Source organism: Notamacropus eugenii, chromosome 2, assembly GCF_028372415.1.
Source record: "Notamacropus eugenii isolate mMacEug1 chromosome 2, mMacEug1.pri_v2, whole genome shotgun sequence".
Lineage (NCBI taxonomy): Eukaryota > Metazoa > Chordata > Mammalia > Diprotodontia > Macropodidae > Notamacropus > Notamacropus eugenii.
Window position 1 is genome coordinate 360,332,848 of NC_092873.1, and position 141,629 is coordinate 360,474,476.

General features: G+C 43.0%; 6 protein-coding genes and 1 long non-coding RNA gene across 16 annotated transcripts in view; 4 read left to right on the forward strand and 3 right to left on the reverse strand.

Annotated features, from left to right (window-relative positions):
* Positions 1 to 7,190: 7,190 nt before the first annotated feature.
* XYLT2 (xylosyltransferase 2) lies at positions 7,191 to 21,299 on the forward strand. The gene is made up of 11 exons (XM_072646638.1): positions 7,191 to 7,366; positions 11,267 to 11,765; positions 12,056 to 12,231; positions 12,432 to 12,634; positions 14,528 to 14,608; positions 14,928 to 15,144; positions 15,283 to 15,459; positions 17,195 to 17,457; positions 17,917 to 18,112; positions 18,726 to 19,059; positions 20,069 to 21,299. The coding sequence occupies exons 1-11, from the start codon at positions 7,232 to 7,234 to the stop codon at positions 20,389 to 20,391; spliced, it is 2,604 nt and encodes an 867-aa protein (XP_072502739.1). The 5' UTR covers positions 7,191 to 7,231; the 3' UTR covers positions 20,392 to 21,299.
* Positions 21,300 to 31,158: 9,859 nt separating this feature from the next.
* Positions 31,159 to 36,442, reverse strand: MRPL27 (mitochondrial ribosomal protein L27). Of its 3 annotated transcripts, none has more exons than XM_072646673.1 (4): positions 36,300 to 36,442; positions 32,577 to 32,708; positions 32,098 to 32,165; positions 31,159 to 31,575 (listed from the first exon to the last, which is right to left on the reverse strand). In XM_072646673.1, exons 1-4 carry the CDS (start codon positions 36,361 to 36,363, stop codon positions 31,369 to 31,371), a joined length of 471 nt encoding a protein of 156 aa, XP_072502774.1. In that variant the 5' UTR covers positions 36,364 to 36,442; the 3' UTR covers positions 31,159 to 31,368. The 3 variants fall into 3 exon arrangements, with proteins under 3 accessions (XP_072502774.1, XP_072502775.1, XP_072502776.1); XM_072646674.1 differs by having other exon boundaries at positions 35,846 to 36,378; XM_072646675.1 differs by lacking the exon at positions 36,300 to 36,442 and adding an exon at positions 32,804 to 32,966.
* Positions 36,443 to 36,667: 225 nt separating this feature from the next.
* On the forward strand, positions 36,668 to 45,960 carry EME1 (essential meiotic structure-specific endonuclease 1). Of its 5 annotated transcripts, none has more exons than XM_072646657.1 (9): positions 36,668 to 36,751; positions 38,480 to 39,266; positions 39,351 to 39,478; positions 43,178 to 43,267; positions 43,352 to 43,461; positions 43,665 to 43,800; positions 44,075 to 44,190; positions 44,852 to 45,041; positions 45,301 to 45,960. In XM_072646657.1, the coding sequence occupies exons 2-9, from the start codon at positions 38,495 to 38,497 to the stop codon at positions 45,475 to 45,477; spliced, it is 1,719 nt and encodes a 572-aa protein (XP_072502758.1). In that variant the 5' UTR covers positions 36,668 to 36,751; positions 38,480 to 38,494; the 3' UTR covers positions 45,478 to 45,960. The 5 variants fall into 5 exon arrangements, with proteins under 5 accessions (XP_072502758.1, XP_072502757.1, XP_072502756.1 ...); XM_072646656.1 differs by having other exon boundaries at positions 36,673 to 36,763; XM_072646655.1 differs by having other exon boundaries at positions 36,685 to 36,919.
* Positions 45,262 to 58,935, reverse strand: LRRC59 (leucine rich repeat containing 59). The gene is made up of 7 exons (XM_072646672.1): positions 58,440 to 58,935; positions 56,958 to 57,017; positions 52,532 to 52,690; positions 52,203 to 52,307; positions 49,917 to 49,989; positions 48,068 to 48,244; positions 45,262 to 47,564 (listed from the first exon to the last, which is right to left on the reverse strand). Exons 1-7 carry the CDS (start codon positions 58,542 to 58,544, stop codon positions 47,320 to 47,322), a joined length of 924 nt encoding a protein of 307 aa, XP_072502773.1. The 5' UTR covers positions 58,545 to 58,935; the 3' UTR covers positions 45,262 to 47,319.
* Positions 58,936 to 97,069: 38,134 nt separating this feature from the next.
* On the forward strand, positions 97,070 to 101,506 carry LOC140528646 (uncharacterized). Its single transcript, XR_011975233.1, has 3 exons — positions 97,070 to 97,451; positions 99,294 to 99,403; positions 101,369 to 101,506. It is a non-coding gene; the product is annotated as an uncharacterized lncRNA (long non-coding RNA).
* Positions 101,507 to 101,634: 128 nt separating this feature from the next.
* The window catches only part of ACSF2 (acyl-CoA synthetase family member 2), a 41,549-nt gene continuing 1,554 nt past the window's right edge, over positions 101,635 to 141,629 (forward strand). Inside the window, exons 1-14 of one of the 3 annotated variants that reach the window (XM_072646659.1) lie at positions 101,635 to 102,000; positions 124,687 to 124,882; positions 125,378 to 125,506; positions 126,062 to 126,115; positions 126,819 to 126,937; positions 127,171 to 127,333; positions 127,599 to 127,694; positions 128,086 to 128,234; positions 128,618 to 128,709; positions 129,038 to 129,114; positions 137,041 to 137,148; positions 140,530 to 140,681; positions 141,067 to 141,208; positions 141,328 to 141,444. In XM_072646659.1, coding sequence (XP_072502760.1) covers positions 101,867 to 102,000; positions 124,687 to 124,882; positions 125,378 to 125,506; positions 126,062 to 126,115; positions 126,819 to 126,937; positions 127,171 to 127,333; positions 127,599 to 127,694; positions 128,086 to 128,234; positions 128,618 to 128,709; positions 129,038 to 129,114; positions 137,041 to 137,148; positions 140,530 to 140,681; positions 141,067 to 141,208; positions 141,328 to 141,444 — 1,728 coding nt within the window. In that variant the 5' untranslated portion in view covers positions 101,635 to 101,866. Of the gene's footprint in view, positions 102,001 to 120,370; positions 120,429 to 124,686; positions 124,883 to 125,377; positions 125,507 to 126,061; positions 126,116 to 126,818; positions 126,938 to 127,170; positions 127,334 to 127,598; positions 127,695 to 128,085; positions 128,235 to 128,617; positions 128,710 to 129,037; positions 129,115 to 137,040; positions 137,149 to 140,529; positions 140,682 to 141,066; positions 141,209 to 141,327; positions 141,445 to 141,629 lie in introns of those variants that run through there. The other 2 variants (XM_072646660.1, XM_072646661.1) reach the window with 2 other exon arrangements.
* On the reverse strand, positions 102,746 to 134,466 carry CHAD (chondroadherin). 2 transcript variants are annotated; one of them, XM_072646664.1, is made up of 4 exons: positions 133,589 to 134,466; positions 130,745 to 130,908; positions 130,242 to 130,387; positions 102,746 to 102,833 (listed from the first exon to the last, which is right to left on the reverse strand). In XM_072646664.1, exons 1-3 carry the CDS (start codon positions 134,366 to 134,368, stop codon positions 130,246 to 130,248), a joined length of 1,086 nt encoding a protein of 361 aa, XP_072502765.1. In that variant the 5' UTR covers positions 134,369 to 134,466; the 3' UTR covers positions 102,746 to 102,833; positions 130,242 to 130,245. The 2 variants fall into 2 exon arrangements, with proteins under 2 accessions (XP_072502765.1, XP_072502764.1); XM_072646663.1 differs by lacking the exon at positions 102,746 to 102,833 and adding an exon at positions 129,385 to 129,533.

The following is a 141,629-nucleotide window of genomic DNA, read 5'->3' on the forward strand; positions in this document are numbered from 1 at the left end:
CCAAAACCCACAGTCTCAGAAAGTCCAAAAGGCATCACTGTACAAGAAAACTCTGGAATAGCATCTCCTTGCCTGTCTCATTTCCATAGCAATGCTATCCAGGTTGGAAGTCTAGGAACCCAAGTTAGAATAGAAACTGGCTAATGAAGTACCCAGAAGGTGTCAGTCTTTAAGGATTCTTTTCAAAGAGGGGGGAAGAATACTTTAAAATGAACATAGGTAAATAGGTGATTCTAAAATGCTCAAAAAGCTGGCCTTCGTAAGTAGGCTGAACACACCTCCAGAAAATCTGCTGTTCATTTATTTAGCAAACTTTCCTCCTGACCCCACTCTTAGCATCTTTGATCTACCCTTCCTTTGTCCTATCCCACTAGGATTCATCACAAATGCCAAATGAATGAAGTATGAATTAAAGAGGTCTTATTTTATTTGTCATTGGTTTATGATGCACATTTGTACCTTGTAATATCTTTGCTTCTTTTCAGAATTTTAATCTCCCAGAGCCTTCCTAATCCCTTTCTAATATCTTTGCCTTCTATTTTTTCAATCTGTTTTACATTCAGACTTCTCAGCCAAGAAGCATTTGTATATCATTGCCTTTGTATATCATAGTTTTTCTCTCCCCATTCTATTTCCTATACCCTTCTTTCAAGTTACTCCTCTCCATTTTCTGACACTCTTTTCAAGGAGACTCTAAACTTTTATCTCCAGTTATGGACGCACCTTACTTTGGCCCTCTCCAGATATGTTAGCCTCTGTTGCAAGTATGTCATCTCTCAGTCTTCCATCTCCCAGCTAATACTTCTGATCAGAGCAAAAAGTTTGGGCATCCTGTATCAGAGGAATTGCTTCCTACATGGGTTGGTGAGAGGCACTGGCCTAGGAGTCAGAAGATCTAATTACGTTCTGACCCCTACTAACTGTACAACCTTGGGCGAGTCACTTAACCTTTTTCCAGCCTCAGTTTCCTCATCTGTAAAATGAAACTCATGATAGTTATCCTTTTTACCTTGTAGGACTATTGAATGTAAAGTACTTTGTAAGCATCAGAGCAGTATAGAAGTGTGAACTGTTTTTAGTATAGTCATAATATTCAGGGACTTTAGTGATAAAGTCTGGCTACCACCACCCATCCAAGGAGAAGTTCCTAAATTTCATATACCTTGATGGTCTGCTTCTAATTTGATGATGTTATATGAATGAATGAGTGGATGAAACAAGTAGTTAGTAAACATTTACTGTGAAGTGCTAGGAATATAAACAGAAAAACTGAAAAAGTGAGTCAAAAAAATCCATCCCTCCTCTCAAGAAGCTCAGATTTAATTGAGGGAGACCAACATATAAAAGAAAGTTCAGTTTGAGGGCTGATAAAAATCCTAAGGGCACAGTGGTGGATTAGATGACAATGCCCAGAGGTCCTTCAGTTTCATAAGGAATTGAGAGTACTAGAAAGGACAGAGCAGAAGGGAAGGCCTGGAAGATGCTAAGAGGGCTCATGCTAAGACTTGGTATTTTTTTAACTCTTCAGAGGGAAGAGTTGTCAACTCCCATCTTTTCCAAGCCCTATGAGCACCAAGAATAGCTGGGCAAAGGAGGAAGGCAGAGGGTATAGGACAACCCTGGTGGTGATGGCTCTACCCCCATTAGTCCCAGATGGGTTCTGACTGTTGGTGTCACTTCCCCATTGCCTGAATATAAAACATCCATGATGGGGAAGCTCTCCTAAGTTTTACTGATGAATCACCATCAGAACTGGAAGCGCTCAGTTGAATCATCTCAAGGTGTCCTTGATGTATATCGTTATTCAACATCCTTCTCCTTCAATGGCTAAGTAGATCTCCTTTGGTTAACTGCCACACTTTCCCCTTCACCTCCCCCCTCCTCCCAATCCCTGTCCCAATATCAAATCTAAACTATCAGGGGACTGGCCTGAGTCAGGACCAGGCCACAGCAATTGATCGGTTGGGAGGATTAGGGCATAATTAATTCATCAAAGTGAGAAGAAGGACCCAAGTTTCAGAGGAAAGTAAGCTTGGATTGGTCTTCATGCTTCTAGTGGTACTTTTGGTGATATCTCGAGAAATGATGGTCTTTTACTATAAAGGCACTCATGACTCCTGGGAAATTGAAGGGTAAACTTTCTGTGGCCATTTAACAGGAAGGGAACAGTGTGAATACAACTACACTGTAAAGATAATTGGGATAAACTGTGTTTTAGGCCCTTCATTTTGTTGGGCCTTCAAGCCTGGTAATGTAAGCCTCCTCCAACTTCTAAGGGAGCCCTTCAGAATTCAGTTTACCTTCAGAGCACCCTAGAGGGCCTGAATTTGGAGATGCAGAGGGTTGTGTGGAAATAGGGAAGAAATGTTCCTCTTCTGAACAAATTCAGAAGAACTAGTTATGCTGAGCCTTCACTGGGAACATTTGCCTTTGTTTAGCTAATGGTCATTATCACTCAGTGAGGGCAGGGGGGAGGTTCCTGGAAAACAAAAGGGGGGGTACTCTCCCAGCTGAAGGGAGTCACACTTCTGTCAACCATTTGTTTTTGGAAATGACAATGCAGCTAAATCAGCAGTCCTCAGTCCTATAACTGTATATGGACATAGCTAGCCATTAAAGGACCCCAACAGTGAAAGAATGAGAGCTAAGGCAAATCCCTGCAATTTTAGGATTTTATAACAACTGTGCTGAAGAAACTATTTGAGTTCTATTCTTTTTTTTTTCATATGTGTAATCTAGAATTTGAGAGACCAACCACAATTTTGCCACAAGGATTTTATTGTGATTCTTTGGTGCAAGCCATTTAGGGGGGATATTAAAAGTGACAATGCTAAATTCTCCCCAGGAGCCAGAGAATTGGGGATGTGGACAAATGTGCCAATCGTTCCCCTGTTTAATTAGCTGAGGACAGGCAGGGGAGCTATATCAGTTTAAAGAGTTTCCACCCACAACAGGGACCTAATTATTTACGTACCTGAGACTGTCTTTTTTGGACTCTCCCAGATTCAGTCACTCCTTTCAATGAATTGTTATATATTGTTTCATTTTCCTTTCCTTATGTTTTTGCTTCAGTTTCTTTCTTCCTTATTTAGTGCTGCTTGAATTCTAATATGGAACTAACACACCAGGCGACTAGCCTGAGTCGGACTCTCCTGTTTATGTAAGTAAACTTGCATTTGCCTAGGAGTCTGATATACAATCCCCTAGCTCTCTCTATTGCTCTTGGGCCTTCCAAATGGAATCAATCTTGTTCACTCTTCCCTCTTTGGCCAACGAAGCAGAAGCACGTCCCCCGTCTCTTTGCAGAGATCAGAACCTCTCCTCAGACCCTACCCAGTGTTGTCATTAATTACCCAAGCCAAGGATTCATCCACACTAGATTTCCTTTTATATAAAGGGGAAATAGGTCCATATGTAATAACAGTAATCATAAGCAATTGGGGAACAAGTCATTTGTAAAGAAACAGCTGCTGAGCTGCTGTGATGGGAAATAGAATCAGCCCTCTCCTGAAGGGAAAAGAAATAATCTACAAGCTTAACAGAGACGTGAGTTTTGAGCTAATCCCTCTTTAGCAGACAAGTGAGGGAGAAAGCAAAGCTCCTTCTGATTCCTCTGGAATCTCATCAGCATGCCCCCACTGGTTTTCAGCTGGAGTGAAGAGTTATTTCCTTTTTTTCTGCTATAAGGGCTGTCAGGGTTATATAGGTCAGGGGAAGGCAGGGGAAAATGACCCTCCATAAGCCACTTGACCCTGTCTCTGCAGCCCAGAATCCCACCTGGTAGGAACAAGATGGATGGTAAGTTCTTCTTGCTTCTATCTACCTAAAGCATCCAAAATAATCCCAGAAAAACAAGTTCAAGAACATCACCAAATTGGTGAACTGTCTCCATGGCAGTACGCATGATGTAAGTACTACACCTTTTTCTGGGAAATGCAGGTGATGTAAAAATAAAATATATCCTCTAAAAAAAAAAAGCTTAATCCAGAAACTGGGCCTCAAATTCTACTGTGTACTAAGCTGTGCTATACAAATAGTATGGCAACTGAGGTATCCCAGTGTTGAGCTGGGGAGAACACTGGAAAAGTCCACTTTCCCTCCTTTGTCCCTTTGCCTATGCCCATGCTTTAAATATCCTATCTGTCCTTTAAAGCTCAGGTCAAACACTACATCCTCCATGAAACCTTCTCTGATTCTCCCAGATGGTAATGGTCTTACCGGACTGACATCTCAAGTGTCATTTGTTAGCAAATCTCTTAGGTACTTATAGCAGGAGTTATTGACTGGGTTGAATCTGACCAGAATCCTAACCTGACCAGACCAGATCTGATTCTGGAAGCTGACCCCAAGAGGGTCATTTTCTTTTGCTGAATCATTGTCTCCACCTGGAGTTACTCTTAGAGAGTGTCCTATTTCACCTCACAGAAAAATTTAAAGATGTGAAGGACTCACGGAAGCAAAAAGAAAAAACATATAAGGAAGTCAAGTAGCCCATCAGTTCCTCCCAGAAGGGAGCTGAACTTGGGGCTGCTACTGGTACAACTATTTGTTCCACAGAGTATTACAGTTTCCTCAAGAGACTGGTTAACACTATCCTTGTTTTTCAGGGACATAGAACAAGCAACCCCTTTTCCATTGTACCAGAGCTGTGGAAGTAACTCACTGGCTTTGCTATCCATATGGGACCCTGAGCAGGAACTATATGGGTAATCTTCATCCTAAAGGTTTGCACTGTATCATGAAACCCCTTCTCTCTCCAGAAGGTTGGATTCTCCTGAACTTTCAAATTCAGGAACTCTTGAATTTGAATACAAGGCAACCCCAAAATCTAGTTCTGTCCAGGAAATCTCTCTTCTCTTGTCTAGATGGTTAGATTCCAAGATCACAGGAAATTCAAAACTCTCCATCCTCAACAAAGAAGTTTGGGGTCCAGGAACATTGTCATGAAATACCTCCCAGGGCATGTGCAAACACAGGTATAATTTGGCCATCTAACACAAGTTGCTACCAGCTGTTTCAGGCCCTCCCACCCTTAAAATTTCAGATCTGCTTTGTGGTATTGATCTGTCTTCTGAAGGAGGAGTGAGAAGAGAGGAGAGAGAAACAAAGACAAAGACAGGTCTCAAAGCTCACTTTTATAGAGCATTAAGAGAGGAGAAAGCTCTTCCAACAAGTCTTCTCCTCAGCGTTCAATCCACCAACCATCATTAGGTGATTAGCAATGGAGAGCATGATGGATTTGGAGTTAAAGGGCCTGGATTCAAATCCTGGTTATTCCACTCACCATCTGTGTAGCTTTGGGCTAAGTCACTAACTTGAGGCCAGAATTTCATCATCTGTAAGATGAAGATGTTGGATTAGATGGACTCTAAGTTCCCTTTCAGCTCTAACTCTATCACCCTATGATCTCTGAGACTGTGATCTTGAGTACCCTGTGTCCAACTGACAGGGTTACAGTGGACACATCCATACTACATCCATACTACATACTACATTCATACTACATGCCCCTCAGATATCTCCAAAGGCCCCATAATCTCATCAAGGTGATTGGGAATTGTTGAGAAACTTGCTAGAACAATTCTCTTACATTACAATGATGATGAGGATTATGATACACATTTTCAAATGCTGTAAGGTTTACAAAGTCCTTTTCTCATAAAAATATTTTACAGGGGATAGTGCAAGTATTATTATAGATGAAGAAACTAAGGCATGGAGAGGTAAGTGTCAAAACTGGGATTATGTTTTAATATTTTATGTTGTATTATGCCACACTTTATTGTGTTATGCTATATTATATTACATCACACTATACTGTAAGGAAAGATTGATGTTCAGTTGTGTCTAATGCCAATGCTGTCCACAGGTTTTCTTGGCAAAGATACTGGAGTGATTTGCCATTTCCTTTTCCAGTGGATTAAGGCAAACAGAGGTTAAGTGATTTGCCCAGGGTCACACATCTAGTATGTGTCTGAGGTCACATTTGAACTCAGAAAGAGGAATCTCACTCCAGGTCACTGTCACTCTAGCAGCCTGTGCCACCTATTTGCTACTGTTATATATCATGTTATGCTACATCATATTTATAATATTGGACTACATTACATTATATCATATATAGTATTGTGTGTGTTTGTCCTTCATTGCTGAAGAAGACCAAGCCATCAGAGAAATGATGACATGACTTGCACTTGACTTTGTCTTGAGTGAGGGAGGGCTGTGCAGGTCACCAGCCTCACTTCTCCCCCAAAGCCATCTGAATCCAGTGAGCAGATATTCACCAGGATGACTGGAGATGACCCAGGATGAGGCATTTGGGATTAAGCGATTTGCCCAAGGTCACACAGCTAAAAAGAAATCAAATTCAGTTATTGTCAAGCTCTTTACTTCCCAGAAGATGAAAATACAATACTGTATGATGGCAAACAACATGATTTGATACAGTAGGATATGACAGGGCACAATATGCAGCTAGGTGGCACAGAGTACAGTCTTGGACGTAGGAAGATCTGACTCAGACGCTTACTAGTTGTGTGACCCTAGAAAAGTCACTTACCCTGTTTCCTTATCTGAGTTCAGATGCAGTCTCAAACGCTTACTAGCTGTGTGAACCTGGGCGAGTCACTTGTCCTCTTTTGGCCTCAATTTCCTCAAGTGTGCCATGGGAATAACAGTAGCTCCCTCCCACGGCTGGGAGGACCAAACGACGGCGCCGCCACATAGTGAGTGCTGTGTAAACGCTAGATAGTGTCACTGCATAATGTAGCACGACAGAATAAAATGCAGCCCAGCCTCACCTAACGGCCCACACCGCGGCCACGTGTCACAATGTCATTTCATTCCGTTTTCGGCGCAGCACGCTCGGCGCCCAGCCCGGCCCTTCCGGCCCAGCTCCCAAGCTGCGGAGAGCTCACCCGTCCCAGTCTCCCAGGAGGGCTGCGCGGGAGCACGTCCTCCATGCGCAGCCGCGGAGGCGGAGTTGGGGCCCGAGGAGGCCACGCCCCGTGGGCGGAGCGCCTTCGCCCTGGGCCCTCCTCCCTCTCCCGGGCTCGGCTCGCTCCCCGGCGCCGCCGAGATCTCTCCTCCGTGTCTTTCCCTTTAGGCTCGCGCGCGCGCGCCCCCGCGTGCTGGCTGCAGGGTTCGGGAGCGCGGCGCCCCGGCGGCGCGCGCTGGGGGGAGGAGGAAGGGGAGGAGGAGTCGAGGGGGCTGCCGCCGCCGGGGCAGGAAGATGGTGGCGAGCGCGCGGGTGCAGAAGCTGGTGCGGCGCTACAAGCTGGCCATCGCCACGGCGCTGGCCATTCTGCTGCTGCAGGGCCTGGTGGTGTGGAGCTTCAGCGGCCCGGAGGAGGAGGAGCCCGGGGAGGTGAGGCCCGGCCCCGGGGGTGGGGGCTGGTGGGGGCGTGCTGCTGAGTCGCAGCAGCCCGGGGGAGGGGGCGCGGGGGCACTGCTCCGGGAGCGGGACTCGAACCCGGGGCTGGGACTGCAGGGACAGCGTGGGTGCACGGCCCAGGGGCTGGCCGAGGCGGGGCGGGGCGGGGCGGGGGACCGAGAACCAGAACCTCCCTCCTCCACAGTCACCGACTCCAGGAGGGAGCCCAGCGGGGGTGGGGGCAGTGGGTCTGGGTGCTAGGAATTCAGAAAGGGGGCCTGATGCGGGGGGGAGGAGGAAGAGGTAGAGGAGCAAAAGGGGGAGAGGGTCCCCGAGCAGGCAGGGAAGGAAGGAGGGAGCCCTGAGGGCTGTGAAGGTCAAGGGGAGGGGAGCAGGCTGCGGTGGGGCGGGGGCTGGGAGTGGGGGCGAAGGTTGAAGCCGAGGACAGGGAGGGTGGCCGCAGCGGGGACCTTCCTGGGGTGGCCACGGGAATGCAGCTTCTTTGGGAAGGGGCTGGAGAGCGGTCACTGGAGCCCCAGGCCAAACTTTTAGAAGTTGGGACTGAAGGAAAGGAGCGAGGGAGTGGGGCAGGTGTGCGACCGAGGAGGGCCCTGCCCTGGAAACCCCCACTTGACTTTCCAGGAGGTGCCACATGGGCCCAGGAAGGAGGCAGATTGAAAAAAGTGGAGTGCAGGTCAAGTTGGAACTCTAGAGCCCAGACTATGGGGGCTGTGGGTGGGAAGGGTACTTTCTCAGGATCTCTCTCTTCCCCTCCAGAAGCTGGGATAGGGGAGCGGGAGAAATGGGAAAACTGGTGGGGGAGGGGATTGTCTCCCACAGGCAGGGAGGAGTCTTTATCTGTGTTTAGCCTAGGAAGATCTGGGAAATTTGGTCTCCCTCCCAGAAAAGAGAAAGGAGTTTGCTTTTTTTCAACACCGGAAGGAGTTGGGTATAAGGAGGGGTGCCCTGAGATTGGCTCAAGGGGTAGGGACAACTTGTCCATCACCCACTTCTCTGAATGGAGCAGTATCTGCATTTTGTCCAAATAGGGTCCCCGCTCAAGACATCCAAGAGCAAAGAATGTGTGCAGAGGAACTGGTGACCTACCCAGACCCTTCTTGATTTAGGAGGAACCCAAAACAGATGATCCGTCCAACCCCCTCCCAACTCCAGCTTTTAATTTCACACAAGACTTTAGTTCTAGTTAGACACCAAACAGTCCTAGTAAGACCTCATTCTGCTCTGGCACCAGTCAGGGAGAGAAGTGCCAGTCCTAGTAAGGAGAGTTCATGGCATGTTCATGGGCATGAGTGGGCAGAATCAGTGTGGTCTCCAAAGGCTTCTCCTATAACCTAGGACTGCCCCATCACCCTCCCGGGTTACGGTCTTTACTTCCAGCTGCATGCTCATGCAGAAAGTGACAGGCCAGTGACAGGAGACATTGCCATCCTGGGTCTCTGTTTGGAGGGACCCTGTGTATTTTAAGGTCCCCAGTCACACTGATTGCTTGGGAACAGTTATCTTGCTGTTCTTAATGAATTTCCTCTCAGTTTCTCTAAACCTCAGGGAAAAGAAAGGAAGGAAGAAAAAGAAAACTGTGAATCAGCCCTGCAGACTTACATATCACAGAATATCAGAGCTAAAGTGGACTTTGGATATTATCTAGTTCAACCACTTTATTTACAGGGGGAAACTAAGACTCACAGGTGTCTCTGGTCAAGCAGAGCTCTTTTCAGGACCAGGATAAGAACACAGACATTTCTTTTGCTTGCCTTACAGTGGGGCAGTTGTCGAAGCCCTGGGGACAGATGCTACACATACCCACTTTGTGGTTTCTGAACAGCTTGGGGAGTTTTCTATTCCCAGTTGGGGGTGGAGGTAACTTGTCTCATATACTAATCCCCCTCTGCTCCATCAACCTGTGGGTGGAAAGTCTAGTGATACATAGTTCCTCTTTGCCCTCCACCCCATCCCCCTGAGTTCTGTTGAAGCAGCAGGGGGAGAATGAGGAAGTCAAGGCCCTGAGGTTTCCCTGGTGTCCTCTGTGGCTAGACATACACTAGTGAGGTGGGAGGTGAGCATCCAGGGCAGATGAACACAGCCAGGTCAGAAGGGCAGTCACTCATTCTCCCTTCCACTTAGTTCAGAGAGGAAGTTTGCTGAGATGAGGAGCTTGCAAGAAACTATTGGATCTGCTGTCCAAGGCTCTCTCTGGGGCAGGAGAATGGGGAGCTTTCATGGCACCCATGTGTTCCACAGCTAGCAGGGAAACAACTTGATAGTGGGAGAACTCTTCCAAATAGCCAGGGGAGGGAATACTAGCTGGTGGGACCAGGAAGGGTGATGAGGAGGAGGAAAAGGAATCTTGCCTTAAGTGTGGTTATTTCTCAGACCACCTTCCCCAAAGTCACTAGCTGGGCCTGGCCAGGCCCCACCCAGGGGTCTCCCAGTGCTTTTCCCTCCTCCAGCTTCCTCTTAGCTTCTCCTTCCTGGGGTCAGCCAGTCCCTTGCTGCAGTGCAGGGCACAGAGATGCCCATTTTCCTCACCACATCCTGTCCCCTGGCCACAGCACTGCCTGGCCTGTTGCCTTGTTTTCTGCCCTCCTCCTTCCTCTCTGTTCTCTCCCCCTCAGCCACAATGTCTCTGACATTACCATTCACCCTGGAGAGACCACAGCAGTGCTCTCTCCAGCCCCACTTGCCCACACCTGGGAATGTCTTTTCATAACTACCTTGTGACACAGAGCTAACTAATCCACAGAGCTGATCCAGCCTGCCATAAATTTGGGTTAGTGGAGTCTTTTACTCTCTAACTTTTTCTGGAGACTGTTCCTCCTTAACAGGTATAGAACTGAAGAGGATTCTGTTAGGCCATCCTTCCCCTCCCCACAGGGCTGCTGGGAATCTGCCAAGGGAGAAGATAACACAGCAGTGTGAAAGCTTCATTTGTTCTGTCCCCAGGGGACATAGGTATCCTTAGGGCAGGACTCCTGTCCTAGGCCAGGCCCCTCTGACTCCTTCCTACTTTTAAAGGCCCTAGCTATGATAGGGCTTCAAAATTGGGGGGAGGTAGGGGTGGGCAAGAGAGGAACCTACTTGTTCACCCAGCAAAAATAGAGAAGCAGGGACAGCAAGAGTCCAGATGTGCTGATGTAGCTGGAAGAGTCAATCCAGACTCTAGCTAAGGAATCTTGGAGAGGTTTGGGGCAAGTGAACTAAGTCCAAGGAATCAGGATAAAGGATCGGGGGGTGTTCAAGGCTCCCCTAGATCCTGCTTTACAGTGGATTATTTTCTCTTTTGCCACAGTGATGAGGAACAGGAGGGAAGGGGCAGTTGGTAAGATGTCAGGAGCAGATGTATTTCTGTAGCATTTTGCATTTTACAGGGTACCTTCTTCAAAGTAGCTCTCTATACTATCCCTATTCTACAGATGAGGAAACTGAGGCTCGAAATAGCTAAGTGACTTGTCCAAGGTCACACAGGAAATAAGTATCAGAGTAAAGATTTGAACCAGGGGCCTGCTGACTCCCAAGTCCAGTCAGTGTCTCCCCGCTATTGCTCTCCTCCCAACTACCTGTCCCACTCCTAAAGAAGCTTTGTAGACAAAGCTTTGTGTGTAAATGACATTGAGGAGTTGTTCAAGATGCCAGGCAGTGGGAACCAGGAGGCTTGGGTCCTAGGCCAAGCTCAATTCTTGACTTATGTGGATTTATCTCTCTGGGCCTCTATTTTCTGTAAAATGGGGCAGCCTTCCCCTGTCCCAAAGAACTGATATTCTTTTTCCAGACCTAGTTCCCAACCATCAGTATAGCAACAAATGGGAGTTGGTGACCAGAATGACAAAAGTCTACTGGTTCGTTCATTCATTTATTCATTCATGTATTTATTTACAGAAGGGACGACAGAGGAAGCCACGGCCCCCAGACCCAGGAGAGGGCTCTAAAGACAGAGATAGCTCTGCCGGGCGACGGGGGAATGCAGGACGGAAGCACGGCCGCTGGAAGGGCCGAGTGGATAGCCCTGGGGTGTTGGTTGCCAAGGTGGTGAGAGCTGTGACCGGCAAGCACAGATTCAGCCGCCGGGTTCCCCCTGCCCCACCCCGAGAGCCTCTCAGCCGCCAGAACCTGAGTACTGGAGGTGGAGGAGAGGTGCTACCTGGGGCAGGTGTTGCTGGCGCCTTCCAGCAAGGTGACACAGGCAGCGTGGAGGGTGCTCCCCAGCCCACAGAGAATGGCTTCACCCCCAAGTGTGAGATCACAGGCAAGGATGCCCTGTCTGCCTTGGCCCGGGCCAGCACTAAGCAATGTCAGCAGGAGATCGCCAACGTGGTGTGTCTGCACCAAGCAGGGAGTCTTATGCCCAAGGTGGTGCCCCGACACTGCCAGCTGTCTGGTGAGCCCCCATAGCATGGGGTAGAACTTCTCTTCCTCCCCCTCACCACCGAATTCTTAATCCAAGATATATGCACACCCAACTCTTTGATTTGGGGGGGATGGGGGGGCAGTAAACTCTGTCCTTGCTTAGGAGGTATGATGGATACCCAGCTTGAGGAATCTGTGGGGTAAAATCAGCTGCGCATAAAGGGAGCCCCACTACTGTGGAAGAGAGGAAGTAAGGAGCACCTTGGCTGAGGTCCCTATTCTTTGTTCCCCCTCTGACCTCCACCTCCCCTCACTGCCCAGGAAAGGTGAGCCCCATGATTCAGTGGGACGAGAGCAGAGTGCAGTTACCGCCAGGCAGGCCCTCAGTGCGAATTGCCTACATGCTGGTAGTTCATGGTCGCGCCATCCGGCAACTCAAGCGGCTCCTCAAGGCTGTTTACCACGAGCGACACTTTTTCTACATCCATGTAGACAAGGTACCCTTAGGGGTGGGAGTGATGGAGGGGAGAGAGGTGTAAGAAGTGTGGCCAGCAGGGGGGAGAAATGGGAGCAGGAGGGATGGGGAACCTAGCCAGGGAAAGACCAGGAATCTTTGACTATTTCTGGCGAGTGGGGAACAGAGGAGAAGCCAAGAGGCTTATTGAGCTGTGGGCAAGGCTCTCTTTCTTCTTCCTAGCGCTCTAACTACTTGCACCGTGAGGTAGTCGCTCTAGCCCAGCACTATGCCAATGTGCGGGTGACCCCTTGGCGCATGGGCACAATCTGGGGTGGCGCGAGTCTCTTGAAGATGTATCTGCGCAGTATGCAGGACTTGCTAGAGGCTCCTGGCTGGACCTGGGACTTCTTCATCAACCTTAGTGCCACTGACTACCCCACCAGGTACTAGGGGCTCATCTTCTTTAGGGGAAGGGATAGGTCCAGGGCAGCTGGGAACCTGCATGTCAGCTAGGTCAGTGTCACTAACTCTCCCAGTTGGAAAGGGCAGGGATTTTTAGGGAGCACAGTGGGAGAACGTGAGTGGTCTTTGAGGAAATAAGATGGATAAAGTGCTTTCTTCCATGTGAGCCTTCAGGACAAGGGTTCTTAATCTGAGGTCTGTAGACTTTTAAAATTTTTTCCTTTTTTCCCCCAGTATTTTGATAACTACATTGAAATATAATTGGTTTCCTTTGTACTCCTATGTATTTTAGGCATTTACTCACATTATTCCAAGAAGGGTTCCCTAGGTTTCATCATGATACGAAAAAGGTGAAGAACTCAGCGTTAGGATAATTATACCTACACCTACCAACAGCTGAGAACAAGGATGTCGTCCCTCTCCCCTCTCTGGCAGTGAGTTACAGGATCATAGACTTAGAATTGGAAGGGACCTTAGTGGCCATCTCATTCAACTCCCTTGTTTTACAAATGAAGGTTACAAAGGGGCAGCTAGGTGGCACAACAGATAGAGCACCAGGCCTGGACTCAGGAGGACCCGAGTTCAAATTCAGCCTCAGACACTTACTGGCTGTGTGATCTTGGGCAAGTCACTTGACTCCAATTGCTTTACACACATCACACAAATGAAAAGTAAAAATAAAACAAATGAGAAGTTACCTCTTTAGGCTTTCCCAGGGTGACACAAGGAGATAGTAGCAAGGCCAAGATTTCAGTTAAGGTCTTCAGACTCCAAATCTGATGTTTTTTCTACTGTATCTATTAAAGGCATCTCAGCTTATGACCAATAAATTGGCAAAGATATTTTTTTTTTAAATTTAAAAAATGTTAAAATTCAATTGTAGTGAATTGAATTTTCTGTAGAGAAACTAACATCTGATTATACTTTTGTTGGAGCTGTGAATCATAGAAATCTTTTTGGAAAATAATAAGGCTCCAAATAGGAGCTAAAAAATTGTTCATGCCTTTTGATCCAGGCCTCCCATTATTGGGACCATATCTTTAGACTTTACTGGCGGGGAGGGGTTGGAAAGACCTATGTGTGAACAGTATTCCTACTAGCATCATTTGTAATAGCAAAAAACTGGAAGCACTCCCACCTGTCTAGTAATTGGGGAATGACTGAACAAATTGTGGTATGCATTAAGAACATGACTTATATGTAATGATATTATCCCACCACTTGAAATTACAAATGAGAAAAATACAAAGAAATATGAGAAGGCTTATATGATGTGACTCTTAATGAGAAAAGTAGACTCCAAGTAACATTTTTGTTGTTCAGTCATATCCAACTCTTCCATACCTACCTTTTGTGGTCTTCTTGGCAAAACTCACTGGAGTGATTTGCCTTCCTTGTCCAGCTCATTTTACCGAGGAGGAAACTGAGGCAAACAGGATTAAATGACTTACCCAGGATCACACAGTCAGTGAGGCCAGATATGAACTCAGATCTTCCTGACTCCAGGCCAGGCACTCTATCTGCTGGGACACCTAGCTGCCAAATAACATTAGACGCAGTGATTATGACTGCATAAGTAATAATATACAGAAGGAAAGGAATTCAGAAGACTCAGAAACAAATAGAATTTTCTATTTAAAGTTAATATACACTTAAAAAAACAAATTGTTTAAAAAGAAATAAGGAAATGAAGAAGGAGAAAGGAAAGAAGGAAGGAAGGAAAGGAGGGAGGGTATATTGGAGAGAAGCTTCAAGGACAGAGAAAAGACTAGGGAGTATTCTGAGGAGTGGAAGAAAGATTGAGTTCAGGTTCCGGGCCTCTGGATCCCTTCCTCCCTCTTCCCCTAAACTCACCTGTCCTCTTTCCTGCCCAGGACCAATGATGAGTTGGTGACATTCCTGTCCAAATACCATGATAAGAACTTCCTCAAGTCTCATGGCCGGGACAACTCAAGGTGAGGATGAGTTATGGGTCCGTCAGTTTAGGGACTGGAAGATACATGGGCTGCCCAGAGGGATTCCCCTCACCCCCTACCCTGAAAACAAAGGGATTGAATCATTGGCCACCAGTTCAAGTTTGTAAACTTCCTGCCAATTACAGAGCAGTGAGTGGTCCCAAAGCCCATCAGGCAGCTGGTTGAGGGTGGGGGAGGCAAACCTCTAGAGTCCCTTTCCCACCCTAGACTTGAGGATTTCCTCCCACTTACCCCTGCCCCAGCTACCACCAACCAGGTGCCATCTCTGAGTGAATCCTGCTGTGCCTCTCATCCCCAGGTTCATCAAGAAACAAGGGCTGGACCGGCTCTTTCATGAGTGTGACTCCCACATGTGGCGCCTTGGAGAACGGCAGATCCCAGAAGGCATTGTCGTGGATGGTGGCTCAGATTGGTTTGCCCTGACCCGCAGCTTCGTGGAGTATGTGGTCTATACAGATGATCCTCTTGTGGCTCAGCTGCGCCAATTCTATACCTACACACTTCTACCAGCTGAGGTGGGCCATCAGTCCTTAAGGTGGGAAGGTGGGGAGTGGCTGACAGTGGCCAAGGAGGAGGAGGAGAGTGGTCAGTAGGGGATGGGCAAATAGCACCTGGTGAAGGGGCTGGCTCATTTCTCACCCATCTCCCCACAGTCCTTCTTCCACACTGTGCTGGAAAACAGCCCTACCTGCAACACCCTCGTGGACAACAACCTGCGTGTCACTAACTGGAACCGTAAGCTGGGCTGCAAATGTCAGTACAAGCACATCGTGGACTGGTGTGGCTGCTCCCCCAATGACTTCAAGCCCCAGGACTTCCTTCGGCTACAGGTGCTGCCCCTGCCCACCCAGGGCAGACTAGCTTATTGTCTCTGAGTGGCCTTTCAAGTCCTGGCCTGAGGGGACTGGGGACTTTTAATCTCCTGGGTGATGTGGGGACTTGGACCCTTGGCCAGAGACAGGGCTGATACATAAGAATTAACCCACTTCCCACACCTCCATTCACACTCCCTGTGGTTTTATTACTGGAGGAAAGCCTTCTTCCAAAGCAGGTTTGAGTTGGGGGAACTTCCCTGCATCTCAGTGTCTTGTAAAGTTGCCTAGAGCCAGAAAGTTAAGTGAACTAAGATCTTCCTGGGTTCAAAGCCAGCATTTTAATCCCTGCTGCCTCTCATATGCCACTTAGGGGCAGTCAGGTGGTTCAGTGGAGTCAGGAAGACCTGAATGCAAATCCTGCCTCAGACACTAACTTTGTGATCCTCTCTCAGACTATGTTCCTCATCTACAAAATAGAGGTGAAGATAATAGCACCTGTCACAGAGTTATTGTGAAGACTGAATATTTGGAAAACACTTTACAAACCTAAAAGCACTATGTCAATGTAGCTATTAACCTATTAGGTTTAAAAAGCACTTTGCATATAGTATCTCATATAGCCTCATAGTAACCCTGTGTAGTAGCTAACTCCTGTATTTTTATCCCCATTTTAGTAATAATGAGGCATCAAGATGTAAGGAACAGAGAGCTGAGTTTGGGTCCTTTGTCTAACACATACTGGCCAGGTGACCCTAGGCACCCTTTCAGAACCCTAAGCAACCTTCTTAGATTCTCAAATTTCAAAGAAGGTCCTGACCTGAATTAGTAGAAGGAAGTTTCCTTATCTAGGAGTTCTCTATACTGACAAAATCACAGACCCAATCCCTATTCTGTATTATTATCACTAAATAGGACCTGACTTTATATTGTACTTTGGGCAGCTCGGTGGCACAGTGGGTAGAGTGGATAGAGCACCAGGCCTGGAGTCAGGAAGACTCATCTTCCTGAATTCAAATACAGGGCCAGAGAAGGGAAACCAGTCAATCAGTAAGCATTTATTAAGCACTGACTACATGCCAGGCCTAGAGCTAAACACTGGCAATACAAAGAAAGGCAAAAACAGACCTTGCCCTCAAGGAACTTATTATGGTCTAATGGAAATGACTTGAACAAGGTCAACAACTAGTTACTGTTAGTGCTTGGACTAGAACCCAGTCTTCTAAGCCCTGGCCTAGTGCTCTTAGCACCATGTACCATGCTGTCTTCTAGGGTCATACGCTGGAGCAGGGTAGACTAAGGCCCTGATTTCTTATCCCACATAACTTTAATGACTGGTCTTTGATCCTCACCACAGTCTTTGGGAAGCTGAACTGGGAAATGAGGAAGATGGGATCCCACAGGAAAGTTGGGTATAAAGATGAGGCTATCCCTGAGGTTGCCAAGAGGCAGTATGGAAACGAAGCTGAAGCTGGGGTCAAGAGGATCCCTTATACACTTCGTTGACTGGGTGACTGAGTTACTTACTTTGGCCTTTAGTTTCTCCATCCTTAAAGTGAGAGGACTGGAATTGCTGATCTCCAAGGTCCTTCCCAGTTCTAAATCTAGCTTTGCTCTTATTTCTGGCTACTTGTCCTTTAGTGATAGTGATGAGGGGATGCAGGTAGAACCAAAGATCTCTTTGCTCTGTGGGTGATGTGTGGCCTCTAGTCTCTGCAATGCCAACAACTGTCTTACATTTTTTACACTTCAGCAACTCTCCAGACCTACCTTCTTTGCCCGAAAATTTGAGTCCACTGTGAACCAGGAAGTGCTGGAAATCTTGGACTCTCACCTTTATGGTAGTTACCCTCCCAACACGCCGGCTCTCAAAGCATACTGGGAAAATGCCCATGACATCGCAGACGGCCTGGGTGGGCTCAGTGACGTCATCCTCACTGCCTACACAGCTTTTTCCCGCCTTGGCCTACGCCATGCTGCCGCCATGGCATCCCCTTCAACTAACCAGCTCTGCAGGTGGGAAACACCCCCCTCCCTCCCCTTGCTGAGGTCAACCATGCCCCCCTCTCCTGTCCTAACCAGCATCTGTATATGGAGTCTTATGGACTTTAGGGGACACAGAAGATTATGGAAACATGGTCCCTGCCATTGGGGAGCTAGTTCCCTCTTTGATTAGAAAGGTGCTGTCCTTTTCTTTAGGGGACTATGATGAGGGACATAATTTGTCATATAGTATATCTCAAGAATTCCAGGTCTGGTGGGGAAGAAAGAACACACAAATAGGAATTTAAAAAAGGAAGTGGCAGGGGGGAAGAGCACTTGAAAAAAACCTGTATAAATGAGAATTTATGCCATAGAGAAGTGGAGTGGAGGGTGGGGCTGTAGGATGGTCCTTTCTGGGACCTCCCATTTCTGGCTTGTTTCTGTTGACAAGTGTCTTCATTTCTCCCTCCCCCTCCCCTACATCCATCCTAGGTTTAAACCTAAGGGCTTCCCGTCCAGTGTCCACCTGTATTTCTATGATGACCGTTTCCAGGGCTACTTGTTGACCCAGACGGTGCAGCCTGTGGCCTCTGGGCCCGAAGAGGCGCTGGAGATGTGGCTGATGCCTCGGGGGGCCCTGAAGCTAACAGAACACAATGGTCAGGCCAACCGGCTGCAGAACCTGGAGGTGGGATGGGGGCCCGCATCCCCTTGCCTTCCCTTTGCCTCCCTGCCCCTGGTATAACACTGCATTCACTGGTGTCCTTTAGTCTAGAGGGTAGTGATGACCTATCATCCCTCCTCCATGTCTCTGGGATCTAGTCTAGGTTAAGTGATGGGTGGAGAGAGAAACTTTTGGATCTCAAAAGCTCAGTTTTGACTTCCTTAGCCAAACATTTATTGAGCACCTACTATATGCCAAGCACTATGCTAAATGCTAGGGATGTACAAAAACACTGCCGTCAGGGAGCTTATATTGTGGTAGGGCAGATATCATCCCTAAAGTACATGCAAAATACATAGCCTTTTTTTTGGTGAGGGTAAGCACCAGCAGCTGAGGTTTCTGTCTCTCTCTCTCTGCTTTGTAGCCCATTCGCCTCCCTGTCATGGCAGAGCAGTAGAGAAGAAAATTCGTTAGCAACCATGTACTCAGACCTCCTCATTTTACAGATGTAGTACAGATGTACAGAGGGGAAATAGAGTGCCCAGGGTCTCAAACACACTCTATCCCCTCCCCTTCCCAGCTATCCTCCTATAAAGGATACCACCAACCTCCTCTCCAAATGCTTCCCTCCTCACAGGTAGGCACTGAGTGGGACCCCAAGGAACGTCTCTTCCGAAACTTTGGGGGACTGTTGGGACCTCTGGATGAGCCAGTGGCCATGCAGCGGTGGGCCCGTGGCCCGAACCTCACAGTCACTGTGGTTTGGATCGATCCCACCTTTGTGGTGGCCACTTCATATGATATCACAGTGGACTCTGAAGCTGAGGTCACTCAATATAAACCTCCCCTGAGCCGGCCCCTGCGACCTGGTGCCTGGACCGTCCGCCTGCTGCAGTTCTGGGAACCACTGGGTGAAACCCGCTTCCTGGTGTTGCCCCTAACCTTCAACCGCAAACTACCTCTCAGGAAAGGTAATGAAGATGCTGTGGCCCAGGGACCAGTCAGAATGGGGATTACTGGGCCTGTGGACCCTGCAGGCAATCAGACCTCAGCCCTTCATTGGGCTATCAGTATGTTGAACTGATTTTCTAGAGCAGAAATTAGGGTGTGTAATTGGGCAAAGACTATTCCTTTTGAAGGGCTTGATTAAAAAGCCACTTTTCTTGAAATCAGAACTGTCCTGGGAATCAGAGTGAGCACCTTCTTCCTGGTCTCACCCATCCTGGTGCCTTGTCCTTCCCCTAGCGCTCTCTCCCTCTCTCTCCTCCCTCCTTTCCTCTCTCTGTCTCTGTCCTCTCTCTCTCTCTGTCTCTTTCCTCTCTCTCTGTGTCTCTCTGTGTGTCTCTCTCTGTCTCTCTCTTTCTCTCTGTCTCTGTCTTTCTCTCCTCTCTCTCTCTGTATCTGTGTGTGTGTCTATCTCACCTCTGTCTCTCTCTCTCTTTCTCTCTCTCTGTGTCTCTCTCCCTCCCTCTCTTTCTCCCTCTCCTTTCCCTTCTTCCCTCTCCTAGAGCTACCCCCTCTCTCCCTCATTCCCTTTCCCCCTCAATTTTATTGATGAGGAAACTAAGTTCTAAGGAAGTAAAATGCTTTGTCCAAAGTCACACAGGTAGTGAGCATCATAGTGGGGATTTGACTGCAGAGCCATGGTCTTCCCATTTAACTATACTGCATCCTAGATCACAGCGAGGGAGAAGGATAATGATAACTCCTCGCATTTATGAGAGCACTTTTAGGCTGGTCTGTTGTCTCATTTTATTCTAAGATAGATAAAGCAGGGATCATGGTCCCTGTCTTATGGGCAAAGGCCTAAAGGTGATAAATGTTGAGTTTGTGGTCATGGAGCAAGTGGCCATCTAGGGGTGAGGTTGGAACTAGGGAATCCTGATCCCCAGACCAAGCTAGGGCGTCCTTGACCCTGACTTGGGCCGATCAAATAGAGGGGGGAATATTGATTCTGTATTCTGTCTGTACTTACTCCAGATGATGGGAGCTGGCTTCATGCAGGGCCCCCCCACAATGAGTACACGGAGCAGACTTTCCAGGGCCTGAGTGCAATCTTGAACCTTCCCCGGCCAGAGCAGGCAGAAGAGGCATCTCGGAGGCACTCAGAGCTGACTGGCCCCGCCCTGGAGGACTGGACAGATAGCACATTGGGCAGCTTCTGGTCAGTGGCAGGGCTGTGTGCCACAGGCCCGTCCGTCTGTCCCAACCTGGAGCCCTGCAGCCAGACCAGCTGGAGTTCCCTCTCTCCTGACCCCAAGTCAGAGCTCGGTCCTGTCAAAGCTGATGGCCGGCTGAGGTAGCGGGACCACAGTGGGATCCTGGGGGAAACCTCGGGGCATTGCACCTTAGGAACTCCATAGAGGAAGAGGCAATCAAGGGACCATCCTCACCCATGGATGAGAAGTTGGGGTCTAGCCCCTTTGTCCCATCCCCCCTCCATTCCTCGGCTGGAGTGGGCCCAGAATCAAGCAGCAAGTGGACACTAATGGGCTACTTATTGGACAGTTCCAAGCTGGGGGCTGGAGAAGAGTGGAGAAAACCAGGGTTCCTTCGGCTACTGAGCCAATGCTGTTCCTGTGCCCTCTTCTATTTCTCTAGGTTCTACTTTCCTGTTTTTAAAATGGCCTGTGGAAAAGGCCTAAGGACAAGATGAACAGAGAGGAGTGATGTGCAATAAAGTCTCAAGCAACCCCAGGGAGATATGGTGCCCCTAGGAACCAGCTGGGCACTTCAAGGGGCTACCTGATAGCCTGGGTCCCCTGACTGTGTGCCCCAGAAGCCCAGGCCAGTGGAGCTAAGGGCAGAGGATGCTGCTGGTCTTGGCAGAAAAAAAAAAGTATCTAAAGAGCTAGTAGGTAACTGGGTAGAATCATCTGCAGAAGTGGCCACTGGACAGGCCAGGAGGACAGAGAAGAGACATAGGAGAGGGAGATGTTCGGGGCTCCTGGGTCTCACGGTCTGCTCTGTCACCTTTACATGAAATGGGTGCTGCTTCTGAGGCACCTATGAGACTCTGCAAAGCAGGGAGCATCAGGGGTTCTGGCCATAGATTGGTCCCTGTGATGATAGGAGGAGTGACCTAGAGAAAGAAAAGCAAGAACTGCCCTCTCAGGTCATTCCGAAGAAGGAACCAGAGCAGCCGTGGGCCTGGAGCGCTGTACAAAATCTGAAATATGCAACAGCAGAAATATATCTCTTACATCTCTGATATGGTCCGTAGTGTGCTTCCTGGAGGAGGGGCTCCTGCTGAGTAAGGCAGGCACTGGAGCCTGACAGATCACTAGCAGGCCCACAACTGGCACCTCCCCATCCTCTCACCCCCTCCTTGGGAGCATCAGGGTCCATTGCTGTCACACCCTCCCCAACCCCATCCTGATTGCCATGGCCTCTGTGCCTCCTATAACTCATGCAAGGTCAGCCCTCTTTTCTCCTTCCCCATCTGGCCTCCCCCTACCACATTACCTTAGGAGCTCCTTCAGGGAACCATGACATGTCAGGGGTATTACATCTGGTCCCACTTGACTCCAGGGAAAGGGCAATTTGAAGGCTGTCTACACTTCTTTCCTTAGGGGTGGCCCCTAAATTTCTGAGCCCCTTGAAACTATCTAGCAGGTTTAGCCGTCTGGGTACAAGGCAGAATCCTGGGCGGTTTTGGTGGTCATTCTCATCCTGGCCCTCCTGTCCCTTTATGTCACATACACCGTAGTGTAATTTGTCATTGGGTCACCTTCCTGTGGGGCATTTGCATTTTGTGCCTTGTCCCTAATTGTGGGATAAAATAATAACAGTAACAAGTATTTATGTAAGGCTTTAAGTTTCACAAAGTTTCTTACCGATCTCTCGTTTGATACTTACAACATCCCTGGGAGGTAGGCGCCATTATAACCCTCATTTTACAGCTGAGGAAACTGAGGCTGAAAAGAGCTGAAGTGACTTGCCCAGAGTCACGTAGTAAACTCTTCATGATCACTGCTCCCTATATCATCAAACAGCTGGTGTTTGGCTAGGGATTGAAACGAGGACCTACAAATTCCAAATAACCCTTCTTTTTACTGCATCAAGGTGGGAAGGAAGGCAAAAGAATTTTGAATGAACAAGTTTGCTCAGTTTTTTTTGGGGGGGGGTGAGTTGGAGAATGGGGGTAAACTTAACCACACCCCACCAGTTCCTGTAGGACAGAACATGAAATGAACAGAGCAGCAGCTGTTCTGGCAGCTGGATTTGAGGGTGAGGGTGGGGGTGGGAAAGGACTAGAAAAGGAAACCTAGGTACAGAGCTAGAAGAGACCATGGAGGCCATCTTGTCAGACTATATTGTACAGATATGGAAAAGGAGGTCCAAGGAAGTTAAATGGCTTCTCCAAGGTCACATAGGTAAGTGCCTCAGAAAATAAGGGTCTGTGGGTGGGGGGGAGAGAAGAGGGAGAGAGAAGGAATAATGCTGTCCTAAAGAAAGGAGTGGTCCTATCCTCTCCCTAGAAACCAACAGGCCAGGGCAGATCCTAGGATGATAGTGGGGCTAAGATGAAAACTGATGAAAGTCAGCTTTGGGAAGGCCTCGGTTCTGACACGGTGGGCAGTGAGGGAGGGTCAACAGGCCTAACTGAAGAGACCCAGTTTTCAGGTAGTATTTTCCTGCATGACCGGGAGAGGGCGCCCCTAACCAGGCGCTTACTATACAACCCCCAACTCTTTGGAGATGACCCAGAAAGTGGGAGCAGAGATTCAAGCCAAATGAAGATGCCTCTGGATTTGAGGCAGCTTTGGTGATGTCATTTTTCTGATTTTAAAGACAGCTTGATATTTTTGGAAAGAGCCATGGTTTCATTCTAGTTAAACAACAACAAACTGGTTCCTAGTTCACTTAAATATCTTCTAAGGACCAGCCAAGCTGGGGGGTTGGGGTTGGGGGTAGAGATCTTACCACCAATGAACTGATGACTTTGGAATGAGCTCTTTGCCCAGGGCAACCCACGAAACAGCTTGTATGTGTGTGATGTATGTACGTTTACAAATCCAGTGACAGCATATATTACATAGATTATTTCTTTACAACAATCCTGGGTGCTTCCCATTTTATAAATGAGAAAACTGAGGCTGAGAGCAATTTGGCCGGAGTCGTTCAGTGTACATTTGAAAATGGCTCCAAGTCTTTCATTCTATCCATCTACTGGAGCACAAGTAATTCAAATGTGAATATACATACATACATACATACATACATACATACATATATATATTAACAGAGAAAGGGATAAAATGATGTAATGGAATGATGGCCAGCTTTGGATGAAGGAAGCAACCAGCTGGCATTTATGAAGTACCCACTATGTGCCAGGGACTATGCTAGGTGCTAGAGCTACAAAGACAGAAATGAGACCCTGTTCCTGCTCTCAAGGAGTTTATAGTCTGTCTGTAGAAACAGCAGGTCCACATAAAAGATGTACATAAAAATAAAGAGTAATTTGGGTAGCGGGTTGAACTAGAAGCTGGGAAGGGCTGTGGGAAATAGATCAGGAAGGCCCTCATGGCAAGACTGGAGCTTGAAATGAGCTCTAAAAGAGACTAGGAATTTTCAAGAGGCAAAAAGGAGAAGGCAATGTGTCCCAGGGGTTGGGTGGGGTAGGGGGGAAGCTTGTTTGAAAGTCCCAAAATGGAAGATGGAATGTTGTGTGTGTGAGATTCAGCAAAAAGGCCATTTGGAGTACATGAAGAAGGGGAATATGTAATAAGTTTGAAAAGGTGAACTGAGGCCAAATGGTAAAGGGTTTTGGATGTCAAAAAGAGAGGGTTTTGACATTTGATCTTAAGGGTAAAGAGAGCTATCAGCTTCCTGAACAGGGATGTGTGTTGTAGGAAAATCACTTTGGCAGCTGTATGGATTGGTAAGGGGGGAGAATGGAGGCAAGGAGACCAATTAGGCTACTTGACTTTGTCTCCAGGGGAGGTATGACCTGGGTTTGGGTGTGATCTCTGACACATACCATTTGTGTCTGCCTGGCCAAGTCACTTGCTTTCAAGCTAGGTGCTGGTGATAGAGAAAAGATGGGACAACTCTTCCATAACCTGGCCCCTTCCTGCCTTTCCTGTCTCCATATACCTTGTTCCCTTCCATGTAATCTGTCATCCAGCTTCTTTGTCCTTCCTTTCTCAGGACACTCGTATCGATGGACTCGACATTTTCTCTGGCTGTCCCCCATGCCTGGAATTCTGTCCCTCATCTTTATCTACTGACTTCCTTCAAGTCTCAGCTAAGGTCCCACTGTCTGCAAAAAGCTTTTCTTGATCCTCCTTAGTTTTAGTGCCTTGTCTCTGAGATTACCTTAATTCATCCTGTATGTATCTCGTTTGTACAGTTGTTTGCATGTTGTCTTCCCCATTATACTGTGAGCTCCTGGAGAATAGAAACTACTTTAAAACTTTTTTTCCTGCTTTTCTTTGTATCCCTACTACTTACTACAGTGCCTGGCATACAGTAAGCACTTATTAAATGCTTGTTGCTTCCCTCAAGGAGAGATTTTCATCTCTTTCCCACCAGATTGTGAGTTCCTTGAGAGAAGATGAAAACAGCTTTGTACAAACAAGATCTATACAGGATAAACTGGAGGTCATTTCAGAGGAAGGGTGCTGAAAAGGACTGGGAAAGCTTCTTGCAGAAAGTGTGACTTCAGTTGACAAGCATTTGTTACACTGGGGTTCAAATCCCTCTTCTATTAATACCACTATGACCCAGGGCAAGTCAATTTATGTGCCTAGGCCTCAGTTTCTTCATCTAGAAAATGAGGGATTTGGACTAGATGGTTTGAAGCTAGCTCCATGAGCCCATTTGCCAGGTATTACATCGAGCACTTAGAATACAAGTACAAAGAATGAAACAATCCCTACTTACATAGATAAAATAAGGAAATGTTTGAAAAGCACTTAACAAGGTGCCTGGTGTATGTTTTTCAGTTGTATCTGACTCTTCGTGATCCCGTTGTCTGGGCAAAGATACTAGAGTGTTTTGCCATGTCCTTCTCCAGTTCATTTGACAGATGAGGAAACTGAGGCAAACAGGGTTAAGTAACTTGCCCAGAGTCACACAGCTAGCAATTGCCTGAGGCCAGATTGGAACTCGGGAAGATGAGTCTTCCTGACCAGGCCCAGCTCTCCATCTACTGCTCCACCTTCATGCCCTTCCTGGTACATAAGTAGGTGCTTAATAAATGCTTATTCCCATCCCCTTTTTTACAGTCACCATGTATTCTAGTGGGGGACACATATAAAATATAAATATAAGTTGAATAAATGCAAATGTATACATAAAAGGAGTGAAATAGAAGTGTAAGGGAAGGTACTAGTATTTGGGGTGACCAGGAAGTCCTTGTTCAGAGGACAGGCTCTACTGGGCCTTCTGATGGCAGAATTGTCTCATTCTCCTCCAAAGGCTCCAAGACCAAAGCAACAGAAACAAGATAACCAGAGAACTTGGGCTGGAGAAAGTTTTTGCCCCTGCCATGAAAATAATTAAGGCTTGGAGGGTTTTTTTTTTTTGAAAGAGCCCTCTAATAAATCTAAATCATGTTAGGCTGCTGTATCTGTACTGGGAGGTGCAGATAAAAATTTAAAAAAAAAAAGCCAAACTGAAATGTGCTAGGAGCTTTGAAATCCTCCCTTGCCTGGCCCCTGAGATTAGAGACAGATCTGAGATCTGGAGGGAGGGTGGGCAAGTGGACGTTGGGGCTTCGAAAGCTATACAATAACTCCTTTGGAGAATCAAAAAAAAAAAAAAGTGAGGAGAAAGAAAGAAAAGGCCAGGTTGCTGCCCCGAGGAGAGCAGCTTTTGTATTTCTGCCCTGTGCATTTGGTTTCTGTGGCAACAGGAAACACATGGCTCCACAGAAAAGCCCCCAAGGCCTGGATGCATCCAATCAGGACCTTGAGTCTGGTTTCCTGGTCCAATGGGAAGTGCACATGGGCAGGGAGGAGAGTTTGTCTCGCTGCAGGAAGGGATTGGGGGCTGGGATAAGGGACGAAGATGCAAAGATCCATTCTCAGTTGGAGGGCCAATGGTGCCAGAGCCTGGAGCTCCCCAGGGGCTGATGGGAGCCTGAGCCAGGAAGAGGGTAGGCTAAGCCATCCCAGCAGGTTTTTCATGGGAGCCACGTGCTATTATAGATGGAGCTCCTTCCTGGCAGTGCCTGGTTCAGGGCCCACCACTGAAGGGGCTGGGCAGCTCCTGAGAGCACTGCCTGTGGCATGATATTGCCAAGGAGGAAGAGTGACCAAGCTCCCCTAGAGCCTCCTCAACCAGAAAACTGGGCTGGAGAGGCTGGGAACCGAGAGAGAGCCCCCTACACAGGTACACTGGGACTGATGTCTGTGTTGGCCCAGCCTGGTCAGTGGTGCTGGCTGCCTCCAGGTTAGCTCTTGAGGTCAATGCCTTCACCCAGTATCCCACTAACCTGCATAAAAGTTCCCGAACCCAGGATCTCCATGGACACCAACATTCTCGCCATCGCCATTGCCACAGGTGAGTACTAGGCACCTGGCGGTTTCTCCTGTCCCTCAAGGCAGGCTCCCATGCCCCTAGTCCTGAGAAGCCAACCCAGCCCCTTCATTCAGAGTGGTAGAGTACAGAACACCTGGGTCACATGCCCCTACTCCAAATCACCTTTTGTCCAAAAAACTGAGGAGGTGGCCTGGGGCTGAGGGGGACTTCTTTCTCCTTTGGGTTGGAAGTGGGTGAAAAGGTAGAAGGGGCAAAAAACTAGAGATTATATTTTAGGGCAGATAGTAACAAATTGGAAAGTGTCCAAAACAGGATGGTGAACGAAATAGAAACCATGAGTCCCATGAGGAAGGTGCTGAGAAAGGCTAATCTGGAGACTTTTGGAAAATGTGATGGGTATCTTCAAATTGTTGTCATTCAGCAATTTGTCATTTGATTTGACTCTGTGGTTTTCTGGAGGCAAATTCTGGCTCCATACAAAAACTTTCTCATAACAAAAGCTGTTTGGTAATGGAACTAGCTGCTTTCAATCAGAGATTTCGAATGAGAAGGGATATTAGAATTCTAGTCCAAGCCTTTTATTAAAAATGTGAAGAACCCAGGTCCTAGAAGAGCTCAGTGACTGTACAAGGTCAGTCACGCAGAGCCAGAATTGGAACCCAAGTCTTTTCAAAAGGTCTGGCGATGTATTCCCTACAACACACAGGTAGTTAGTTCCCCATCCTGAAAATGGTCAAGCCAAAGACAAATGCCAGCCCTTGAGTATGCTGTAGATGGGATCTTGCTTTGTCTAGAAAGCTGAAGTAGATAACCCTTTTTGGTGTTAAGAGTTCTATGAAATCTAGAAGTTATTTCAGAGTCAACAAGTCCTGAACTGAAATCTTTCCTCAGACACTTCTTTGCTGTGCGCCCCAGGGCAAGTTGCTAAACTGCTAGGTCTAAGTTTTCTCATGTTTAAAATATGGATAATAGTACCTTCCTCAAAGGATTTTTGTGTGGATCAGCATATGTTTTAAGTGCCTGGCAAACCTTACAGTGCTAAATGTTAGCTATTATTATTAGAGTTCCCTAGGGTATCTAAATCAGGCCTTTGGGTTTACCTGAGAGGACTCTTAGGTTCAACTTCACCACTGATCCTTGGGGTGGCCCTGGGACAAGTTCTTCCCCAGTTTTTTCTGTTTCTTTGTAAAGTGGAATATTATCACCAGTATGTACACATCTCTCTCAGAGCTGACAGGGAAAAGGGTATGTCATAGTCTCCGAACTGGAAGGAACCAGAGTCCTAACCCCTAACTGACCAAATAGTTATCCCAAACTTCCCTGCTCTTCCAGGAGCAAGGAGTCATATACTCTGCATGTTTCCAAGGTCAATTTTGTAATCAGAAACAGAAAGTCCAAAGCTTGCCCCTTTTCTGTCTCTGCCTCAGTTTCCACAGTAGAAACAGGATATTCCCTCAGCCAAGCCATACCACCAGACACATGGGAGGGGCTCCTTGCCTAGGGGGGACAGGGAGGGGTGGATCTGAGGTTGATTGATGCTGGCTACTCCCCACAGCCCTTGGGGGAAGAGCTAGGAAGATTCAGGAGGCTGAGCCCCTGACTGTGCCTTACTGTGGTGGTGGGTAGTGTCCTCCTTCGTGTTTGTTCTGGCCATCTTGCTGCTGCTGCTCTACCAGCGGGACCCCCAGTGCTGCCAGTTCCTCTGCTCCTGCTGCTTCTTCCATGGTCCCAGCCAGTGTGTGAGTACTTCCCTCCCTTTCCCAGTCTTGCCTCCAGCTCCTTGCTCTGACATCCCTGCACCATGCATGAGCACCAAAGACATTCTTGGGGGCTACAGCTTTCTCTTCAGAGAAGCAAAGGACTTTTCCAGTCCTGCTTCCAGTGAACACTCCTTCTTTCCAGGGATTTTTAGTGTAGGGTCTCTAAGACTGGGACTGCATAGCCCCCAAGTCAGTAACAGTGGGCTGGGAAAGGGTTAACTGCCTCTGAGCCCTCCCCCACTCCCATCATTGTCCAGAGCTAAGCCAAAGAGCCCTTCTCCATGAAGACAATGCTTTTTCCCACTCTTAGCAACAGGGCACTCTCACTTTCTCTAGCTTTGAGGGGAAAACCCAGGGTCTCCTACTTCAAAAGCAGACAAAGAATAGGGAAAACCAGAATGGAGGAAGCTAAGGAGACAGACCTTAGGGATACAGGCAGCATAAGCATTAGCAGCTTATCCGAGGTTTTCTGTACCACAACTTCCCTCAGACTCTGACCTGGCAAGACAGAGGGGATTGTTCCTCTAAAGAGGCAGCAGGGCATGAAGGAATGCAATCTCTCTCCAGTCAAGCAGGTTTTAGAAAAACTAAGGATCTGAGATTTAGTCTGACTTAGTAGAATGAGTTGGGGGTGAGGGGAAGAAAGAAATGTGAGATTCCCAAGAAGGACCTGAGCATCTGTCCAGGAGTCAAGGCAGGTGCTCACTGTCCAGGGGAACCTAGAGCTAGGTGAGGGTTAGGTGGCTCACCTTTGGTTCTTCTCCCCTAGGACTGTCCCCCTCCCTACTTTAGCAATAACCAGGACTTGGTGGGCCCCTCAGTCAGAGCCCAGCCATCAGAGAGAATGAGAACTACAGTGCAGGTGAGTTGCTTCTGTTCCAAATGAGGGGACAATGGTGATGGGGAGAACCTAGAGATATTTGTGCGGGAGAGGATCCTTAGATAGATTGGAACGGATGGGAACTTGGGACACAAAGCCTAAGGGCAATGCTCAGGAAGGGCTAATGGGTATGTTTCTTGCTTTGTCCCCTTCCTGGAAAGAGAGGGTCACTGGATATTGCTGATTACAGGGGCACTTCCAAGGTGATGAAGTATTCTGTGTGGGACTGCCCAACAACTACCAGCTACCCCCTTGGCACCCCCCACGTCTTCCCAGCTATGAGAGTGTAAGAAAGAAGGACCGGCAGCAACAGATCCACCGGTTGATTGCACATCGCTTTGGACTATGGACCTGCAGAGAGGTGGTCCTGTGTTAATAATCACCTCTTGAGGGTTTCTAAGAAGTCATCCCTAACCCTTATCCAGTCCCTCTCCACCCTCAGCTTACATAGCTCCCTTATTTGAAACACTGATGGAGAACACCTGAGACTGAACTACATCACTGGGGCAGAGGAGGATGGGTTTTATTCTATTGAGAGGACAACCCCTGGGAAAAGGCTTCTGCAGAGGGCACTGAGGGGTTACCTTCTGAGACAATGGCTCAAACTCAACTTGCTTCTACAAAGGGCCAAAACCATAAGGAGGAAAAGAAAGCTGAATGGAGAGGCCAGTGGGTGGGGAAAGTACAGAAACCAGAGTTTGGGAAAGCTCCCCCCTCCATACTTTTTAACAGAGCTGACATCTCTGCTTCTTTCTCCAGCTTCCACCAACCTATGAGGAATCCTTGGGACCTCTCCCTGAGATGCCCCCCAGCCCTGGCTCTGCCCACCCATTCCAGAGAACAACTGCCTTCCCTACTCAGAGGAACACTGCAGTGTAGGAGCATGCAAGCAGCCTCTTCCTGGCCACCTCCTTATCCCAGACCAACCCAGGCAGGAGAGATGGTGCCAAGCTCCCACCAGAGGAAGGCTTCTGCCAAACTCCAATTGTGCTAGATGCCCTTTGGTGCCTTCAAGACAGTGCAACAGGAGGCTCTCATTGATGCCACATCTTCAGGGATTCCCATCTGTGGCTACCTCCACCCCCAAAATTTCTGGTCCTCTATCCTAGAAAGCTCCCTCCAGCGTATGCAAGAAGTGACAGGCCCACATTACTGCCCACAAACACAAAGGGTAAAGTGAATTACAGAGAGGGAAGTCTTATTCAAGGCCACAGAAAAAAACAAGGAAAAGATTTTTAAGTGGATCTCAAGAGTCCTAACCTTTCCTGTTCCAGCTTCCTGGGGCTTCTGGAATGATCAGAAATGAAGCCTTTATTCTGGTCTTAGCAAGGAACTCTTGATCTCTTCAGACCCCTCTGCTCAGAAATGGCCAATCACCGCACATGCCACACCAGACAGAGGCTGCCAGGAGAACGTCTCCTCTCCCACAGAGCAAAGAACTGGAAGGGGGGTAAACACACGTTCTACCTTGACCCCTCAACTTTAAAGAACCTGGGCGTAAGCTACCAGTCAGCTTTTAACCCTATCTGAATTTCCTTTTCATACAATATATTCTCAAAGCCAGTTTCCTTACTGCTGTTTACAGTATTAAAGACAAAGGTGTGAAAGGAATGCGTCTGAAACACTCAGTGTGACAGTTCTGGGTGTTATCTAGTTCACCAAAATCAACCCAAAGGTCTAGCATTCCCCTGGAAGCCAAAAACTCAACCAGTACAGATTGCTCATTTATGGTACTTGGACTTTTCCATGCTTCTCCCATAAACTCTTCCAGGTAATAACAGAGGGAAAAAATGGAGAGAAAAGTGGGCATCTCTAGGGTTCCACTTTGTGAAGTTGGGTTACAGTAAGGAACTCAACAAACATCGTTACTCACCACCTGAGAATTAAAGTCCTCTGTCCACCCAGCCCCGCCCAGATTTATTTTCCAAATGAATGAATTCACAATTTGAACTGATTTTATTTTAGACCTCAGGTAGGCCCACCCTCATTACTCCTTGGGTGGCTGCTTCACAGTCTCTTCTGTGTTCACAGTCAACCAAACCCACTCTCTCAGGGAGACTTGCTTCCACCCTGATTCCTTGGCATCTGGCTGAATCTTCTTCTGGCACTCTGGCTCTAGTTTTCAACAAATGACATAGCCAGGAGACTCAGAGCATAGCCACCAATTTGAAGGTGCCCACAGGCTTGGCAGGGACAACATGGACAAAAGTCTTGTAGAGCACAGCACCCTTGGGCAGCTGGGTGACCAAGTCTGTACCTTCAGGACTGCTGGGATTGGGCACATATACCTCCTTTGTGTAGCGGACAGTGCCCTCTTCCAGGGCATATAGACACTTGTTCTTACCCAGTCCTACCTGGAACACACAAAAACCTTATCAGTTGAATAGCTAGGGCAAATGGAACAGTCCTGGGGCTTCAGGGAATACCTTTCATAATGATCCCATTCACTGGAAGCAGTCCCTAGGATGGGGATGGGGAAGAGAGTTAGATAGTTAGATAGTTCAATCTTGGGTTCTCTTTTCTATTGTCTAAACTTTCTATTGTCTAAACTTCTTTGCCTTCTGCCTTGTCATTGATTCTGTGACGGAAAGGGCAAGGATGACTCTAATAGTGTGACAGATGCACAGAGTGGGTACCACCAAGAGCTGGGTTTGTAAAGTATGTTCAAATCCCACAGGAAATAATAGATTCCAAGGAGCTGCTAACTCTCAAAAGATATCCAGTTTCTCCTCCAACAACATCTTTGCCTGAGCCCAGGATAGCCTAGCTCATACTTTGGGTTGGGTGGGAAAACTAATTAATCACGGGTAAACTCTGAACTCAAGCAGGAAAAGCTGGTTCAATGAACAAAAGGAGAGGACCAAAGGGCAACTCACATGAGCTCCTGGATGCCAGCGGAACTGGCGCTGAGTCCCAATGATGTTGCCAGCATGAACATATTGACCTAAAGCAGAGAGAGATTTCAGTAGGGACCTCTAAAACACTGAGCCAGCTAGGAGGAATGGTTACAAGGGGCATCGAATGGGACTTCTAAGGAACAATGATGAATCCTTACATTATGGCCCAAATGCTTTAAACCAGCTTCTGAACCTATCACTGAAGACTCCTGCCACACAGTGATATTTATACAGAATGTAAGGAAATTGGATCGCTCCCATGGGGAATCCCCTTCTCCAGTCATATGGCACTGAATGCTATGCCTTGCCCAAATTTTCTTGGCTCCTCAACTCAAAGGCAGGCTCCAAAGAGGACCTTCACGTGCTAGACTCAGCACAAAGCATGGGGCTTCCACCATTTCCCTTCAGAAAAGCAAGAGAGTGCATAGAGAGGGGAAAATCCTGAAATACACACTTACCCTCCAATTTCTTGATGCCATAGCGTTTGCCTGGTGACTTCCCACCAAGGTTTTTTGAGCTACCTCCAGTCTTCTTGGATGCATATCTAATGGTGGCAGCCATGACCTGAGGGGGAGACAGTCCTGCACTAACTGTAGAGAGATGACAAGAAATGTTATTCAGGGGGAGAACAACCCAGACAGATCAACTGTCCCTTGAGAAACCATGTCTCAAAGAAGGTATTTACAGTGCTCAGAAGGAGCAGGAGGTGAAGAGGTGGTCTGTTAGGAGGTTCAGAAATGGCACCAAATGTGTTAGTTTTCAGGGAGTGTCCTGAGGCCCTTGGCCTGTTTCTGGATGGTAGACAACCCATTCCTTGTATTGTCTGGGGCATAAACACTGGAGGGAGTCTATAAACAGAAGGAAAAAGAAAATAAACACCCTGTGCCCTGGGTACATCCAGCCCTGTCACGGTAGGACACAGACTATTTGAGAATGAGGGAAGAAAGGCAACAGTGCCAACAGGACACCCACAGAGCTACCCACTTTGACTCCACTGAACCATCCATCTAGAAAACCCTACAACACACACACAAACAAGTCAACTGCTTTTAAGCTAAAAACTGTAGCCTTGTCCAAAGGAGCCATCATCTCTAGTTCCTGGCTATCTCAGACTACTACGTCGTTGGGCCCTTTCTTCTCCTAATACCTAACATAGGAATTCCTAATCTCTTTGGAATAGCAACATTCTAGTTATTTGTTTGACTTTGTGACTCTCCCCACTCCTGTCCTAAGTGCTGACATCTATTTTTAAAATAAAAGTGAATTAAAAGTAATTTGTTTTACAAATTTTGCAACACCCTGGATAAGACCCTTGAGTAGTCACAAACTCAAGATTGGTAATCATTCCCTCAGGGATCCTAGAGACAGTTACTGATTATTTAGAAACATATGTAGTCTTCTTTCTTCTCAATTACATGTAAAAACAACTTCTAACTTTCATATTTTAAAGTATGAGTTCCAAACTCTCTCCTTTCCTCCCTCCCTTCTCTCCTCCTTGAGAATGCAAGCACTTGCTATAGATTATACATGTTTAGTCATATAAAACCTATTTCCATATTAGCCAAAACATATGTGGTTTTCAAAGGTCATTTAGAAACTGCAGATAGAAGGTCTGGGAACCCTTCGGGTGCCCAAGTCTTTTGTAGGGACCTCTATCCAGGATCTCAAATAAAATCAAGTTGTCCATGACAGAAAAGAATTAGAAGAGGGCACTTGGTCCAGTTGGCAGCCATCAGGCTGGTCTAAACCCAAGCTCTCCCAGACAAACTATGTTTTGGTATAAAGCCCATGTTCTAGAATGGAAAACCCTTGCTTCACCTGGAGTAGAACATGGTTTAAGAAGTGAAGTCTACCTTGCTGCAGTGCTTCTCAATCTTCTTTTGTCATGGATCCACTTTGGCAGTCTGGTGAACTCTCTAAGGATCCTTCTAGTACTGAATGTATGTTTCTATGACCTCTCTGGACCTTGGTTTCCTCATCTCTAAGATAAGGGGTCACGCTAGATGGCTCTAAGGCTTTTTTCTAGGTCTATGCTCCTATGACTCTCTAAAATAGAGGTTCTTAACCTTTTTGGCTATCAAGGTCTTCTTCTGCAGTCTAGTGAAGCCCATGGATCCCTTTGAAGAATAATTTTTTTAAACAGAAAAAAATGTTATTACAAAAGAAACCAATTCTATTGAAATATAATTATGAAAAAAAATTTTGGACCTCTGCCTTAGAGGTTATCTAATACAACCTCTTGATTCTATGGTGGAAAATACCTAGAGAACTTAAATGATACACCCAAGATCATCCAGGTGGCTAAGCCAAGATTTAAACCCAGGGTTCTGTTTCTAATTTCAGTGCTGTTTCCAAAGAAAGAAGTACACAGTATGTAACCAGGACCCATGAGGACACAGGGATAAACAAGTTATTTACCAGGGAGGGGTAAAAGGCAGAGATGCCACAGTGAGGCATCGAGAGAGAGAATTCTGTCTAGGCAAGGTCATGGAAACTTAAGCACTAGAAAACAGGACCTTAGAAGTTTAATTTAAACTTCTACTCTCATATAGTAATGCCTTTTATAAAACCCATCTCACCAAGCCTCTGCTTGCATACGTATTGGGACAGTGAATTATTTACTTCACCAAACAGTCTGTTACTGTTTCACTTGTAAAAAAGCTCCAGTTCTAAAGTTCTGAGAAAATTCTTCTTTATGGTATGTATGCTATGACAACTCAACCTGTATCCCTATAAGGTCTATCCTTTAGTCCCTGTTCTGCTTTCTAAAACTACAAACTACATCTCCCGGTATTCAGGATACTCCACAGTCTATCTTTCCAGCTTTATCACATAACTACAAGGGGTCACAAACTCTATGGTAAAAACAAACACCACTACTCCCTATCTGCACCCCTGCCCCACACAAACACTATCTCCCCAAATTCATGCCTTCAACATGGCTATACCTATAATGTTCCTTAACTTATGGAAATGAGGTAATGGGTAGAGATAACTGTATTATGGAGACAGAAAGAATTCTGGGCTCAAATTCTACCCCTGAGGCTTGACTGTTTGACTCTGAGTAAGTCACTTAACCTCTAAGCCTTATAAAGTTATAAATTGCAGAGAAGACGCCAACATGCACTGGTATGGTTGGCTGTTGTCCTTTGTTTGAAGAAGGACCAAAATGACATCACTAGAGTCAAGTTACAGTGTGTCTAGCTGTGGCTGATGAAACCAGTATGAGCTCAGAAGCTCTACCACCGGCACAAACAGTCCCTGTGAACATCTGAGGTGGATTCTCTAAATCTACTCAGCTCACTTTTCTCATGGGTCCTGGGATAGGAAGGCCCTTACTGAAAACTCCCTTTATGGGGGTTCCATTTTTTAAAAATTCCAAACCTACAGAATCTACCTTTAGAAGCCTACCTCAAATCGTATCTCCTCCAAGAAGCCTTCCCTCAGTGAAACCCACTAGGATGGCACTCTGCCTTTATTGCCTTGTACTACTGGCATCTCATTTGGTAACTAAAGAACCTACTAAGTATTGAGACATAATTATCTGTGCTTTATCCAAACTCTGTATCTGACTCAGAACAAATAAAAAGCATCTGTTAAGGGCTTACTATGTGCACAACACTAGGCTCTGGGGAAACAAAAATAAAAAAGCAGGACGGCGGATGCTCCGTCCTGCCCCGTCCTCGGCACACAGGGTGTGCTTAATAAAGCCGGGGATTCTTCTCACCCTAAAGCGTCTCTTGGACCGAGTATCACCACCAGCTCTCTCAGCTGAAACTGACATGGCCATGTCTCCACCGCTGGCCCCCTCCCTGGGGACACACGGCACTCTCAGCGTTCTTCCTAAACATCCCACACGTGGCCGGCAGCAGCACAGCCCAGCACAGCACACAAGAGCCCAGCCAGCGGGGAAAGCAGGAGAGCGCCCAAACCCTGGCGCAGCGCCAGCCCCCCCCCCCCCGCCCCCAGCAGCAAGGAGGCGGCAGAGGGGAGTCACGTGGACAGCGGTACCCAGCGCAGTTCGTCACGTGGCCTGCGAACGCGTCCTTCCCAAGGTGGGGAGCGTGACGTGGCCTACATGGATGCCGGCTTCTTGCACCCCAGTCGTGGCCCTCACGGGACATGACCTCCACAGTAACCCCGTCCACCCCTTCCCTACGGGGAGAGCCAAAGGCCGTTACCCGCTCCCCGGGCCAGGACGGGGCCTGTCTTCAGCGCCAGCGATAGCAGCGCTCTCGCTGCCATGGCTACCCTCCGTTCGCCGCCGGCTGCAGAAAGCTTCCGCTTCCGCTTCCGGCGGGGTTGTTTCCGGGTCTCGCGGTATCTCGGGACGTTTGAACCGGCGGCGCGCGCGTGCAGTCGGGAGAGACGCTGTAGGGGAGCCGGTGTGTTTGTGTGCTGTCCTCGGACCCGCCGGCCTCCCAGCTGCGTAGGGCCGGCCGGAGCGGGCGGCACCGGGGTCCGCCCCGTGGGAGAAGTGAGCGGCCTGCAACACAAGTATTCCCGGAGCGCCTACTACGTGCTCGGCGCCGGCATCCGCGCGGGGGACCCGAGGGGGAAAGAATGACATGATCCCTCCGCAGAAGGAGCTCACATTTTAACGGAGGAGACAGCGAGAGCGTTACGGATACACGTACAGAAACACGTACAGTTATTAAATACATGTTTGGTCGACGTAATTAGCGATACAGAGTATTTAAGTAGACGGTGGTTTAGCAGGGAGGGCCCCAACTGTTGGGTGGCAGTCTTGCAAGAAATGGTGCTTTGAACCACCTTTTAAAGGAAGGACTCTGAGATAGAGGTAAGGAGGGATTCCAGGCTAGGGAGAGGGCCCGGGCAAAGGCGCGGAGTCGGGAGATGACGTGTTGTGAGTTAGAACCAGAGAGAATGCTAGTTGTCCGGAATGTTAAAGTGGGAGGAGAGGGAGTAATGACGTAAGCATTGTCTTAGATATGGGCAGAGTAGGAAGGAAGCCGAAGTATTGCCAGGCACATCAGAAGATAGTTTTAGAGACAGAAGCGTTAGGGGGGCCTCTTTATATGCCTTGGAGGCTTTGATCTGTTGATTCACTCTTGAGTAGTCTGTTCCTCAGAGAAGAACTAGTTCTTGATGGACCTGTAACTAGAACTCGTGTCTTATAATTCCTTATCCAGTATTCCCTTTCCACTGGAAATCGAATTGCTTCCTGAGAAGAGCATTCAGCAGCAAGTAAGAAGCCTGACTTTAGTGGACAGGGCACTGGACTTAGTTGGATTCTGGATGATGAGTGTCAGAATTCTTTCTCAGATACTTAATTGCTATGAGACCTTGGGCCAGTCATTTTTCACCCTCTGTAAATAGAAAGAGTTTTGGTTTGATGACCTTTCAGGTCCATTCCAGCCCTAAGTCATGAGTGGTATCTCATATTGAGAACTGGAAGGGACTGTAAAGATCACCTACTCCAAAGGCTAGCATTTAACAAATGAAGGGTGGAGGGGAGAAGGAAACTGAGCTTCAGTGATTTGCCCAAGATTGCACTAGGAATAAAAGCCAAACTGGGACTTGAAGGTAAATCTTTGCACAATGCTGGCATAACTTCCCACTTATCCTGCTTGATGTCTCCTGCTGCCCTGTTCCTCATGGTGCCTTCAGTCATAAAATCACAGGAGTTTTAAAAAGTTATGTTAATGCTTTTTAATATCACTGTCACTTCCTAATAACTATGTAATGTTGCAGCATTTAAGCAGAATAGATCAGCACTAAGCCAAAAATCATGGGATTTAAAATCGGAGGAGTCCTTATAATTAACCTTCATTTTACACCCTGCATAGTGTGTAGGGTAAGAAGTGACTTACCCAAGGTGATGGAGATAGTAACACAACCAAAATTCAAACCCAAGTCTGGTTACATCCAAGTTCAGTGCTCATTCTACTATATTACATTAATTCATCCTTTAAGGCTTCCCCTTTGACCTTCCCCTGATACCACTAGTTCTCCAGGATAGAAAAAAGTCTACATTGGACAGGTGTCTTTCTTATCCCTTCTTATTAAATTGTAGATTCCAATACCATCCATGATTAGAAGAAGTTCATTTGGTTTAGTTAAAATAGGAGATTAACATCTAGAATATTTGGGTTGGAGTCCTGACTCTGCTCTTTGTGTAAATGTGAGCAAAAGTTATTTCAGCCCTCAGAGTCTGAGTTTCCTTATCTGTAAAATGGGGGTTCTATATTGCCTGCCTTCACAGGTTGGTTGTGAGAAAAGTGCTGTGTTAAGTATAAAATTGGGTGTGGGACCTATTATTGATCTGACTCATACAGGAATGAGTGGTACACTACCATTCTGCAACTCCCTCACACTGTTCTTTTTGTGGGGAATACAGCTTGACAGCCTTTTCATGATGGGTCGAAAGAAGCTACCACTGGATACAAGTGAGAGTGACTCTGAGGAGTTGCCAGTATTTACATTTCTAACACAGAAGCCATCTTTAACAAAGAGCAGCCAAGTTGTGGTCCACAGCTCAGAAACTGAGTGCTCCTCTCCATCTCCAGGGTCAAAAGAGTTGCCAGCTATCCACGAGGCAGCCAGAACTGTTTCCCCAAAAGGGCCAGTTACAGTGCTAAGTAGTGAGAGTGAAGAGGAAGAGGAGGTTATTCCCCTGGTACAGAGACTTCAGTGCAGAGTAACAAATAGTTTTTCTAAAGCACAAGAATCAATCCACGAGGACTCAAGTGCCCAAACTAAATGTGCTTTGGACCATCAACACAGTGAAGGAACAGCAGGTACATGGAAGGAACAGCCCTTTCCAAAGACCCTTGTTCTCTCTAATTCTTCCTCTGTCAAAGATGCTTCAAAGAATGACAGGGATGTTGTGGTTGAAGAAGAGCCAGTCAGTCATCTTCCACCCCGCTCATCTACCTTCCCAGTCCCAATCACAAAGTTGTCAGCCACAGAGGACAGTTCAGTGCTCTCTCGTCCACAGAAAAGAACTAAGTACACTCAGAAGGAGAGGGGAGGAGGCTGGCAGGGTCCCCTCCAGACCCAAAGAAAACAGAAGGAGACTGAGCAGAGACAGCAAGAGAAAGAAAGGAAGAAAGCCCTGGCCAATGTGCTCAAGGCCCAGAGGCCAGAGGAGTGTCTGAAACACATCACAGCTATAGTAGATCCAGGTACTTTTGCCTTTTCTTAGCTTCACGCTGAATTGCCTACTCTCTTGGTCTTACCTTGACAGTGCACTTTGCAATTTGCTGCAGCTCTCTTACAGCTTGATGGTGGTGGTCAGGTCCTCAGTGCTCTGCAAGCTATGGAATGTCACTGTGCGATTGAGGCACAGACCATTCCGTGTAGCATCACTTGGAAGAGGAGAGCCAGCTTGTCTCAGGTAAAGGCCTTTCCCAAGTTTTTGTATTCTTCCTAGAAATCCTCTGTCTCTCAAGTTAGTCTATCACACTTCTCTGGTTCTGGGTCCATCAAACCTCCTGTTCCCTCTTTTTCTTCCTCTGCTCTTTCAGAGAGATACAGTAGACAGAGAGCTGGCCTTAGCATCAGGTAGACCTGATCTCACCTCTGACACTGCCTAGGTGACCTCGGGCAAGCCACTTAACCTCTCAGTTAACCTCTGTTCCCCTGACAATCCTCTAAGAGTTGCTGGCCCGCTCTGGTGAAAGTTGTTTGCTGTCTGGATTGCCTATACCAGTGAAATCACAGTTCTGGCCTCTTCAGTCGATAAATCTTACTTTTTGATTTATTAACATTTAGTGCCTACTGTGTGCCAGGCACTGTATTAAGCACTGGGGATACAAAAAAGAGGCAAAAGAGTTTCTGCCCTCAAGGAGCTTACGAATCAATGGGGAAGACAACATGCAAACAAAGATATACAAAGCAAGCTATATACAGGACAAGTAGGAAATAAGCAAGAGGGAAAGCACTGGAATAAAGAGGGGTTAGGGAAGGCTTGCTGTGGAAAGTGAGATTTTAGTTGAGAGTTGAAGGGAGTCAGAGAAGTCAATAGGAGAGGAGGAGAGAGGCCTCTATTGTAGATGGTCTTTCTGAGGAATTAAACTACAAAGGGCAGAAGAGATAGAACAATAGCAAGGATGGAAGGATCAAGTGAGGATTTTTTTTAGGATGGGAGAGACACGGGCGTTTGTAAGTTATAGAGACTAAGCTAGTAGAGAGCGAGAGATTGGAAACAAATGAAAGGGGGGATGACAGAGTGGTAAATCTTTTGGAGAAGATAAGATGAATAGGAGTGCCTGAACAAGTAGAAGAGTTAGCCTTGGTAAGGAGAAAGCCACTTCATCACAAGGAAAGAGTCACAGAAGGCATATGAATGATAGGAGATGAGGAAGAGGGAGCTCATGGCTATTGACCTTTTTCTGTAAAATATGAAGCAAAGTTCTCAGCTGAGAGTAAGGGAAAGGGATGCCATGGGAGGTTTGAAGAATGAAAAGGTTTAGAAGAGTCAGTGTGGAGTGTGGGTGGAGTCAGTGAGGGAGATATAGAAGGATTGCCAGCAGCACTGAGGGCCCAGTTCAGATTGTGTAACATAAATTTGTAGTGGACCTAGTCAGGACGCTTGTGTGATTTTCTCCATGTGCAAAGGTGAGAAATGGTGGAAGTGATCCAAGGAAGAAGTTTGGCTGGGCATAATCAGAGCTATGACAAGGAGGCTAGAGATTCAAGAGAGAAGGACTGTGAAGGATTGAATGAGTTCACCAAGGAGTTAAGATGGAGCAGAAGAGGAGGGAGGGGCTAGTGCTGGGGAGATGGCCTGGAAGAGAACTGAAGGGTCAAGGGATTGAGGGTCAATATGGGTGAACAGGAGGATTATGTCAGGGAAGACAGAGGGAGCGATGAAAAGCCAGTAGATTCGGTTAGATAGGGGGATTTCAGAATGCTTGAACATTGAGGTGGTACATTTGTGGGTGATGGAAAGATGAAGAGTATGACCATCTCTCTGTGTGACTCAGTTGGGGTGGAGGAGCAGCTCAGGTGAATAGGTTGAAGTACTCAGTGTTAGGGTATTTGAAAGAGAATCAGTATGTATGTTGAAGTCCACTAGAATGAGGACAGGAGTTGGCAAGGAGAGAGAATTTGTAAGCTAGGTTTTGACCTCCTTGAGAAAGGAAGGGGAGTGACCTGTGGGGATCTCTACACAACAGCTATCAGCATTTTGATTGGATAGTATTTACGAATAGACATTACTGAGTGATGGGAGAAGGGAGAAAATTTGGAAGTAGCAGTTTGTCCACCTTGATTAGCACTGAGAAGAATGAGTGAGAGAAGCCTAGGGAGGCTGTGTTATTGAAGGAAGCCAGGTTTCAGTAAAAACTAGTAGATGGAAGGAGTGAAAGAGGAAAAGATGATGGGAGGTTTGTTGCCCATGGAAAAAGCATTCCAGAGGACACAGTGGAAGAGTTGGGTCAAGTCACAGTGAAACTTTGGAGTAGAAGGGTTGAGGGAGATGGGAATAAGGAATCAGGAAGTGGGGGGTGTGGAATGCGTTTGGTTCAGTCTTTGGGATCTGAAGAGTATGACCAGGTATGACAATGTTTATCATTGAGTCTCTTACAGTATAAGTATTCCTGTTCCTTACTTCTTTATTTATGTGACAGGAGACATGTGCTAGGTGTAGGCTTCCTGGTTCTGCTTTAGCTCCACCTAACCACACCTGGCTCATTCCCCTGCTTTCTAGGAGGCTATTAGGAAAGCAGACTGTCAATTAACCAGAAGGGGGAAAAATATGCTGTAATTTGTCCACTAGGTGGCAGTCTACTCCAGCAACTAAATATGAGGGTCCTCCAAGGAGATGTCCTTTGCTTATGTAAAATAACCCTTTCCATCACTACTTTGTGACTGAGCAAATTTACTTATACTTGCTACGAAATTCAAAAGTCAGTCTAGGGGAAAGAAAATGGAATATTATTCAGTTATGAGGATTGTGAAATTCTCTGCATGACTGTATTCCATCATGTTCAAGAAATTTCTTTTGTCCAACCAACTCAGTACTTCATATCATTTTGCAGGCAGTCTACAGTGTTTCCATATCCTGGCTGACATATATACATATACACATACACACATACACATATACACACAGGCATCCAAAAAATTAATAAGGTACATGTAAAGAGCCATTCAAAAATTAGTGTTTCATATGCTTTTCCCAGGTAGTGAAATGATTAGGGGCAGAAGTTATAAACCTGGTACCTCCCTTAACTGGGGCAAAATACACTTAGCACAGTGGGAGCAGGAAATGTGTCCTCCCTCAATCTCATTAGCTGAGATAGCTCCCAGAAACTGCCTGTCTAGATGTTCCAGAATCAGTGTCTGATCCAGATCCAACTTCAGACATACCAAGTTCTTGTAGCCCTGAAAATCAGCCTACACCTATGGTTCTGGTTCTCAGATTTCACAGTCAGTAGTTTCTAAGATGGAGAAATCTCATTTCAAAGGAAAAAAGTGATTTCCTATCACAGCCTTGTGTTGAAGACAAAATAGTAGGATTTTAGAACTTTGGTATGCTAAGAAGGTAACTAATAGAGATGGATCATCCTCATTCCTCTCATTCTGCTTTCAGGACAGCTGCTTACTCATTCAGCAATGGCTGAAAACCCTGTCATAGCAAGTGTAAATATTTTAAGAAAGGCTTTTGGGAGAAGTGATCGGCTTTGCCTGGAGATCTGAGCTCTAAGGGACTTGGCAGAGATGTAGGCATTTCCCAGGACATTTTCAGACAAGAGCTATACTCCCCTAATTTGTGGCACCAGTGGCCCAGGCTGTGTGTGTATGTGTGTGTAAGCAGTGGCTGTTACTTTTTGCATAGGGAGACTATAAAGGCTTAAGTGGTGTCTATTGCTGAAAGCTTGAGTGCACACTGTGTACTTAATGAACTTAGAACAAACAGACATAAAGAAAATGGTGTGATTTATGCTTAGATTAATGTGATGTATAGTCTTGATAGGTGACACTTTTCTGTTGGGTGAGTGAAGCGGCCTCTCGTGCAAATTTGCATGAACATCCTGCTTCTTCCCCAACCAACACCTACTGATTCACACTGTACTCGGCATCTCGACAGAATGAAGAAGGAAACTTGACTGAAGAAGCAATCATTCTGGTCCTAATCCAGGAAAAGGAGTTTATGACCATGATCTACAACTCAAAGCAGGTTGGGAGACTGAAAAGAGAAATATTATTATAGGACCAGTTGAAGTAATTGTTGCAATTACAATAATTATTTCCTCTTATATAGGATGCCCCTGAAGGGAAGGAAACTCTGCTGAGCTTTGTAACTAGGATCACAACAAAAACTTTAGGGAAAACTCTGTCACTGGCAGTCGTGGAACAGGAAAAATATTTTAGGTTTGGATTTGCTCTGGGGTAATTTGATAAAGGGTCAGGGAGCTGGGATTCTCTCCCCAACCAAAATCCACCAGTAATGTATGTGTTGCATCTCTGGTGTATGGTGTCCCTCTACCCAGCATGGGAGGGAGTTTCCCCAGTAACCCCTGCTGAACAGAGCTAGGCCTGGAGCTGCTATCCTCATTTCTTTTCCTTCTTCCTAGTTCTCCAAAACACCAGAGAAGACAGAAACAGGGAGGCACAGTGAATAGAGATCAAGCCAAGAGGAAGGTAAATCAGAAGGGACCAAAGGAGAACAGAGAGTTTACTCCAACAGTGTCCAGAGTAGAAGTAGAAATGGTAAGTAGAGCTCCCTCTTTCCTAAGCAATGCTGTATACCTGTGGGCACCTATAATTGCATTTGTTTATTTTCATTGGTAGGATATGTGACATTTGAACAGTTTTTGCCACTGAAAAGATGTGCTTGGTTCTGAGGATCTATATAGAGCTTTGAAGGCTAGGTAATGCAGACCTCGGGGTGATTTTCAATGACAGTGAGAATAGGTTAAACTACACTGGGTCTGTATTTCTCTTCCTGTGCCCTACATTTTATCATTGCTATTGTGCTTTGTAGGCTTTGGTGGAGTTGCAGCTTCACACAGAAGCCCAGATTAGAATCCTGAAGAGTTGGAAGGAGCTGGCCGACTTCATCTGTATGTTCACAAAGGCTGTAGCCGAGGCACCCTTCAAGTGAGTGATTTTAAGGACTGCCTTCATACCACATCTTTGTTATATTCTTGTAGTCAGAGAAACCATCCCTTTTCCATGATCCCAGCTCCAGTGCTCTTAGATGAAGAACTTATATTGTACCAGCTGACCTAACACTTTCCAGAGTTCTTATTTGCAAGCCTGGTAATAAAAATTCATGGTAAAATCCCTTCAGTGTTTGGTAGTGGGACAGCATATACCAGAGGAGCAGTACTTACAACATTGATGGATTTTGTCAGGGAGAGAATCTTAAGTCCCTGGTAATAGACATTCACATGTTCCAAATACATTCTTTTGATCTGTTTGGGGGAGGGTTGGACTAGATTTTTCATGAGGCAATTATTAAAGGTTCAGTAGTCAAACCCCAGTAAAATTAAAATCTCTTTAGATCAAGACTTCCAAGTCCCACTTATGTAAAAATTTAAATGTAACTCAATGGATACAGTTGTGGAGTGTGTTCTAATGTGATTTACCTGTATTCATTATGCCAGGTCTAAGATAAGCCCAGTACCGATAGCACATGCTGGGGATGGGGCTTTATGGAGATGAGCTCTGCTGGGTTAACTTAGTTGCCATCTGGGGCCTTTTTAGAACATGGTTCCTTTGAGCTATTATCTTTGTTCATCTGGGTTATCACCTGCAGGAGATCTCGGGATTGGACCAATTTTTCCTTCTGTCTGGCAAGTGATTGGGCTGGAGGGGTGAAAGTGGACTGCTCTGGTAAGGGACTTGCACTGGTCTGGAAGAGGCAGATTCAACAGCTAAATCGAGTTAGCTTGGAGATTGCCAGTGCAATTGTCACCGCCTATCCCTCACCTCAGCTTCTGCTGCAGGTAAATCACTTAAATTGTAGCACTAAGCTGGACATCATCTTTGCTGGCAACTTTAACCTTCTACCTCATGGATGAAATTTCTCAGTTCACCTGGTTAGGATTTTAAATATGGTGACTTTTATCCATGTGACCTTGTTAATGAAACTGAGCCTCGTTTGTAAAACAGGGTGATGGCTATAAAATTTACAGATCAGCAAAAACAGCTTGCTGTAGGGGCTAATTTGTTAAAGATATTTAGACAACATTTATTGTTTTTTAGGCATATAAGCAGTGTTTATCTGAGCAAGAATGTCACAATCTGCTGGCAGACATCCAGGTGCGCCGAGGGGAAGGTGTAACATCTACTTCTCGCCGGGTTGGACCAGAGCTCTCCAGGCGCATCTATTTTCAGATGACCACTTTGCAGCCAGACCTCTCTCTGGATGGCTCAGAATGACTCCTAACCAAAACTAATGGTTGAAAGCACTCTAATGTCTTTTTGTAGGAATAAGTGGGAGCAGTGATCCTGAAAGAAGCTAACATGACTAAATACAGAAGGGTGAACCAGAGAGAATTTGTCCCCCATTGTCACTTTATGGAATTCTTCCCTACCCAACAAATTAGGTAAAAAGTTAAGTCTACATGCAAATGGATCAAAGATATCCCACAAGACACTTATTTAATAACAATTATAAAAACCTAAAAACAGTCCATTATAAAGTTTAAGAAATTCTAACAATTGTGATTGAAATGGAGTTAAAGCTCTTGGTGGGTTTATCTGTGGGCTTGTTCACTATAACCAATCCCTTCCCTCACCTCTTATAAATCACAACATGGAATGATATTCCCTATCTTTTGGGCAAGGGTGGATCACTGTATAGTTGTGTACTTGCTTAAAATAGTTATGTGCTTATACAATAAAGTAATTATAGAAATGGTCCCAGGGCCTGAAGGGAGAAGTCATTTCTACTACCATGTATGACATGTACTTCAAATAGTGAAAATAGGAATCAAAAAAAAATTATTTCTTAATGCTAGGAGAGCCCTCACAGGTAGGCAGTTCCATATCACTGTGCTATAAATATTTGTCCCTGGAGTTGGTGATGTTTTCCCCTTGCTGTCCTAGGAATTTTTTTTTTTAATCGGGAATTTTTCCAGTGAATAAGCATCAAGGGGCAATAATTATCCCTTTCTCCCTAAGAAAAAGGATCTAAAGCAAAATTAACCCCGTGTTTAACATAGCTGGCTGGCTTTTGTTAACAGGCAAAATTTAAATTTTGCATGGTATTACTAATGCCTCTTAAACCTTGTGCTAGTATGAGGCAAGGAACAGAAATTGAGCTTGTTTTATCTATCTCAGTCCCAGTAAAGCATTTTCTATGCCAGCTAAGAATGAGATAATAACAGCCCTCAATCATACCACCACAACAAAGGGATTTCCTTTCCTGACACGGGGATGCCTTAAAACCTTCAGGTGGTCCTTTTTTTTTCTGGAAATGGCAGGAATACAAAAGCCTGCATAAACTACAAAGAACCTGTCCTGGCTGAAAAACTAGTTCTAGGTTGCCACTTGATAAGTCAAAACAGATTTCTTTCTTCAGTGCTAGTAAACCAAGCCATATTCCTATCTAGCCTCCTGAGTTAGTATGGCCATGTTGAAAAGTTTCAACACTGGATTGGGATGGCTGGATTCAGGCTCTGTCACTAATTGAGCCATTATAAAATCAGGGGGCTAGACTAAATGGTTGCTCCGGTCCACTCTAGCTATAAAAAATCCATTATTTCTGCAATTACCAAATTGCTTTAGTGTCTGATACATAAGAAAATAGGTATTTTATCATGAACAACGAGCTTTGTATTTGTTGCCTCCTGATCTGGTTTCTGTTGTGGGTGAGATCCTGGCCCAGGAAATTATGGATAGATTTGTGACATACAAAAATATAAATGTGAAGACAGCTGACCGTTTAGTAAAAATAGGCCTCACCTTTACATAGCTTTGGATACCTGGATTAGAAAAGGGGAATGTTCTTGTCCTCCCCTCTAGTTTATTCCTGCAGGCATGCAGGCTGCTGTTCCCCTACCCCCACCCCAAACCAGTTCCCATTTTCTAAATCTACAGGGAACAGAATCTTGCATAAGGAATAGAGGCAAGTTCTAACATAGATCTCCTAGGTATCAATTGATTGCCAGTTGGTGGTGACAGGTAGGTCCATGCTATAAAAGGTAGTGTCTAGCAGAACACAATTCCATAGGAATCCTGGCTCCACAGACCATGAGGCAGCCAATGCTGATAACACACTTATTGCTGAGAGTTTGGCTGTAAGACTCGCTGCAAGATTTCATGGCTACGAAGCCCGTGGATGACATTCTCATAGATGGTGTTCACATTGATGCAGAAAGGCTGCCACTGCAGATCTGTCACCTGACAGGCAACTAAAATTCCTGTGGCACTGAGGAGCACCATCAGCAGCAGCTTTAAGAAAGCCCAGGACCAGGAATGCTTTTGAGGGCGAGACTTCACAGAGCGGGAACCAGACTTGGCTTCTGGAATGACAAAGGCATATTAGACAAAGAGAAGGCCCGAGGGCAAAGATCCTCCCCACCCTGTTCAGAAATGTACCAAATTGTATTCTGCTGGTCCTTTCATACCATTTTTTAATAAGGAGTAACTAACCCAGTTCTATAAAAGGGAAAAGTGCCTAAGACTGTTTCCTGGATAATACTATATTCAAAAGGACCAAAACTCGGCTTTTAAAAGAGAAAAGAATCTAAAGTAGAAGTGTTTATATAACAGGCACATAATCTTAATGAATGTTCCTCCTTATGATCTATTAATAATATACCAAGTCAGACTTAGAACTGGGCCATCTTGGCCTAGCTTACATACAGAAAATGTTATTTCCTAAAGCATAGATCCTCACAGTGTTTCCAAACTTCAATTCACATTACATCAGCTGAATAGTTTTTGGGCTCACTGATTCCTCCTACTGAACACACAAGATCATTCTCAGACATCACCTTCACTGAAAAGTTATTTGACAACATACTTGCAGGCTGATGTGTCTCCTTTTTGGGTTTTTTCTCTTGTTCCTTCTTATTAGCTGCTTTGACAGCATCATATTCCTTTCTCCGACGTTCTTTCTCCTCTGCTTTCTCCTTCTTTCTCACTTCTCGTTCTTGGGCTTCCTTGGCCCGCTGTTTGGCCTCACGCTTTTTCTCTATTTCTAAGAGGATTAGAATAATGAAAACAGTGCAGTCTTTAAAGTTCTAGCTCAACCATTTTAACGCTTGCTTGCCAAGCAAGTCACAATCTCAGGGCCTTTGCTTCCTCATCTATAAATTATGATGACTGAACCAGATGACCTGAGGTGAATTCCACTCCTAAATATAAAATCAAAACACTGTTCTTCCCCACAACCCTATTCCAATTCATTTCCCAAAAGGAAGCCCATTTCCTCTTCAGGCTCACATAATACTTTCTGATTGCAAGGAATGGATAAATTCATTATCCTTTCCCTCTGTGTCATGAGTCAGTTGATAAGATAAAAAGACTGTCTTCTAACTTTTCTGGGATATATTTCTTTACTGCTAAATTTTCATCAAGGCATTCCTAATCTCAATTAGCAGATGATCTCAAAATGTAATCAAAATATTAGGATATTATATATAGAAGGGATATATGCAAAATAAAGTCTAGGTACTGACTTATATAGCTAAAAAGTTAACATCTAAGCTAGAAGACTAGACAGCCTCCAAAACTAGTAAGGAAACAAGACCTCTGAAAAGAGGGGTGATATCTGGAGAGAGTTTTCCTGAGTTGAAGAATGAATGAGAAATATACAAATAAGTCTGCTGAGACTAAGAAAATAAACTGCACCTATTTAGGGTTAGATTAAAGACAGCCTGGGTGGGTGTTGTCCTTTATTCTGACGTGCTGATTAGGTAAAGTCAATGAACAGTTAAATTTGACAATAACTTCTTTTATGCTACAGTTCCAGTCTATGTTAACATCTCCAGATGAACACAAAATGTTTCAAATAGACACGCCTCAAATTATGAAGCAATCATGGTTCAAGTTTTATTTTTAAGTTGGCTCCCTGGAATACAGAAAGTTTTCCTGCAGAAAACAATAATGTTTATTTGCTTGTTGAGCATATCACAATCTCAGATCCTTCCTTTCCTCAACTTTCAGTCTCTACCAAAACCCTGCCACCCCAGAAATAGAAGGTCCTACCAATAAAGAGTTTTTCCCCCATCACAGCAGCACTTTGTACATAAGGAAGAGTTAAGTCAGGGAATGCCTGTAATTATATGTTAAAACATGTACAACCCAAGACTACTTGTCAAAATTCTCTATAAAACAGATTGGGAATCACCCACCCACCTCTATTTATTCTGCTGGTTTCCAACTTCTGATATTCAGAAAATATCACTTTTTGATAATGTGATCTACTAACTGAGTTGACTTGAAGATAAGAATCTGGAAGGAGTCTTAAAATCAGAAATTTTCAGAATCCATACCCCCAATCCCAAGTAAAGTTTATCTAATCACCTTTAGAGCTCCAGCCCCAGGGCCCAAGCCAGGTAGGTACCTGGTGGTTAGCCCACATAACTAACTATATTTGGTGACTAGCCAAGGTACTAGACCATGCATCACATCCACCAGGCCTTCTTACCATCTGCATACTGCCATTATCCTAATACTCTCTCCTCACCTCTTCAGGACAAAAGTCTAATCCCTGGTCACTACTTTCTATACATGTTATCTTCCCAGTTAAAATCTAAGCTTGATGCCATGCATACATACATACAGCATCCCTAGTATTTAGCACACTGACTAGTACATAATAAACATTTAATAAATATTTTTTTCATTAAAAAACAATGGGTACTTACCTCGCTCAGCCTCCAGCCGCTTTTGTTTCTCTCGCTCTTGATCAGCCTGAACAATTTTCATGTGCTGCAATACCTACAAAAACGAGCCAATACTGTCATTATACAGGTGAAAAAATCAGTTTGGCAAAACCAAATTAACACATTGATCACATCTGATATGGAATATGGTGTCCCACCTCTTTGATGAAGGGCAGGAAGTACGTTTTCTCAACTCTTCCCCTGGGCCTTTACAAATGACATTACAGTGACAGTGTCAAGTTTCATTTTGTTCTGCTTGCACTGTCATACGGTCCTTGCATGAATCACTTTTCCGGTTCTTACTGCATCAGTTCACAAAACTCCCACACTTCTCTGAATTCATATTTGTTTATATACATTTATGTGTTTGTTTTTGGCATGGCAATCAGGGTGAAGTGACTGGCCAGAGTCACACAGCTAGTAAGTGTCAAGTGTTGGAGGCCATGTTTGAACTCTGGTCCTTCTGATTCCAGGGCCACTGTGTCAATTAAGTTGCCTCCATGTTTGTTTCACATAATACCTCCTTATAGTGCCATTTGTTTATTTTAATTAATTTGATTAATTAATAAACAACGTTTATTAACTGCCCAACCATTGATGAGCACTTTTGTTTCCAATTTTTTGCTACCACAAAAAAGAATACTAATTCTTATTACTAATATACTAGTTCAAAGTAACTGAGCCCCAGGGGTAGGCAAGTAGCATTTTCAAAGTTCTAAGTTCCCTTATACCATTCAGGTATTTGAGAGTTTATAGAATATTTAAGACCTGTCCTTGCACCCTAACCAGTCAGGGCTGGACAAGATGCTTGATTAATTCATTAAAGTAGTATGAAGAAAGCTGGCAGATCTACAGGGCACAGGCGAAAAGAGGTATTCCTTTTAAACACAACTCCATTTCACTCCCCACCCAGAAGCTCCAGATAAGCTGAGTCACAGAATTGGAAAGCAACAAGAAGGGCCACTCAAAGCTCATATAAATAAGGTGATGAGGGAGCAAGAGATTTTTTTTTTTACTTCCTTAAGAAGATAACAAAGGTAGTAAAATCTGAACTGTTAAATGTTAAGACACAATGGATATTTACATATTTTGCTTACCAAGATAAGCACAACACTGGACACTTACACTTACTGAAACTCACTAAGCTCAAATGTGTCTGAAACCTTTTGGAGGGGAAGTACAGCTTAATGCATGAATAGGCTATTCAAATAACAGGTGTTTGTTACACAGGCAGATGTGGAGAAAAGCCAAGCACATCAGTGTTAGTTAGCCAAAGATTAAATTCTCTGGGACATTAGTTTCTAGGTTAAACTTACTACCATCCCCTCAGTACCTCTTCTAAGACACAAACAATTTAGAGAAAGAACTAGAAGGTACTGAAAAGTCCCTTTTATCATCTACTATAGTTATCACTTACTGGAATTCATTTTCCAAAAGTACATTATTTAATACCAAGAAAACCAAAAACATCTTATTTTTAAAAATACTTGCAATTTAAAAGACTTGGCAGTTACCATGACCACAGCACAGAAATTCACAAAAGAATGATCAGAAATGATGAAATTTGTATGTTGTTGTTTGTCCTTTGTTCTGGAAGAGGACCATGACATCAGGGAGGTGATGCCATGACATGCAAGTGAATTGGACTTAAGTGAGGGAGGGCTGTGCAAAGTCACCAGCCTCACTTTGTCCTCTGAAGCCATCTGGGTCCAGTGGCCAGACACACATCAGGACGACTAGAGGTGGCCCCAGATGCAATGAAAATAGATGAAACTTAAAACCATCACTATGAAATGCAGGCTCAATTAACACTGATTGGTAGATATTTCCCTTCTATATCATTAAGAAATTATTGAAGTGTTGTGGACGACAGTAGCCTATTCAGTCAGTGAAGCAGAAATCTAGTACGGTGACTATGGTTTTAGAGATAAGAAGTCCACAGTGCCTTGATCCTATGATGCTGGCCTTGTCTAGTGATTGAAGAAAGTGCTGATAGGCAGAGAGTCGTAGTGGTGTGGTTTTATTTATCATATTGGTAAAGGCAGGACATGTTGTCTTCAGACATATCCAGTATAAATAACAGATAACACTGATATTTTGCTTTAAGGTTTACAAAGTGCTATATGTAAATTTGATCAAGGGTATGTTACCGTTGACACATTTCTTTGGTTAATGAAAAAGCTTTAAGAGATAAACAAGGAGGTGCCAACACCATAGGCACATGAACAAGGAACATATAAGGATGAAACATCAGGGCCATATCCTTACCCTGACAGCGCTCTGCTTACATTGCTTCTCATCCAAGCAATCACCAGCTACTTTGGCCAGGACAGGATCTAAAGGGTTATCCTTCAGATCCAGCCATTTCAGGTTCTAAAGAGGAGACAGATTAAGCAAGACTTCACAAACATGTTCATCTAAAATAAATAAACACAAAGAGGTAGAGAACAATTTAGATTCTAATTGACTGAGGCAGTCAGGTGAAGTAATTCTTTCTTCAGTGAAGTAGAAAAGACTCTTCTGTAAGTCTTTTCAAAGATAACACACTGGTGTGCAAGACATGTTTGCTAGTGTTTAGCTTTATGGAGAACTGTTACCTTAAGCTGAGCAAAGCTGACAGGCAGGGTGACAAGCCTATTGTTGAGAAGGTCCAGGTGCTGTAGGTTGACCAGACGGCCAAAATCAGCAGGCAGCTGTTGTAGGCGATTTTTACTCAGGTCCAGTTTCACCAGGTGTGTTAGCCCACAGAAATCAGACTAGAACCCAAACCAAAAATAATTCTGTTCAATTCCAGCATTTAGAAGAACTTAAGACTTTTATGACAGGCAGACCTAGTGAAGCCTTTGCACATATTGTCAACAAAGGCCACATCATCATCATTAAAAGTAAAACAGTATAATGGAAAGAAACATGAACATGGAGTTGGGAGAAATCTGGATTCAAATCTGGCCCACGACAACTATTATCTGTATAAACCTAGTAAACCTAACCTCCCCAGGACTCTTTCTACACGTGTAAAATGAGAAATAAAATTCCACAGTATCTTATTTCACAGGGATGTTGTGAACATCAAATAAGTAAAGTTCTTTATAAAGCTGAAAGCACTCTAAATGTCAGCTATTATGATTTGAATAGCACATCAGACATTATCCCTTGCTCTTTTTCTCTAGGCACTTACAATCATAACCAAACAGGTTTTAAGCAATTAAGAGAGTGGCAAGAGAGCTACACGTGCAGAAGAGGGGAAGCTCAGAAGAACTGCTTCCTGAAAAGGTAGAATTTGAAAAGCTCCAATTACTCAATTCAAATAATCAAATACTGAGCACCTACTGTGTGAGAGGCAGGGCAAGCCATAGAAAAGATAAGCAATACCCCATTGTCTAACTTTCTGAGTGGTGAATGACAAGCCAAAAAAAATGGAGCATCAATAAAACATTTTAAAAATTACATAGAGGTTTCAGAAAGGGACACAAAAAGGGCAATTTTGTCACTACGGTGTTAAATTTAATATTTACTTTTATGTTCGTGGTTGTTAATGATTAAGTTCCTGTAATAAAATTTTTTTTTAATAATCCCTGCCCTCAAGTATGTTAATTAACTGTAGTTTAAATCAGAATATGCTAAGTACTATATGAAAGAAGTAAAATGACACAGTGGTTCAGAGGAGGGAGACAGCACAGCCAATTTGAAGAAGGTAGTGGGAATCAGGAAAGTGCTTATGAAAAATGAATCCTTCAGGAATGGATTCTGACAAATTTTGGTTTAAGGGGCATCTAAGCACAGGATATTTATTCAGGTAATAGCAAATTACCAAGTTTGACTAGAGTGTAGGGAGTGAGAGAGTGAGAGAGGGTGAGAGGGTGAGAGAGAGAGAGAGAGAGAGAGAGTGTGTGTGTGTGTGTGTGTGTGTGTGTGTGTGTGTGTGTGTGTGTGAGAGAGAGAGAGAGAGAGAGTGTGTGTGTATGTGTGTCTATACATACACACATATAGCCTGCCACCCCATAAAAGGCTCAAAGGAAAACCTGCAGTGACTTCAATTATTATCATCCTATTCTTCCAATGTGAGTTTTCTCCCAAGGTACAAACGATACTTTTGGTGTCCTTTTCACAGCTTACAAAAATTTTAACTCTGTACGGTGTCATTCCCCACATATATAAAGGAGACTGAGCTTCAGCAGTTCCCTTCTCTGTAAAATGACAGGGCTGATTTCTAAAATACTTTCCAGTCCTGCCATCAGCTGATTCTAGTACTTAATATATTTGTGAGAACTTTGAACCTGACTTATGATACAATGAGTAGTTATGGACTCTTGAGAATGGTCTATCAGAGTCAGGGAGACAGCTTTGGCAGTAAAATTAACAGTCAATTGTGGATGTTTAGCTATTCTCCATTTGTATGTACTTTTTGCCTATTACCAGTAAAACTGCTATATTTTTGTACAAATAGGTCCTTTTGAATTTTTATTACATCACTGGCTCAAAGGTGATGATCAGTAATTCTTGTAATTCTTGCTATATACTGTCAATGTAATCTTCAAAAACATTTGTGACATTGTGCCATCAGCAGTGTAGTGTAGTACCTATTTCCCTGTAGCAAAAACCAACACTGAATTTTACCTTTTTAGCTCATTTCTGGACACTGTCTTGTTCTGTTATCATGTGGATTTACATGTATGTGTCCTATCTCCCAACTCTGCAAGAGTATGCTTTGAAAGCAAGAACCATGTCTTTTTTTTATTTCTTCCCCCTCCTCTTTCCCCACCTAGTACAAGGCTAATATAGGGTTAAGTATGCAGAAGATGTCTGATAAATGCTTATTCAATTTTTTAAAAAAAGTAACAATCAGGTGCTAAATGTGATGATGAATCTGGCAATTAACCAGTTAAGACATGACTAGAACCTGAACTAAGCTAGCACTTATAGGGATGGAAGGTAAATGGCAAATCTGGGAGGAGTTGTGAAGGACAAAGCAACAGGAATTGGTAACAGACTGGATGTGATGACAAAAAGTGGTTAGTCTCAAATTATAGTTTCTTACTTGGGCAGCTGATGAGCTAGTGGCCACAGAGATGAGTCCAAGGCCCAATAATCCTTTCCTGTCCCCACCAAGGAAGCATGTTGTTCCTAAAATACCCTTCTTCCTAGGAATTCAAAGCGATTCACAAAATTGATTCCATTCTCCTCAGTGATGTGAGGCATGAAATATTTTCCTCACTTTGCAAGGGATAATCTGAGGCAAAAAGAGAATGAGTGACTTGCCCACACTGTAGATAAAGCAAGGACTAAACCCCAGGTTTTTCTCTCCTAATCTGGAGCTTTATCCACTCAATCTCATATCCCTGAGTCTTAATGCCACTAAAAAAAAAAAAAAACCCAACCCCACAACTTAATCCATTCTATGAGGAGTCTCTCTTGCTCTGGAATTCATCAATTTCCCTGCAAAACCTGCTTCTCTCCATGACTTCACTGTTTGTTATGGCACCTCCACCTCTGAAGACTAAAAATCTGTCATCTTTGACACCTTCCTCCTTCATCTGCCACTTGTAAATGCTGAATCCTGTTGTTTTTACCTCTACAAGATCTCTTTTGTCCATCCATTACCATGGGCCATCACTGGTTCAGTAGTGATAATTACTTCAGTACCGTAACTGGCCTCTATTTCAAGACCCTACCCCCTTTATAAAGATGTCAGATTAATCATCCAAAAGCAAATCCCTAGTCATAAAACAATTCCTACTCAAATGTCTTCAGTGGCTAATGTACAACATCAAAACTTCCCTTAGCTTTCAATACCCTCAGATTTGTGCCCAACTTTTCTTTCCAGAGCCCCCCACATTAAGCCTCTTCTTACAATCTGCCCTTACTGCCCAGAACCTTCCAAATATGACTAGTCAAGCACCATGCTTCTGACAGCTTCCACTCTGGCATCTTGAAATATGGCTGCTTTTGATCTGCTGACCCAAATTTCCCTCTTCAGTATGTTTCTTAAGTTTTCATGACTTCATACCCCTTCTGCTTCTCTTGGTTTCTCACCCAGTTCCCAAGAATGGCTTTGACTCATGGCTTCTGCTGGATCTGCCCAGAAGAGGAACTAGTTATCTGTTCCCATTCTCAAATTAGCAGCTTTGATGACCTAAGTTATCTCAACAGACACCCTCTGCTGGCCCTACCACCCCTACTCTTCCACCATCAGTCTCTACTGCCAGGGATAAATACATGAACACTGAGCTCCTCTGAGATTTCATACCTACTACACATATAGGTGTACATACACTCCACACTAGCAAAATAACTCTACTCTCCTTTCCCTAAACATGGCCTAAAACTTCTTGCTTTTTATGCATGTGCTGTTTACTCTTACTTGAAGTATCATTTCCTCTACCTTCGACCTGGCCACCATGCAAGACCTAACGCAAATTCTACCTCCTCAAACGTTTTACTGGTGGAAATGATATTAAAGAGCCATTACCATCTGCTTTGCTACTGCACCCTAAGGACCACGGACTTTTTCATTCAATTAGCAGTTAAAACCTTCCATGTGTCTTCCCCATCAGAATGTGAGCTTCTTTAGAGTAGAAGTTTGATTATTCTGTCTGTATCCCAGCCATAACACAGTGCTTTACATGCTTTATTCATTCAGTCCACATCACCCAAACCAGAAGTAATTTCTCCTTTCTCTAAGCTTCTATAGCACTATACAGTTTTCTGATTATGCTTGATTATTTTCTTGATTAATTTGTGTCATCTTATTTCCCCTACTAGACTTTAATTTCCATGAAGATAGAAATGTATTTCATTGTATCCCCCACAGCATATACCATAGGGTCTTACACATTATAAAAATTCAGTAAAATAATTTTAAATTAAGACTGTCCTTATTGATCGCTCCTCCTAATAACAACTACTAGCCTCCATATATTTGATTAGAGCCATTGGCTCTCCTACGGATTCATGCTCATGGCATGTCCCCCAGCCTGGAGCAAGGACATCCCCCCAGGTACTTGGAGGAGAACCACATCTTACCGGTAACGAAGTAAGTTTGTTGCAGGAGAGATCCAGTACTGTGGCCTTTGGAAGAGCAGCCTAGGAAAAGAGCAGAGGAGAAAGGTAAAATCCATATTTGGTCAGAGGTTATTATACTTGGTGACATCTGTTTGCTAATGGAATATCTTCTAAAGTAGAGGAGTCGGAATAGATTAAAAAGCACAAAACAAGAATGAAATGATGACAGGGTTCAAAAAATAGAGCAAAAACTGAGGCCAGCCATCAGTTACTTATGAAAGTATAGAAAGAACAAAGTGTGGCCACAGGGCATGTAGCAAAGGAAAATTTGGATACTAGAATAGTACTTAGGGCTTCAGAGCAATACTAGATCCATCTTAAAAAGTCTTCAGAACCACCCCTTCTGACTAGAGCAGGGTTGCTTTATTTTTGTTTTTTTGGTTTTTTTTTTTAACTTTTTTTGGCCCACACCTTTGGCGATCAGATGAAGCCTATGGACCATTTCTCAGAATAAAGTTGTTTTTTTCTGTTTTCCAAAATTCAAAATGGAAGGAAACACTAAATTTCCATGAAAGGTTAGTGAATATATTTTTTCCATCCAAGTTTATGACCCCCCCCCCCAAATATATCTAACTGCCATTAAGAATTCCTGTCCAATATGCCTTGCTAAACACAGGAAACCCAACTCCATTTGGTTTTGAGTTGAAAGAATTTGAGAATAAGACCAGAGATAAGACAGGAACCAAAAAACTGCAGCTGGAAGGGACTCTGGGGGCATCATTTATTTAGTCTTGATCCACTCAGTCTACAGATGAGGAAAATGACGTCCAGAAATGGAAAGTGACTTGCCCAAGATCATAATGTTAACAAGTGGTAGGGCCAAGAGTTGAACCCCGGTGTTTTAGGTCGAATACTCCTTCCCCAATGTGTGCATCCTAACCTTTGGGCACGCCACTGCCCCTCTTGGGGTTTCAAACTCCTCCTCTGTAAAAATGAATAGCCTGATCCCCAAGGTCTCTGGCTGTCCTAACATTCTAGGGTTCAATCCACTTTCCACATGTTCGAGACGGACCCACCAGTTCAGCCCAACTTTTCCAGCACAAGCAATGGCTCTGGGCGACTTCGAGCAGCTGGGATTGCAGAATTCCCAATTGTCACCAATCCTCAGCCACACCCAGGTCTCCAGGAAGGCCTACTCCTCCAGGCCTAAGAAAGAGACAGCAGGCGCCCCGCTTCTCTTACGCCTCGGATCGGCTGAACCTGAGGTCAGCGCCGGACACTATCTTCGCGTCTCGGCCCCTCATTTCACAGAGAAGGAAACTGAGGCCCGGGGGTGGGGGAAGGGGCATCGCCTAAGACGCCGGGATGGGCCTGGAAGCGGGGCCTCCGCGGCCCCGGCTAGTAGCGGGGCTCCATTCCCCCCCAGAATGACACGTGTCCAGTCCAGGGCCCCGGTTCCCAGACCCTGCTCCCCCTCGGGCCCAGGACGGCGCCCACACTGACCAGCTCCTTGACCGGCACCTCGGTGAGGTCGCCCAGGCTCAGGTCCAGCTCGTTGCCGTCCAGCTTGTCGCGCAGGCTGGCCCCCTTGCCTCCGCTCTTGGCCATGGCTCCGGGAGATGTGGGGAGTGGAGGGGGGCGCGCGAGGGCTCGGCAGGGGGAGGGGGCGGCTTCCGGCGGCGGGCACGCGCCCGGGCACTCCGCAAGGTTCCGCGCGACGGCCGTTTAACGGCCAGGGATCCGTTTGGCGATAACAGCCTCAGAAGCCTGAGGCCCGGACCCCCGCCACGTTCCTGCCCTTCCGACCTCCTCGTACCCGCGGGCCTGGCGCTGCCCCCGCTACCCTCCGTCCAGGATTCCGCGGCCAGTTGCGGTACTCCGCGATCCAGTTCCCGCCTCCGTCACTGCGGCCGCCAGCCACTTCCGTGTCCACGTCTTCCCTCCGGGAGACACCGAGGCGCCTCGGGTGGAGGGGGGCTAGAGAGGCTAGCGCATGCGCGAGTGAGCGCGATGCCGCCCCCTAGTGCTGCGGAGGCTCCCGCGGTGCGCGTGGAAAAACAGTCTGCGCTCTAAGCAAGAGGGTTGGAGGTTGTGCACGCGAACGTATTAGACCCTGAACCGTGTAGTCAATGAGTCAGCATTTATTAAGCGCCTTCTGTGTGCCAGGCACTGTAGTAGGCACTGGGGATAAAAGTACAAAAATGGAACTGTCCCTGTTCTCCAGGTATTTCAGGAAAGAGACTGTATAACGTCTACAGATACAGATAGAAATCCACATGCACACACATACACAATACATACGTGAATATACACGTACACAGATCCACTATTTGTATACATAGCTTCACACCATATACACAGTATTTAACTCTGCATGTACACAATTTACATCAGATCCACTGTATAGACTGTATATATCCATACACACACATATGTATGTGTCACAGGTAACATACAGGAGGCACTGGAGGTCTTTGGAATCCAGCTTCTAACAGGTTTACTCTGGATCTGGTCAGACAGGCAGACAGCTTCAGAGGGGTTACTAATCAGCTTTATCCTAGTCTAGTCTTCTCCTAAAGGTTGATGATAATGGGAGAACCAGCTCCTGCAGCATTCCCCAATCACCCTTCTCCAAGAGGTCTGCAAGAAGAGGGGGCAACTAGCCCTACCTCTCCATGGCATAAATTGAGAAAGGCACAGTTTGTGCATTCCTCTAAATCTCCTCAAACTTCAATGGGAGCTGGTTGAGGAAGGTATTCCTACCTCATTCCTCTATGCATTACCAGTGGTTCGGCCCCCCCCCCCCCCCACTCACTGATCAGTGCCCAGTTGCTTTATACGGCAACAAAGAAGGCATCTTGCCAGCATTAAGCTCACAGGTTAACCAGCAATATCGTCATTCTGCGCAAGCATAGTAAATATTATATTATGTCACTCCTTACCCCACCGCACAGCCTCGGTGGGACTGTCACTGTGATTCTGGGAATGGCTATCTTAAATCATTGGAATTATTCTGGGAATTATTGTCAAACACCTGGAAACTAGACATTGCCATGCCCATGGATCCTGAGAAACTGAACTCTAAAAAAGATAACAAAATCCTTCTTACATACAATGTATGCATGTATATAGTAGATCTGAGGCATCATTGATTAGGCAACTTGATGATTCAGCATATAGATAGGCTTGGACTCAGAAAAATCTGATCTGAAGTTCAAATTTGACCTTTGATACTTACCAGCTGTGGGACCTTGGACAAGTCACTTAATCTCTGTCTCCTTCAGTTTGCTCTTCTACAAAATGGGAATAATAATAGCACCTACACCCCCCCCCAGGGTGTTTGTGAGGATTAAATGATAAAATATTTGTAAAGCATCCCAGCACAGAATATACTAAATAAATGCTTATTCCCTTCCCATTCCCCTCCTCTAAAATGAAATATTTGTAGAGCACTTTGCAAACCTTCAAATGCCATATAAATGTAAGCTATTATTAATTATTGTTGTTGGAAACTCTCTACTAATACTGATCCTCACCTTTTTATGGGGTGGCTCAGAGAACTAAGAGGTTAGGTGACTTGTCTAGGGTCACACAGAAAGTGTCCAATGGATCTCTTGGACCCAGTTTCTTCAGTCAGATCTTTATCCACTTGACAGCACCTTGTGAGATGCATACACAATCCAAATCATCGCTCTTTGAAACGTTTTTCTCTGATTCAAAAGATACCATTCTCATTTTGTTTCACACAGATGAATAAATAATCACCACCACCTCTGAAGGTTGTGTAATATGATTATTCCTGTTTTAGAAATGAGCAAACTGCCCTGCCCTGCTTCTTCCAAATTTCCCTATTTCTGACGAAGGCACCATCAGTCTTCCAATGTGCCAAGTTCAAAACCCCTATGTCATCTAGCTGCTGCTGTTGTAAGGAATTCTGCAAGGCTGAATCATGAACAAAATCAGAGACTATCTGGAAGGTGGAGGTGAGGAGGAAGTAGTTCTGGTCACGCAGGTCAGCTGGTGCCAAGGCAACAGAGATTAAAGATGGAGTGGCCAGTGTGAGGAAGAGCAAAAAGGTAAGTTTATCTGGAGAACAGAAGTCATGGACAAGAGACTGAAAAGATAGGCCCAGCTTGCAAAGGGTCAAACAGAATAGCATGCATGTTATTGTAAAGACAATAGGAAGCCACTGGATTTCACCGAGGAGGGAGATAATATGATCAGATCCACACTTAAGAAAATCTCTTTTGGTTGCTAGGTGGAAAATATATTTGGAAGCATTACAGTGCCTATTCTGGCCCACTGCCTGAAGACCAAGTGTGCTACATTTCATCTTTCCCCCCAGGGTTCTCTGGTACCCTTAAGTAGTTTGGGAAGTGTCTGGTCTTTCTGCCATTGGCTCAATCCCCCACCAATGAGGTTTTCCCAATTTTAGGGGGTGTTTGGCACTCCAGTTCCATTTAATCAGTTAATAGTTGGATTTGCTTTTAGGAAGGAGTGTTTGCTTTAAAAATATAGCAAGAACAAACATGGAAAACATTCTCTTCCTCCTCCCTCTCCCCAATACCACCTCAATCTCTAAAGAGAAGAAGGGGAGGAGGTTCACAACTTAGCTCATTTCCTATATAGCAGAGTCCCACCAAATTCCAAGTTCAAAGCATCCCTTGGGCTCAAGTCCCAGTCACCTGGCTTCTTCAGGGCTTCTCTGCTAAGTTAGCAATAACATCTAGCTTGGAATCTTATCCTCCAGGATCACTGTGGCTCAAGTCCAGATCTGGAGACTCCACTTCTTGTACCTAGAACTGAAAAGAACAAATGAAACAGAATAAAGCCCTTCATGGGAAAAGGAGGGTGGTTCTTACCCCCACCCCGGCCCGCAGCTCCGTGCTGAGGATGTATAGCACCTCTCTGCCTTATACAGTGCCAGAAAGGGAAAAGAGAGAAGAAAAGAAGGAGGGAGGAAGGGGAAGGAGAGAAAGAGAGACAGATCAGGGGTAGGAAGGAGAGAGAGGGAGGGAGAAAATGGGGGAAAGAGACAGAGAAAGACAGAGGCAGAGAGAACACATCCTCTTCCTTTTAAAGATACAGCCTGTGGAAACACACTGTTCCCATCCATATAGTAGGGGAATTAATTATTTCTTCTCCCAGAAGCAGGTCCCTGGTATCTTTCATGTGGTGCCTCCTAGTTAGGTGATCTTGGACAACACAAAATAGTCTTATTGCAGAAGAGAGAGGCTTGAGGTGGGGAGACCAGATGTTGTTGTGTTTGTCCTTTGTTTTCAAAGAAGACCATACCATCAGAGAAATGATACCACCAGATGAACAAAGAGATATGCATTTTAGGTACATGGCTCCAGTGTGGATTCCTTTTTGCTTGATTATTTTTAGTTGTTACAAAGTACTCTCCTCCGACTCTTGTTTATTTTTTTTTCTCCTAGTTAGGGATTGGGGAGGGGAGGTTAAAAATATTAGTTAAAAAAATACTCATTGAAAAATTTTTTAATTACAAAAAAGAGAACAGAAAGAACTTCAGAAGGAAGCAAAGCCATATGGGACAGTTTTGAAAGCAGTAGTAGTAGTATAGTGGTGGTGGTGGTAGTAGTAGGAGTAGCGGTGGTGGTGGTAGGAGGAGTAGTTATAGTAGCTGCTAGCATTTATATTGTGCTTTCAAGTTTGCAAAATGCTTTACAACTATTATTTTAGCCTCACAACCACCCTGGGAGGTGGGTGCTATCATTACCTCCATTGCCTTCCATGAGAAAAAGGAAGCAGACAGCAGTCAAATGACTTGTTCAGGGTCACATGGCTAGTAAGTATCTGTGTTAAAACTGTATATTGTTCTGGTTCCCTGCACTCCCATATCCTTTCTAGTAAGGAAGTTTATGAGTAGTCAGTATAAAGCAGCAACAGCAGAAAGTAAGATTGCAAAGAGCAAACCAGAAGTCACGTATAAACAGTCCCCAAGATCAAAGGAGCATAATTTATAAATCATATCATCTATTAACCAAAAATCACATCCTGGTCATATGTTCTGAATCAAGCCTTTCCTGTCAGGATCTTTTGGTCCTGTGATATTAAATCTCAGAGAAGTTCCAGACATTCACAGTAAGACGAGCAAAACGCTAAATGGTGCTGGTAACTTTGTGTTGATGTGGATGTGTTAACTTTAATGTTTTACTGACAGCTCTGAGGTGATTTGAATATGTTAATGAACTAACCCCAAGGTGGCACTTATTAGAGTTCATCTGTTCTCCCCAAAACCCTGCAAACTGAGACCTCAAACTCTTGCCCCCAAACACTCATCCATCTCCATCAGATCATGCTGCCAACTCACATGCCCCCACCTCTAATCCATGGTTACATGCTTATCTGTGCCCCTCTACCTGCCCTTGCATTCTTATGCGGCCGGCCTTCCTTCATCACCCTGCCCCTGTCCCTAGACTATCTGCCTCCTATAACCCTTTCTCCAGCTGTCTCAGTACTTTCTGTACCTGTTTGTCCCTACATCTGCAACTTCTTCAAGTGCACCTGCAGCCTTTCTTGCAGCTGTTATCATAGTCATTCTTGGCAAGTACCCCAAGAACAAAGTGTGCCTGCCCCATTTCGTAAGTTCATAAATTAATTATCAATTCACTATCCAAGGCTGGATTTCAGCCAAGCACGCTATTCATTGCCCCACCTTCCCTGTTAAAATCTTACTTTCTATAGGAAGTCTCCCCCAAACCCTATTACTTCCAGGGTCTTTCCTGTGTTCATTATCTCCTATTTATCCTGTATATGGTTTCCTTTGTATTTATTTGCTTAGATCTTGTTTCCTCCATTAAATTGGAAGCTCTTTGAGGGCAGGGAATATCTTTTGACTCTTTTTGTATCCCTAGTAATGAGTACAATGCCTGGCACATAGTAGGTGATTAATAAATGTTGTTGATTAATTGATTGACTTAGTTACCCCTAATGTGGGGAAGGTATTGTTACTTAAAAATAAAACCAGACAGTATGAAATGGAGAGTTATGGTTTTGTATACAATTATGGGTTGTTGTTGTTTTTAAGTTCTGTTGTGTATATGAAAATGTTCTTTTTTTCTTTTACAAAGTTTTTTTTATAAGTTACTGCTCCTGCTTCCATTTTTTCACCCTTTTAAAAATTCTGAACTTAACAAGTACAAAGTAATATTAGTATGTGCACATACAAATGTAGTAGGCACTTAGCACATGGGATGGATGAGGACAGGAGAGTCACCAAAATGCCCTGGGGAGACCATGGAGCACGCACTGACATTCTGTTTCTAGTTCCACTTGACTATTGGAAAGGATCTTCTAGCCTCAGCCTTGGTCATTTGGGTCATTTTCTTCATTTGTGTTCTTGGGGGATCTTGGTGACGCTGGCTCAAGTTGTCCAGGATGAGGCAAGGCTGCAAAGGAAGAAAAAAGCCTGGTGGCTTCCTTTCCTCTGAGGCTACGGTCCCCATGAAAGGGCTTGACCCTTAGTTTTTGCATTTGTTTCTTTCCATTCTAGGTGAAGGAGCTAGTGTACCCCTTCAGTCTCATGAGTTTTTACAAGTTGATTTCCTAATGCTTCAAGCATCTGGATTTGGCAGCATCAGTTCCTTCAAGGATCAAAGAATGACCTTCAAGAGTGACTTTCTGGATCTAAGTCAGAGGAACTTAAGACAAGGACTCACCCTCCAGACAGTCTGGGTGTGAATAGATTGGACCAATGTTATGTAGAGTATGGGTGTCCTTGAGATACTTGGGGAAAATATACATTGGTTCTTAGTATAGCTTTGAACTAAATATCAATTTGTAAAAGCTAATTGATGTTAAATAGTTAATGGAACTTGGGGGCTAGTCACTGGCAGCTAGCAATAAGGGAACTAGGTAGGAAAAAACAGCAGTAGTTAATTAAAAAAAAAACAAAACACATCCCAATCCCCTTGAGTACCCTGGAACCCTGACAGGAAGATGTAGCCTGCTTGGCCCTAGGAAAGAGATCCTCTACACAAAGTAGACCAGAAAAAGATTATACATGAAGTTGCAAATCTGTATTGGCATACAGTTTGTTTTCCTTTAAAAGTATTTAATAAATTAAACATTTCTTTTCTAACTCTGCCTCCAGTTTCATATCTGTTTATACATATATCTTCTCTCTTTCCTAACCCTTACTTCTGTTCAACACCCTTCTATGCATTTGTCTCTCCTGCCTAATTTCAATATATGGTTTACTCTTAGAAGCTGTTAAAATTCACTTCTTCCTATGAACATTTATCTGACTGGGGTAATTTTATTTTGGTAAAGTATTTTACATACTTGTCCCTGAGCTAACAGTTCTTCAGTGTACTCTTGAGTATTGCTGTGTGCTTTGGAAGTTTATACTCCTGTTTTCAAAGAAAAACTTGGGAGAATGTGAATACAGCCTGCCAAAAAGGCAAAGCTAAACGACGCCAAGTTCATGAGACTCTTGGAATGTGTATAAAAAAAGCACATGGCCATGACTTTCCATGAACAGTGGCAGCACTGAGGGAGAATATAGGGAAAGGGGAAAAAAATACAGGCCTGCATGTGTACATGAATTTTTTTCTCTTTTTCTAACTTCTTTGAGTTTTGATTTTTAAAAATTCTGTTTTAATCAAAATGGGACTCATTTGATATTAATGTAAATGTCATGTGTTCCTTTCTGTGAAATTTGAACTATATTTCATGTCTAATTATCTAAATCATACTTCTTTATTTCAGTACCTTTCTTCATTTTCTTCTTAAGCTATATCTGGATATATGTAATTTTTTAAAAAACATTGCAAGATTTTATATTCTTACCATTGTCCTAACCGAGATGAGAGATTCTAATTTTTTTATCTTTAAACTATAAAAGAAAAATTATCACCAGAAAAAAAAATTCAATCTTATTTTCAGCCCCAAATTCTCTCCCTTCCACTTTTCCCTCATCCTCACCATGAGAAAGCAAGAAAAATACCTATTACAAAGATAAATAATCAAGTAAAACAAATTTCTACATTAGCCACGTCCAAGAAAAAAATGTGCCCACAGGAGCGTAACTGTAGTCTGGGCTAAATATAAACTATATAAAATATATTTTTGTCTTTGTTTTTTAAATCAGAACACTGATGTACTTGTGCACATGAGCTAAGGGAGAAACTATGAATGCTACGATGTGGAATGTTTTAAGTCATAATTTTTAAACTAGAAATTTCTGAATCCTTAGATGAATAGCTTTGGGGCACATACAAGCTGTGTAAATATTAAGAAAAATTATGTGGGCAGTCCTAAGATTTGAAAGTATTATTTACTCCTAGTCTTATGATTAGGAGTCTAGTAGACTTTAGAATCTTAGTCCATCCCCTACAGCATTATCTGATCCTTTTCTCTGTGTCCAGCTGTTTTAACATTTATTTTTAAATATACTGGGTAGTTCCAAGAACTAACCTGACAAAGGAATCAGGGATTGTCAGTCCATTTACTTGGGTTCTCTAACTTTCTTTCCTTTCCTGTTTACTCTTAAACTTTGTTTCTTTATCTTGGTAATCAATTATCCTCCCAAACATGTGATTCCTGGACATATTATCCTCTTTGTCCCTTTTGCTGAAAAAGTGACCAGAGTTCCATTTGAGTTGATTTTGGGGAGTTGAGAGTAAATAAAAACACATTTACTAGGTAAATAAAAAAACTTACTATGTTTCAAGCACTGAGAAGCAAATAGAAAAAAGTAAGGCAATTTTTGCTCTCAGGGAGCTCGCATCTTTTTTCTTTTAATTTATTGATTTTAGTTTTCAACATTCACTTCCACAAAAATTTAAGTTCCAAATTTTCTCCTCCTCCCTCTCCTCCCCCCACCCAAGATGACAAGCAATCGGATATAGGCTCTACATATACATTCATATTAAACATATTTTCACATTGGTCATGTAAAAAAGAATTAGAACCAGTGGGGAAAACCAAGAGAAAGAAGAAACAACAGCAAAAAAGATAGCAAATAGTATGCTTTAATCTGCATTCAGATACCATAGTTCTTTCTTTGGATGTGGATAGCATTTTCCATCATGAGTCTTTTGGAATTGTCTTAGATCCTTGAATATCTGAGAAGAGCTAAGTCTATCAAAATTGGCCATTTCACAATGTTGCTGTTACTATGTGCAATGTTCTCCTGGTTCTGCTCACTTCACTCAGCGTCAGTTCATGAAGTCTACCTGCTCATCATTTCTTATAGCACAATAGTATTCCATTACATTCATATACTACAACTTGTTAAGCCACTCCCCAGTTGATGGGCATCTCCTCAATTTCTAATTCTTGGCCACCACAAAAAGAGCTGCTATAAATATTTTTGTACATATTGGTCTTTTTTCCATTTTTGTGATCTCTTTGGGATACAGACCTAGAAGAGGTATTGCTGAGGGAAAGGGTATGCATAGTCTAATAGCCCTCTAGGCATGGGAGAACTCACATTCTAATGGAGACAAAACGTAGGTTTCAGCTACAAGTCAGTTGGAAAGGTCCCATGGACCAAATCTGAATAGCAGAGCTAAAACCTTGAGAAGTAAATTGCAAGAATTTCAGCCTTGAAGATAATTTCAGAGGGTTCTGAATCATTAAAAATTAGAGGAACACAAATTAAAACAGCTCTGAAATTTTGCTTCATACGTGTCAGATCAGCAACGATAACAAAAAACAAAAATGATAAATGTTGGAAGGGCTATAGAAAGACAAGCACGTTGGTGGACTGTTGGTAGAGCTGTGAATTCATCCAACTGGGCCGAAAAACAACTGGGCATTACCCTGAAAGCAAACTCTACATACTGTACTTTTGATCCATTGACCCACTTCCAGGCATACATGTCAGAGAGGTGAACAGCAAAAGGAGAGTATCATACATTTACAAATATTTATAGCAGCACCATTGGTGAGGGCAAAGTACTAGAAGAGAAGTGGGTGGAAAGTACTGCAGAATGACTTGACCAAACATGACATATGAATGTAATTATTTTGTTATTGTGTCTTAAGAAAGGTTTGTGGGAAGACAAAAGGACAAAACAATAACAACCTGCCTCTTTTAGCCAAAATCTGTCAGCGACCATTTTATTGATTTTTCTATATCTAAGCATCTCTGCTTATAGAGAAGGAGAACTCAGCGATGGAGTTTCCTACTCCTTGTTGAAATTCTTAGCCCTAAGCCACATTCTACCTTCAATTTCTGTGGTTTAGAAGGGAAAAAAAGAGCTGCTATGAATATCTGGGATTGGGGATAGGGGAGAAGGTGAAGAAGCAGTCACTTGGACAGCTATATTCTTCACTGCTCCATCTAAGACATGGCCAAGAACGCATGGTGAGTCTTTGCCTCATATTTTTCTTTCTTGCTCTTGGGTGAATTAACATTGAGTCAGAGTGGACCAGAGTGTAGCTCTGTGAACTTCAAAATGTTGGAGAAGCCTCCAGAGAGAGAGTCCATGGCAGAGACTATTATGATGGCTAAAGCTGAGCCTGTTGAAGAGTCAACACAGCCCCTAGAGACCAGAATTGAATCTACCATGCAGAGGAAGCTCTCAGTTTAGAGGTGAGGAACCTTCAAACTTGAGGCCACATGTGGTCCTTTAGATCTCAAAGTGTTTCAACTTTGACCGAAGTTTCGATTCAGTCAAAAAGTCATACTTAAGGACCTAGAGAACCACATGTTGAAGGTGTCCCTCCCTGTCTACATCAAGAAGTGAACTTCTTGGGTGAATGCCAAGGAACAACCACTTTAAGCATGAGCCCATTTTTCCCAGAGGCCAAAATGGTAGAGAGGAATGTCTGCCCCAGGTTGGGGAATGTTCTTGTGCTTTGGTTATTGCTGTATCTTTTCAGTAAATATACCTTGGTAGAAGTTAAAAGAAAAGAAAAAAGAGGCATATGGCAAGAGGAGTTTTGTGTGTATGGCTCATAATGAAAATAGATATCTCATGTAATTTCACCTCCTGCTCTTCCCCAATGGAGATTTAATTCCTGCAGGGAGGGAAAGCAGGAGATTGGAACCAGAGATTAGCCACTTTACTCTCCTCAGGGACAGAGGGAATACCATGCTAGAATTATATCTATCAACTCCCTTAAATATTATTATTAGTCTAGGGAGAGAGTAGGCATGTGTGGGGACACTGGAAAGGGCCCATACATGTGGAGGAACTATTCACACCTCTGATGAGCCAGGGTCCCTGATTTTTTTTTTTGTGAACACATTAAACTGCTCTTATTTGACTTTCCCCTTGCTGGTTACAGCATATTCTCTGGGCATGTTGTTTCATTGAGCTTTGATTCTATCACTACATAATCTTTGTTGGCAAATGGCTCTGTTGGATATATAGTTTCCTATTGAGTGTTACTCCTGGCTACTGTCTTCAAAGATCATATCCACAGGGTCACCCACATCATCTTTGCTTATCTCCGGTGTAATGGCTAGAATCCCTTCCTTTCAAAGAATTTTTAAAAATTAACTTTTATTTCAAACAAAGATCAGTCTTCTCTGCCTCCTACTTCCCTCCTCATATCCCAGTGAGAAAGCAGGAAAAACAAAAGCTGAACTGATCCAACCATTCTGGAGAGCAATTTGGAACTATGCCCCAAGGGCTTTCAAGTTGTGTATGCTCTTTGACCCAGCAATATCACTACTAGGTCTGTATTCCAAAGAGATCATAAAAATGGGGAAAGGACTCACATGTACAAAAACATTTATGGCAACTCTTTTTGTGGTGGCAAAGAATTGGAAATTGAGAGTGTGCCCATCAATTGGGAAACAGCTGAATAAGTTGTGGTATATGAATGCAATGGAATACTGGTGTTCCATAAGAAATGATGAGCAGGCAGTCTTCAAAAAACCTGGAAAGACTTACATAAACTGATGCTGAGTGAAGAGATCAGAACCAGGAGAATATTGTACAAAGTCATGGCAACTTTGTGCAGTGACTGACTTTGTTAGACATAGCTCTTCCGAGCAATACAAGGATCTAAGACAATTCCAAAAGAATCATGATGGAAAATGCTAAACACATGCAGAGAAAGAACTGTGGGGTCTGAATGCAGATACAAGCATACTATTTTCACTTTTCTTTGTTGTTTGTTTTTTCTTTCTCATGGTTTTCCCCTTTTGTTCTGATTCTTCTTTCATGACATGAGTAATGTGCAAATATGTTTAATATGATTGTACATGTATAACCTATATCAGATTGTTTGCTGCCTTGGGTAGGGGGAGAGGAGGGAGGTGGGAAAAAAATCAGAACTCAAAATCTTATAAAAGTGAATGCTGCAAACTAAAAGTAAGTAAATAAATAAATAATTTTTTTTTTAATGATTGCTTTTAAAAACTAGATATTTATCAATCTACATACTCAGTGCCTAGCACGATGGGAATCTGTAAGCATATGGAACTTCTGGTGTAGGAGCGCCCTCTGCCATTGCATCACCTTTTCCAGCAGATTGCCTAGATCTAGTGTATATGTATATTATCATTACATATCTAAAACACTTAAACAGACAATAAACTGAAGTTGATTTTCTTAAAAAAAAATCATTACAAACATGTGTAATCAAGCTATGATGTTCCTAGGAGTTTTTAATTTTAGGATTTCTTTCAGGAGGCGACTGGTGGATTCTTTCATTTTCCACTTTACTCTCTGGTTCTAAAAGATCTGGGCAGTTTTAAGAATTCTTGAAATGGGGTGGTCATGGCATGCAAATAGTTCAATAATTCTTAAATTTTATTCTCTTTGATCTATTTTTCCAGGTCAGTTATATGTACACATTTTCTTCTGTTTTTCATCCTTTTGACTCTGTTTTAATATTTCTTGTTCCTTCATTGGCTTCAGTTAAATCCATTCAAATTTTCAGGGAGTTATTGATTGAGTTGTTAATTCCCTTTGTAATTCCTTCTTCTATAGCTCTCATTTCTTTTCCAATTTTTTTCCTCAAACACCATCATTTCATTTATAAAAACATTTTAGCTCTTTTAAGAAAAAACAAACCTCATTCTTCATCTCTTCTAGGAATATTAGCTCAATTTGTGCCAATCTGTGTTTTTTTTTTCTTCTGATGCATGGCTTGTAGATGTTTTGGAGTCATTCTCTTTTGTGATTGTGTCTTGAGGGTCCTTGCCAGTATGATAGCCCATTATGGTGGGATTCTGTTTGCTCATTCTTCCAGTCTGTTTCCTGACTTTGGAACTGGTGTTAGAAATGGGCGCTGTGGCACTTCTGGAGGGAAGATCTGAACTGGTCTTTTTACTGCTTTCTTGGGGTATTGAGTGTTGTTATTCCAAGATCTCAGAGTCAGGCTGGTGATCTTCAATCTTTCCGTTCTCCTAGAGTGATCAGATTCAGGCCAAAATCTAGTTGCTGCTCCCCTGATCTTTTCAAATTCCTGACCTGAATTTGGATTTGAGCAAGAGTAGACTGCTGTTGGACTCTGCCCCATCAGCCAAATGGAAAGCTCTGTTGGCTAAGAGCAGCAAAATCGTAGACTCTCTTTTTGTCTGGGATTCCAACCCTGATTACTCTTTTGCAAGATAGGTTAGATGTGAGAAGTAAGACCCTGCTTTTGAGCCTGCGGTCTGTCACACTGCTTGCTGCTGCTGTTTCTGGTTTCTGAACTTGCTCTGCACATTGTCCAGAGTCATCTCTACCCAGGAACTCCACTGCCATGGGCTAGTGCTTTCCTTACTCCAACCTAAATCTGAGATCTGGGATTGAGCAGTAGGTGACAAAGTTGCCAAGTGGCACCTGTTCCCTTCGCAGTGTCGTGGGGTGTGTCTAGGGGTATGGGTCTGAGATTTCCTCTTGCCCTAATGCACAATGTCTCCCTTAAGTGCAGAGTGCTACTGGTCTGGCCCACCTCCAGTGTCTGAAGACCACCCTATCTATCTTCCTATGCTGAACCAAGATGGACAAAGGACCCACTGGGATTTTTTCTGGATTTCCCCATCAGAATTTGGTCTAGTGTACTTTCTAGGTCTGTTTGAAGGAGTTTATAGAGAGGAGCTCCCTGCGTTGCTTCTTATTACTTTACCATCTAGGCTCTGCCTCTCCCTAGAACCCTTTCCTGATAACTGGTTGAATGCTCTTGAATCATGGCCAACACACACAGCTTATAAAGGTGCCCACAGGTTAATAATAGTAGGAATCTCCATCTTGCATTCTATGCTTGTTTGGAGATCAAAGTCTTCTGTTACAGGTAACTTGAGACTCTTAGACACTCAGAAGATCCTCTCTGGCTTACTTGAGCCAGTACAAAAGCTAAGCTAAGGAGGCAAGGTCAGCATTCTACATCTACTTATACTGCTTTCCTGTTTTTATTATGTTTATCTGTCAACTGCAAATAAAACTCTGATGCTTCATTTTGCCAAGGGGAAAAAAGTCACTATCAACATACATTTTTGGTCATGGCCAATATAGAAATGTATTTTGCTGGACTTATTTATTTATATATTTAGGAAGACAATTTCTTTTTCCTTTTCTTCTTTTCTTTTCTTTCTTCCTTCCTTCCTTTTTTTTTTTTTTTTGCTATTCATTGGGGAGATAATGGGAGAGACAGATTATAAATGAATCCAAAATAAATAAATTTATTTTAGAGAGAAACAAAAAGGAAAAAAATCTCAGTCTCTATACAAGAAGAATTAAAAGAAATTTGGAAAGACTTATATGAACTGGGAGCTAGGTCATACATCCAGCCTGGAATCAGAAAGACCTGAGTTCAAATCCAGCCCAGATATTAACTGTGTAACTCTGGGTTAGTCACTTAACCCTATTTGCCCCAGTTTTCCCAAATGAAATGGAGATAATAATAGCACCTATCTCCTAGGATTATTACAAGGATCAAATATCTAATATATTTCTCAAAAATTTAGAGAATTGAGTCAAATTTTTAAGAATACTAGTCATTCCTCAACTGATAAGTGGTTAAAAGTAATGAACAGGCAGTTTTCAGACAAAGAAATCAAAGTTATCTATAGTCAAATGAAAAAAATGTTCTAAATCACAATTGATTAGAGAAATGCAAATTCAAACAGCTCTAAGGTACCACCTCACACCTATCATTAATATGACAGATAAGGAAAATGATAAATGTTGGAGGGGATGTGGAAAAACTGACACTAATGCATTGTTAGTGGAGTTGTGAATTGATCCAACCATTCTGCAGAGCAATCTGGAGTTGTGCCCAAAGGGCTATCAAACTGTGCATACTCTTTGATCCAGCAATACCACTACTAAGTCTATGTCCCAAAGAGATCCCAAAAAAAGAATAAGAACTTATTTATACAAAAATATTTATAGCCACTCTTTTGGAGGTGATTAAAAACTGGAAATGTAGAGGATGCCCATCGATTGGGGACTAGTTGTAGTATATGATTTTAGTGGAATATTATTGTACTATAAAAAATGATAAGCAGGATGATGTCAGAAAAACCTGGAAAAACTTACATGAACTGATGCAGACTGAAGTGAGTGGAACCAGGAGAACATTTCACACAGTAGCAGCAACATTGTATGATGAACTACTATGAATGACTTAGCTATTCTCAGCAAGACAATGATTTAAGACAATCCCAAAGGACTCATGATGAAAAGTTCTATCCACATCCAAAGAATTGATGCCATGTGAATACAGACCAAAGCATGTTTTCCTCCTTCCTTCTTTACTTTCTTTCTTTTCTCCTTTCATTCATTCTTTCTTTCTCTTTTGTTCTTTCTTTTTCTTTCACAAAATAGTTAATATGGAAATGTTTTATATGATTGTACACGTATAATGTATATCAAATTACTTACCATTTCAGGGAGGGGAAGAGAAAGGAGGGATAGAATTTGGAATTCAAAACTTTAAAAAGCAACAATGAATGTTAAAAATTGTTTTTACATGTAATTTACATGCAATTAATACAATAAAAGTTCATTATTATATATTTACTATTAATTAATTACATTATAATAATATATTAATATAATTATTAATATTAAATAAATAAAATATTATTATTAAAACAGCTGAGGGGGGAAGGGAGTAGGAGGTCAGAGAAAAAAAGAATCTCTTTGCAACTTGATTATTTTAAATCTAATACTCTAGTAGCTAAGTTATTCAAGAATTGAGTGTAGTATTTGATGTAACTCATTTTGGCAAACCTTGATGCTTTTTTAAAAATTAATGTCAGATGTCATTCTTATTGTGAACAATTGATTGTAAACTCCTTAGAGTTGATGAGGTCAATTCCTTGAGGGTAGGTACCATTTAATTTCTGTCTTTGCATATCCTTTGCTTAGCACAGATGTTTCTGTTGCTGTTCAGTTGTTCTCAATCATGTCTGACTCTGTGATCTCATTTGGGGTTTTCTTGGCAAACATACTGGAGTGGTTTGCTATTTCCTTCTCCAGCTCATTTTACGTATGGGGAACCTGAGGCAAACAGTGTTAAGTGACTTGCCCAGGATCACAGAGCTACTAAGTGTCTGAGGTTGGATTTGAATTCAAGATGAGTCTTCTTGATTCCAAACCCAGTGCTCCATCCACTGTGCCACCTTGCTGTCTAGCACATATGTAGATGCTTAATAAATACTTGCTTCATTGTTTTATTTTTTTCCCCTATATTTGAAAAGTTATATTGAACAAGCTGTAATGGTGTAGCGAATAGAGGGCTAGTCCTGGAGTCAGGAAGAGCTGAGTTCAAATCCAGCCTCATATACTTACTAGTTGGAACCTGGGCAAGTCATTTCACCTCTGTCTGCCTCAGTTTTCTCAACTGTAAAATGGGAATAATAAAGTATCTATCTCCCAGGGTGGTTGTGAATTTCAAATGAGGTAATACTTGTAAAGTACTTAGCACATTGCCTAACACTTAGTAGATGCTTAATAAATGCTTGTTCCCTTCTTTCCCTTTTCCCTCCCCTCTAGCTAACTCTCCTGGAGCCAGATAGGCTATATCTGCCCCTCAGAGTCTAAGGCTCTTGTTGTTTCTCTACTGCCATCAAGTGGAATCTCTACCAGCTGTGTTCCTTCCACTATTAAGTGACAATGCCTAGCACTCAAGTTCCATTTAACTACTTATCATCAATTAGGTTTTACAAAGGAAAGGGATGTTTATTTCAAAGTTATAATAAGGAAAAAAAAACCTAGAAAATAGTTCCTTCCAACATCTCAGGGACACTCTTAGCTCCTTTCCTACATAGCATTGGTTCCACCAAGTTCATGTCCATATATAGAATGAATGACTGCTGTATTAGTCCTTCTCTTTACTACAGCCAGGCTGCTGAAAGTCATTTCCCAAAAGTCACTCTTTGCTCCTCTGTCCTCCTTATTGCACTGGCTGCCAGATCCAGATGCTCCAAATGCCAGGATGCCTAGGTACCTTCCTGACCTCTCAAAACTCCTATCATACAAGGCTCCAATGTTCTTCACCTAAAATGAAGAAGAACAACTGCTAAGTCAGCCAGAGATCCCAGGTTTGTATTCCTAGGGCTATATGTCAGCCTCAGTAGGGACAGAGCCTATGGCCTTTCTCTTTACAGTAATTATACCTCATCAAATGCTATCAGCAAAGCAGTCTGGTTGGGTTTGTTTAGTTTTTGTTTGTTTGGGGTTTTTTTGCATTCTTACATGCATTTTTCAAAAAAATAATATTTTATTTTTCCATAGTTACATGTAAAGACAATTTTAAACATTCTTTTTTTTTAAATTTTGAGTTCCAAATTTTCTTCCTTCCCCCTTCTCTTCACCCTCCCTGAGATGCTAGCTATTTGATATAAGTTATACATATGCAATCATGCAAAACATATTTCCATATTAGTCATACTGTAAAAAAAATTACACAGACCCAAGGTGGGAAAATCCTACAGAAATGCAGAAAATGAATAATAGTATGCTTCAATCTGCATTCAGATTCTATCAATTCTTTCTCTGGAAATGATACCATTTTTTATCATGGGTCCTTTGGAATTGTTTTGGATCATTGTATTGCTGAGAATATCTAAGTTATTCACCATTGATCATTGTACAATATTGCTGTTACTGTGTACAGTGTTCTCTGGGTTCTGCTTATTTCATATTTCATCAGTTCATGTAAATCTTTCCAGGTTTTTCTGAAATCAGCCAGAAGTCTGGGCTTTTTGAAGATATTTCTATTTTGACTCTGTAGCTGATAACCAAGATCTCGCTCAACCATCTGGTGAATTGACTAGAACCAGTTACAGAATATCTGTGTGTGATCCACAGTTTCTCCTAGGCTCCTCTGTTTGTCATCATCATGACCTCCCTAAAAGCAAGCTCTCTACATGAGGAAACACCATCAGAGGTATTCTAGACATGGGCCAGATCCAATCTAATGATCCTCATTAATACGCTAAGAGTTTAAGCTTTGGCACCCTCCAGCTAAAAAACACACGTAACAAGGATCCTCTGTCAAGGAATGATTATGCCCCTACATAGGATCTCAATGAGACATAAGGGAAGAGTAACTATTTCCCACTGCCTTTGATGATGCCAAGCTAAGTGTGCAGAACATAGAAAGTGTACTTTAGAAATAATGCAGAATATGAGAACAGGAAGCTTCTGGAATGTAAGGCAAATGCAAACTGTAGTGGTTATGCAATGCCCAGACAAACATTATCAACTCCAGTGTTAATATTGAATAATAACAGCAGATTGTCCTGGGTGATTTCGCCGTCATGCAGAACTTGGCTACCCAATAGACAGAAATGTAAACTGTGATGAGCTTTATGATTTAATTCTCCCAGACCTGAATTCAGATTCTTTATGCGGTGGTTCAGTCATTTTTTTCAGTTGTATGTCATTCTTCATGACCCCATGTGGGATTTTCTTGGCAGAGATACTGGAGTGGTTTGCCATTTCCAGCTCATTTTACAGATGAGGAAACTGAGGCAGGCAGGAATTAAAGTGACTAGCCCAGGGTCACACAGCTAGTAAGTATTTGAGGCTGGATTTGAACTCATAAAGATGAATCTTCTTCACTTCAAGCTTTCTTCTATCCATTGCGTCTTGGGTCTTTTTAGAACTTCCAGCATGGGACCTCATGGCACGGAATGTTTAGAAACTACCACTTATTGACTGAGTCATTTCAATCTTCTGTCTCCTCTATATTGTTACATTCTATAATGTAATTATTTTACTTTTGCTAATTTTTCATTTGTCCTATTGATGTTTGGGTTGGATGGTATTATATTGATTATACAGCATGCCACCTTTGAGGTTTGGGGCTAGACATTTAGGAAGAGAAAAAAGAGCTAGACTTGTTGGAAAAACTTAGTAAAGATTTAATAGGTGCAAAAGATGGCTTGGTTGGTACCATACTATAGATTTTACTAATTAGCAGTAAATATTTGCTGTAGAGATCTAACGATTAACCCACTCTGTGGTGTATTGGGTGTGTGGAGTTAAGTAGGGGAAGGTAGAAAGAAGACTTGAGGGAACATCTCAGACCTTGGGACACAAAGTTTCCAGGGAGCAAGAATCACAGGTTACCAATCAACTGGAGGAGGGGAGGGAGACAGAGACACAGAGCCCCTCTGTGGGTGATGCTGAGGACACTTCTTCCAGGAAAGGAGCAGGGCCAGTTAAAGAAAAACCTATTTCTAGTACAGGAAAATCTGGTTAAGTCCACCTTGTCTGGTGTGGAAGACTTCATGTGGGTCCCCATGTCCAGCAGCACAGTGCAGGAGGCAGAGTGCAGTCTGCTTTTGTCATATGCAGTTATTCTAGGAGAGAGGGCAACTATCCCCTGGAGAACACACTCCATACCCACAGAGTTCCACGTTGTAACCTTCACAGCACCAATCCTAGGAGGAGGCAGCAGGGAGGAAGGGCATACATACATATATGCACATTATATACACAGACACTGTATGTATATATATATATATGCATTACATATTATTTTCACCTTATATAATATAAATATAAAATATAAATAATGCGTAATATGGAAGATATATGTGTATGCACACTCACGTGTGTGTGTGTATCTCAGGACCACATGGCAGCTCTGAGGGGACAGCCAAAAACCTCTCATATTATATTTTACACACATACACACACACACACTCCACATACACTTGCATATACACATACATACACACATTATATACATATACATACACATATATATTCACAAGGCCACAGTGAGGAAAACCAAAGGCCTTTCATTTTAGATCACACACACACACACATATGTATATACATATATATATATATATATATATACAAATTGCTTTCCAGAATTGGCTGGACTAATTAATCACAGGTAGTGGCAGTGTGATTCTTGGGTGCTTATGACTCATCCTGCCCAAGCTCCCCAATCAACCAATCAACAAGCATTTATTAAGCACTTTCTGCATGCCAGGCACTGTACAAAGAGAAGTCAGAGCAGTCCCTGTCCTCAAGAAGCTTATGTTCCAATGTGGGAGACAACATGTAAGTCAATAGTTACATGTAAGATCCTACATACAGAGTAGAAGGGAGGAAGCCTCAGCTAGGGGAGCAGGAGCAGTCATCTGTAGAAAATCACTGTTAAACTTAGGGCTTAAATCAAACCAGGGTTTCTAAGTAGTGGAGGTGGGGAGGGAGAACATCCCAGGCATGCAGGACAGTCAGAACAGAAGTATGGCCCCAGGAGTGATTGGAGTGTCCTGTGAGGAGCAGCGAGTAAGCCAGTCTGACTGGGTCTCAGAGGGCATGGAGATACATATCTGTACATCAAGACTGAGGAAGCACACAATGGGAAAGGTTGTGGTCAGTACCAGGACAATGTTTCTCAACTTGATCATTGCTGAGTTTGTTTTTGAAAGCTGTTAGAGGAGGAGTCCCTGAACTCATACACACAAAACAGTCACTAACAATTTAGGCAGTATATGCTAAGTGCCAAGTGAAGAGTCTGCGTGGCTGCTCTGAGAACTCTGGGAGGGAAGGATGACCAGTTTCAGGGGGAAGGGAAGGAGGAAGAAAGGGGGAGAGAGACAGACAGACAGAGACAGAGAGAGACAGAGACAGACAGAGTGAGAGAGACAGAGAGAGAAAGACAGAGAGCCAGTAACATAGAAAAGAGATAACCTATGCACTTAGGGAACCCTAGCACTCTGAGGGGGAGATGTAACTTGCTTCTCTATGAGACACAGAAGCCCAGAACATACTAATGGCAACAACAACGACGATGACGAGGATGATGATGATGGTAGTCAATATTAATATAGTGCTTACTGTGAGCCAGACACTGCGCTAAGTGCTTTGCAATTTTTACCTCATTTGTTTCTCATAATACTTGGAAAATATATGATATTATCCCTATTTTACAGATGATAAAACTGAGGCAAAACAGGTTGTTTGTTTTTTTGTAAGTGATTTGCTTAGGGTCAGGTAGTTAATAAGTTCCTGAGTTCAGATTTGAACTCAAGTCTTCCTGAACTCATGCCTGGCACTCTATCTACTCTAGTAAATGTGTCTTGATTCTGTGCCTCTCAGGTTCCTATGGCTTTTTTTTCCAGAGTTAAAGGCTCCCTTCCATTCACCTAGAACAGGAAAGGACAAATAAATAAGGTCAAAGACTGAATCCTATCTCTTAGGGCGCCTATAAAGCCTCAGAGAGGAAGAAAGTCATCCAAGGCACTTAACAGTTATCTCATGATCTCTAACTGCACTCTATAAGTAAATGAGTCATTGACCTCCACCACAGATAAAGACAGACTTAACCCAGGGCTTTTGGAAGACGCTCACAGTTCCACTTACATAACCATTTAGAATAAAGCTCCTCTTAATTATATGGTTAGCCAACTGGGACCAGTTACAAAAGTCTATGTATGCCCAAGGCACTCTCATTAACCAGTTCTCCTGGAAGCCATGTCCTCACCCTCCTCCATGTGAAGAGATTGCATCAGCCAAGCAAACTAATGAGTTCTGCACATATACCAGACCTTCTCATAGGGATTTCCATCCTTTATTTCCAGTAGCAGCTTCAGGGTTACACTGATATTAACAGAAAGAATATGTGCTTGTTCTGGTAAGCCAGAGATCTGAAGTCCCTAACTGCCTCTTCTGCTTTATGTTTCTTCCCCTGCGCATAGGTGACTGACCAGCAATTCTATACAGATAGGTATTTTCAGCCTTGGTAGCTAATCTTGTAAGCTCAAGAAGTCAGGAGTCGTTGAAAAATCTAGATGCTTGTTATCCAGTGGGAAATAATGGCTACAGTTACTCCCTGGAGTAAGAGGTAATCACTGCCAGGAAGATAAGCTATGCATGCCTGACTACCTAGAACACATATGTCTTGAGTGATTTGCTGCTCAGCAGCACAAACTAAAGTGAAAATGAAATATGTTCAGTAGTCCCACAAGCCTGCCAGGATTCTTTCCTTCCCAGAAAAGGATGATAAAAGTTATGAATTATGGGGTTCATGTCTTAAGTATTTGTAAATGGCCATTTGTCATGTAGGAGGCAATAAATAGCTGTCCTATACCTGATATCTACCACTATGCACATTGAGTAACTTTCTAGAAGGGCACTGGAGGAAACACTAGATGTGAGCCAGATTTAAGTTGTGATTAAGAGATTTTTCCCTGGGATTCTAGGGTGGAGGCATAATGATTCAGAAAGTGGAAAATAAAAAAACATAATTCTCTTCTTTGGGGCCAACCTTCCCCAGAAATAAACCCTGTCTTCGTGAGTAGAGAGCCAGAGTCTCTTGTGGCAGAGGATAACTTCCCAGGATTGTGGGTTAAATATAAATTTGAGACTCTATTTCTTTTTCAACACTAGACACTGCTAGCAAAAACTCTATATATGTGTTTTAGTTTTTAAGAAATAAAAAATAGTATAATGACACCTTCTGTAGTTGAAAGATGGGTTAAGTTTGGGTTGTAGAGTGAAAGGGAGGAAAGAGAGGAAAGGAGAGGAGGGAAGGAGAGATAAATGGAGATAGGGGAAAGAAAAGAAGAAAAGAGTGTGGAAATGGAGATGGGGAGAGGGGAAGGGAAAGGAGGAGAGAGAAAATGGTCTTCCAAGAATTACTTCATCCTGGCAGTATCACTTCTGGTAAGCTGTGTAAGTTTAGGAGCTTCATCTTATCTGCTCACCCACAGGTGGTCAGGTTCTAAGGAAGTAATTCATAATATTCAAATTCACAGGAGATTCATTTATGAGCCAAGATACCCATTTATTAAGTAGAAGGCAGAACTGGTATTACCACCATTTCTGGTCATTCAAACAGGTCTGCTGGTGGTTAGATGCACACAGTAGAGTAAATTACAGAAAAATAAGGAGGTTGATTGTTGACCATAGAATTAAAACAATTTTGTTGTTCTCCAGGCACATTTCCATTAAGCTATGTTAGTTGGATGGACTATGTTTCTCTATTCTAGGACTGTTTATGTTTAGAGTCATAATTAGGATACTGCACCTGGAGTTTGGCCCCAGGGGAGTAAAACTTAGAATAAAACAACTGAACTTAGCATCTAGTTAGCAAAATGGTTAATTAAAACAGGAAGTTAATAAATGTTTACAGTCTTACTTTAGTAACTAATCCTCCACCCATTCAGTTGAATTTCATAGAGTCACAAAATGTAGGAGTTAGAAGGGACCCCAGAGATGATATACCATGACTCATACATGAAGGAATCCCCACTATAACATACCTCACGAGTGTTTGTCAAGCCTCTGCTTTAAGCCTTCCAAGGAGGGAGTAATCTACCCCATCTCAAGGCAATCCATTCTACTCTGGGGTAGCTGTTAAGTACTAATTTAAGTTTTTTTTACATGAAGTCTAAATTGGCCTCTTCTCAAATTTCTGGCAAACATTTCTAGTTCTGTCCTCTGGGGTCAAAGAGAGTAAGTCTAATTTCACTTCCATTTCACAGTCCTTCCAATACTCGAACATACCTATTATGCCCTCTCTGAGTCTTCTTTTCTGTAGGCCAAACAAATCCCCTTCCTTCAACCAGTCTTCAGCCAGATGGGTGAAATCAAGGGCCTCCTGTTTGCCATGTTCTGGACAACGTCCAGCTTGTCAATGTCCTTTTTAAACAAGTTCAGTCCAGAACTGAACACAATACTCCAGTTAAGGTCTGATAAGGTCAGAGGAGAGGGAGATTATTACCAGGAGTCCTATTCTGGGAAGCTTTGACCCCTCCTTATGTAATCTGAGATTGCATTATTATTTTGGTGTGCCATATATGATATGCTGACTCATAGTGCTCTTTAAATCATTCAAATTCTTTTCAGATTAACTGCTGTCTATTTATGCTTTCCTCATTTTACATTGGTGGAATCAATCTTAAATCTATTCTTCTCCCACTCCCACTGAAACCTGGCTTTCTCCTGATGACACAGCCTTCTTGGGCACCCTTTCTACTATTGGTTGCACCTTTACTCATTCTCCTAGGCTCACTAGTCAAGGCAGGGGAATTAAGATGCTTCTTATTCCCCATTTCAACTACCTTCATTCTTTCAGCAAATAACCTTGTCTCATATTTTACAGAAAAAAATTAGGCCATTCCCCATGAGCTCCCTCTTTTCCTGTCTTACTCTTCTGCTGTCACTCAGGTATCTTCTGCCAGTCTCTCCTTCACTCCTATCTTACATGATGAAGTGATCTCACTGCTTACCAAGGCTAACCTCCCTTCCTGTTCAAATGATCCCATTCCATTCTGTCTTAGATTTACTCTCACTCTGTTCTTTAACCCCACTTTTTTTTTAGTTGGGACGTTTGTTCTTCATCAGTCTTGTGGAACCTCTCCTATTTTCCATCATCTCTCAGATATCACTGACAGTGGTTCTTGACTGTCTGCCAGTTCTTTCAGTACCCAGCATGTGTGTCAAGGAACTGGAATTCAAGGGCAATTACTATTGCTCTTCAGCATCTCCTCATTTATCTTATCTATCAACTCAATACTAATCACTTTTTATCTGTCATTTGCAGTGCTGATGTCATTCCCCTATGCAGAGGAAAGAAAAACAAAATGAACTGAACCCCTCTGGCCTCTGTCTATTGTCAATTATCATCATTCTCTCCACCCTAAGCAAAAGCTCAAACACATCTTTGGTTTTTTCCAATTTAACTTTCAAACTTGTTATTGATTTTTTTAAGCTTCCCTTAACAACCTCAGTTCATTCTGAACTTTAGCATTCTTGACACTATTTTTACAGGATTATGCCACAGACATATTCATCTTCTGTTACCTTGCCTTAGTTTCATTTCCTGTACATTCCCTTTTTAAAAATTTATTTAAACTTATTTATTTATTTATTTTTGTTTTCAGCATTCACTTTTATAAGATTTGGGGTTCCAAATTTTTTTCTCCCTCCCTCCCCTCCCCCACTCCCCAAGACAGTATGCAATCTGATATAGGCTATACATGTATATACTTCTTTTTAAAATTTAAGTTGATTGGTGAGTTCCCTGTGTATCCATATTCATCTCTTTCAGCAAATCCCATTTTTCCTCCCCAAATGGAATTATTTCTCTTTGTGTCTTCAGAATTCCATTCTTGAATTATCTCCTATCCCTCCTGAGCTGACTTCCTTTAAGGTATTTTTAGTCCATGGGAACCTACCTAGCTTTCTTGTAAACCTCTTGAAATCTTTCTCAGAACCTAGGGTGCATGTCTGACTATACCCAGGTTCCTCTCCTGTAACATGTCTTAAATGGAATGATTGTTTCCTCCAAATGTTCCCGTCATTTTCACCCCAGGAGCCAGTTTCTTCCAATTAATGAGAAATTATATCCAGAACAGAATTTCCTCTTGTCACTTCCTCCATTTAAGCTCCAAATTCAGCCTGCTCCCCCTTTCTTCTTCAATTCCAGTACCCATTGAGGATGGTACTTTGTAAACTTTAAAGCTCTCTATACAAATATAAGTGGACCATGTATGTCTTGTTTTTCTCTTCTGTAGCCAGATTGGATATATCTCTTAGCATTCCATGCAATAACCCTGAGAATCTGGGAACTTGGCTCTTCTCTGCTGCTTAAACCTGTAGCACAAGGGTGGGGAACATTCAGCTTCGACTCAGTCCAAAGGCCTCAGAAATGTTTTACAGAACAAATCCTTTCACTAAAGGGATTTGTTCGCTAAAGGGATTCAGTCAAAGGGCTGCCTGCACTTGAGGATCTAGAGGGCCACAAGTGGCCTCAAGGCCAAAGGTTTTTGCACCTTTGCACCTAGCAGCTATGGCCCCTACCACCACCACCACCATTGTTAGGAAATAGTGACTAGTGCCCCTGTTCCATTTAACCACTCAGCAGGAAGTAGCTTTTACAAAAAAGATATTTACTTCAAAATATGACATTTTCTCCAATAGGGATTTCAGAACCCTGGGCCTACTGTTTCCCCATACGACTACTCCACTTCCCTCCCCTCCTCACTGCTGCTCTAGACTTCTCAAGATCCTCACTGTGGATTTCTGAAACCAGAAGGCTTTTCTTTTTCTAGTCTCATGTTCTGGCTATCTGTAGAAACAAAATCCTATCAGCCACTATTATTTCTGGAGAAAGAGAGGCCTTTGTCTTCTTTGCCCACTCTGAGGCTGTTTTTCCTGTTTGTTCTTTTGGCAGGCTTGTCAGGTATTGCCAGTGAGCTTCTGACTGACTTTGGGCGTAATTCTGGGGTGGAGAAATTTGCTTAATGGGAGTTTCTCCTTTCTTTTGATCATTATTAGTCTGGTGTTATTTTTAGGGTTTTGCTGGAGTAAGTGTGTAAGAGCTACGTTTAAGTAGCCATTATGACCAAAAGTCCTATGAATTGTTTAGTGGTGTCTTTTTTGTTTGTTTTGCATAATATCGAAGCGATTTTCAGAATGATTGAATTAATTCATAGCTCCACAAATTATGTATCAGTGAACCTAGGAATGAATGGATGGATGGATAAAAATTTTTTAAAAGCCTAATTTGATAGGCATACATATATCAATGTGCTAAGCACTGGAGATAAAAATAGAAAAGTGAGATAGTCTCTGCTGACAAGGAACTTACATTCTAATTTGGGGAGACAGCATACATAAGAGTGTCCAGCTGCTGGGCTGATGGTAAGGCCCAGTGGACATCCATCTAAATAGAGTTAGTGACTCCTCTATTATTGAAACAGTGTGAGAAACCATGTCTACTTCATAGGTAGGGGGATGAGAAGGACATAGGCCTGGAATAGTTGGAAAGGAGGAAGTAGGCCTGAGTTTAGTAAGAACAGAGCAAGGGCTCTGGGCCCTCTCTTAAGGAGGGCTGGGGATGGAGAATTGGCATCCAGCCAAGAGGAGGAAATGGGAAGAAGTTTTGGCCAGAAGGTTGCTGGGTTGAGTCGGCTGGGGCAATAGGGAGAACTTCTCAGAATCCGTTTCACTACGCCTAGCGAGATATGGGTGGGAGGTGGAATGAGTCAAAGAAAAGAATTATCTGGGGCATCCACTCCTTGAATCATCTGGTACCCAGTGGGTCTGGATTGGTAGCTTGGAATAAGGCAAGGGCGAGAGGAATTATTTTCCAACAGGATCTTCCAACATTGCCTGTCTTCACCATCTTTGGCAATTTGATGAGCATAAAGTGAAATCTCACTTGTTTTAAATTTGCATTTCTTTTCTTCAGAGTGACTTAGAGCATGTTTTCATATAATTTGATGATAGCACAATGCATCTTCTACCTCCTGTTGCCAGCCCAATCTCCCAAGTAGGATAGAAAGAACCAACAGCTCAAAGAACAGCCATCTCTTTGACTTAAAGTCTCCCGTCTCCTTCTGTACCTGTCCTTTTATGGTAGAGGAGTGGCACTCTCCACTCAATGATGAACTCTCTCACATTTGTCATATCCTTCACATTCTAGTAACTCTGAACTCCTGTAGATGATCATCCAAAGTCCTACTCCTCACTTCTCATCACCAGATTCTCCATTCCTATCCCTCTCAATTCTTTCACCCAGAAGTTTCATCTTGACCTCTCTGGTCATTCTTGCCAGTACTGGCTGCATCTTTACTCATTCTCCTCAGCTTACTTGGTCAAGATGGGAGAGATGGAATATTCCTTGTTCCTTATTACAACTTCTAGTTTCTTCCCCTTCCTCCATTACTCAAAAATGTCTCTTTCTTTGAGGTTCATGCTATTCATACCTATCACCCAATTAAAATCCTAATAGTTGCTCTCTACAGACCCCCTTTCTTCCTCAATGAACTTAATATCTGGCTTACAATTTTTCTCTCCTCCTCAACTCTGCCCTCACACTAGGAGACTTTAACATACATGCTGATTTTCCCTCAAACATCCTAACCACTCAGTTCCTCAACTTATTCACCTCCCAAGAGCCACTTTCCCACCCCCGATGGGGCTATACTCTTCATCTTGCCCTTACCCACAACATTCCATGATCAAGCATTCTGAAATCCTATTTGATCAAATCTATGGACTTTTCATCTCTCCCTCCTTCACCCACACTATGACCTTCAACCTCTTGACCCCTCAATTTTCAACTAGGTCATTTTTCTCAGCACTAACCACTCACTCCTCTTCTCACCACCTTTACTAACCAATTCAACTCTACACTCTCTTGAATCCCTATTCTCCTTATCATATCACTGATTATGCCCAGCTAAGCCTTAATCTTGGATCACTTCCACTACTTGTTGCCCTCACACTTACACATGTACTGTTGAACTGAGTTGGAGATTTAGTTCTGTCCTGACTGGATCCACTACAAATTTATGTCACCTAAGTACCTAAGTACAACTACCTACTACCACTAGTTCATCCTTCTACACCTCCTTATTGACTCATTATCCCATTCTCCACAGCAGCTCTTCAAAACCTTTTCATCTCTCCTCAACCTTTCGTCCCCCTCCTTTTTCATCTGAGAATCTTACCTCATATATTTTTTCTTTTTTAAAAAATTATTTATTTTTAATGTTCATTTTTAAATTTTGGGTTCCAAATTCTCTCCCTCTCTCCAGACCCTCATCTACTCATGGAAAAGGCAAGCAATATGGTACCCATTTTACATGTGAAAGTAATATAAAACATACTTCTATACTAGTCATGTGAGGGGAAAGCATGAAAAATAAGGAAAGTGAAAAATAAAAATGCTTCAATCTGTACTTAGAGTTTATCAGTTCTCTCTCTAGAAGTGGATAGCATTTTCCACCATGTCTTCTGGATCAAGATAATTATCTTGGATCTTTGCATTTATGAGCAGCTAAGTCTTTCACAGTCAATTATCTTTATAATAGTGCTGTTACTGTGTACAATGTTCTCTTGGTTCTGTTCATTTCATTTTGCTTCAGTTCATATAAGTCTTTTCATGCTTCTGAAACCATCCCCCTCATCATTTCTTATAGCACAATAATATTCTATCACAATCATGTACAACAACTTGTTCACATCCCCAAACTGATGGGTGTCCCTTCAAACTCCAATTCTTTGCCACCACAAAAAGAGCTACTATAAATATTATTGTACATGTTCAATAAGCATTATTGTACATGTTCAATGTGTACATGTGCACATTGTTGTATCATGTGTACAAGGTCCTTTTCCTTTTCCTTTGATTTCTTTGGGATACAGACCTAGTGGTAGTACTGTTGGATCAAAGAGTACGCCGACTTTTACAGACCTTTGGGCATTGTTCTAAATTGTTCTCTAGAATGTATGAGTCAGTTTACAACTCTACCAACAGTGCATTGGTGTTTCTGTTTTTCACATTGCCTCCAGTGTTTGTTATTTTCCTTTTCTGTCATGTAAGCTAATCTGATAAGCATGAGTGCCTGTTTTAATGTACATTTCTCTAATTATTAGTGCTTTAAAACACTTTTTCATATGCCTATTGATAGCTTTGATTACTTCTTCTGGAAACTTTCTGTTCATATCCTTTGACCATGTATCAATTAGGGAATGTTTGCTGCATATTTTACAGAACAAACATTGAGACCATTCACCATGAGCTCCCTCCTTTTCCCTCTTCCTCATTTATCACTCAGGTGCCTTCTGCCACTATCTGCTCCTTCATCCCTGTCTCACATGATGAGGTGGTCTTACACCTTCCCAAAGCTAATCCCTTTACTTGTTCAAGCACTCCCATTCATCCTGTCTCCTCCAACAGACTACCCCCTCTATCATTTGTCATTTCTTATTTATCCTGTATATAGATTATTTTGTATTTTTTGCATGTTGTCTCCCCCATTAGATTATTAGATTTTTGAGGACAGGGACTGTCTTTTGCCTTTTTTTTAAAAAAAAAAAATCTAATTCTTAGCACAGATTTTTTTTTTAAAGTTAATTTATTTCTTTTTTATTTTCAACATTCACTTCCATAAGTTTACATTTTCTCCCCCTCATTCCCCAAAGACGGCATGCCATCCAATATAGGCTCTACATATACATTCCTATTAAACGTATTTTCATATTAGTCATATTGTGTAGAAGAATTATAACAAATGGGAGAAACCATGAGAAAGAAAAAACAAAACACAAAAGAAAACAGGCTGCTTTGCTCTACATTTAGACTCCATAGTTCTCTCTCTGGATGTGCATTTTCCATCATGAGTCCTTTGGAATCGTTTTAGGTCCTTGAATTACTGAGAAGGGCTAAGTCTATTAAAGTCAGTTACTGCAGTCTGTTCGTAGTGTTTGACACATATTCTGCCCTTCATTAATGTTTACTGACTGATTGATTGTTGCCTTTTTTCTTTTGAAAATTCTTCGTTCTTATCATTTGACTTATCTACTAGGGCTTGGCTCTTGTTCTTTTATATTTATGTTATCGTATTTGTGGAGGAGTGCGTAGAGAATTTGCCCCACAGCCAGGAAGACATGCCAAACTACTTTCTAGTTTGCTCCGAAGTTCTCATTAAATCAGGATTTTTCTTCCAATCTTTTGGGGTTCTGAGTCTATCAAACACTTTGCTACTAGGTTCAAATACTTTTATGTTTTGTTTATCTAATTTGTTCCTTTGATCTCTTCTTCCCCTCTCCTCCCTTCTCTGGAATTCTTCCTATCTGGCATCTTCTACTTTAGACTAGAAATTTCCTTTTTTGAGTTGATTGGTTTCTCTCTGTCTGTGTTGAGGGGTAGAAAACCAATCAGATTCCCCCTGAGCAGGACACTTTCCCTTCCTGCTTCAATCGCTCAATAAGCATTTACTAAGTATGTACCAAGGACTGTGGTAAATGCTGCCACACAGAAAGATAAGAACAGTCCCTGCTTTTAGGTAGCTTATATTCTAATTGGAGAGACAACACATAGGTAAGATGTACATAGACTGATACAAAATATATGCAGAGTAGATAGAAGGTGGTCTCTCAAGAGAAAGTGCTAGCAGTGAAGGGACGGGGAAAGGCCTCCAGCAAATTGTGAGAATCTTGAACTGAGTCTTCAAGTAAGCCAGGGAATCTTAGAAACAGAGGTGAAGGAGAGCATTCTAGGCATGGGGGACAGTCATACCAAGATCCAGAGACAGGAAATGGAATAACATGTATGGAGAAGGTCAAGTAGTTTAGTGAAGCTAAAACAGGAATAAAACATAAGGACTGTGTTTGTCCTTCGTTGCCAAAGAAGACCATGCCATCAGAGAAATGATGACACAACTTGTACTTGACTTTGTTTTGAGGGAGGGAGGGCTGTGCAGGTCACCAGCCTCACTTCTCCTCCAGAGCCATTTGAATCCAGTGACCTGATATTCCTCAGGATGACTGGAGATGGCCCAGGATGCAATGGGAGACCTTGGACCCTTTAGACCAAGGTCTTTGCAGGGGCTCACTTAGGGTGAGGCAAGGCCCATTCATTGAATAGTCCTGTTTAAGAAAGAGCCAGGGCATGGCTCCTTTAATGAGGTCAAGAAAAAGGAAGACATCAGGCTGGGTGGGAACTAGCAATAGTTACTATTGATACTGACTCTAAAGCTAGGAGGGTCCAGAGGAGCCCTTAGGCAGGGGCCCATTGGAATCCCACTTTCAGAGTGCAGTCTAAGGGGTCTAGAAAGGTAGAAAATGGCCATTGTTTGCCTGCCAAACAGAGAAGTCTATATTTGATCTTACAGGTAACAGAGAACCACTGAAACTCATTAAGTAGAAGAACACATGGTCAGACCTATGTTATAGAAAAATCACCTCAGCAGCTGAGTGGAGGAGGGATTGAAGTGTGAAGAGACTTGGGACTGAGAGGTCAATTAGAAAGTTATTGCAACAGCCTAGGATTGAATTGATGGGGGTCTGAACTGGAATGATGGTTATGTGCATGGAGAGAAGGAAATGTATAAAGAGCTGTTGTGGAGGTAGAAATGACAAGATTTGACAACAGATTGGATATTTGAGGTGAGTGACGGTAAGATGTTGAGTTTAATGCTGATGTTGTGACGATGGGGGACCAAGATGATGGTGGAATGCCCTTGATGGTAATATGGAAGATGAGAAAAGAGGAGGGTATAGGAAGTGAAGATAATGGCTTCTCTTTTAAACTTATTAAGCTTTAGATGCCTATGGGACATTTAGTTTGAGATATCCAAAAGGCAGTTGGTGATGTAGGATTGTAGCCCAGGAGAGAGATGGAGGCTGGATATATCAATATGGAAATCATCTGCATAAAGATGATGAGTAAATCCATAAGAGCTGATGAGATCACTAAGAGAGATAGTATAGAAGGAAAAGAGAAGAGGTCCCAAGACAGAGTTTTAGGGACACTCATCATTAGGCATAACATGGATGAGAAACTAGGAAGAGAGAAAAAGAGAGAGGAAGGGAGGGAGAGGAAGAGGGAAGAGAGAGAGAGAGAGAGAGAGAGAGAGAGAGAGAGAGAGAGAGAGAGAGAGAATGAAATTGGAGGCAATATGCTGGAAAAGATAAAAGGGGATGGAATAAAAATCCAAGGAAGTGAAGAAGATAGCTCTTGCCAGCTCTCTTTTAGAGCCTATTGCTAGATTTTCAATGTGAGCATTTTTACCTTGGAAAATGGTAAATCAGAGTTTGATTTATTATTTTGATTTCCTTGACTTAAGAACATGACAGAATGTTAATGTTTCAGATTAAACTTAAACCTATATCCTGTGTACATTTTTTTTAAAAAAGAGCTGATTGTTAAACATTTACTCTCACCCTCCTGGAATAAGGGTGCATGTATAGGGGTCTATCATGGCAAGGAGAAAGGCTACCTCTTCATCAAAGACTGAAGTGAAGGAGGAGATAGTGGCTGAAGATGTATGATGTGATGTAAGATGAGGAGGAGGGGACAAGAGAACGCTCTGTGAATAGGCTCAGTTTTTTCAGTGAAGTATGAAAGGAGATCCTCAGTTGCGGGGAGGGGATGGTTTGTCTGGGAAGCTGGAGGAGATATTTAAGGTTTGGAGGAGCCACTGTGAAGAGAGGGATCCTGAATGTATTAGAGAGCAAGGGAATGTTGCCTTGATGCAATGGGAGTCCAGTTGATGTGTGATGACATAAATTTGCAGCAGACTCAGTCAGCACTTTGGTTTCCTCCATCCACATACAGCAGCATGTGAATAGGAGGGAAGGAGGCAATGGTGGGTGGTGTCTAACCATGCATGATCTAGTAATAGAATATGGCCAGAAGTATACTAAAGGATCAGAGAGTAGAGTGTTGAATTAGTTCACCAAGCAGTCCAGAGAGGGAAAGGAGAGCTTAGCCAATTCAGGGGTCACAATGAGGTCAAAAGACTAGGTGAGATGTCCAAAGACAAAAGAAAAAATGGAATGACAGAAGATTATGATCAGAAAAAGAAATTAGATAAGAGATAGTATAGTTGCTCTATTGTTAGAGCTACCTTGAATTCCCTCCTTTCACCCTATTCCAGATGGATGAGCTTCCCTGAAGTGCAGATAAGTAATTTCATCAAGAACTTAATGTAACCATCCATTAAGACTTGGGAGCAATCACCTTATCTTGTGACGTCATGACCATCATTAATTCTCTCCTCCTATTGGCCTAAAGAGCATTATACTGAGATTTCCTCATAATATTCATGAATTGTACCTTTTTCCCTCTCCTTGCAAGATGTGCTGTGGAGGTGCCAGTATCAGGCTCAGAATTTGAGGGTATAGGATGAAGGTATGATTGGGACAACTGTCTTAGTTTGGAAGCGTTCATCCCAGCCCTAAAGTTCACCTCTGGTCGGTTGCCTCGGTACTTTTTTCTTTTCCTTCCCTATTGGTGCCCTCAGCTATCTCCTGTTTAGCCACATGGTGGGGCCTCCTGGTTTTGGTTTTGAACGACTTGCTTCATTTTTCTGTGAGGGCCCTTTATTTCCTGACAGTAACAGAAGGTAAACAGGTAAACAGATTGTGGAATGGCTTCTGAAATAAAACCATAAAAACCTCACAAATGTCCACATTTATACTGAGCTTTAAGATTGGCAAAGCACTTTCCTCACAACAACCACAGGAGGGAAATGTTACAATGTGGAGGGCCACAGAAGAGGGATTACCCATATTTTTATGATGCCATAAAAGGAAGGTCTGAACCCATAATTCCCCATAGGAATTAACATGCTGTTAATATTTAGCTCCTACATACACCTCCCAGTTAAGTCACCTCTATCCCTCACATCACACATTTCTCTCATTTCTCTGCCTCCTCTTATACCTTGTAAAAGATTACCTCAGTAGGTATCACAAAAGCATTTTGGTATTATTCCATCCAGCCATCCAGTGAAGGTATATAAACCTTTCCCTTAAGGGGTGGTTTGTTTTTTTTTTAGCCATTTCAGTCATGTCTGACTCTTTGTGAACCCATTTGGGGTTTTCTTGGCAAAGATACTGGAGTGGTTTGCCATGTCCTTCTCCAACTCATTTGGCAGATGGAGAAACTGAGGCAAACAGGTTTAAGTGATTTGCCCAGGTTCACACAGCTTATAAGTGCCTGAAGTGGGATTTGAACTCAGGTCTTCTTGATTCTAGGTCCAGCACTCTATCCACTGCACCACCTGACTGCCCAAGTCCCCTTAAGGGAACTGTGGTCCAAATCAGAATTGGGACAATGTCAATCTTGTCTAACAGTGTATCTAAGAGAACAGGAAGAAAGGAAGCATTTATTAAACTAAAAAGAGACAAAAGTATACATATGTCTCTCTATATAAATACATAAATATATTTCTATGTAGATACTTATGTGTACTTATATACAAACACATGCATACACATTTCTCTCTATATAATAGATACATATATGCATATGTAACAAGTGTGTAACATACATATAAAACATGTGTTAGGTATATTACTGTACTGTATATAATATATTATTATATATAAAACATTTATTAAATACATACTATGAACCAGGCCCTATGCTAAGCACTTTACAAATATTATCTCATTTAATCCTCATACAACTGAGAAATAGGTGCTATTTTTACATTTTATAGTTGAGGAAACTGAGGCAGACAAAGGTTAGGTGACTTGCCCAGGGTCACACAGTTAATACGCATCTCAGTGTATCTGAGGTTTCAAACTCAGTTCTCCTTGACTCCAGACCCAGTGCTCTATCCACTGTGCCACCTGGACTTCAGCAAAGTTGAAAGTTGGGAGGGACAAAAGGCAGAGATATTGAAATGTAAAGGGGAAGCTCTATCAGATGTAAAGAAAGCACCCCATACCTTAGAAAAGGATGTGAGGCTTAAATAACTCAACTACAAATGAAAAGACTGGAACTGATACTGAATTTGCCATTCAGGCACAGATTAACTTCATATCTTTGTCCCCATGCTCATCAGCATAGGACCCAAATGAGATTCTGGGAAGTATAACTGATCACCATAAACAAAAATGTAGTTTCTCACTGAGGGACTCTACTTTGAACCAGAAAAAAATGGGTGAACAGGAGAGGCTAAGCCTCTCTCATCTCCTTCCTGGGAGTGACAAACTTCAGAGGCAAGGTGAGAGACTCAAAGAGGAGAGGCTTCTCTATTAATTCTAAGCTAAGAGCCTTTGCCCTTGCTAAAACAGCACAGGAGGATTCTAGCTGAAAAGAGCACTTTAACACCCAGTCAAACCATAAGTTGGGTGGCACTGTGGACAGAGTGCTGGGCCTGAAGTCAGGGGGACCTGAGTTCGAAACCTCAGACACCCTCATGTTGCAGTTTTATGGTGTGTTATGGAGGTCATCTCAAAAGAATTCACAGACTCAGACTATCCCCAATCTAATCAAAGGTGTTTACTGAGAATTACAGTCTCCGGCAGACTGAGTTCCAAGAGGAACTAGCAACTTCAGTAAGACAAGACAGGCAATTTTATATTGTAAAGATGCTGATTGCACAACAGAAATTATAAATATTAAAAAGTCAGGAGGGGTTTGTCAAGGGATTAAATAATAAGGGAGGGATCCCAGACTCGGTGGAACTTCTCATGTGATTATCCACAATGCACAAGGAAAAACCCGCTTTGGGGGGACATGTATATGTATGAAAATGGCATTACAATAAGCCTCTCTACATCACAAGTTCACATAAAAGACAGTTTTGGCTACTACTGTGCAGGTGCCTATGTAGGGAAAGTCTCTTCTGTGTTTTGGGGTCTACATCCTGCTCAGGCATCCTGGTGGTGCTGCTTTCTGATTAGCTGGATATTGTGGTCCTGTCTGAAATTAGGTGGATATGGTTGTGATTGAGTGCATGGACATACCTGCTTTTTCTGTGGGTAATATGAGTTCATGTATGCCTAAAGGGCTATAAAAATGTGTGTACTCTTTGACCAAGAAAAACCACTTCTAGGGCTATATACCAAAGAGATCATAAAAATGGGAAAAAGACCCACACGTACAAAAATATTTATAGCAGCTCTTTTTGTGGTGGCTAAGAACTGGAAATTGAGGGGATGCCCATCAATGAGGAAATGGCTGAACAAGTTGAGGTATATGAATGTAATGAAATACAGTATATTGTGCTATAAGAAATGGTGAGCTGGCAGACTTCAGAAAACCTTGAAAAAGACTTATATGAACTGATTCTGAGTGAAGTGGGCAGAATCAGGAGAATATTGTACATAGTAACAGCCACAGTGCGTGATGACTGACTTTGATAGATTTAGCTCTTCTCAGCAATGCAAAGACCTAAAACAATTCCAAAAGACTCATGATGGAAAATGCCATCCGCATCCAGAGAAAGAACTATGGAGTTTGAACGCAAAGTGAAACAGACTACTTTCTTTCTTTGTTTTGTCTTATTTTGTTTTTTCTTTCTCATGGTTCCTCCCTTTTGTTTTAATTCTTCTATACAATATGACTAATGTGAAAATATGTTTTGTAGGAATGTATACATAGAGCCTATATCATATTGCATGCTGTCTTGGGAAGGGGGGAGGAAAGGGAGGGGAAGAAAATTTTAAACTTATGGAAATGAATGGTGAAAACTAACTTAAAAAAAGAAATATGAGTTCATGGACACATCTACTGTTTCTGTGAAAAATATGAGAATTGAATCTAGAAGCAGTAGCTAGCTAGGGGCAGTGGGCCTGCTGTTCAGGAAGGTCTGTGATCGAGTCTGGGAGTAATGGTGTGGTTAAAGCCAGATTGTGTGGTTAAATCAGGATGTGCCTGCTATTCAGTGATGCCCATGAGGGAGTTAAAATATTGGAGCTGGGGGCAGCTTTATTAGGATTCTATCATTCAGATTCTTATTACCTATGTGACCCTGGAGAAGTCACTTAATCTCTGTCTGCCTCAGTTTCCTCAATGATAAAATAGAAATAATAAGAGCATCTACTTCTCAAGTTTGTATGAAGATTAAATGAGAAAATATTTATAAAGTGCTTAGTGCAGGGTCCAGTGCATAGTAGGTGCTTAATAAATGCATTGTATATAAAAATATATATTATATGCAATATAGAGGTTCTTAATCTTTTTTTGTGTAATGGACCCCTTGGGCAGTCTGGCAACACATTCTCAGAATACTGTTTTTAAATGCATAAAATGATATACATGGGATTGCAAAGGAATTAATGTTAATTTTATTTGTTTTTTAATAAGTTGAGAATATTTTTAAAAAAGAACTCATTATTCCCAGAGAGAGTATGAAGAAAGAATCAGAAGAATTTTAAAATCGACTGAATTCAAGGGAAAGAAGGGCGATGAAGAAGGATAATACACTGTAGCATACTAGAATCACTAAGAAAAACAGAATATTCCAACCTAGTTAAGCATATTTATTAAATATGCTTTATGTTTCAATGCTATGGGAAACTTCAGTTTGTTTTCAAGTGGCTTATTTACTCACCAGTAGGGAAGACCTAAAAACAAATCATTCTTGCTTTCCAAGAGAGATTCTGGATCAGGGTATGAGCCAAGGAGAGTATTACATATTTGAAAGTCTCCAGGTTATAAACTTGGATTCACTGGGGTCCCCTTCTATTAATTAACCAATTGATTGATCAACAAGTATTCATCAAGTGTCTGTTATGGTCTAGGAACTGTGATAGATGATGAGAATACAATTACAGAAGTGAGAGAAGTTCTCTTGCTTACCTCCCTTAGGGAGTTTATTTTTTCCTCCAAATTTTTCATTCCAAATACAGTCTTCTACCTAGCAAGATATCCCTTGAAACAAAGATTGAAAAGAGAGAAAGTAGCTCAGCAAAAAGTAACCAACAATTCAACCGTATATGCAATGTTTCAAACCCATAGTCCCCCTACTTCTACAAGTAACGTTTCCCGTAGAAGTTTACTTTCTAATAGGGGGACATAACACATGAACATAATGAATAAGAAGCAGTATGGTCTAGTGGATAGATTGAATAGAGTTGACACTTGGGTCCCAACTCTGTGTCTGAGACTTATTATCTCTGTGATTCTGCACAAGTTTTCTCATCTGTAAGATTTCTCTAAGACTTCTAAGATCCCTTCCAGGTCTTATAACTCAGAGGAGTAGTGTCAGGGAAGGAAGATGTGATAGAGCTAGTCACAAGGGTTGTGAATGCCACTATAGGGATGTAGGCTGCCATACTGTTTCCATAGCATTGATGGTATTAAGTTGAAAACATGTTCTCAAAGCAAGGGGTGATAATTGAGGCATGGAAATGGTAGTGGGATTGGGGTTGGGGTTGAGAGGAGAAGATAGATTCAGGGTAGGTTCAGTGTCCCGGTGTATGGCTGGATGGGATGTGAAACATGGTCTGCCATAAACTAGATATATAATGGGTTTGGTAGGTTTTTCCCCTCACCAACCCCTCATTCAAGACAGAACCCCCAAACTAAGTGAAATAACTCCTTTAAGGTAGGGGTAAGAGTAAGGAAGAGGGGAAATTAGAGTTGATGAACACAGTTCCGCTGCTTGGAAAATTAAGATATGACCTCTCTTCTGGAAAAAACAACTCAGAGACTTCTAACCTAGAGGGAAGGTAGGATGCTGATAGAGAAGATAACCAGCTGAAAAAACAGGAGAGCACAGAGCCTTGGGATGAGACAGAGGAGGGACAAAAAGAAAGATTTATACTGTTCTTTCTTTTGTTTCTTTGTCTCTAACAACATCTGCTCCTCCCCTGCTCTGGCCCTGGGATCTGAGAGTTTGCCTAATCATGGTGGTGAGCCCAGGTGAGTCCATCCATTGCATGAGTATCTATTGCTGTTTCTTTCTTCCCTCCTACTTTAGGATCCTGGTGAACCCTCTCCCAATGGTCTAGCTGGTTTTTCCATCCATTTCCAAGATCAGAAAGCAAAACAGCAAGGGCCTGATTCTCGAACCTGAGCTCAAACTCCAAGTTTCTTCGCACTATTTTGCTACTCTCTGACCCTGGCAAAGGATTTTAAAAAGGAACAAAGGTCATTAAAGGAAGGGCCCATATGGGATGGGTTTCTTTTGCAATGGCACATAAAATCATATTAGGGAAGGTCCTAGTAGACAAATTATTTCACCTGTCATCACTCTTTGAAATTTCTCATGTTGGTGGAGTAAGGTTTGCTGTAGAGGGACAGGATCAAGGGCTAGAGATTCTGACACTTAGATATGATTTCCTCTTTCTCTGGGACCAAGCTAGGGACTCTTTCTTGCTAGGCCAAGACCTAACTTCTGCCCTAACACCTCAGAGTTACAGCTTGGGGCAAAAGAAAGACCTTTGGTCTCCAACCTGCCCACCCCACCTGAGATAGTGAGTTGTGGTAATAACAGTATTAGCTTTGCATACTATTTTTCCCTTCCTTCCTTCCTTCCTTCCTTCCTTCCTTCCTTCCTTCCTTCCTTCCTTCCCTCCTTTCCTCCCTCCTTCCTTCCTTTTTTTGTTTGACTCTTCTTGCACAAAATGACTAATATTCAAATGTTTTCCATTATTGCACTTGTGTAATTTATATCAGATTTCTTACTATCTCAGGAAAGATAGAGGGAAGGAAAGAAGGGATAGAATTTGGAACTCAAAACTTAAAAAATCCCAATGAGTATTAAAAATTGTTGTTTCATGTAATTGGGGGAAAAGAGTATTTAGAAAAATCAATCAAAAGAAATTCAGCTTTAGGGTCAGAGAACCTGGATTTTAATCTGTGCACTGTAATTTCAATACCAGATGGGGAAAGGATTAAAGACAGAATTTATCTATTTCACAGTTTTGTCTGGGGCCAGCCCTGGTGTGGTAGGTAACAACTCAGTCTAGCAAACAGAAGCTAAACTTACAATTTCATTCACCTCCTGCTATGGGCCAGGATATCCGTAGAACTGGGGAGGGGTGAGGACAGCTGTAGGCCTATCTTATGAGAAGACTATAAAAAACAGTTTTAGCACTTTGCCAGTGAACTCATACAACTTCAGGGAATCCCCTTGTTGATTGTTTTAAACATCTTGAGGGCGGATTTTTTCTTCCCAAAATGCTTTGTAACTGCCTTGTGAACTGAAACTGCCTTCTGAAAGCAGAAATAATATAACTTTAGTAAAAAGGTTGTTTGTCTGAACCTTCAGGCTCTGAGTGATCCATTGCACTAAACAGGAAGAAAACAGAAACAGCTAGAACCTTCCCTGAATAGACAGAAAGGGAAAAGAAACAAGGCAATAGAATTCTCCCTCTCCCCTAGATAACAAAAAGGGTGACTTGCAAGGTTTGAGTGAGGTACCTCAAGAGCCATGCTGCCTACTAGTGAGGCACACTTAAAGAAGGTGCTAAACTGGCATAAAGGGTGGTTACAGAAAATGGGATCATAGTTCTAGAACTTGGAGAGAATTGGGCCACCTTGTCCCAACCTTTTCGTTTTATGGATGAAGAAAGTGAAGTCCAGAAGATGGTAAGGGTCAGAGCAGGCTTCAAACTCAAGTCCCCTGACCCCAGAATCAGTGCTCTTTCCACTGTACCCTAAAGGCAAACAATAACCATATTGCATAATGTGTATAATTTACTTTGTTGTTATTCAGGTGTGTCCCATTCTTCATGACTCCATTTGGTGTTTTCTTGGCAGAGATACTGATGAGGGCTGGAAAGGGGGTGTGAGACCTCCACAAAGACCAGGGTACCAGAGTCAGGTCATCCGGAGAAGAATTCATGAATTCAAGCATTGTTGAAATCAAGGTAAAGATTTATTACACTTTTCAGTGGGTAAGAGTTCTTAGGAAACCTGCAACCTTAGAGGGGTACAGAGCAAGTTTATACTGGATATTCTATAGTATCACTTGTGCCAAATAAGCTAACTAGGTGTTTTGGGGTGGAATTAAGGAGTGGTTAAGGAGTGACAAAATCTGGGTCCAGATATAGATCAGGACAACTGGAGATGGCCCAAGATGCAATGGGAGACCTTGGTCATTTAAGTTAAGGTCTTTCCCAGGTCTCAGTTTGACTGAGGCAGAGGCCACTCAGTGATTAATGCTAGGTAAGAAGTGAGGCAAAGAATGGTCTCTTCGTCTAGTAAAAAAAAAAAAAAAAAATCCAGGGGGGGAATACCCTCAGGGTTTCTGACCAAAACAGAAAGAGTGACTATTATATCCACTCTGAGACAATCTGAGTCCAAACAATGACTCTTACCTTTGGGTGTTTTGCCCAAAGGAATGTAAATTTTGATCCCTGAAGGACCACGCCTTAAGCCCAAATCACCATGAGCTGGAGAAGGACACGGCAAACCACTCTAGTATCCTTGCCCAGAAAACCCCAAATGGGGTCACAAAGAGTTGAACAACAAATTTGAACAACAAAAAGAATCCTCCTGCATGCTAATTGCTTCTGGTGAAAAAAAAAATTGGTCATATCTCTTCCTACTTGGGAAGGGAGTTGGGAGGGGGGAGGTCAAGTGCTTGATTAGACTGGGCACCTATAAGAAAAAAAGGATGGAAGTAGGTTGACTTCATAGGCAAGTCATTTAATCTCTCTGGGCCTCAGTTTTCCCACCTGTAAAATGGCAAGGAAATGTCTTTCCAAACTGAGTCCAAGATCCTGTGATCTCTGGGAAGGAAATGTTGACATCTTTCTTCCAGGTGGCTACCACTTCACAGAAGTTGGGGCTTGAAGACTATATTATGTAGAGCAGATATTTGGTCATATACCAATCAGTCAGTCAGTCAATGAGCATTTATTAAGTACTTATTGTGACAGTTTTGTGCTAAGCTTCAGGCATTCAGAAGGAGGAAAAAACAGTCTCTGGTCTCAAGGAGCTCACATTCTATTGGAACCAGTTAGACTAGACAGTCTCTAAAGTTCTTTTCAATTATGAGATTCTAGGATTCTATATCAGTTCACAAGAGACCTTTTGTTGTCTCATTTTGTAAAATGAGAAGGTAGGATGAGCTAATCCCTGAAGTCCTTTCTGGCTCTAACTTCTTTTATCCTTTGGTCCTCCACCTTGCTCATGCCTAGGACATCTTTAAGATCTTCCAAGTGTAATAAAAATCCAGGATTTTATAATTCTCTAACTTGAGAATCCAGGTAGATAGGTGGGGATTAATGTGAAATGAAAAGTGAGCATCACCTCTGTGGCCCCAGGGCTCAGTCCAGAATTAGCCCAGTCCCGTAAACTTGGATCTTTTCTGGCTACAGTAGTAAATGTTAACAAAGAGCCCTGATCTGAGAAGAGAGCTTTCTCTACCAGTGGACTTCCTAGACAGAAATCTCAATAACTTTAAATGAATGTTTTATTGATGTTCTTTATTTCCACACACACATATCATTGGCACTTCCCAATTACTCCTCCTTTCCGCCACAGAACCTTTTCTTGGAACAAATTAGTACACAAGCAAAATGAACTGTCACGTTGTCGGTGTTGGAAAGTGAGTGCCCCATTTCTCACCTGTAGTCCACCATCTCTTAGGCTAGTGACCAGAGGCATGATTCGACAACAGCACTCCAAAATTATTGTTCTTAGTACAGGGTTTAGCGCTGGAAGGGAATGATTTATGACGGACTGCTTGTGGTGGGCGGAGGCAGGGACGGTTAGGGACGGTTCAGAAGCAGAAGTCACACACCTGGAACCTAGAGGAGCGCGCAGACTTCTCACTAACCACTTCTCTTCTCTCCTACACTTGTTTTTTCTTTTCTTTGCATCCCCAGAGTTTGGTCCGGTGCTCAGCATACAGAAAGCATTTGGCAATGTTTGCTGAATGACCTGAACTGGCCAGTGAAGAGAGTTCCCTTCTCCCTCTCCAATTCCGGATTAAGAAGGGAGCAAAAGGAAAGGTCCCGTCCCAGTCACCTATAAAACCAACGTGAACTCTACCAATTCCTGAAGGGATCCCCATGACAGACCTCCCGCCTCCTGCCAAGCTACACTCTCCTCAGCAGTATAGAAGATGAGTTGCCCGGATCTAGAAGTCTTGGGGGCTGAGTAGGGAGGCGGGGTGACTGGGAGACACGCCCTCGCTCCGCCCCCGCTCCAGTCCTGGGGTGCCGCCATAGGCTGGGCACCCCCCCTCCCCCCTTCCTCGCCATTTCTCTCCTCCCCTCTTCTCCTCATCTTCCCCTCTCTCCCCCCCGCCCCCCCCCCCAGACTCCAGTTGCCTTGAAAGTTTAGTCGCTGGGCTGGGCTAGGGGTGCTGACTCTAACAGACCATGGCTGTCTCATTTGGGGTGCGACAGTTGGGGCGGTTGCCAACCGGGGTGATGGGGGTATTGGGGGTTCGTTCAACTTTAGTGCCTGTCCGGGGCTGGCGGAGAGCGGAGTTCCAGGAAATCCGCCTGCTCAGGTACTGGGAGCTGGGGGTGGGGAGGGCGGTGTTGGGATGACTTGGAATGTAGGAGCTAGATACTCCAGGGGGCACTTAGGGTCGCTCCAACCCATGGTGGGGTGCTCTGCGATCCCGTCGGGATGTTCTACCCTCTGGTCCAAGAGTGTTCTGGAGCTGACATCCCCCCCAACCTCTCTGTGCCCAAAGTCCGGAGTTTCTTACTCCCCTTCTCTTCTCTTCTCCCTTGTTTTCTTCCCTTTTCCATTCTGGCCAGGGCTGCTGAGCTCTCTGCCTGACCTGCCTGTTTTCTGATTGGAGTTAGAGCAACTATCCCTTTGGGGCCCCAGGGGATTAGGACCCTCTGTAGCCTGCTAAGATCCTCAAGGCCTGAGGTGGAAGTGGGAGAAGGAAAGGAGTCATTCCTTCCCCTGGGCTCTCCCCAATCAACAGCCTTGGGTTCTTGTATCTTCGGTGGTAAAACCCACTTTAGGGGAGTTCTCTTTCATCACAATTTTACACATCTTCAGATAATGCGGATGGGGTTTAGGGTATTAAGTGGAGTGAAACGGGAATGACTTCACAATTGTGACCTCACAAATGTTGAATGTGCAGAACTCTTCCTGATTTCTTGCTTCTCACTGATTTCTTCTTCATTCCCCCTTGGTCTGAGGTCAAGATCCTTTTTGGTGGGGGTCAACTTCTGAGCACTGGGGATGTTGTTCAGGAGTTAGACATTATGATATTTACTTCATGGATGTTCATTAATCATCTCAGGCCTTCAAGTGGGAGCCCACGGTAGGCTCAGTGGGTACTGACTGAGACTCTGGGTCCCATCGTTGCTACAAGTACAACTGGGAGGGGGAGGGGGAGATATACAGAGAGAGTGAAAGTGAGAGAGAGACAGACAGAGAGAGGGAGACAGAGAGAGAGAATTTAAGTACTTAAATATGTGAGAATTACTGTTTTAAGTGCTAGAAATACAAACACAAGCAAATAAGATAGTCCTACCTATAAGTAGTTTACTCTCTGATGGGGGAAGACCACACATAAAGGGGATGAGGGGCGGGTATCCAGGAAGGAGGTAAGGCTCGCTTGCTGTCTTACAAGTTGGAGAAGGTCAGGAAGTGAAGTCAGTCTGGCATGAAATATGCATGGCTATGGACCTTCATGAAATGGTGGTCAGGCCTAAAGACTCACTAGTTAGGAGAACAGGCCTCAGGGAGACCTTGTGGACTATGGAAGAAGGTGGAGCAAGGCTCTCTATATCATTGACTGATTTCAGAGGTGAAGAAAAGAGTAGGAGGATGCTAGGTCTGAAACTTAATTGGATAAAGAAAATAAGAGATAAAATAAGGCAAAATCAGTTTGGACAGCTGTGCTACATGGATACACAAAAGTCTGAAGCTGCCTACAAGAGTCACATTTGGAGAAAGAAGCAAGCAAATCTGCCACTGAAAGTATTCTCAGAGGCTTAATGATTGACCACTTGTTTCTGATTCATGCACAAGGACTGACTCAAGACCTCTGAAGTATATTCCAAGCAATGGTGGATTTAGGCATGAGTTAAGTAAGCTACAGACTAGGGCAAGTGTGTTTTACATGTCTTGTATGCCTTGGGCAGTCTGGTGAAGTCTATGGACCCCTTCTCAGGATATGTTTTTAAATGCATAAATAAAATGCATAAGATTGCAAAGGAAACCAATTACACTGAAATACATTTGTCAAATATTTCTACAAAATTAACAAGTTCACAATCTGCAAGTTTAAAATAAGTTTAGTCACCAGGGTAAGAACCTAAGAATTGGGATCTCATATTACTTCCAGTGTGGCTCAGAGGAAAGAATACTGAATTTGAAGTCAGGGAATCTCTGTTCAGATTCTGGCTTTACTATCTATTCCCTGTAAGATCTTGACCAAGTCACTGGGCCTCAGTTTCCTCATCTCTAAAATGAGCAGGTTGGACTAGACAACTTCTAAAGCTATGATCCAATGATGATGAGGGACATCTACATTTGAGACACATTTATTGAGGGTTCATTGTACTAGGGACCAGAAAATAAGGGTAAAGGTGGCACAATCTGCTCTCAAGGCTGAAGAAGAACACACACACACACACACACACACACACACACACACACACAAATAAATAAATATTATAAGCACATGGAATAATTTCAAAAGGAAGAACCAGGACAGCTAGGTGGCATAGTGAATAGGGAACAGAGCAGGACTTGAGCTCAAATCCAGTCTCAGACACTTGACACTTACTGGCAGTATGACTGTGGGCAAGTCACTTAACCCCAACTGCCTTGCCTTCCCCCATCCCCAAAAAAGGAAGAGAGCAGTAAAAATGGGTATCAGGAAGGAGAGGAGAATCAGCAAAGGTATAAGATAGCCCCTGATCAGTGATTAATTAACTCCTCATAATTCCAGTGCTTTAACTGTTAATTATTTCCTATTTATTCTGTCTATAGCTTGCCTCTATGTTTGTTTATGTTGTCTCCTGTATGTTGTTTATATGAATCTCCTCGAGGACAGGAACTGTCTTTTGTTTCTTTTTGTATCCCCCAGTGTTTAGCATGGTGCCTGGCACATAGTAGGTAATTAATAAATGTTGGTTGATTGATGGATGGATGGAAACTGATGATTCTAGGGGGTTTGAGGTAAGAAGGAAGTACAATTTATCTATTACTAACCAGATGTGGTTTTTTTATTAATGCAATTGATCTTGCATAAGTTGCTTCATCTGCATGCCAAAAAATGCTTTACAATAATGAGATTTTGTAATGATCGTATTTGTTTTTTTGTGCTCTTTTTTTTAAATAGAAGGCCTCTAAATCTTGACCTAGTGTAAGACCTTCAGCTATGTTCATCTCATTGAGTTTCCAATTCCATTGTGTTCCAGTAGTCTCTGATTCTTAGGTTAAATTAAAACCTGCATTTTGATATTTCATTTTCAATGAGTCAATAAACATGTATTAAGTACCTACTGTGTACATGCCATACACTGCTAACACTAGTGAGATAATTTCAGGGAGAACCTGACTGGTGAGCAGAGCTGTAAGTGGAAAACAAGGGGCTGCCTCGGCAGTCCCAAGACCCTGCTTTTAGACCTTTTTCTCTACCTTGGACATTAACCAGCTGTGTTGATCTTAGAAAAATCGTTTTCTTCTCTGGGCCTCATTGTCATTATTCATTAAAGGAGGGGATTGTATTCAATGGTCACCAGAGTTTCTTCCAGGTCTAGAACTCTGAGAGACCCATCCCAAAGGAGGCCCAGGGTATGGAAAACTGCTTCTTAAGCCAAAATGAAATATATGTACACCCTCCCTTCTCCTTCCCACCGAACTATCTCCTTTGCCTCTAATCCTAACAAAGGGATTCTTAACCTGGGGATTCGTGATTTTTGTTCTTAATATTTTGATCCTCTGATACAATTGTTTTCCTTAATTATCCTAAGTATGTTTTCTTTATGATTAATTTTCTTTATGATTTCTTGAAATATGATATCTAGGCTCCTTTTCTGGTCATGGCATTTTCCAGGTTAGTTACAGCTCTTTAAATTTAACCCTTTAACAGTATTTTTGAAATTTGCATCATTTAAAAATATGAAATATATTTTAAAAAATGATGCATCTTAAATTTAATAATTTATTGTAAATTTGTGAGGTTTTTCCTGCATTGAAATTTTGATGATGCAATATTGTGTCATGTAAACATATAGTATTATATTATAAACAAGTTGTTAGATGAACATATTCCTGCTGATGCATGCTGGACTTCCCAACAATGTGCCACAGTCTTATCTGCTAGTAGTTTTTTGTTAAGACTTATCAGTCAATTTGATTACCAATTAGTTATAACTTGCATTTTGTGTGTTTATTTGGAAAATAATGTTATCGCTACAACTTTGCTACACAGCAGATAAAACATCTACAATTTTTCAAAATTTTCTTCTCTTTTCTTTCCTTATCCTTTCACTGCCCCCTTATTTTTATTCAAAGTCCCCCAGTTGCACCTGGGATCTCTACCACCCCCCACCCCCCCACTGTTCTGGCACCCTCACCAAGGGGGCCCACTTTAGAAACTTATGGGCAGCCTGCAACCCCTTCTCATCCTCAAATGGCACCATTAGGCACTGGGTCCCTCCTCGGTCAACTCTGGATCTGTGAGCTACTAGTTGGTATATATTCCTTCCCCTACACAATACTGGGCCTCTTTTCTTTGCCCCTCTCTGTGCTGGAATTCTCTATAGGATGTTGTTGACTAGACACCCTTCCTCAGTGTCTGAAAACTTCTTGTTCTGTGTCTCTATGTTGCCCTTTGCTAGAAAAATGATTCACCCTGATTTTTGTTCTTGGATTTCTCAATCACAATGGGTGCATTTCTGCTTGCTTCATTTTACATCATATCAGTTCATATATGTGTTTCCATGTTTCTTTGCATTCATCATTTCTTATCACAATAATATTCCGCTACATTCATATAACACTTCACATTTAGCCATTCCCCATTCGATTGGTTCTTAATTGGTTTCTAGTTCATTGTTACCAGAAAAGTGTGTGTATACACATAAATGTGTATGTGTGTATATATGTACATATACATGCATGTGTGCATATACACTTATATACATATGTATATACACATGCACACATGTGTATATACATATACATAAACATATATATATAGTGTTATATGTTTTTCTTTCTTTCCTTCCTTCCTTCCTTTCTTCCTTCCTTTCTTCCTTTCCTTCCTCCCTTTCCTTTCTCTCTTATTTTTTTTTCAATTGATGACCTCTTCAGGATATACATGTAGCAGTGGAATCTCTGGGTCAAAGGGTATGTACATTTTAGCCAGTCTGTGTAATTTTGAATCTGTTCTGAGCCTGAGTAAAGACTGCTTAATGGTATTTTTTTCTCTTTTCCTCCCTTTTTTGTTTTCCCTTTAACCTAAGTCCAACTCTGCACAAAGACTATCCCTTTCCCATGGGTAGGGAGAAAAAGGAGACACTTAAAGTCTTAGCACTAGGCGGTGACCCTTAGAGTCTGGACTTGGAAGAATTATCTGTGCCTCTGGCACCATAGAAGTATTCTGTCCTAGCCTCTGGCAGCAAGGAAAGTCCTAGGCACTGGGTCTTCTTGTACTCTTGAGTTTCTCAAAGGAACTGCCCACAGCAGCTCCAGAGCACACCAGGAAAGGAGGCCAATATGATCAAGAGTTTCTACAGAGATACCCTCACTCCCCTTCCTTCCAGGCAGATCCTTGTAGCCTGGCCTAGTAACCTGTTTTCTCTCTACCCCTGTCTATGCCCTGCTCCCCATTAGCTTAGAAGTCTTTACTCTTTGACATGTGCTCTTTGGAAAGGTGATTGAGTACAAGTGTAGTGGCTCAGTATCTGACCCTTAAGGCTGTAACTATTATTCCTATTTAACTCTCACTTATCTTAGGGGCCAGAAGTGAGGTGGAATCTTTCTACTGCTGATAGAAGGAGGTTAGGAGAAGGAGGAAATGTAGTACTTTGTGTCCTAGAATGCTACTTGTAAATCTCTCTTGTAATTGGTGTCATATAGTGTTGTGATAACATACACCACCATGTCCCATCATAGGGAAAATAAGAAAACATACACCACCATGTCCCATCATAGGGAAAATAAGAACCTTGACAGCATCTGCATAATTTGCTGGGAGATCCTCATTCTCTTCTCTGAAAATTTCCAGGTAGTAAAAATGCCCCACCTACTCCCTCTTGCCCCTGACTCTTCCATAGAGTCTCTGGTTCTCTTTAACAACTAAGTCCATCCCACCTTACCTTGTTATACTGGGTTAAAATCTCCCTTAGAGATAACTACATGGATAAATTTATCTTTGCCTCTCTGTATCACCATGGATCTTTTTTTACCACAATCCCATAAATACATGAAAACACCAAAATGGGACAGACAGTTATTCATGTAACAAAGGATTTTGTATCTGACGGTGGCACTAAGGGACATTTTGGGGAAAAGCAGTTAGGATATGAGCCTCAAAAGATTAAGATTGTGGTTCAAACATCAAACGTTAATGAAGAGAGGCAATACTATGTAATGGAAAATGAACCAGACTAGGAATAGGCTGGAACCCTCAGTTCAAATCTTGCCTTAGATATCCAGTTGACTGATATGACTACGTACACATTGTTTCACCTCTCTCAGCCTCAGAGAAGAGGCAGCTGGGTGGTGTGGTGGATAGAGCAGTTCACATGGAGTCAAGATAGACCTGAGTTCAAACCCAGCCTCAGACACTTAACACCTATATGACCTTGAGCAATTCACTTAACCTCTGTCTGTCTCAGTTTCCTCATAAAATGGAGAGAATAGCAGTACCTACCTTCCAGGGTTGTTATGGGAATCAAATGAGATAATATTTATTAGGTGCTTTGTAAAACTTGAAGTGCTATATAAATGCCAGCTATTATTATATAAGAAAAACATTTTGCATATCTTTGAGTGCCATATTAACATCAGTTATTATAATTAAGAAATATAATAATGGTCCCTTAATAGCTCTCCATCTGGCACAAGACATTTCTTATAAGTGGATTTTGTAGACAACTATCCTAAAACTTGCTTGTATTTTATTAACCATTGTGCCTCTGAACTTTCTAAAATGCATCGCTGACTCCCTACCTCTTTGTAGAGTACTATTTAAATATGGAGTATGTTTTGGTGTTTTCTGGATGACTCATTATGTTAACTTCTAAATCAGAGAGACCTTCAGAGCTTGTTGAGATGTATGGGTCTATTGCACTACACTGAGAATTTGCAGACTATTAATACCTTTCAAGTTCATAGTGTATCCCACACTCTGCCCTCAGTCCCTGAGGGCAGCTCTCAGAGGTAGGCTGGGTGATGAGTTTTCTAGCACAGTCATTTATGAGCCCCCACTGGTATACTCCCCATGATTGTCAATTTGGCAGACAGTGTTAAATCTTTTTTTAAAATGGGGATTCAATATGATGGTATAGTAAGAAGAATTGGTACAAAAACTTTCCCCCAAAAGTCTAGGACATACTCTCTCACATGTCCAGCAGAGTCCAGCAGAACTTAGGCTCTAGCTTAGAGATCACATGTTAACAATGGTTATTTGTTTGAAAGGAAGTCCTTTTCTATCTTTCTTGAGTCCTCATGAAGTTCCCCTCCGGTGTATGTAGTTCTTCCTTGGGCTCTGAAAGTATGTGCCCTTGTAGAGTTTTGAAGCTACTTTTTATGCTCCCTGAATAGGAAATGCTCCCTGAAGCTGCCTTTTTTTTTTGTGGTATCTCGTTTGTCTTTTCTCAGCACAATGAGAGGATACTGTCATTAGATCTATTGTTTATTACCGATTTGTCTCCTCAATAACATAGTAGTGAAGGAAGTAGCAAGGGAAGGGCAGTATTCCCTCTAGACTCACTCCCCACCCTTCTTGCTGCTCTCTTATTACAGGCACTAGAGTCCAGCTCCTCAAAGTGCTCTTCCAAAGCTTAATTCTTGAAGTTGTTGTGTGAATGTTTCTGCTGCGTTTTCTTTCTTTGATATACATTGCCCAGAGGTATATCAAGTTCTATCAACCTATCCTAATAATTTTGTCATCTGATGTCATCCAATGGCTCTAAGCGTCTCCCTCTCAGTCTTCCCAACTCGATTAACTAGGTTATTCCCACATAGATGATGTCTTCGATTGATTAATTTACTACTGGCACTAGGACACCCACTTTACAGCTTTGATTTGGTAACTTAAAGAGCCATTCTCATATAGTTAAAGATATCAGGACATAGAGTATATTGTTAGTAACATTCATTAATGGTAGCCCCAGGAACACTTTTTTTATAATCAGATTATAAATTTAGAGATAAATAGTACCTTTAGGAAACTGAGGGCTGGAGAACAGAATTTTGGGCTGGAATTAAAAACTAAGTCTCCTGATTTCACAGGTCAGTTCATTTGCCAAATAGACCAGTCTTGAAAACCAATGTGTCTAAAGTAGGTCAAATTAATTATTATTCTTTTTTATTTTGTTTATCTCAAATCTGAGTCAAGATTTAATGTACTGTGGTATTGTGGACAAAATACTGGGTTTACACTCAGTGAATGAATGAAAACACTTTTATGAAGGACTTACCATTTGCCAGGCACTGTGCTAAGCCCTAGAAACATAAATATTTTTAAAAAGACGGTATCTGCCTTCCAGGAGTTTGTCTTCTGATAGGGAAAGGCAACACATACAGGGAGAGTGTTGGTAGGGAAAAGAGTTTTCATCTGAGAAGTCACGGGGATGGTGATAGGATTGCCATAGGGCAGGCAATTGGCTTCTGCTTTACAGAAGTAATGGTGCTATTGATTTGATTACTGTGACCAGAGGAAGAGGTAAAATGGGGAGATAGGTGTGTGTGTTTGTATGTGTTTGTGTGTGTCTGTGTGTGTGTGTGTATGTGTGTGTAGCAGAAGGCAGATGACAAAAAGACCTGGTGGACTAGATGAATGGGATGTGAAAGTGAAGCATTGCTTAGTCCTTTGGGTCAGTTAGTAACCATAGTGTGCCAAATGAGTTAGTTTGTACTCTCTAAGTCACCAGTCAACTGCACTGGAAAGCTTTTCTTGTTAACTCCTCCTTTCCACTGTAAGGGAGGTTGAACTGTATGAGCTCCTTCCTCATCTGTCACAGAGACAGGGAAAAGAAGGTATTTGGGCTGAGAGTACACATTATCTCACTATGTGATATTCTTAGCAGTCTCTCTTGATACCCCACAGCTCTAATTGTCCCCAACATGCAGCAAGGTCCTTGGGAAGTCTGGAAGGGAATGTACAGGGGAGAAGCACACATCTGAAACAGCCTGCTTGTCTCTGCCTACTTCTATCTTTCCCATGTGGCCCAAGATGGACAGTTTTCTGGCTTCCTCATCCTAGAAATCTTAAAGGCCAAATTCAAAGCAATAACACCAAACTGCTAAATGCTGGGGCAGAATCTATTACCTATTTCTGAAGTTTGACAGCTCTTTATCAGTGCTCTGCAGATAGAGAATCCATTAGGTTTGGGTTTGGGGAATGGATATTGAATTCAGGGAACATCAAATTGTCCCTGTTTGGGTATAATATGAAGCACATAAAGAATAGGTTGTATGAAATAAATCTGGAAAGGTAAGTGCCAGATTGTAGTTAAAGAGTGGAGGAATTTCAGTGCTTGGTTAAGAGCTTGTTGTTTTTATGTTTGTTTTTTTATCTTAACTTCATTAAGGGACTTTTGAAGGTTTTTTGAACAGAGGATGGTCAGACTTGTGCATCAAGAAAATTATTTTTGGCAACTCTGGAGGATGGATAGGAGAGTAAAGAGGTTAGAAACAGGGAAAATAGTTTGGAAATATTATGATAATGCAGTCAAGAGGCGTTGAGGAACTAGGAGAGAAGATATGTAAGTGGAGAGAAGGGGAAGATTGTGAGAAACTTTACAGAGGTAGAATCAACAAGGCTTGACAAGCAATTAAATGTGGGCCATAATGGAAGAGTGAAGGATGATTCTGAATCTGGATGGGAGGATAGTAGTGTTTCTGAAATAAATAGGGAAGGAGAAAGGGGAGGTTTTAAGGGGAAGCTGATAAATTACATTTTGGATTTGTAAGGTGCCAGTGGGAGATGTAGGTGGTTAATGTGTGACTGGAGTTCAGGAGAGAAATCAGAACTGGATATGCAGCTTTGGGAGTTTCTGCATATTAATCAGTTGTTAAGCATTTATTAAGTACCTATTATGTGCTAGGTGCCAGAAATACAAAGACAAAAATAAAATAGTTCCTGCCCTCAAGAATTAGGATTCTTGAAACTTTTTCTAGTCTTATGGCTACGGCTAGCATTTCTAGAATTACACTTCATATCAAATAATAGAGTTGACAGTGGACATCTTTGCATTGCTCCTGATCTTACTGGAAAGACCTCTAGCATTTTTCGATTATAGAGAATGCTAGCTCTTGATTTTAAATAGATATTTCTTACCATATCAAGAAAAGCTCTAGTCTTTGCTTTTTGTTTTTTTAAAAGTAAATGTGTGTCCTGTTGTCTTATTCTTTTTCTATATCTATCGTTATAGCCATGTGATTTTGATTTTTTTAAAAATATGGTTTTTTTATGTTGATAGTTTTCCTAATATTGGACCAGTCATGCATTAGCCTTATATAAAGTCTTATCTTATCATACTGTATACTCTTTTAACATGTTGTGGTGGCTTTTTTGCCAATATTTTAATTCAATATTTTTACACCTGTATTCATTAGAAATATTTATAGTTTTCTCTATCTGTTGTCCATTTCTGACTTGTTTCTTCTTAGTTTAGAGATATTTATCTAAATTTTTCTTTCTCTACTTTATTTGTCTCTACATTGTGTCATAGAAGGAGTTTGATAGGGTCATTTTCTTTATTTTTCCACATATGAATTATATAGTAATGTAATTATTCATCAAGTGTTTAATAGAATTCACTAATAAGTTCACCTGGTCCTCAGGGTATTTTTCCCCTGCGATTTGATTATTCAATTTCTTTATTTCTTATTCTGTTTATCTGGGTGTTTTATGATCCTCTGGCCTTATGTTTTCATAAGTATTCCTCTGTCATTTGTTCTGACCTATAATTGGGCAAAATTATTTCTAATAATTTCCTTTATGATTCATTTGTTGTGAATTGTCCTTTTTATTCTTAAGCATGGTAATTTAGTTTCCTCTCAACTTCTAAAAAATCCAATTAGCTAAAGGTTTATCTATTTTATTTATTTTTCCTCAAAAAAGTTGCCTGGTTTTATTAATTCATTTGCCTTTTCTTTCAATTTTATGTCTTTGATTTTTCTGAATTGAATTTTTAAAATTTATCTAGGGTTTTTTATCTCTTGTTTTACTAGATTTGTTGGTTTGTTGTATATGCAGTTCATTGATCTGTTTTCACTGAACTTGATGATCTCACTGTCTCTGTCTCCCTCTTTTTCTCTTGTTGATGAAAGTGTTAAGAAATATAAAAATTCCCTCAAGTACTGCTTTGACTGCAATCCAAAAGTTTTAGCATATTGTCTCATTGTTTTATTTTTTTAAAATGAAATTATCTATTGTTTTTATAATTTGCTGTTTGACCCACACATTTTTAGGATAATATTAGTTAATCTCCTTTTAAGTTTGAATCCTTTCTTCAAATGCTCTTATTGATTATAATTTTATTTTCTTGTTGTCAGTAAAGAAGGTGCTTAAAAATTTCTACTTTTCTTTATTTGTTTATGAGGTTTTTATGCTCTAACATATACTCAGTTTTTTGTAAAGGTTTCACACACAGATGAGAAATATGTGTTTCTATTTCAATTCAGTAATTGCCAGAGAACTGTTATGTTAGTTTTCTATGAATACCTTCAGGTTCTTAACTTCTTTCTTTTATTTGGTTAGATTTGTCTATATGTGAAAAGGACACCTTGAAATCCTCAGTGACAGTTTTGCTGTGTATGTGTTAGCTCCTCTTTTGCCAGGTTCAGTTAAGATTGAAGTTCATGAGATGTCCACTCTCCATAGTCTCTTACACATGAGTGTATTATTCTTCTCAAGCACGGTAAGTATGAGAGCAAGTTTCTGCCCCTTTTTCTTCCTTTTTCTCTAGTATATTTTTTTCCCCTTCTAGCTCTTTTGTACTAAAAGTTCATTTTTATCCTATAGGATCAGATTCAGTTTTGCAGGCAAATTATTCTTTTTTGTAAGCCTTTATCTTTTGTTTTTTAACAAACACAATTCCAGAAAAATCCAAGATTGTATAATCTAGTGTGATTCCGACTATGATCCCTTGGTCCTTGAACTCCTTGGGACTTTTTTTTTGCAGCATTTTTTCTTTGACTTGTAAGCTCTGGATTTTGGCTATGATATTCCTAAATGTTTTCAATTTAGGGTTTCTTTCAGGAGGTAATTGAAATATTTTTTCTGTAGTTTTACTTTGCCCCTGGATTCTAATAGATTGAGGCTATTTTATTTTATTATTTCTTGAAATGTGGTGTTGTTTTTGTTTGGTTCTGCATTTTGTGGTGGGATGGGAAAGTTCCTGGTGACTCTTAAATTATCTCTTCTCAAACCAGTTCTCTAGGTTGGGTTTTTTTAACAGTAGATACTTTACAAATTCTTAGTATCTCATTAAGAGTTAAGATTGTTCCATTATATATCCACTGCCAAGATAAAGTTTTCCATATTCATGATGTTGAATAAACTATTATTCTCCTTTCATTTTTTTCCCTCAAGAGCTCTAATTTCATTTTTTATCTCTCATTTTATTTCTTCTATTTACTCTGGGAGTCCTTGTGGTCAAGCCAGTCTTTTCTTTGAGGTTGTTCATAGTTATTGCAGGGTTTGTCTTTTCTCCTTGGTTTATATCTTGGATTTCTCAACCCATCTTGTCTCTTGATTGCATTTAGAGCTACTGTTTACTCCACTATCAATTCTAGTTTCTGAATTAGAACTTTGTGCCTGTACTAGGCTCTGCCCCTTTTCAAATCTTGGATAGGGTAGTCAGGTCATGTTTGGTTATATCTCCTGTGTAGTCTGGATGACACTGTCACTATAGTTCTGGATGGGATGACTGGAACTAGCCTCTACCTCTACTGCAATCTCTGGCTTCTACCTCCATTTCCTAGTGAAGGTACTGTCCTTGCCCTGTCTCTGTCTCTGTCTCCTTCTCTTTCAACAATACTGAATCGGGGGGGAATTGGCTCCCTTGAAGTAGGTAAAGTACCGTGCTGGTTTTGTCTCTTGCTGTTGCTCCAACCAGAGTATTGTCTTCTGGCTTTTCTTGGAGTGTCCTGACAAATGCCTTGCTCAGCCTTGCCCCTTATACACCACTATGCACCTTTCTATTACTGTTTGGGTCACCCAAACCTTAACTCTTCAGAGATTTTGGTATTGCCATGACTTACAACTCTATGGCATCTCATGAAAGAACACTGATGTTAAAATCATGGGCCTTTATTTCAGGGGGAAGCTTTGGATTATTAAAAGCACCATGCAAATTCCTAAAGGCAATCTAGGCCACTTTGCTTTTCTTGTTCTCTCCTAGTCCCAGTTCATTGTCTATCAACAGTATCTGTCCAAGATATAAATCCCAGCAACACAGCTTTGAAGGCTGCCCATCAAACTATGTATCATAGTCTGGACAATAGGCATTTTTCATCTATTTAGTCTTTTTCTATATGGATAATTAGGCCAAACTCCTTTGAGATACCACAGGTTTTGTTTTGTTGGGTCTATAATGTGCTGAGTCTCTAATTATCATGACATCCATAAATAAAATCACTTGCAGAATTTAGTAGATAATTTACAGATTATGTGAACAAGGAACTCCCAAAAACCTCTAGGGGAAATGATGGTGAATATATGGGCTTAGCTAGATCCCTGGTCTAGATAAAATGAGTCAGCTGTCTATTTCTTTAACTAAAACAGGAGGAACACTAGGTTCCAAGAACACTGACTTTTGCTCAGCAAGCACCAAAAACTGTAACTTTCCCCAAGGCTCCAGAATCTAGAAAAACTGGATCCCATCATACTCAATAGTTGGGAAATGGTCTCAAGGGTCAGGAACGGTTGAATTGCCAAAGAGGCTATAGGATTTTGTGGATGTAAAGACTGGTGGGAAGTGGTTTCCATCTATACCTCCATCACCCTTAACTTTGGATTTGATTGTACATCATGGGAGACACTGGCACAGGATTACTCAGCATGGCGTGACCACATCAGAAATGGTGCTGTGCTCTATGAGCAAAGCAGAACTGAGATAGCACAAAGTAAATGTAGGATGTGCAAATTTGGAGTAACCACCCCAAATGTTCATAAGGACTATCTGTGCCCAACCTGTGTAGAGCATTCCAAGCTCGTATTGGTCTTATGAGACACAGTTGGACACACTGAAACTTGAGTTCATCGTGGTGATGTCATTTTGATCCTCTTTGAGAATGAAGGACAACAATCAACCAACCAGCCTTCACCCTAAGAGCCAGATAGACTAATCTACAATTACCTCTCTTCCTGATTGCATGGGTAGGCTAGAACCTGCATGGACTACCCTATGTTACTGGCAGGAAGGCAGGGGAATGGGATGGAGTAACTGTAGTGCCTTCAGGTGTGACTGAGCATGTAAAACTCTGTGAAAATATTGCCAGTTGAATGTGGATAGGCTGCAGACTAATTTGCCCATTAACCATCCTCCCCTAACCCATTGCAGATAGGCCAAACCAACCATCCTGGAAAGTGTTTATCCAGGACACCTGAATTCTAAGTCAAACATTAGCTTAGGGTCCTGATGGACCTAGCATATTCCACCACTGTTTTGTTTTATTTTGCCTCTGCTTCATTTGATAAATCTGGTGAGTGGCAATTTCAAGTAGGTTGAATTAAGGTTCTTGAACCCCTACCTGGTTCTTTTTTTATGCTATGGACCTCCATGGCAGATTGGTGAAGCCTGCTCTTCTCAGAATGATGTTTTTAAATGCATTAAATAAAATACATAGAATTACCAAAAAAAACCCCTAAAACTCAATTATATTAAATAGTTACTTTTAAAAAATTCATAGATCCCTGGTCCTCAGGGGAGCCATCTACACTATCCAATGAATGGGGATGGAAAAGTATTCTCCATTAATAAAGAGTCATAGACTCATAGGAGGTAGGCCTGGATAGGACCCTGGGGATCATCAAATCTTGTTCCTCATTTTATGGATGAACCTACTGAGGCAAAGAAAGGTTATTAAGTAAATTGCTCAAAGTCACATAGTATACAGGCAAACTGAAATTTGAACTCAGGACTTGATTATAAATTCACTTCCCTTTCCAATAAAAGATGAAGGGAGTGATCTGTCAGATGACATTTCCCAAAAGGCTGAACATTTCAAGGGTAGAAAGGACTCTCTTGGGGACTAACTGATAAAGCAAGAGAGTGGTGTGAAAAGAACATTTGGCACTATAGTCAGGAGAGAAGGGGGAGTTATAGCTGTGACATGTATCAGCTGTGTAGACTTTGAGTTACTTTGGACCAGTTACTTAACACCCCTAGGCCTTTTTTTCCTTATCTATAAAACAAAGGAGTTAGACAAGAGGCTCCTTCCAGTTAAAAAAATCTATGATTTTCTTTAAAGAGCTTCTGTAAGACTTACTTCCCTCATCTGTGAAATGGGCACTTTTCTCACTGAGCTATTGCTTTTTTAAAATATCTATTTTATCTCTCCCTCCTGTTGCCCCCTCTCATATTGACACTATGAAGTTCAGACATCATCTCCTGCCCCTGCCTAAGGACTCTTCTGGACCCTCCTGGCTTCAGAGTGATTATCAATAGTAACTGTTGCTGTTTCCCTCCCAGCCAGATGTCTTTCTTTTCTTTGTCTCGTTAAAGGGGCCATGACCTGGCTACTTCTTAAAGAGGCCTATTCAACGAATGGGCTTTACCTCACCCTAAGTGAGTACCTGCACAGACCTTGGCCTAAAGGGCCCTAGGTCTCCCAGTGCATCCTGGGTTATCTCCAGTCATCTGGTCACTGGATTCAGATGACTCTGGAGGAGAAGGGGGGCTGGTGATCTGCACAGCCCTCCCTCACTCACAGCAAAGTCAAGTGCAAGTCATGTCATCATTTCTCTGATGGCATGGTCTTCTTTGGCAACGAAGGGCGAACACAACAGCAACAATTGAACAATAAGAGAGAAAAATAAAATCCTCATAATACATAGGCAATAAAATAATATATGTAAAACATTTTCTTTGTAAACCTTAAAGTGCTATATAAATGCCACTGCCTCCTCCTCCTCTTGTTCTTTTTCTTCATCTCTCTCCACCTCCTCCCCACTGCATATTCTATTGGATAAATAAATAGATCTAGGGGATTTGCTGTGCATTTGGTGGGCAGGGCCCCTGATTCAACGTGATTCTGGAGCCCTTTGTGTACTTTCTGTAAGGTTTCTCAAAGTTCCAAGGAGTATAGCCAGTTTTTCTGTAGCCTACTCTAATTCTTGCAGGTCCCTCTGGGTCTGCATCTTGGGAACCTCTCAACTGGATTCCCCGAACAACAGGAAGGGGATCCCCTCTTGTCTAAGTCAGAAGGTGGAAAAGTAACCAGAAAGTCAGGCAGGGAAGAGTGAAGTGAAGGTGGCCTTCAGATTAACAATGATCAGACATTGACAGAGATTAGCAATTAACTGACCTGGTAAGAGAGAACACTTAAGGTGAGGGGGGAAAGGAAGAAAGGACAAAATCAGATATGATCAAAGCTAGGATCAAGTAGGAGGAGAAAACCTGGCCAAGCTCCAAACCAGAATTTTACAGAAACAACCATTCCAGAGAGCAAGATGGAAAATCATGAACAAAACTGGAGAATAAAAAAATCCAAAACAAAAAGTAAATTAAGTTGAGGTTGAAACCAGATATTCTCAAGGGCAATGATCTTAAAGGGGAAGTTGGACTATGAGTCCAAAAGTCCTGAAAGCATGACAAGTTCTGCATGGAACACAGTCAAGAAAATGGCACAAAGAATTGGAAACTGACTGACGAATGATCCCAAGGAATCAGCTAAAGGATATATATAGCACTGTACAAAGAAAACTCATTTTGGAATCAAGGAAACTGGGTTCAGATCCTGCTTCTGGTGCCTCACTTTGCTTAGCTGTAATATGAGGGTATTTGGATGAGTTAAAGAGAGGGGGTGTGTGGATAGACTTATATGAACTGATGCTGAGTGAAGTGAACAGAACTGGAGAACATTATACACAGTAACAGCCACATTGGGCAAGGACTGTTTTTAATAGACTTAGTTCTCCACAGCAAGGCAAGGTTGTAAAACGTTTCCAAAGGACTCATGATGCAAAATATCGTCCACATCCAGAGTCAGAATGGAGTCTGAAGTATGGCGTCAGAATGCAGAGTGAAGCAGACTATTTTCTCTTTTATGTTTGGTTTTGTTTAGTTTTATTCATGCTTTCTTTTAGTCATTTTAGTTCTTCTATGCATCATGATTAATGTGAAAATGTGTTTAATAAGAATGTATGTCTGAGGTACCACATCACACCTGTCAGATTGACTAACATGGAAAAACAGGAAGATGATAAATGTTGGAGAAGATGGGGAGAATTGGAACACTCATTCACTGCTGGTGGAGCTGTGAGCTGATCCAACCATTCTGGAGAGCAATTTGGAACTATGCCCAAAGGGCTACAAAAATGTGCCTACACTTTGACCCAGCAGTATCGTTTCTAGGGGTATATCCCAAAGAGTTCATAAAAATGGGTAAAGGTCCCACATGTACAAAAATATTTATAGCAGCTCTTTTTGTGGTGGTTAAGAACTGCAAATCAAGGGAATGCCATCAATTGAGGAATGGCTGAACAAGTTGTAGTATATGAATGCAATGGAATACTATTGTGCTATAAGAAATGACGAGCAGTCAGACTTCAGAAAAACCTGGAAAGACTCATATGAACTGATGCTGAATAAAATGAGCAGAGCGCATTTAGGGTTATTTAGAATATTACACATAGTAACAATCACAGTGTGTGAGGATTGTTCCTGATAAACTAAGCCCTTCACAGCAATGCAAAGACCTAAAACTTCCCCAAAGAACTCTTGAGGTAAAATGGATCCACATCCAGAGAAAGAACTATGGAATCAGAACTCAGAATGAAACAGACTCTTTTCTCTTGTGTTATGTTTTGTTTAGTTTTGCTTTTTTCTCATGGTTTCTCCCATTTGTTTTAAATCTTCTATGCAACATTACTAGTGTGAAAATGTGTTTAATAAGAATGTATGTGTAGAACCCATATAAGATAGTGTGCTCTCTCAGGGAGGGAAGGGAGAGGAAGGGAAGGAAGAGGGAGGGGGAGAAAATTTAAGACTTATGGAAGTGATTGTTGAAAACTGAAAACAAATAAGTTAATTTTTTTTTAAAAAAATGTATGTGTAGAGCCCATATAGGATTGCACGTCCTCTTGAGGAGGGAGGGGGAAGGGAAAGGGAGAAAATTTAAAGCTTATGGAAGTGATTGTTGAAAACTGAAAACAAATAAATTTGAAAAAAAAAGACAGAGGTGTCCTGGAACCAGTTAAAATTTTTCAGGATGAACATTTATAACTTGGAATTGGCAAACATGCAAATTAGAGTTTGATCTATTATTTTGTTGATTACCTAAACTTAAAAAAGTGATGGAGAAAATGTCAACAATTCAAATCAAACTTAAAAATGTGTCTTTTATATTCCCACCTACCCACCCAAAGAGCTAGTTGCTAAACATTTGCCAACAAACCCCTCTCTGGCTTTAAAATGTCTTCAAACTCTGGATGGGTGGGCCAATGATTGTATGCTTTTAGTATGCTAACTATATACCCTCTTTGCTTAGCTGCACCTGCATTAATAAGCCCTGGCACAAAGATACCTTCATCTAGAACCTGAGCAGATACAGGTAAAGGTTAGCTGGAAATGAAAAAAAAAAATGAAAACAAACAAAATGGGACCAAGGGTTTGTCTCTATCACAGTGCTGGAGGTAATATAAGTAGATTAAATCTATAAAATTAGCTGGAAGAGGAAATGACAAACTACTCCAGCATCTTTGCCAAGAAAACTTCAAATGGGGTCATGAAGAGACAAACATGACAACAAAAAAGGCACTAAAACTTACGAGATAAGTTTTGAATGGAGCTAAGAATTCCAAAGGCAAAGATAAAGAAGGACATCATGGCATTTTCCATGTATGAGCACAGTCAGGCTGTGCAAAGGCTCTGAGGTGGGAAGTCACATTTATAAGATATGTGTATAACAGGGTTTAGAACCCCATGAAGCACAAATAAGGATCAGCCTAGAGGCCATCCTATGAAATAGGTGCTAAGTTGCCCTGGTCATTTCATTTTTTAAGATTTACTGAGTGAGACCTCCTCCTGGTTTAGTGGTTAATCACCCTTTGATAGACAACCAGACTTAGTTCAAAAGAAAGTAAACACAGATGAGCCCTGAACTCATGCAAAATGTAGTTTCCCTGATGATCTCTTTTAATTGGGTCTATTTTTCCTTTTGCTTTGTCTGAAGTCACTATTGCTTCTCCTGCCTTTTTTACTTCAGCTGATACACAATAGTTTCTGCTACAGTCCCTTATTTTAACTATGTGTGTCTTTCTGTTTCAAGTGTGTTTCCTGCAAACAACTTATTGCTGAAATCTAGTTTCTAATCCAATCTGTTAACTGCTTCCATTTTATGGGTGAGCTCATCTCATTCACATTCACAAGTATGATTACTAACTGTGGATTTCCCTCCTATTTTTTCTGAATTATCCTTCTCTCGCTTTTATCTTGTCTTTCCTCAAAAGTCTTTTGTCACTAGCTCCCTTAATCTGCCCTCTCTTTTATATCCATCACCTCATTCTCTTTTTCCCTTCCCCTCCTATTTCCCTATTGGATAAGATAGATTTTTATACCCAACTGTGTGTGTATATTCTTTTTTCTTTGACCCAATTCTGATCAAAGTGAGGTTTAAGCATTGCCTGCCTCCCTTGTTTTCACCTCCATTTTTAAAGCTCTTCCTAACTTATACCCATGCCCTCTTTCTAGGTAGACTCCTAATAAGGAAGAAGATCTTAACTCCTAAGAGTAACTCCTACATGTACCATCTTCCCATTTGGAATATAAACAGTTTAACTTTATTCCTTATGGCTTTTCTTTCCTGTTTACCTTTTTATATATCTCTTTAGTCTTGTGTTTGAATGTCAAATGTCTATTCAACTCTCAACTTTTCATTAGGAATGACTGAAAGTCCTTTATTGCATTAAATATCCATTTTTTATCCCTGAAGGATTACACTCAGTTTTGCTGAATACCTTATTTTTTTTTTTGTAATCCTAGCTCCTCTGCCTTCTAGAATATCTTATTCCAAGCCCTCTACTCCTTTAATGTGAAAGCTGCTAAATTTTGTGTGTTGCTGACTGCTGCTCCATGATATTTGAATTGTTTCTTTCTGTCTGTTTGCAATATTTTCTCCTTGACCTGTGGGCTCTGAAATTTGGTTTTAATATTCCTTGGAGTTTTTATTTGGGGATCTCTTTCAGGAGATTAATGGATTCTTTCCATTTCTATTTTACCCTCCAGTTCTAGGACATCAGGGTAGTTTTTCTTTAAAATTTCTTGAAATATGATGTCAGGTAATTCTTAAATTATCTCTCCTTGATATATTTTCCAGGTCAGTTGTTTTTCTGATGAGGTATTTCACATTTTCTTCTATTTTTTCATTCTTTTGGCTTTGTTTTATTGTTTCTTGATGTCTCATGGAAGTCATTAGCTTCTGCTTGCCCAATTCTACTTTAAGGAATTATTTTTTCAGTGACCTTTTGTACCTCTTTTTTTCATATTTTTTAAAGTATCATTTTCTTCAATACTTTTTGTGTCTCTTTTACCAAGCTGTTAATTCTCTTTTCATAATTTTCTTGCATCACTCTCATTTCTTTCCTCAATTTTTCTTGTACCACTCATCTCTTTTTTTAACTCTTCTAGGAATTTTTGTTGGACTCATGTCCAATTTGCATTTTTTTTCTTTGAGGCTTTGTTTGTAGCTGTTATCTTCTTGTTGTTTTCTTCTGAGATTGTGTCTTGTTCTTCCCTGCCACTGTAGTTGCTTTTTATCTTCAAGTTCTCTTTTTTGTTGTTTATTCATTCACCAGCCTATGTCTTAAGTTTGAAACTTATGTCAAAGTTGGATTATGCCCACCTTGGGCTGGGGAGGCATTGTGCCAAACTTCAGGAGGGGCCCCTGGTCCCCTGCAGCTATAAGTTCTAGTGCTCCTTTCTCCTTTGGAACTGTGACCAATGCCCCTGCTCCCTTGTGACTGATCACAAGCACTCCTCTCCATCCTAGAACTGCAACCCAGAATTGCACATGGGCAAGAGAGGTGCCAATCAGCACCAGCTGCACCCAGTGCCAGCAAAGTATCTCCTGTAATCTCCTTCAGACAAGTTGTCCTTACTATTTGTTGTCCCCTTACCATTTCTGTGCTGAAAGCTCCTGAAGCTCCTACTACAGTTGATAGACAACCTCCACGACCCACCACTGGTGGTGCTGCTGCTGCATACACTCTGGGAAACCCCATCCCAGTGTTACAGACCTCTTTTGCTGATCTCCTAAGGTATCTGAGGCTTGAAAAATGTCTTACTACCTTTTGTTTACTCTCCAAAATTTGATTTGAGGCATTGTTTTGAAGTTGTTTGGAGGGAAATGTTAGGAGAGTTCTTCTGGGTTGCTACCTCTATTCTACCATCTTGGCTCTGCCCTACCCATTACATTTTTAAAAATCAACATTTTTTTTTTTAAATTTTGAGTTCCAAATTCTGTCCCTCCCTCCTATTCATGCTATCAATTATACATGTATACATGTAAAGTCATGTAAAACATATTTCCATATTAGCTATGTTGCAATAGAAAATACACACACACACACACTCACACAAGAAAAAAATAAAGTGATAAAGTATGATTCAATCTGCACTCAGAGTTCATCAGTTCTCTATCTGGAGGTGAATAGCATTTTTATTATGAGTCCTTTGGAATTGTCTTGGATCATTATCTTGATCAGAGTAACTAAGTCTTTCACAGTTGATCATCACTGCAATATTGCCATTGCTGTGTACAGTGTTTTCCTGGTTCTTCTCACTTTACTTTGCTTCAGTTCACATAGACTGCCTAGGTTTTTCTGAAGCCAACCTGATTTGTCATTTCTTATAGCACAATAGTCTTCCACCACAATCTTATACCACGACTTGTTCAGTCATTCCCCAATTGATAGGCATGATAGGGGATATTTTAATAGGACATCACAGACAGTGAATATAGTACCCACCCAGAGGGAACTGGGCAGTCCCCTAAAGGATAGCCCCATGAGACTTCATATTGTGGATGATGAGGAAGATACATTCCTGATTCTTGGAGAAACTCTTAGGAGAGAAAGCTGAAAGGTTGGAGAGAGAGAGTGCAGAGACAGAGGCAAGGACAGAGAAAGCACAGACTTGAATGGCTGATAGAAGACCCAAGAGCCACAGGCATAGGAGGAAATCTGGCACCTCAACAAGTCCTTTGATTCCCAGTACCTGTGCCCACAGAAATTACTAAAAGTGACCTTCTAGAGTAAGATCATCCTCTCCTTGGGAAAGCTGAAATTTTTTTCACTCTGGAATTAGGGCCCCTCTGTTGCTGTTGAATTCTATCACCTAAACTAAATCTGCATAACTTCCTCAATTACTGTGCTGCTTCTTGCTTTGATAAATATGTCTGCCCTTTATTTGTTACTGTCCTTTGTGTTTACATTTCCTGTTTTGTGTCTAGGACACTACTCCTTCCCAGTTTGACATTATCACTTCTCTTTTCCCCAAGAGTTAGGAAAGGGAGAGTATCTTAAGATATAATCTATCCTCTTTCCCCATCTTCAGCCCAGTCTGTTCTAGGTATAATATCACAAGAATCCTCCCATCCTACTACACAGGAGTTGTGTGTATATGTGCATGTATGGGTGAATATCAGAGGAATGTGGGGGAAAGGGTGGTTTACCTTACAGGTCTGTGTAGTACTAAATCCACTCTGGCTGTCTTGGAGTAGGAAAGGTGGCCAAAGAAACTGGGTGAGGCAATTGAATAAGGGAGCCAGGCCAGGTGATCTTGGTCTCAATAAACTAACTTTCTTTTTGAAGTTCTACAGACATTAGGAGCTGTATCTCACCACCCACTGGCAGTCTCAGCTATATTAAGGGGCCTACGAACATTAAGCTCCTCTCTAAGACAGTGGGGCAGTGCTTATATGACATATCCGAGAGGTTTCCAGACCGAGAAGCGGTAGTTGACTTACACCAGAACATCCGGAAGACATTTGCTCAGTTTAAGCAGGAGGTAGGCTCTTGAACCTCAGCCCAGGGCTGTGGTTGATGTGGCCAAGGCTAGGGATTTAATAGGGGAGGGGACTGGAATGGGTACCATGCTCCAAGAACTTCTTGTGAACCCCAAGTTCTTCTACTGCTGATCCTCTTTCCATCCCAGGTTGTAGTGAAGTGGGGATGGGGAGGCTCAAATTTGGTTAGATTTTTCAGCGTGAGCATTTACACCTCAGAATTTGGTGAATGCCATAAATCAGGGCTTGATTTATTATTTTGTTGACTGTTTAAACTTAAGAGAGCTATAGAGAAGATGTTAGCAATGAATATTAAAGCTAAAGTGTGTCACAGGTACATTGTTTTTCCTGGAGATTCAGTTGTTAAACATTTATCAGAGGGTTTCTGAGAGTAGATATAGGCATCAAAGATGAAGTGCAATGGGGCAGTTGGTTTGAGTGGAAGAAGGAGGGCTGGGCCTTGTCCCTGAAATCAACTGGTACGTTCTATGTTTCAGGTGGACGTGGCTGCCTTAGGGCTTCTGAGCATTGGCCTTAGCAAGGGGGACCGGCTCGGCATGTGGGGCCCTAACTCCTATGAATGGGTGTTGATGCAACTGGCCACTGCACAGGCTGGCATTATCCTGGTGAGGAAGGGGCACAGCCAGGGTGAGTGTCCTGGTGGGGAGGAGGAGGCCTGAGGATGTAATGGAGAGTCCCCAAGGTTGGGAGAGCCCCAACAAAAGCAACGTTTGGTGCAGCCTGGAGAGTGCTCAACTGGGAGACCTGGATTTAAATCCAAGATCTGAATTGGATTTGCTGTGTGACCTTGGGCAAGTCCCTTTTCCTCTCTGGGCTTTAGCCTCCTCTTCTCTAAAGTGTTTCAGTTGGACTAGATGCTCTCTCAGGTTCCTTCAAGCTCATTATGTGATTATATGATTATGTTATTGGGTATAGGACTTCACCAGTGGCTATAGGTCTCAGACCTTGTTCTGGGCCTGGCCACTTTGGCACAAAAGGATTTATATTTTGGAGACCCAGGTGCTCTCTCTAGGGGAATAGGAGGTGAAGGGAAGGATGAAATTCCCTTCCTGAGCACCACAACAAGTGGGCAATCTGGGTCTTTGCTTGGGGAAGGCTGGGAACAGACAGCCTTTATGCCTGGTACCACGAGTAATATTTCTGGATTGTCCTCTCACCAGATTTCTGTGAACCCTGCCTACCAGTCCCAAGAACTAAAGTTTGTTCTCAAAAAGGTACATGCCCCTTGGGGATGATGGGGTGGGGAGCTCCCTGGGAGTGAGGAGGGGGCAAGGATAGGTGCAGAAGAAGGTGGTCTGGCTATGATCCCTGCCCCTGAAGCAGAGGGGCTGCATATCTCAGCTGGTACCAGTGTCTCATGGAAAAAGGCTGTGTCCTAAGTCCAATGCTGCCTACAGACTTCATGGAGTAATTTGGAAGGAGTAGCAGGTACCCTCTCTTTAGTTGGGTGAATAGAAGGTGAGGGTGGGGAATCCAGTCTCAAGAAAGCAGCCACAGTTTGGAGTGAAAAGGACTGGAGGTCAAAAGACCTGGGTTTGAATCTTTGTTGCTTACTTCCTGGGAGACCTTAGGCAAGTTACTTGCCCCCTTGGGTCTCAGTTACTTATATAAAATGAGGGAATTGGACTAAACAATCATTAAAATGAATTGTTCTACATTCTGTGAGCCTCTCCTGAAGGGTTGAGAGATGAGAAATAAAGCTTAGCAACTTGGGTAGCCCTGTGGGATAGGAGTGGCAGCTGGCAAGGGACATGGAGGTTGGGGAGGTTGCTTATAGTATATGGGAAAGGTTGATGAGTAAGTGATATCTACAGGGTACCCTTCAAGGATGCCCTCTACCACCAGGTAACCCTGGCACCAAACCTAGGGTTTCCCAGGAACTCAGCATGATGTAGATATGGGGTTTTACCTCCTCAGGTGGGCTGCAAAGCCCTTGTCTTCCCCACCAAGTTCAAGAAGCAGAATTATTATAATATTCTGAAGGAGGTCTGCCCAGAGCTGGAGACATGCAGTCCAGGGGCATTAAGGAGCAAGAAGTAGGTGTAGTATGGGAGATGGAAAGGATGGGTGGGAGAAGATGGGAGGCTTGTTGTTCCCTAATACTATGATCCCAAGCTCCAAGACAAGTCAGCTCCATTCCTACTGAGCCTTTCATCCCACCAAGATTCACCCTCCAACAAGGAATGGGGCTGGTGATTCCTCTGTGGTCCCACCCTCTCCTGGGCTCACCAGAATATCACTGCTCCTCCCTTACCTTCCCCTGGCTCAGGCTTCCAGACCTGACCACAGTCATCACCCTGGACTCCAAATTACCTGGAACTCTACACATGAATGATGTACTACAGGCTGCGAAAGCTGTCCAGTTGGCCCAGCTCAAGGACATCCAGAGATCATTGTCTTGCCATGACCCCATCAACATCCAGTTTACCTCGGTAGGATAAAGGGTTGGGGACTCCAAGCCCAGTGCCTCCCAGCCCTAGGCATATGGTCTTTGCTTAGGACCACTTTCCTGGGATCCACCCCTTTCCCCCCGCCCCGTGCCCAGAAAGAATGTACATGGTACTACTTTTTCTGTGAAATGCACATCCACTCTATTGCCCTCAGGGGAAGCCCTGTGCATGGCATAGGGGTGACATTCTGGAAAACTCCTTCCTTATTTCTGGGATATCCAGGCTGACAAGACCTTTGTGTTGCCAGGGAACAACAGGCAGCCCTAAGGGAGCCACACTTTCTCACCACAACATTGTTAACAATGCCAACTTGATAGGGGATCGACTGAATCTTCATAACAAGGTAAAGAGTGGTAAGGAGAGGGGAATGGAGAAGAGATGAGGGAGATTTTTAGTCTTTGGGAGTTGGGGACCCAAAAGCAGTATTTGGGCTGATTAGGAGGAGGAAAAGTGAGGAGGTCTGTGGGGCAGGTTACAAAGAATATTGGCTTTGGAGTCAGTGGTCCTGGGTTCAGATCTCAATGCTATTGCTAATGCCCAAATCCTCTGATCTACCTGAATCTCAATTTTTTCATCTGATTTGGAGTAGATTACCTTTATGGCCCCTTCTAGCTTTTATGTCTATGACCCTAGGATGGAACTAAGCAGTGTCGTGAACTCTAACAAAAGGGAGAGGTTTCTAGGTGTTTAACCCTGGGACCTAACCTCACTCTTCGATCTATCTGGGACTCTAGGAGCCCCGGTTGGTCCTTCCTAGCCCCCTCTATCATTGCCTGGGCTCTGTGGGGGGCACAATGGTGTCCATGCTGTATGGTGTCACTCTTATCTTATCATCTCCGAGTTTCGAGAGCAAGAGAGCGCTGGAAGCCATCACTCAGGAGAGGTGGGCATCTGAGGTCATGTCCCTCCATTTCCTACCCCATGACCCATCCTTAGAGCAGATCTGGTCTCCTTTCCCACTGGCCCTATTTACTGGCTCCTTATACCAGCTAATTCCTGCCCTGTCTTCCCTGGGATTTCCTTCTTCTTCACCAAGGGGTCCTTGCTTGATGTGGAAGGGGACTTAAAGAGAGGTCCAGACTTGGTCATCCAATATACCTTATCCTTCTCCTCACCCATAGATGGGCATAGTGACCCTTTCTCCCTCTTAAACAGATTTGGCACTGGGGTTTCGGTATATTTTAGGAAGCTAGAGAGGGATATGAAAAATGAAGGGCAGGGCACCCCAACTTAGGGGCCTGATTTTAAGGTCATCCCCCTATACAGGGCCACAATGGTCTATGGCACCCCCACGATGTTTGTTGACATGCTGAACCAACCTGATTTTTCCTGCTATGACTTTTCAACTCTTCGAGGAGGTTGGGGATGGGGACCAAGGGTTGGAGGGTGTAGGGGTTGGGATAGCCTTATCTTGCTTTCCTGTGGGCTGTAGTGCTTCATGGAGAGAGGGATAGTAGGAGAAACAACTATTGCCCAGAACCTTTTTCCCCCAACCCTGGGAAGTGGATGGTGCACAAATGTGGGGAAGGGTCCTGGGTCCCTTCCTTCCCTGGGATCCAGTTCAGTAATAGCCCAATGTGTGTATGTAGGATGGTATGGATGATAGACAGGTGGAGGGTGTGATGGGGGAGTGGGTGGAGGGAAGAGGAGAGGCTGAGTTGAGAGTGATTACTGTCTCTGATTCAGGTGTGGTTGCAGGGGCCCCAGTCCCCCCAGAGCTCATGAAAGCCATCACTGAGAAGATGAACGTGACAGAACTGACGGTGAGTTTTTCCAGGCAGGGATGAAATCCCTTGGGTTCTGGAATCTTCAATATGGATTTTGTAGGTGGGTGAGCAGGTGCCTAGACCAGGGCTGAGGGCAGACCTGCTAGGCAGAGAGGAGTGACTGGAGGGTGGAATAGAACAACCAGGGAGATAAAGGGAAGATGGGCTATGTCTTCATATCCAATGCTTGAACTGGAAAACAGACATACGGAAAAATACAGTTTGCTGTCCTCAGAGGATGGGAAAGTCACAGACACAGGTGAGAGATGAAGAAATATTATACATATGTATTTATATAAATCTAGGAGATAGAGAAATATAACATAAGGAGGGTCAGGTCATCAAAGCACAGGTATCCTGCTGGAGTTTCCCGAGGGCAGGGCCAAAGGGGAAGAGGCTCTTTCTCCATGGTAGGGCTGTAAAGAATTAAGGATGAACCCTTTGGGTGGAGTGTGAGTGAGAAGAAAAAGGATTTCTGCTTTCTAATTTCAGAGGACAGGTGATAATAGAAGGATGGTAATAAATGTATACGCTGGTCATGCTGACCTTAGACTATATCTCTACCACGAATAATTGGGAATGGAGAGTGGAAATTACAGTTGTTGAAGAACTCTCTGGCCCAGCAGGCCATCCCCCCTGAGTATCCAGGGATAGATAGGTCTCTATTAGTATAGGGGGTAGCAGGAAAGGATGGAGTTGACTGGAGTAGAGAGAGGAATCAGTACAAAGAGGCCAGTCACTGGGACTGGCCAGATCAGAACCTGATGAGGGTTGAGGAGCTATGATCAAAGTAAATAGGGACCCAGAACAGGGAACTGAGACAAAAAATGGGGAGTCCTCAGAGAACTGTGCCAGAGGTGGAGCCCTCCCCAGAGAAACCTCCCAAAGATGGGTCCCCCTTCCCTCTAAAAATAGAAGATCACTTATCCTTCAGCTATATCCCTTTGTCCAATGAGTCAGTCACCCTTTGCTATTTTGGGTTACATAGCCCATTCTCTCCTCTCCCACTGGACCCAGCTCCTCCAACCCCCTCAGACCCTGCTGCCCAGTGATGGAAGTAAATGAGAGAGAGGGCTTTCTCAATAACCCGTGCCCAGCTCCACTCCCTCCCCATGCATTATTACCTGCTTAATGGCGACTGGCTTTCTTAGATCTCTTGGTGGGGAATTTGCAGCCTCGGAAGGCTGCCGTCTCTCGGATGTGCTGACCTCTGAACTTAGTGGGAGATGCACATGTTGCATCAGGGCGCGAAGCCTTGGCCTCCAACCACCTGGCAGGGCAGAGAGAGTTGGTAGGGGCCAGAACTAGAGGGTGCTGGCCTGTAAGATTGTTTCAAGATCCTAGGAAGCACATGTTTGAACCTTGTATGTGTAGGAATGGGGAGAGTCTTTCAGTTTTCTGCTCTAGGGACTGAAGAAAGCAAATGAATGGGAAGATGTCCTCCTGAAGGCAAAGTTTCCCTTCTAATCCAATTTTCTCTTTCTGAGGGTCAAGGAAGAGGAGTCAGGTTCCCTTATTTCCATCCCACCTTCCCCTGAGCTGGGGCAGGAGCTTCATGCCTACCCCCCAGACCAGGAAGTGAAGACAGGGCCTCATCTAATCCCTAATACCTAGGGGCAAGTTTCACCTTCGAAGGCGATGGAGTTGGCAAGTACACTTCCAGGGATTGTTGGTCAGGGTCAGTGTCTCCAAACCATCAAAAGGGAAATTAGAGGGCAGCTGGCTCAACCGGTTGTTCTCCAAGTGGACATGTTTTAGGGTGGTCACACCCAAGAAAGCACCATCAGAGAACTGAAGGAAAGATAGACAGTCGTTATTTTAATCTGGTCCCCTGATCTCCACCTTCTTTTTTTTCAGAGCCCTTAGCTATGGAGTGTGGCTTTTCCACTCTTTATTCCCACCTCTTATTGGCTTTGAGATCAGAATCATTTTTTTACCATTACTTTCTGGCCCAATGCCAAAGGGCATGGAGCTGGGGGTAAGGGCAAGGAGCTGGGGGTAAGGGCAAGGAGTTGGGGGAAAGGGCAAGGAGGTAAGCAGACTTTGTTCCCAAATGTCCAGCATTTCTGAATGCAAAACCTAGGTACCATTCAATGGTGATAGGAAGGGGAATCACTACACATACATTTGAGATTTCCTTCGTTACTTGGTACAGATTTTGTCTGGTTCTGAGGGCTCATGTCCTGGGCCCAGCTGTCTTTTTGACACCCCTCTCTAATTTAGCTACTGGATTCTTACTCCCAGGCTAACATGGCCAGAGGCTCCAGAATGGAAATGTCAAAACCCTCCTTTATGGATGTGCTGCCCACTCTTGCACTGAGGAGGAACAGAGGGAGCTTAGACTTGAGGGGAGGTGGTGGAATTCAAACAAGGGGCAATTAGGTGACTTCTGAGGACTAGTAACTATTTTCACTAGCCAAAAAGTTGCATGATCAGTTAACTGCAATGGATACCCTATCTCTAAGGCTAGAAGCCCCATCCAGATCCACTCCCCTCCCTTCTACCATATGTCTCACAATATTTTCCAGCTCCGTCCCCCAAATCTGTTGTTAACATTGGAGTTTAGGACATTCCTGGCAATGAGGCCTGTCCTGTTTAAAGCCCTCCCCATATATCCTGATGCCTTTGCTTCCTCCATGCTGATGCTCTCACCAGGCAGGGCTGGCACCCACCCCCATCCTCTTTGCCCAGCCCTCCTGGCCCCAGACTGATTTTCCACTCTTGTAAGGAGGGAACCCTCCCCTGTGCCTACGGAGATCTTGGAGGTCTGGCCAAAGCACTTCACATTGGCCAAATTCATACTAGCCAAAGCAGGGAGGTATTTCCTTGGTTCCCAAGGCTTGGGGACAACTAAGCATCTAGCTTTCATCACTGTCCCTTTTCCTTCAATCTCCAATTTTTACCCTGAGCCTCAAGTGGGTGAAGATGAAAGGTAGAAGGCTCACGGGAACATGATATCTTAAAGCAGGATGGACCATCTAGTTCAGAAGGGTTTTCATTATAGGAAGGGGGTTTTCCAAGAAGGGTCACAGTCACTGCTAAAGGAAACTGAGGCAAATCCAGAGGATTAGGGACAATTAGCATGGTATAGTAGGAAAGAGCATTAGATTTGGAGTCAGAAAAGGTACCACAGTTCAAACTTTCCCTCTTACACTTCTACTAGTTGGGCAAGTCAATTAATTGTTCTGAATTTCAGTTTTCTCATCTGTAAAATGGGCATAATAATGTTTATTCCCACAGAGTCAAGTTGTTGTGAGGACCAATTGAGATAATAGTGGAACTATTGTTGTTGTTGTTGTTGTTGTTGTTGTTAATCTCTAGAATGCTGGATATGAAATTAAGGGAACTGAGTTGAAATCCTGGGTCTCACTCTCTTTAACTGTGAAATGAGAGATTTGAACTAGATGACCTCAAAAGTTTCTTCCATCTCCAAATAGATGGATGATCATAGGTTCCCAGACTCCATATGCCAAGGGTTGAGTACATGATGGTGTTTGGACTTCTTGGGGTACTGGAAACAAAGTGCTTAAGATTTTGGGAGATGGAGTGGGGAATCCATGCTTTGTCAGCTCCAATTGTGGCAAAGTGGACACATGAAAAAGAGTTGAATTCTGTAGGACAGAGGGATATCTGCCAAGAAAGTTCTTTTCTGGGGTCCAGGAAGTTTTTAGAGGTAAGGGAAATGTCTCTGCTCATGGAAAGAGCAGTTGAATTCTGTGGGGCACAGGGAGGTCTGCTGTGAAAGTGCTTCTCTGGCATCCAGGAGCTTTTTAGAAGCAAAGAAAATGTTTGCTCCTTACTTGTGCTCCCACTCTGGTTTTGCAGAGCAGGGATTTCTGTTCTCTTGTCTCAGCCTCCCTGCCCTTTCCCTTCTCTCCCCACTCCACTAGCCACAGCCCCACCAACACACACACACACACACACACACACACACACACACACACACACACACACACTCACACTCCCCTGCCCACAAGGAACAGGGTCTCTTTGTGGGCTTGACTCAGCCTAGGTTCTGCAGGAGGGCTCATCAATAAACAAACCTCCCTTTATGGGGTTTTAGAGGAGAAGGGAGGAGGGAGAGAAACCAGAGAGGGAAGGTTTCTCACCAAGGTCCAACTGGAAAGGGCAATCAGTTGTGGAAGAGGGTTTGGGGTGGTGTGGGTCCCACCTCAGGCTGACTCCCAACTTTTTATGAGCAAGGGTCCCTGGATGGAAATACCCAAGAATCCTGGACAACATGAGTGTAGAAAAGAAGACATCCCAGGCTGGGATATTGCCTTTCCCACAGGTACTTGAATGCCAGCCTGGGAGATGGACAGACAGTAGAGTGGAACTATGGGATAGAAGTGAGAGGGGATCCTGAACCTTAAATATTACACTGCCCATTGGTTTCATATCCCAGGAAAGAGGTTTTGTGTTCAAACATCGTGCAAGGGGAGAATGAGGATGGGCCAAAGGGCTTGCTCACCTTCTCCAGGTTCATATTGTCCAGGATGAGGGTCTCCAGGTATCGTCCAAAAGACTGGAAGGCTTGGTCTGGGATGACCTTAAGTGGGTTGTGAGACAATTTCAATTCCTCCACCACTCTCAGCTTGCTCAGGGCAGCAGTGGGGTATGTGGACAACTGATTTTTATCCAGGTGGAATTTGGCAAGGTTCTCCACGTCATCCAAGGCTCCAGGCTGCACAGTGTTTAGGGCATTGTCTGATAGATAGAGCCAGCGCAGGTCCTTGGCTCCTTGGAAGGCTCCTGGGCGCAGCTCTCGAATTTTGTTGCTGCTCAGTTGAAGGATGAAGAGGTTGACTAGAGGGGAAAGTAATCCTCGAGGCAGTTCGCTCACCTTGTTGTGGTCCAGGTAGAGGTAGGTGAGCTCGGTGAGGTCGTCAAAGGCACCGTTGCGCAACACTCGAATGTCATTGTTGGACAGGTACAGGTAGATGAGCTGCTTGAGACCTCGGAAAGCGCCAGCTGCCACTTCGCGCACCTGGCAGTGCTGGAGATGCAGGGAGACCAGGGCTGGGGTGGCTTTGAAGGAGTTAGCCGCCAGCACCGGGAAGTTGTTGCGCTGCAAGTTGAGCAACCGAGTCTTCTCAGACACCTTGGGGATCTTGCGCAGTCCCACATTGTCGCAGATGACATGTTGTAAGTCCCCGCCGTGGCAGTGGCAGTTCTGGGGACAGGCGTGCAAGGAAGGCAGGAGGCTGACCAGCAGCAGGCAGAGACCGACCAGGTGGGCTGGAGGAGCCATGGTCGTTGAAGTGTGTAACGGAGGGATAAACTGGCGGGAGTGGAGTCCTGCAATCAGCCGAGGTCCCCGCCCTATATATGCAAGATCCCAGACCACAGACTACTTCAGGAGCCAACTTCCTACGTGGAGCTGTCGAGATTTAACCCACTCGCGTCTGGAGATGCGTCCCCTCCTAGGATGGGGGAGCCCCAAGGGCTCTACCCAACTGCAGTGCTTCAGTTCATCCCTGAACCCCTTTCCCTTTTCTCTTCTCCATCCCACCCCACAACAGAGCTGGCAGTATGCCTGTTACTGGAAGGAATGGGAGTGGGACGCGTCGGGTCCTAGATACCTCTTAAAGGACCCCAGATTCTTTCCTCTTCAGATCCTGCCCCAGGTGAATCCTGAGCCAGGACCTGCTGGAGGGAGGTAGATAGTGGGAAGGTCCTCGGGGCGCATGTATGGATCTGAGTCTGGGGTTGGAGAAAGGGGTGCGGTAAAAGGGCATGTATTTCTGGGACTTTTCCTGAAGTTTGAGATCCTCCTCCTCATCATCCTTCTTCTCCCTCCTTCTCCTCCTGTCTAGTCCCCTGGGCTTTGCCCGGCGCCTAAGACCCTGCAGGGATTGCCGTCGAACTTAGCGGTTCTCAGCTGCCCACTAGGGCACACCGCGTTAATAGAGCCCTTGTGCCGCCCAGACGGAACGTGAGAGCGGCTCCAGTGTCCAACTCCCCAGCTAGCCTGGGACGGGACACACCCCAGAGTCTGCCGCACCCCTTGGGCGGCCAAACTCTGCAGGCGGTTCCCTATCCTCCCTTTCCATCCCTCCTCTTCACCCCTGGAGGGGCTTGCGGTTGTAGCCACTTTTTCCAACAGTTGGATTTGGAAAAGAAGTAACTGCAGGGCTTGTTTGCTTACGCGAATGGTCACACACAGCAGGTCAACGCTAATAACAACCACCCGTGTGCAGAAAGACACAAATAAGGACTTCCACACCCACCACCCATCCCACTAGAGCTTGCAAATAAGCTAGAAATAAGGGAGCCTTCAGGTGCTTCTTCGCCCTCAAATCAGCAAGCTCTTTCCCACCACATCCTAGACCTAATCCTGGGATCTCCGTTTCCTTTGGGTTCTTTCTCGAGGTGGCTCGTCAGTGAGGAGCGAGAGTGAGTTCATTCCAGGCAATACCCTCCTGGATCCCGGTTTCTGACCAGGACAAAGCCAACTGTTGATGGGGAGAGTACTGGAGGTGGAGAGTTGGGGGGGGGGGTGTCTCTCCCCAGGGTTGTGTCCTGGGGAACCTGGAAGGGTTAACAAGAGTTGGACCAGTCAGGCAGCGGAATGCTGGGTTTCACTCGGGATGTGAAAGACGCCCCCTACTCACGTACCCCAATTCCCTGCCAGTCCCCAAGATCTCCCTGTGCTTTGCCAGTCTCTGTGTCAGGATTCCTGTGGGCAGGGGAGAGGCTGTAGAGTTGGTGTGTGTGTGTGTGTGTGTGTGTGTGTGTGTGTGTGTGTGTGTGTGTGTGTGTGTGTAGGGTGTTGATGGGCAGCGGATCCGACTCCAGCCCAAGCTCCAGTCTGACTGGCAGGGGGGCACAGCCGTGGAGGGGGTAGGGAAGGAAGGAGCCCAGGCAAGGAGGTCTGGCCAGGTCCTGGTGGTGCCCACTTCATGCCAGCCGCCGGGTGCGGAGGGGGGCAGACTTCAGCAACAAAGGGCCTGGTGTCTCGACACTCGTCTGGGAAGGCGCCCAATGCGGGGAGGAGGAGGGTATCTAGAAGTGTGGGAAACCCAGTCTCCTATTCCTATATCCTGTGTCTAGGTGCCTAGTCCTGCTCTTTCGGACCCCCTGCTCCCTCTTCTGGCAGCTTAGTCTCTTCTCCTCCCCTCTGCCCTCTAATTCCCCAACTCCGAATAGCGGAACTTTCCCTGTCCCTCCTTTCTTCTTGTGTGCCAGGTCTGGTTTCTGGCTTTTCTATTTCCCCCCGCTGTTCTGGCTCCTCCCGAGCTGGAACAGAAGACAGCTGGAGCACTAAGCTTCTTAATATCCTGGTTTTGGATATTTATTTTATTTTTATGATCCTAAATTCACAGGAAGCTGCTAGGAGCTGTCCAGGGCAGGGGGCCTCCACCCCAGGGCTCTTTGGCCAGGGTAATGCTAGGGTAGGGGTGTGTCTCTTGGTCAGTTCCCAGGTCCTGTTCCCCACCATCACCCCCCTCACACACACAAACACACCCCACATTCACTCCAATCAAGAACGAGGCTGGTTTTCTCATCAGGTTTTGTTGGCATCTTTGGAGTTTGTGAAGGGGGAGGCACTGTGGCCGGAAACCAGCAAGGGGGGGGGTAGGGAACTGAGGGACAGTGGGTGAGAGGTATGCCCCTGAGTTGATGGGACTGTGGCTACTGTGGGTAAATAAGGAAACTAAGGGATTGAATTAAGGGGACTAGAGTCTGTTAAGGTTGTCTGGGACTTCTGCTGGATAGATTTAATAATTATCTAGCCCCTTTGTCTCCATGACTTGATTACCTCTTCACTTTTCCTCATGCCCCCTCTATCCCTTGCTTCTTATGAGTTCCCTAGTCCTCTCATGAGGAACTTAAAAGGAATGTGTCCCCTCCCACTATCACCACCCTTAATCTTCCCAAGATTCCCCTCCCCCAATTCAGTCCTATTTTCCAACTCTGTAGGTTGCTTATGGGACCACAGAGAACAGTCCTGTGACCTTCATGAACTTCCATGATGACAACATAGAAAAGAAGACATTCACAGTGGGCAGTGTTATGCCCCACACAGAGGTGAGCATCCCAATTCATAGGCTTATATTTTTAGAGCTAGAAGGACCCTTAAAAGCCAAATCCAAGTCCAAATCCCTCATTTTATATCTGAGGAAACTGGGGTATAGAGAAGATAAATGACTTTCCCAAAGTCACAAAGGTAAGTGACACAGCTTGGATTTGAACTTGGGCCTTCTGACCTCAAATCCAGCACTCCTTCCAACACTATCTTCTTCTGGGAGGGACAGGCCCCCCACTCTACCAATTTCAGCCCTATTCAAACCCAAACAATTCCATCCCCCCGTTCCCCATACCTCCATCTGTTGACCAATGAATAGCAGCTCTCCTGTACAAGTACCCTCCTCCCTTACACAATAACCCCAGCCAGTTTCATTTGGTCACTGAGAAAAACCCACTTCCAGAAGCTTCCAGAGCTTGGAAGGATGTTCCCATGTAATCGAAGATGGGCTCTGTTTATCTTCCTCTTCAAGCCTGGGATCAGTGACCATTTCTGAGATAGTCAAGTGACTAATGACTAGCCAAAACCAGATTTGGGGCTAGGCTTATTGACACCACAACCCCCCCCCCCCCATCTCAGTCATGTTGTTTGCCAGTTTTTTGTTATTGAGTCATTTCCATTGTGTCCAACTCTTCATGACCACATTGGGGGTTTGTTTGGCAAAAATATTTGTTTGGCAAAAAAAATTTGCTTCTCCAGCCCATTTTACTGAGGAACTGAGGCAAACAGGGTTAAATGACTTGCCCAGGGTCACACAGTTAGCAAGTGTCTGAGGCTGGATTTGAACTCAGGAACATGAGTTCAAAGGAATTTCTGTCTTCCATTTGACTCTTCAGCCTTTTTTTCCTCCCCCTATCTTTGGCTCCTTCCTTTCACTCCTATTCCTATCACTTCTCTGAAGCTCTTCATCTTTGACTGGAAGGTAAACTTTAGCAATGTCTTATAGCACTGGGGGCCTCTCTCAGCCCAAATTATTGTCCCAGGGAGTGATTCATTAAAGTCACAGCTGTTCTTTTTCCAAGGCCACTTCTGCAGAAATCCTTTGCTAGGGGTGAAAAGTTTGCCTCTCTTTATAGCTCATAGTTGATGTTTTGTGTACTTTGGACTTTTTTCCTTTATTTTGGGGGTCACCCAAGAGAGTGATTTGCAACACTGGTAAATTATCTACATCATTGTGCCACTGTTAATGTTTGTAGAACAATGAGAAGTTTGTAGACTCTATGTAGGTTATCTCATTTAAGTCTCCCAACTACTCTGTGAGGTAGGTGCCAAATTTCTCCACTTCACAGCTAATAAAACCCAAAGGTCAGAAAAATAAAGTGAACTGCCCATGGGCACACTTCCAGTAAGTGTCTGAGGTGGGATTCAAACCCAGGTCTTCTTGACTCAAAGTTCAACACCCTATCCACTACTTTCCCCAAATAACCTGAGTACTCTTCATCACAGGGGTACAACAAGTAATTTAAGTCCAGACACCTTCTAGGCAGTTTTTGGAGTAGAATTCAGACAAAATTCCTCTACTAATGCAAATTGGCACCGCAAATATATAGTCTTAAAGAATTGTCCATGATATTGAGCTGTTAAGTGACTTGCCCAGGGGACACACAACCAATATGAGTTAGGAGTAAAACTTGAACTCACACCTTGCTGACTCTGAAGGTCATTCTCTATCCACTATCACATGGTGTCCTCTCATCTTCTACAGTGTAGGTGCTTAACAAATATTTGATTAATAATGAATGATAATATGCCACTTCTTGATGTAATGGAAGAGAGAACAAGCATTCACTAAGCACTATTATGTACCAAACACTTTACAGATATGAAACAGCAGTTTAGAAGTGGATAGAGACAGGAAGGCTTGAGTTTGAATCTTACCTCAAACACTAGTTGTGTGAACCTTGGACAAGTCACTTAACTTATATGGACTTCAAGGAACTCCTTGGAATTTATGGTGCAGGGTGTTCCCACAGCTGGCCTTCCCTACCCTGGTTAGATTGTAATACTTTATAGTGCTTTCATACCCATTTTCACAGTGGATCCTCACAGTCTCTGTGAAGGAAGAAAGGGAGATATAATGTTTCTTTTTATACAGATGAGGAAACTGAGACATAGAGCATAGTGTCCATGCTCTGGTTTTTTTTGTTTGTTTGTTTTGCTTTCTTGGTCACATTCTCTTATGGATCCTTGCCCACTCCTACCTCCCCAATTCTCCTCTGCCTCCTCATCTTTAACACTTTAACAGCTTAGGGCAGGGGTTCCTATCCTTTTGAGTATCATTTGTTATTCTAATGAAGCCTATGAATACCTTCTCTGAAAAAAATGTTTTAAATGTCAAACAAGATAAATCAGATTTCAAAGAAAGCTGGCTATATTGAAATCATTTTCTCTAAATATATGTATATTGTACATATTATATATACATATATATGTATTTGTTGTCATTCGCTTGTGTCTGACTCTTTATGACTCCATTTGGACAAAGACACTGGAGTGGTTTGCCATTTCCTTTTCCAGTTCATTTTTCACTTGAGGAACCTGAGGCAAATAGTTAAGTGACTTGTCCAGGGTGCTCTATTCACTGATCCACCTAACTACTTTATATGTATGTGTGTATACACATACACATATATGTATATATATGTGTATGTGTATATATGTATGTATACACATGCAAATATGTATAGATGTGTGTGAGTATATGTCTATATATCTCTGTGTGTGTATGTGTGTAAATCATGGATCCCAGATAAAGAATCCCTAGCTTAGTGGTAGTTTAATATTTTATAAAGGAGGCACCTAGATTGTGCAGTGGAGAGAATGCCGGCTCTGGAGTCAGGAAGATCTGAATTTAAATTCAGCCTCAAACACTTATTATCTATGTGATCCTGAGCTATCTGCCTCATGTTCCTTATCTGTAAAATAGGGATAACAATAGCTGTACCTTCCAGGATTATTATATCAGATGAGATAATATATTTGTAAAGTGATTTGTTAAAACAACTCTTAAAGTGCTGTCAATTCTAGTTACTATTATTAAAGAACTCTCTTTATTGTTTGCTTTTTCTTCTCAAATTTTTTCTTTGCTTCCTCAGGGTCCCTTCTATATGCTTTTCCATCTACTTTTACTACCCTAGGCCCTTAACACCTTCTGGCCTAGGCTGGTACTATCCTTTCTACTTTGCTTTTCATCATTCTAGACTTTGGCCATTCAGTCCTCTGGTCTTCCCTCCTACAATGAGGTGAGGCTTCTGCCATTCTTTGATCATGAACTCAGTTCAGTTTTCTCTCCCTCCACCTTGTCATGCTTACTTGGCCAGGCCCTCCCAGCCCTGAATAAGTTGGGGTTGGGGAGGGCCTGGCCTGAAGTTGTCCTATGGCAGGCCCAGATCGTGGACCCACAGACAAAGAAACAGCTTGAGATAAACATGCCAGGGGAGCTTTGTATCCGTGGTTACTGTGTCATGATGGGCTACTGGGATGATCCTGAGAAGACAAAGGCCACCATTGATGAGGACAAGTGGTACTGGACAGGGTGAGAGGACATAAAGCATTTAAGCCCAAGAACCAGGGGAGAAGATCTAAATTGCAAAGGGAAGGGAAAGGGTTTATTGGAAGGAGAAGGAAGAAAAGGGGCTAGACATCAAGGCCATGGTTCTGAATTGGGATAGAAGCCAAAGAAAGTGGAAAGATAAACAATGAGGGAGAAGAAAATGGAGAAGAGGGGAGAAGGAATGCCAGGATGAGGGGAAGAGGGTGTTTCTATTGCTAGAAGGGCTGGCAAAGAGCCCAAGGATTTATATAGTCATTTGGAGGGGCGGGCGCAACATTTAAGGGTGTGAAAAACACTAAGTAGGGGCAGCCTAGAGTAGGACTGAGCTGGTAAGAGCTGAGAACTGATCCCGAGGGTTTCACTACAGGGACATTGCATCAATAGATGAAGAGGGCTATTGCAAGATCGTGGGCCGTTCCAGGGACATGATCATCCGAGGAGGGGAGAATATCTACCCAGCTGAACTGGAAGACTTCTTTCTCAAGCATCCTTGTGTTCAGGAAGCCCAGGTGAGCCACCTCTGACCTCCTGAGGCTGTCCCTCGGGGGCAGGGAGCATGAGAAAAGGAGAGGAGAGCTTAGGGCATCCTCTCAGTCCTCCTTCCACCTGCCTCATCTCTGTATCCCAGGTTATTGGAGTGAAAGATGATCGGATGGGGGAGGAAATCTGTGCTTGCATTCGTCTCAAGGCTGAGGCAGAAGAACAGGTCACCCCGGAGGAAGTAAAAGCTTACTGCAAAGGAAAGGTAGGTTGTTCACCCACTGTCACAGTCAAGTCAGTCAACTAGCATCCATTAAGCTCCTACATTGTTCAAGGCACTGTATTAAGTGCTGGATATAGCAAAGAAAGAAAAATCACCATCCCTGCTCTCAAGGAGCTCACTTCTACCAGGTGAGACAACATGCAAACAACTTCATATGTGCCAGATAT

Coding starts and splice junctions, on each gene's coding strand:
- XYLT2 (XM_072646638.1), top strand. CDS start 7,232: ATGGTGGCGAGCGCGCGGGTGCAGAAGCTGGTGCGGCGCTACAAGCTG. Junction 15,145..15,282: donor ACACACTTCTACCAGCTGAG/GTGGGCCATCAG, acceptor ATCTCCCCACAG/TCCTTCTTCCACACTGTGCT. Junction 17,458..17,916: donor TCAACTAACCAGCTCTGCAG/GTGGGAAACACC, acceptor CATCCATCCTAG/GTTTAAACCTAAGGGCTTCC.
- MRPL27 (XM_072646673.1), bottom strand. CDS start 36,363: ATGGCAGCGAGAGCGCTGCTATCGCTGGCGCTGAAGACAGGCCCCGTC. Junction 32,166..32,576: donor TGGCATCAAGAAATTGGAGG/GTAAGTGTGTAT, acceptor TCTCTGCTTTAG/GTCAATATGTTCATGCTGGC. Junction 31,576..32,097: donor GCTGGCATCCAGGAGCTCAT/GTGAGTTGCCCT, acceptor TGTGTGTTCCAG/GTAGGACTGGGTAAGAACAA.
- EME1 (XM_072646654.1), top strand. CDS start 38,315: ATGGGGGTTCTATATTGCCTGCCTTCACAGGTTGGTTGTGAGAAAAGT. Junction 43,268..43,351: donor TGATCTACAACTCAAAGCAG/GTTGGGAGACTG, acceptor CCTCTTATATAG/GATGCCCCTGAAGGGAAGGA. Junction 44,191..44,851: donor GTAGCCGAGGCACCCTTCAA/GTGAGTGATTTT, acceptor TATCACCTGCAG/GAGATCTCGGGATTGGACCA.
- LRRC59 (XM_072646672.1), bottom strand. CDS start 58,544: ATGGCCAAGAGCGGAGGCAAGGGGGCCAGCCTGCGCGACAAGCTGGAC. Junction 57,018..58,439: donor AGGTGCCGGTCAAGGAGCTG/GTCAGTGTGGGC, acceptor CTCTTTTCCTAG/GCTGCTCTTCCAAAGGCCAC. Junction 52,308..52,531: donor TCAGCTTTGCTCAGCTTAAG/GTAACAGTTCTC, acceptor TCTCCTCTTTAG/AACCTGAAATGGCTGGATCT.
- CHAD (XM_072646664.1), bottom strand. CDS start 134,368: ATGGCTCCTCCAGCCCACCTGGTCGGTCTCTGCCTGCTGCTGGTCAGC. Junction 130,909..133,588: donor ACAATATGAACCTGGAGAAG/GTGAGCAAGCCC, acceptor TCTTTCCTTCAG/TTCTCTGATGGTGCTTTCTT. Junction 130,388..130,744: donor CAACTCCATCGCCTTCGAAG/GTGAAACTTGCC, acceptor CTGCCCTGCCAG/GTGGTTGGAGGCCAAGGCTT.